The sequence below is a fragment of the Physella acuta genome, unplaced genomic scaffold (genome assembly GCF_028476545.2).
Source record: "Physella acuta isolate Inbredline_101_S28 unplaced genomic scaffold, ASM2847654v3 ptg002071l, whole genome shotgun sequence".
Taxonomy (NCBI): Eukaryota; Metazoa; Mollusca; class Gastropoda; family Physidae; genus Physella; species Physella acuta.
Window position 1 is genome coordinate 1 of NW_026733573.1, and position 144179 is coordinate 144179.

A 144179-nucleotide genomic window follows, 5' to 3' on the forward strand; every position below is an offset into this window, starting at 1 on the left:
AGAAGGAAGAAGAGAAGAGAAGAGAAGAGAAGAGAAGAGAAGAGAAGAGAAGAGAAGAGAAGAGAAGAGAAGAGAAGAGAAGAGAAGAGAAGAGAAGAGAAGAGAGTTGGGGAGAGGGAAGGAGCGAAAGAAAACCTAGCAGACTGTGAAGTGTAAAGGCTATAGAAGTGAACGAAGACACCGGAGGGGTTTCCGTAAACGTCTTCTCGCGATTTTCGCAAACTTCCCCCATCCTTATTACCTCACAACGTCATAGACAGTTTTCACATGTTCAACTTCCGAATCGCGTGACGTCAAAACATTCGGACCTGGCCTTCCCATTCTCCCCCCCCCCCCCCCCCCCCCACTCCGCACACACACACATACACACACACCTACACTATACTACGAAAGACGTTCATCGCTGAGCGAAGAAGAAGACGATTGTCCAGTCTATGAGTTTTATACACATCGATTGAGAAAACCATTGGTCTCCCCACATATTAAAAAACCGGTTCATTAGCTTTCAGCTAAAGTAACGGGTGTAAATTTCAGTCTTATTAACTCTGAAATTAAAGGGGAATTTTAAACCACCTTTGAGATATTAAGATATGGGTTAATACTAGATTAAAAATGCCTAGATGATTTTTTTAAATGTATTAGTTTTTTTTTAATCAAATCAAAATTTGGTGTTTAAAATGTATTTTATTATTATTTTAATCAAATTAATTTTTTTTTTTAAATAGATTAACTTTAATGAAAGTAAAATATAATGAAATGTGTATATTTGGTTGCGTTACTAGGTAATAAAGGTACATCGCCTTGCGTTGGGTAGCTAAATTAAACAGTTGATAAGTAAAGTAGGAGGAATTGCTCCAGGGGGGGGGGGAGGTGGGTTGTTTGATGGGACATCTGTACATCAGTAGACATCTATACAACAATAGACATCTATACATCAGTAGATATCTATACATCAGTATACATCTATACATCAGTAGACATCTATACAACAGTAGACATCTATACATCAGTACACATCTATACAACAGTAGACATCTATACAACAGTAGACATCTATACAACAGTAGACATCTATACATCAGTACACATCTATACAACAATAGACATCTATACAACAGTAGACATCTATACAACAGTAGACATCTATACATCAGTACACATCTATACAACAGTAGTCATCTATACATCAGTACACATCTATACAACAGTAGACATCTATACATCAGTACACATCTATACAACAGTAGATGTATAGATGTACATCTATACATCAGTAGACATCGATACATTAGTAGACGTACATCTATACATCAGCAGAAGTGGTAGACTAGGATCTATTTTTTAAGGGTAGTCATGTCGTCAGCAGGTTCTAATGATGTTCTGTTCTTGTCTGTTGATGTGCTTGAGGTGTTCTAGTGGTGTGCTTGTGGTGTTCTTGTGATCTGATAGTAATATTTCCATTGTGTGCTAGTGATGTTCTAGTGATGTTTTGATGGTGTGCTAGTGATGTTCTAGTGATGTTCTCATGTTGTGCTAGTGATGTTCTAGTGATGTCTCATGTTGTGCTAGTGATGTTCTAGTGATGTTCTCATGTTGTGCTAGTGATGTTCTAGTGATGTTCTCATGGTGTGCTTGTGATGTTCTAGTGATGTTCTCATGACGTTCTCGCAATGCTCTAAATATGTACTGTTGATGTTCTAGTGATGTTCTTGTGATGTTCGCATGGTGTCCTAATAATGTGCCCATGATGTTCTAGTGATGTTCTCATGGTGTGCAGTGATGTTCTAGTGATGTTCTCATGACGTTCTCGCAATGCTCTACATATGTACTGTTGATGATCTATTGATGCTCTTGTGATGTTCTTGCGATATGTTACTGTTGTTCTAGAACATCATTATTCTAGTGTTGTCTAGTGACCTGGCAGGGATGTTCTAATTATGTTCTAATAAAATCTAACTACAACTAAAAGAAGGTTCAAGAAGTCCCACGACCATAATAACCAAGGAAAACACCCCCCCCCCCCAGCCTTCACGCTAAATCCGCCCCTGAAGCCTGAGATTAAGTATTTCTGGTGTTAGCGCTGGCTATAATTATTTGGAGTCAGTTTGGGAGGATTAAAGAAAGGACTCGAATAAGTTATATATATATATATATATATATATATATATATATATATATATATATATATATATATATACAGAGAGAGAGAGAGATTGTGCTAATAATGATAATTTAACCCCTAACTTAAAGCCTAACTTTTATTAAGCCCAAAATATAAAATTCAGCTTAATAAAAGATGTAGTCGGTGAGAGTTTGAATATCTAGGTCGACAATGACTATAATCTACATAGGTCTGATCGAAAAGAACTTAGGATGTATGCAAGTAGAAATAGCAAAGTCAAATAAAAATATTGTATTGTAGTTTGAACAAGGGAGAACGATCGGGACGGCGTGGTCGGGCGGATGAACATATAATTGCTAACTCAAAAGTCCCTAGATCGAGCCCCGGATAGATAAAGCTTTTAACCATGGATAGAAATACAAGACAAATTAGCTAGGGACAGCAACCCATCTAGGAGAGACAACCCCAAAGTCTCATCAGGTAGGGACAGCAACCCATCTTGGAGAGACAACCCCAAAGTCTCATTAGGTAGGGACAGCAACCCATCTAGGAGAGACAACCCCAAAGTCTCATTAGGTAGGGATAGCAACCCATCTTGGAGAAAAAAAATCCAGAATCGAAGGCTGATTACCTAGGGACAGCAACCCATCTAGGAGAAACAACCCCACAAGTCTCATCAGGTAGGGACAGCAACCCATCTAGGAGAAAAAAAACCAAAGTCTCATCAGGTAGGGACAGCAACCATCTAGGAGAGACAACCCCAAAGTCTCATTAGGTAGGGATAGCAACCCATCTTGGAGAAAAACCTCAAGAATCGAAGGCTGATTACCTAGGGACAACAACCCATCTAGGAGAGACAACCCCAAAGTTTCATTAGGTGGGGATAGCAACCCATCTTGGATTTAAAAAAAACTCCAGAATCGAAGGTTGATTAGCTAGGGATAGAAATTGAAACCATCTAGGAGAGAAAACCCCAAAGTCTCATCAGGTAGGGACATCAACCCATCTAAGAGAGACAACCCCAAAGTTTCATTAGGTGGGGATAGCAACCCATCTTGGATTTAAAAAAAAACTCCAGAATCGAAGGCTGATTAGCTAGGGATAGAAATTGAAACCATCTAGGAGAGAAAACCCCAAAGTCTCATCAGGTAGGGACATCAACCCATCTAGGAGAGACAACCCCAAAGTCTCATCAGGTAGGGACATCAACCCATCTAGGAGAGACAACCCCAAAGTCTCATCAGGTAGGGACATCAACCCATCTAGGAGAGACAACCCCAAAGTCTCATCAGGTAGGGACATCAACCCATCTAGGAGAGACAACCCCAAAAAATTAAAGTCTTATTACGTAGGGAAAGCAACACATCTTGGAGAAAAACTCCAGAATCGAAGGCTGATTACCTAGGGACAGCAACCCAAAAATCAAACAACTGCTGACTTGCAGGTTGTTCTCACCTGAACAAAAAGATTATGGAAGCAAATCCAGAAACGAAGTCGGAGAAGGTCCCCTCCAACACAGCAGTAAGTAACGAAGAAGAGAAAACAGACGGAACCAGGTCTGCAGTCACCGGCAGGCTTTGCGTGGAGCTAAGGCTTTCATTAAAAGGGCTTTGGTCTCAAGGTCGCGTGCTAAAAAGCCCTAAATTTAAATTCGTTTCATTTGCAGTGTTTTTTAATGTTTATTTTTCTGAAAGCTTGCATCTAATGCATATTCAATAACCTTAACTTGAAAATAAGTACATATATATATATATATATATATATATATATATATATATATATATATATATATATATATATATATATATATATATATATATATATATATATATATATATATATCGCTTCCCTAGTACCAGGACTGTTCTGACTCCACTTAAAAATGTTCATAACAAGACTTTAGAGTTTAAATTTTCTATATTAAGTGCTTGGTGAATTTTAAGTGTTGTGCAATGATAGTTAGAGAATTGGCCACGAAATTTGTTCCCATGGTGTCGTGGTGGTTTTAGAAAACAACGGTGTATTAATCTCGAAATAAACAAACAAATAAAAGTAGTTAGAACAGTCTGGCTCTAGGGAAGCGATGTATAGCCTATATTCCGTGGAGTCTGTTTTCAACAAACACGTTTTTAAAATATTTGCCACAAAAGAAAAGTTTGAGGCTATGACTTTTGAAAGTTATAAGCTACAATAATGTTAAGACCTATAAAGTATTCAAAAGTTATCAAAAATGTATGCAATATGAAAATCAAAAAGTAGCCGATAAATATAAACATACTTGTTGAAATTCAGAAAAAATATGAAACGAAAATTGTAGTCCAGAGTGCGAACTTTATCACAATATCGACGGAACTCCAGAAAAAAAAACCGCAGTATACAATTTTAAACTCCAAACTGAAGACTCAGGTTACCAAGCGAAACCTTACAGTCATTCATTTTTCTCCATTGAGACCGCCCTCGTGAATTTTCGCTTTTTTCCGTTTCTTTTCCCATTTAAAAAAAAAATCCTTATTTTTAACCAGTTGCTAAATACAGTCCCTCCCACACCGGCACTTCGCCATTTTCTCAGGTGGCTTTAGGCGCGGTTTGTCGCGCGCTGGATATCCTCGCTTCCAAAATGTTAAGACCATACTGCTATCACGAAAGCGTATGAAAGAGAGGGGCGAGCAAGGCGAAGCAATTATTTCGCTATGCTAATCGCTATTGGAAGAAATGAGAAAAATACAAACTAAGGAATGCGTAATTTAAAAAAACACACCGGAGTCAAATTAATCTTTAAGCTCTTGTCGTCTCTTTGTTGTTTCCCTCCCCCCAAGATGATAATTCAATCAAGTCTGTTTATCATACGATTCTATGTTGCAAAAAAAAAAAAATTATAATAATAATAACTCATCTTCATTTTTACTTTCTCGTGTACGAAGTAGGACTATAGAACAAGTATTGTAATCGTGCAAACAAAAAATATAGAAATTTTGCAAATCTCGGCGTTTTACACCTCCCTGAGTCTGAAAAACATAGTTTTGCAATCTTGTCCGTATGTCTGTGTGTATGTGTATGTGTGTCTGTGAACACGACAACTTGAGTACCGTTACAGCTAGGTTGATGAAATTTCACATATAGTAGTATATCAAATTTGTAGTTCTGTATCAGTTTTTCAGCAATTTCCGGTAACCGGAAGTGGAACGTATTCTAATTTCAATTTTTCAAAAGCCTATAGCTTAAGTACTGTTTCAGATAGATTAATGAAATTTTACAAGTAAAAGATCTAATTCTCTGCCTTTTGTCAAATTTTGAGTTATTTCCGTTGACCGGAAGTAGTAATTTACGCTATTTCCGATTTCTCAAAAAAACGCATGTAATATTATAAAGTACTAATAATATTCCGCACTATTATACACATATTGTTTGGCGTTTACTTGGTGCGCGATTCTTTTTTTCTACGGGATTCTATTCTATTTTTAAAAGTTTAACTAATTTAAAATGGATTAAAAATCGTGTCTATATCCCGAGTCGCCATCCCCCGTTGTGTTATATAAGTATATTCGAGAAAGTTTAAGGGAGATCACTCCCGTGTGTTTTTCTTTTAAGCTAAGTAGAAATCGCAGTTCATAAAGTAAATAAAGCAACAAAGACGTATGCATATTAAAAAGTGGTTGTATTTAAAACTTTAGTACTTTCACTGGCTGTGTTACCAAGAGTGACTGATGACTCGGCGTCATGCCTGAAGTGACCCCCCCCCCCCCCCACCCCCACTGAAGTTCCGCCCTCTATTGAACATTGTTTTGCTTTATAATTTTGTATAAAGATGACACGTTCACCTGCCAACGCTTACCTCTCTAGTTAACCTGCTGGTGTTAATTGGCAAGGCACGTTTTGACAATAATTTTCGCGATTTATTACAACAAAAAGACAATTAAAAAACAACGAACTGTTTGTTTTTGCTGAAGTTTGGTGGCATAAAAAATGTTATGGCATTTAAGACACCTGACGTTTTCTTTTATACATTCACTTTTGTCTTATTCGACATTTCTTTTATACACATACACACTATCAATAGTGCTCTTAAAGTCTCCTCAAACTAAAGTCTGACGACTCCTAACAATATATATACGACTCCTAACAATATATATATATATATATATATATATATATATATATATATATATATATATATATATATATATATATATATATATATATATATATATATATATATTTATTTATTTATTTATTTATTTATTTATTTATTTATTTATTTATTTATTTATTTATTTATTTATTTATTTATTTATTTATTTATTTATTTATTTATTTATTTATTTATTTATTTATTTATTTATTTATTTATTTATTTATTTATTTATTTATTTATATGTATGTATGTATGTATATACAGTATTCTCTTCTCTCTCTTATCACTGGTGTTCCGTTTCAAACCCACCCAAGAAGTATTTTCACGATATAGGACGCTATACTAATGTTAGAAAATTGGTATTTTTTAAAGTCTTGAATATAGATAAAGTGTATATTTATCCACAAAATAAATACGTTTTAATAAATGGTATTTTTTTTATGAACTCTAATGTTCTTTTTTTTTTTTGTTAGAGTTTTTTTTTTTTTTTAATTATTTGTATAGGCCTACTTTGTATGGTTTTTTTTTTTAATTATTAGACAGCTCTAACATTTGGGAAATCCGCGAAACAACGAAATCGCGTGGGTACACTGGATAATTTTCTTATTGCTTGATCATTAACCATTAACTAAATGTAAACAAATAAATTGTGCAGTAAGAAAAAGAAGTCAAAAAGAGCTATAAAAGGAGGTGACGTTTTCGTTAGTCACGTGCTCAATTAAGTGGTTCGTGTCGGGCGAAAATTAACTTTATTTGATGTAAATTGGAAGAGCTCCGTTTTTAGCAGGGCCACACCGCGGTCAGAAATTGGAGAGCTTACAGGGAACGTGAGCCGTAATACAAAACTCTCGCCTGGTCAGTCCGACCGGGAGGGGGCGGGGGGGGGGGGGGCACGAGGGGTCAGTTTTATACGTCATCTTTAGAGGGGCGGGGGTATTTATATCCGGGCAGGGGTTAATGTAGGGAAGCTTGTGGGTTATTCAATAGATCTAGAAAAAGAGAAAAAAAATTAAGCACTGTTTGTTTTTTAACTAGTCTAACTATAGGGTCAGGATGAAAGTTAGGTTTGGGGTATGGGTTATGCATCTTTACCTACAATATATATATATATATATATATATATATATATATATATATATATATATATATATATATATATATATATATATATACATATATATATATATATATACATATATATATATACATATATATATATACATATATATATATATATGTATATATATATATATATATACATATACATATATATATATATATATATATATATATATATATATATATATATATATATATATATATATATATATATATATACATATATATATATATATATACATATATATATATACATATATATATATATACATATATACATATATATATATATATATATATATATATATATATATATATATATATATATATATATATATATATATATATACATAAACTTTTAAGGGAGGCAACTCTACGACTCACTATGTGGGGTTAGGTGAAGAAGAACGGGTAGGGGGGGGGGGGAAGCGGCGAAAATTTGTTAATCTCGTGAGGTCATTTAAAACCTAGCTACATCACTCCCCTTTCCATGATAGTGCGTATTATTTCTCACGAATTATAAATAATAAATTCCAATTATTATTCAAAATAAATTATTTAATTTGATTTTTGACATTTTTTTTATTTGGGAAAAACACAAATTAAAAGTTAGTCCAATGTGTATGGCATAAACTAATTCTCACTTACACAAACATTATTTGCTGTCAAAATAAAATTTTAAAACCGGCAGAGTAGATAACTCATACAAGTCCTTGATCATTGGGTGGGTTGTCTGTCCATGCGGACACATTTTATTGTTGCACACCCTCCTGTTTTGGTCTCAGTCTTTTAGCCAAAATGACGTCATGTTTCACCAACACTCATCTGTTGTGAACTATATCGATTGTGTGGATTAAAGTGTGGATTAAAGTAATATCGTTTTAAAATTGCCCATAGCCTACGTCATGTAAAAAAAAAAATGGCGATAATGATCAAAATGTTTGATTACATTAGTCTATTGTATTTGTAATGTTGTTGTTGTTATTTTTTTTCATAGGAGAGGAGTGAGATAGGTCGTAGATTTAAAATGACGCCAAAGACCTAGCAAGGAGTGTTTCTGTTGTGTGACAAGGGGAAGTAAATGATGGTTTGGAAACCTGAGTGTGGTATATATTTTGTATTTTTAAATAATAAAATATATGGGGGGAGGGGGGTTGATTGAAATTACCTCTGTCCACGTCCACTCTACTTTCGCAGTTTCAAGCCAGTTAACAAACCCATCAAAGCAAAAAAATGGGCGCTCTAGACGTTGAACTTACTAATATTTTCATTTTTCTGTATATGCTATGTAGTTTTAAAAAACCCACGTTTTCTGATTGAACTAAAAAGTAGAAAATAAATGCTATACATCACAATAATGCAAGCGATCACTCTACTATAAGCGATGAAAAACGCGGGGCGCCGAAGTAAAAGTTTTTTATCGGTCATTGTTAATATAAGATGTAAAAGTTATATTACTATTGATTAGATAATACTATTGACTTTTATTAGGGAGCTTGTAGAGAGTCAACAGTATTAGAAACTAAGAAAATCACGGCGCCCCACGTTTTTCATCGCTTATAGTAGAGTGATCGCTTGCATTATTGTGATGTATAGCATTTATTTTCTACTTTTTAGTTCAATCAGAAAACGTGGGTTTTTTTTAAACTTTTTTAATGATAATTATTTTCTACTTTTTAGTCTTTGTCTGTTTGTTTGCTTTAAAATCTTGCTATCGATTTTATCTTTTCGCATTCACTTTTTTTTTTGGGTAAACGAAGACAACTCGTAAAAAACACGTGCCTTGAACCCGTGTCGAGTGGGTTAGCAATCGCGTGCCCAACCACTCGACCATATCGTCTCCCCCATACTGGCCACCAGTTGTTACGTTCTGGTTGTTTGTACAAAAACACCGCGTGACAACTACTCAGTAAGCAAAAAGAGGGAGAGTACCGAACCTTGTTTTCATCAAATTACAATTACTGGGTTATGTCCCTTTTCCCCACGTTTTTTTTTATAATTATATAGCGGTCTAAAATGATCAATAAAATGTTTCCATGGATCAATTTAGTAATAATAACAATTGAATATTCTATTGTCATAGGAAACAAAGCTTCCCTGAAAATTTCAGCGCGCTAGCTAACTGGGAAGTGCCCGAAATTTCGATCGCAAGATTTGATTGGAAAGACGCGAAAGCAAGTTAAAGAAAACGTGGGAAAAAAATTAAAATCCAGCTAAAAAGACTAACTTGTTTTTAATTGTTTAAATACAGAATTTGATGTAAGGGAAACAACCAAAAAATGTAAAGTAAAATAGTAATAGTACGATTATGTCCCGTTTATCTCTTCCAAATAAATGGGAGAAAACAGTGGGGGGAAATGTAAGACTAAGAGTAAAGAATTTTTATATTGTTTTACTTTTTAAAAAAGACAATTTAGTTTCTAAAATGGGGAATGATTCTACTTTTTAAGTACTTACGTCAGATCTATATCGTACATGGTCGTTTATTAGACTTACCACGTTGTGCATAAATTTAATTAATGTTTTTAGAAATCATTCTAGACGGGAGCTATTGAAGTAAAGCAAACTATAATGATTCCCGTGTCAAAGCATTCTACACTCTACTATCTAAGGGAGGGAGTGGAGGGTGGAAGCGAAAACGTAGTTAAATTCTATTACTTTATTATTTTTAAAATTGAAGTAAAAATTCGATTCCCGCTTTAATTATCCTGCGCATGCGTGCAGAAGAGCGCTTTAGTTCCTGGAGACGAGTCAACAACCTGTTTTAGCCGTGAATTGTGTTTTTACTTATAATAAACTTGAGAACGTGAATACTGTACTATAACCAAGACCCAGATCAAAAAGATAAACTGAATCCTATTGTGTTTATATGCCCCTGGAAAGGGCACTGCAATCATTGCTACTCTTACTAAAGAAGAGGACAAGCAAGATCAGTAAGTTAATTTTTTTTTTAAGTTTGTGAATTTGAATTTGAATTTTTATTTTAATTTAAAATTTAAGTTTGAATTTTTTATTTAGGCATTTAATAAATTGCTAATAAATAATAACTCACTTAATATAGGGATTTTATAACAACTATAGTTATACTATAGTGATTGATTAGGCCTAAAGAATGATTATATTTATTTTTAACATTAGAGGCCCATTATTAAGTAAATTAGGCCTAATAATTACTATAGTAATTTACTAATTAAAATGCAAAATATAGGCCTAGATCTAGATCAGTGTTTCTAAACCTGGGTTCAATCAAACCTCATGGGTTTGGTGAGTCAGTAATAAAGAGTTTTAGACCTATCGGTATTGTAATATTTCTGTAGTGTATAACGAAACCTTTGTCATCACACTTACATCATGAATCATCTTGTCAATGCATATGTATTATTTACGTGCTATTATGAACATACTTTTAATTTCTATATCATGGATTGTGTGTTTAGCACTATGCCTAGCTGCTTTTATTCAAGTCAGGTACTCATCAGAGCTGGGTTCGTGGACTCACAAAAGTTCTTCTAACATGAACCCAGGATTTAAAATATTTACTTTTATGTAGGCCTATTCTGTTAGTTGTGATTTCTTTTTTATATTTTTGCCAGTATTATGATTTTACTTGACAATTTAGACCCCTAACTAAAACCAAATCAAGTGCCGGGTCTAACTAGTGATCAGTGGCTAAGGACCTTGGTCTAGTGAAAACATTAGCTTTTGTAAATTCTGACTTGTTATTTTATTACCTTTCTTATGTAGGGCTAATTTTTATCATTTAAGTTAGAAAAATGAAGAAAAAATCCAATCTCAAGAAATATTTTTTAAGTAGATCAAAAAATTAGCAGCATTATATTATCAAGATCTTTGGTTAGATTCTCACATAAGTATATAATATTTACTGTTAAAGCTTTGTCATTGTGTTTTTTTTCTTTCTTCTTCTTCTTCGTTCTTAATTATTAGTGTTGAAGGGGATCGAGATTTATCTGCCAGTGGGTTTGAACTCGAGACTGTTCGAATTTATAAACCATGAGCTTTTTGCCGACTCGACCACGCCTCCAACACAATTAAGCGTTACGTGTCAACTGGTTATGCGCCATTGAGGCCATTGACTCCGATTTCAGCCTGCTTTTCTTTTTGGATTTGCTTCCATAGCCTTTGTCCAACCAAGAAACAAATTACAAGGCAGCAGTTGTTTAATTTTGGAGTTATCTCTCCTAGAAGAGTGGCTGTCCCCAGCTAACGAGCCTCATCTGCCCGAGGGTTCGAACTCGAGACTTTTCGGTTTAGCAACCATGAGCTTTACCGACTCGACCACGCCGACCCCTGTGTTTTTTTTAATTAGGTCTACTTGATCATGGTTTATTATTAAGTGCTTGATATAAATAAAGGAATCTAAAAAACTTTTTCTACACTCTCCTGGCTGCCCTGCTTGACTTTCTATAGAATTCCAACATGAAGTATGAAATCTGATTTATTTAATACACTTTCAGCTTATTTCATGCATTTTATATCATTACCAGCAGTTTCCTCTTAGCAAAAAGTACTACTCTCTTGATTTGCTTGGTTATTCTGGCCTTAGCCCTTAAATTAACCCTAGCTGTAACACCACAACTGCAAGGGGAAATAACTTAATATATTATTATGTCCCTGCTACCTGGAATTATAGAAATAGCACATAACAATAGGAACAAATTAGAGTGTAACTAATGTAACCTTTTATGAGAAAAGTTAAACACAAACTTATAATACAGAGCCAGACATGACCTTGAACTAAACCATAAAATTAAATAGAATGAATAGAATATCCTCTTTACTTGTAACATCACCAGTTAATTTATAATGTTGATTAATAGAATTAGTGTTATAATTATGGGTAGAATATTTTTCAGTTTAAAATAGAGTGAAACTGAGGATACAATTTTCTTGATGGGGTTTGTCCGTCATCATCGTTTTACTTTTTTATCCAGGTCACATGGGACCGCCTTAGAAAGCTCTTTCCACTTTTGATGGTCCCTGGCCATTTTCTTTGCAGTTCCCCAAGATAATCATGCCTTTAAAAGTAAAGTTCCCTTTTCAAACCTGACGGTTTATAGGGCAAGTGAAGTAGAGTTCACTTGTTTCTGTGAAATCTGCATATGAAGAGATAGTGTGGTCAGCACTATGCCCAGCCGCCTTTACCTTCCCTAATGTGAGGTAGGTACCCATCAGAGTTGGGTGGACTCAGGGATGGTCTACTGACTTGAACCCGGATAGGAACTTGAGACTTACGGGTTAGCAGTCCAGCTCTCTACCGCTAGACCACTTCATCCCTTAATCATTGCCTTTGTCAGTTGCTTATTCTACTGTGCTCCTCAATGTCTTCCTTGGTCTCATTTCCTTGGTCTCATTTCCTTGGTCTCATTTCCTTGGTCTCATTTCCTTGGTCTTATTTCCTTGGTCTCATTTCCTTGGTCTCATTTCCTTGGTCACATTTACCTGCCATTCCTGTAATATCATCTGAATTCATCCAGCGCCATCTTTTTTTTTCATTATTTCACATACTGTTATATAGATCTACTCTTTACTAAATCAAAGCTTACTAGATTGGAAGTTAAAATTACATTTTCAAATTACCATTAATTTATGTTTTTAAACTTTTTTACTAAATGAGTTTATCACTAGAAAATAACTAGCAGCTGAATTGTTTTTATAATGTTCTGTGCAATACATACCTAGTTGTGATTAATCTAAACATTGCTACTGTTTGCAGTTCTATTAATTAAAAATAATTCATGAGCCGGTATTATTTCCCTAAGCTATCATCATCTCTTCTGGTTTGTGCCCAAGACACATGGGGCAGATGAAGTTAAGTTCATCTATTTCAAAGACCTCAGTTAACATGGGGATAGTGTTCCCTAAACTATGTCTGATATTAACTGCAACCTTGCAAACTTATCTTTATTTTCATGTATAAGTAAAAGATAGCTATGTAAATGCTAATTGAAAGCTTGGTATTCATTGTACATTTAGTATCATATAATTTAAGTTTTTTTTGTTGATAAGCATCAAAGTTGGATGGTTGTCACTTAATTAATCATATGCTATGAGATTTGACATTTCACATTTTAAATATGGCTTGCTAAGTGTAGACTGACAGTTTCATATCTCAAGATTTATTGACCCCTTCCCTGTCTATAGATAGCACTGTCTACAACATATATATACATACTAGTGAATCACATTTTTTTAAACAAGTTCAAACATGGGAGGTTGTTCACTGTCAATTAGATAAGAATAAACAACCAACAAACCTAATTTTAATTCTGTTAAAGATTAAATAACAAACGTAACTCTCTTTAATTCCTTCAGATATCTCAATAACGCGTAACAAATTAACTATCTAAACAGGCAGTAAGTTAAATCTGGCTTGTTGACCTATACTCCATGTTTTTAATCTCCATGGAAAAAGATCACAAAAGTCCAAATTTGTTTGCCTTGTACGGGTACGCCAACATAAATCTTTTATCTGCTGTTTATTGATCCACATGAAAGCTCCTAGCCTTTAAACTTGTAAGCACTAATGTATTCAGTGTTGTGATTAAAGAAAACCTGTTAAAAGGAACACACGTTTCTTTATCAGTGAAGTGATATAGATATATATAATCAATACATTGGACTGGGTTAAAGCAACTATAAAATCAATAACAGTGTCCTTATTACATAGATCTACAAAATGCAACAACTTTTAATGAAATTTAATTCTACCTGGAATTTTTTTGACTTGTAATCCATTGAAAGGAAAGGATTAGATGTTTGAATATATTTTTGTTCAATATGGACAAGTTAGTGTATAAAATGTTGAAGTTTTAAAATGCTTTATTTTCTTTTATTGTTAAACTACAAGCTTCTAATGTAGCTGTTGTTCTTATTTTATACTATTTATTCTGAAGTTATAGTTTTTACCTGGGTCTTTTTGTTTCTTTCATTTACTAATACATGTTGAATTTAATTGCATGTTAAGAAATGTTATCAATGAGTGCTTGTATTAAATAGACTTTTATCTTTATTGGTATATTAGGTTGGTTTCAAACTGTGAAGAAACTTTTCATTGTCAACATTTATAATGCTCATTGTGTTTTTATCATTAGGTTCAAACAGTGAAGACATTTTATTTTTCATTATCAGTTTCAACGTACAGGCCTTTAATGTGCATTGTGTTTTATTAGCCAGTTATCTTGACCTCTCTAGAATAACAAGAGTGTAAAAGCACTCAAAAAATTCAGAAGTTAAACTTTATTATTCTAGTTGTTGAAATATTAGTAAAGTAAGTAAAGTTCCCTTTCAAACCTCACGGTTTATGGGGCAAGTGAAGTAGAGTTCACTGCTGGGTGGACTCAGGGTCGGTCTATTGACTTGAACCCGGATTCGAACTCTAAACTTACTGGTTAGCAGTCCAGCTCTCTACCACTAGACCTCAAAAAAAAATGTTTGAATAAACTAGATGTGGATTTTTCAAAAGTATTTACAATAGAAGTTCAAGTATCCATTATACTAGATGGTCCTTGGGCATATGAAGTATGACTCATCTGTTAATTTTAACATCATTTATGAAAGGATTATTTCTTTAGCACCAGTTCAGTACCTCACACTTTTTTTGGAAAACTCATTCATACTTTAGTTATTCTTGTATTGTTATTCTTATATTGATTTGATATTCTAGTAGTTATTTTTATATTTTATCTTGTCTTCAGGCTTATTTTAGACTCATTCATAATTAAGTTATTCTTGTATTGTTGTTTTTGTGTTGTTATTATTGTATTGTTATTCTAGTATAGTTATTCTTGTGTTTTATCTTGTCTTCAGGCTCCCAGATGTAAATGCCAGTCAGGAAGAGCAAGACAATGATGACCAAGGACTAACATTAATTGTACCACAAATTCCATACCCCACCAGCTCATTTCAGGAACCAAATCAGAATGCTGATGGTGATATACCCATAGACACTTCCCTTGTTGAGCAAGAAAATCTTAACTCACTTTCATTGACCCAAGAACCAAATAATCAAAGAGAACAAATAGATTATGCCAGTTATTTCAACTTTTCCAGAAATATTTTCCTTTCTCAGCAAGCTGCTAAGTTAGAAAGATTAGCCTCTAAAAAGAATTCATCAAGTGGAATTAATCCAAATGCTGGGAAAGATAGAGGGCGCTCATTTACGTCAACAAGGAATAATTTTGCTGACTTAACTCGTAGGTCGGCCATTTTGCACAGAACTGGGCTGTACAATATCAGTACAGTAGCTCCATCTGGTATGCCACCAGCTGGAAAGGGAGGTGATTCATGTAACAGTACTAGAACTCTTCAAAAAGTTGAAGAAGGGAAAACAGATTTAAACAGAAAAGACTTTTACAAGCCTGACCCAGAACTGATTAGTACAGTAAATCCATATCTTCCCCCATCTTTTCAGCTCAACGGCAGTGCCGCTTATCAATTAAAATCTAGCTCTTCTGACACTGAGGTAAATTCACGGCTGAAAAAACCTGCCCCGTCTTTACAATTTCTCAGAGACAATTTCTTGAACCCAACTCCAGGTCCCAAGGCCAGACTCCTGTTTTTTGACACCAACCCTCACAACAACTCACAAAACATAAAGAAAGCCCAGAATTTTAAAGAAGAGCATAGTGGAAATAAAAAAGTTGTTTTCTCTCCAGCTCCTACACCTCCCTCTACACCAAACCAACAAAGAGCTACCAGACCTTCAGATCTTGTCAAAACATCGGGCCAAGCTCCGATACCCACTCTACACAACTCTCACAACTCTGCAAACATGAGTTACCTCGGAGGAACATCCAACATCTACAACAGCGTGACCTCACTGTCTCGAGTCCAGGAGAAGGAAGAGCTGCAGCGATTGAATGATCGCTTCTCTGCCTACGTAGGTCGAGTCAGACAGCTAGGGGAGCAGGTCAATAATGTCGACACGTCTGCCTTTCTTCGATCTACTAAAATATTGGAAGAGGAAATTGTCAACCTGAAAAATATGTATGAAAGTGAACTGGAGAGGTTGAGGTGAGTGATGATATAATTATATTTTTGTATAGCTATTGAATGTAATAACTATTTCTAGCAATTAAATTTACAACATATTATCAGTGCTTCTTCCAGACTTTTTTTTTCTCCGGGGGTGGGGGGGGGGGGGGGGGGGGGGCACTTGATATTTTCATATAAATTCAATTTTGTTCAGTGGAGGGTAGACTTTTTTTGGAGGGGGGCAGAGATGCCTAGAAGAAACTCTGCATATAATGCTGTATTTTTTAGTGTATTAACCCCCAATTTTAAAATAGAGTGTAAGATATACTTCTACTGGCATTTGAGGAAACTTACTAACATTTAAGCAAATTTTCTTGGGTCAAATTCATTTTATGTGCTAGAAAATCATCTAAATTAGCTAAACCTCCAAATTACTACATACATTGTTGCATTGTGTTAAATTAGCTAATGCTCCAAATTACTACATACATTTTTGCATTGTGATAAATTAGCTAAACCTCCAAATTACTACATACATTTTTACATTGTTTTAAAGGAATGAAATAGAGGCAGGAAGCCATGAAAGAAACACCCTCTATGTCCAACACAACAAACAACAGCAGTATGTTGGTGAACTACAAGACAGGTATGTGACAACATTTCAAGTTAAATCTATTCTAGTCCAATATATATTGGTACAAATTATTATATAATGTTACAGTAATCTGAGAGTACATTAGTTTAAAATAATTCTTAACAGGTTTTTTTTTCAGTTTTTAGTATAATGGCACTGTAAATCTTAAAGAAAATAGTTGAGTTAAGCTAATGTTATAATCTCTATTAAAAATATAGACAAATTTCATTTTATTTAAACTGGTAGTCAGTAAAGACCTAATTGTATCACTGTATGTGAATGTATTGTCTTTAAATTACTAACTAATTGATTTAATTAGCTTCTTACGACTTTTGCAAACAACCCATTGTGAAACTGCTATCATATTAATAAAAGATTTCTTCCTTGTTTTTGCTTTAAAAATGAAATTTGATAATCTGGATTCAGTTTTGCTTAAGTATGATAATAATCTACCTTTAGTCAAGGATCAGTTATTCAAGATTTGAAGTTATTATTGAGTCTTGTTGATGAATGGGATTTTGTTCACTAAAAAATCATGGTTATTGCCTTGACTATGACATATCATAACAAGATGATAGTTCACGGATAGGAGTTTGGTTATTTAAAAACTAAGACTATTCCCATCCTTAACAAAACAATGTTCTTCCACCACTAGGCTGTCTATTGAAACAGAGAAAACCAACAAGTTAATGGATGAGATAAACATGCTGGAGAGGCAAATTGGCAACCTGCAAGCAGAGGTACAGGATGCCAGGATTGCTTCCCAGAGGCCACAGGAGAATGTGGACAACTTGCACAGAAGTATAGAAAACTTAATGCGTGAGGTGGACCAGTGGAAACACAGGTTGGACCCATGTTTCTTTATTACTTACATTTTGAAATATAACAATTACATTAAAAAAAAATTAAAATAATAATGATGGAATTTAGGATGCTAAGTATATTATTCAAATAACTTATTGTAACATAAAGAAATAAAAGTTGTCATAAAACTTAAATTTACTTATTTTAAAATAATATATTCAAATAATGTGTTGCTGACTCTTATATTTAGAAATACATTTCTGAATAAACTCTGTTAACATTCATAAATTGCATAATTCACTTAAAATTGATGTCAGTTTTACAAAAAAAATTGTTAAAAAGCATATTGGAAGAATAGTACATTTATATTCCATAACAGTGGATATGAAAATATATTTTTTTTAATATTATGTTAAAAAATATGTAAAAAATATTTTATGTTGTACTTGAACAGATATGAACATGAACAAGTTACTCGGCAAGAAGCTGAGGACAGGGTCCAACAGATTTTCAAGAAAATGGAGTTTGCTGAGCAGATACACAAGCAGCAAATCACAGACTATCAGGTAGATTATGTCTGCTTTAGACAGGTTGCCTAGAAGTGTTTGCTTTAGGCAGGTTGCCTAGAAGTGTCTGCTTTAGACAGGTTGCCTAGAAGTGTCTGCTTTAGACAGGTTGCCTAGAAGTGTCTGCTTTAGACAGGTTGCCTAGAAGTGTCTGCTTTAGACACCATCTAGACACATCTGGCTGGTAGCTTGTCCATAAGCATCATTGACACTATGTCGACTCTTCAAATGCTACAACAAGAACACTTGTCTGCCTAACTACACATAAAGATAGCATTCTCTGTTTTTTCAACAAGTCTAGCTCAATCATAAAATGAAACAAACCATGACCTAACATCATCATATCACACCTGTGCTGCTAATCCATTATATTAAAAAAATTCACTTATGTAATATTAGGAGTAGTAGCTACTACACTGTTACATATTATTTTGAAGTAATTTAAAACAATATAATTAAAATAAATTTTATATGTTCCACACTGATTAATTTTCCCCCCCTTTTTTAAAATATATTTTAAATTTCTAAAACTACAAGATATATTGCAATACATTTTTATCAAGGTTTATTATATTTTAATAGTTTATATTTTTTAAATATTTCTAGAGTTTAATTTAACCATGTTAACTAGTTAGTCAGAATTCATAGCATGATATATTGTACACTGTGAAATTAGCATTTTAATAAAGTGTTAATTAAGTTTAAAATGTTAAAATTGTCATCAGACTCGCCTAGACACAGCATCAGCCACGATACTGAGCCTTGAAGCCAGGGTACGAGACCTGAGCAAGGCCGATGTCTCTGTGGCAGAGATGCTGAAACAGGTCAGGGACACTGCAGAGGTGGAGCTTAAGAAGTTCCAGATTGAATCGGAGGAGCAGTACAGCAGAAATGTAAGTAGAATCACATCTAAATTAATTCGTCAATTTTGTTTTGATCAAACTTTTTTTTTTTTTAAAATAGCAACATTTATTTAAATATTGGAAAATTATCATTTTTCAATGTCCAATTTTAATTTTATATTTGTTTTTGATGCTACTATTAATTAGGATGTCTTCTGCTAATTATAGTTGTCAGCATTAAAGGCCCAGATTGATCATGATGCAGATACCCTACAGAGGTATTCACAGGAGAAGAGTGAGATGATGGGACAAGTTGGGGAACTTCATGCCAAAATTAGAAATCTTGAAGGGCAGGTAACTAACTATTTTGTATTATAATTTTTTTTTCTTAAGTGAAAAATGTCATAAAAACACATTTTTTTCACATATGAGAGATGTAATAAAAAACACATTTAAATGATGAGGTTGTGAAACTTTGTAATTCAGCTTCATTAAGTGAAAACAAAGATAAAAAGATTAGATTTTTAGCTTAGATATAGCATGTACTTAACCGAATCATATAACTATAAAAAATTTGGCCACTGTTATTTCTTTTGTTAATTTTTAAAATTGTGATCAAACTATTTTTTAAAATAAATCATCAGGTTGCCAATTTGCACCATCAAAAAGAGACTTTAGAAGACGCTGTGTCTGTGGAAAGAAACAGAGCTGCTGACAACATCAGGCAGCTGGAGAGGAAGCTCAGGGAGGTCCAGGACATGCTGGTCACCAAGATGAGGGAAGTGACCAATGCCAGGGAGGCCAACATCCCCCTCAAAGCTGAAATTGAGGCTCTCAAGGCAATATTAGAGGAAGAAGAACGCAGGTTAGAAAATAAGCGCCTTAACCCTCAACACTGATTTTGTAAGTCTTAAAATATGCACTTTAACACTCAACATTGATTTTGTAAGGCATTAATACAGCTTAGCCCTTTTATTAACACCTATGTAGTTTTCAAGGTTTTAGAGAATAGCTAGTAGATTTTAACATTCTAACAAAAGAGCTGCAAAAACATTCAAAAGAAGATGTTATTTTTTAGATTCTTTTTTTTTTTAATTGGATATTTATAAATAGAATTTTGTGTTGTACAAGTCTAGAGTTCCTTTTGAATTTTATGTCAATAAATAAACTGTTGTATTTTACAGGTTTAGACTTACTTTTTAATTAGTTATTAATTTTAAAAGTGTAATTTACAGGCTAAAATTTCTTTAGAATTAGGTAGCAATAAACAAAATGTTGTATTTTACAGGCTCAGAGTCCCTTTAGGCATTGTCCCAGCATCTGTTGTCCAAACACAGGTGCCCCATCCTCCAACCACCAATCAGATTCTCTCTACCAACTCCCTGAATGCATTGAAAGCGGCAGTAGCCAATCAGCTTCAGCCTTCTGAAGGACAAGTCAACCAGCAGAGCCTTGCAGACAGCAAAAAGGCGAATGCCTTGCAAGATGTTATGTCACTGGGGTCTGTGGCCAATGCCTTGAGCCCACTGCTTGAGTCAACTCACCTGTACACATCAGGTGCAGCAACGTCTGCTGAGCAGACAAATACAACAGCAGCTGTTAACTACAGCTCTAATTCACCTCTCGCCTCAGGTCAGCTACTTAAATGGCTTAGATGGCGAATTAATTTTTCCATTGAGTTTTTTTATTAAATTCTTTATATAGTAAAACAACAAAAGTACTACTTTTAAGAACTATTGACCTACAGGACAGTTAAAGTAGAGTTCACTTGTTTTTGTTTCCAGGGAATAATAGAATATTGTGTGGCCATTGAAATGATCCATAATTAATTCCACATAATTTGTAATTTAGTATGATTCATGGTGAAAATAATTAAATTGCAAGTATAAATAATAGGACCAAATATTAAAATGCATAAATGCTGTAGGATATAATTGATAACATTGTTATTACTGTAGTTGTAACTTTTTGTTTCCTATGTGCTTAGTATTCATGTTTTGGGTAATTACTATTAATAAAATAAAAATAGACCTTGTTGAAAGTAAGCATGCAAACTGCTTAATTTTGTGGGGTTTTTTTAAATAAAAACACTGGTAAGGTTATACTGTGAAAAAAAAATTGTAATGCCATTATTCCTTTAAGTGAGAATTAGGTAAAGATTGTGATAGAAGCCAGGCCTAGCTTTTATCTGAATTTGTCAGAAATTTACTAATTTCATTTTGTATTATTTTTCAAATTTGGTAAAGCAGACTAAAGACTTTCACTATATATTTTTTCAATTGCTTGTATTTGATATTGAACCGTCTGATTTAAATCTATCACAATAATTTATTACCATCAAAATATATTTAATTCTGTAAAAAAAAATGTCAACATTGTTTATAGTTATTGTTTCTTCTCTAATAGGATTAACCTCTACGTACCAATACGAGCCACCAATGCCACTAAACACTCTGTACATCCCTGAAGCACTACGATCAGCAGAAGAAGGTCAAGTAGAATATGACACAGACTATGGATTTTCTTACCCAGAATACAGCAGCTACATGCAAGGGTATGCCCTACCAATGACTGGACCAGGGTACACCTACGAGGCCACACCTAGTGTCAGCCGAGTGATGATGGACACCACATCAATGCAGACGCCCCGGGCTGTTGGCCCCATTCCAGCCAGGTCAAAATCAGCGCCAAGTGAGTTAACTAACCAAATGTTGGTATATGTTAAGTTATGTTGATTTTATTTAAAAAATACACTCAATTTTCTACACTAAATTTTATCAAATGTTTAATAATCAAAATACTTTTTCTCCACAAGATCAAGTAATCTCTTAGTAAAATAAAAATATAGGTCCTTCTTGAATTGACCTCCAACATTATAAACAAACTTTTCTTAACAAACGAAATTCATTAATATTTACATGAGAAAAAAAAATGCAAAATTGGTTTAATTTGTGATGTATAATTTGTTATATTTTAATCAAATTACTTTTAACCAAAGAAATTTCTCTCCTCCATACAGACCATACTGATAATGACGAGAAAGCTGAGACAGAATTAAATGAAAAAAGTGCCAGTTTGGCCACCACAGCCTTGGGTGTTGGACGGGACTACTTTGATGAGATGTTCCATGACTTGAAGCGAGACACACTCTTCCCCAAATCTCGTCCAAAGAGCAGCCCCCTTGAGAGATCTGTGCCATCCAGTTTCCAAGATTACAGCGTAACAACCTCAAGGTTAGTTTTTTTCAACCCAAGAAATTGGCTTAAAATGTCTATTTCCCCCCACCCTCCCCACTCCCCTCCTGAAATTCTGATAAATGCCACTGAATTCATTAACCTGTTTTTATTTATTTTCTAAAATAGATGCATGATGTTTTATCTCAAAATATATATTTACATCATCTTAATTTTTTCTAGATATTTTGATAACTATTTTTTCATTCACTTCCTAAAACCAAATTGTGTTGTGTTGTTATTGCAACAATACATCACTTGGAGCATATGATACGGTAAATACATTTAAAATTTAGTGCCCTAAACTGTTGTTAATTTCAATGCTATTGGCCATTCCAATCTTCAAATCACTAATTTATCCTTTGAACAGTGCTATTGGTGATCTGAAAGTCCTTGAAGTGAACCAAGATGGGAAATATGTGCGGCTTGTAAATGATGGACCAACTGTATGTTATTCCAAAAAATATTACATCAGTTAGACTTAGCAAACCTAAAAATTCTAAAAATATTACATTAATCAGCCTGTAAAAAAAATCTCATACCATTTACTTTATCCAAAAATTAAGAAAGTATTTAATTTAAAAACTGAAAGACAACACATAATGTTCACTCTATCATCATATAATGTGATATTTTCTATATTCTAGTAAAACTATCTATTAATAATGTTGTTTATTAATTTTAAAATGTTACATGTTAAAAAAAAGGTTAAAATATTTACAAAGATTCGATTCATTTTTTTGAAAACTTAAAAAGTAGAATTTTCATTAACTCAAAACATCCTTGACCTTAGGAATTTGAATTCGGAGGCTACATGATCCAGCAAAATGTTGGGGGTCATCCAGTTGCTGTGTTCCGGTTCCCCCCTCGCACTAAATTCATGCCAGACTCCACTATCACAGTCTGGGCTGGGGTCAATGACCCCAGACTGAACAACCCACCAACAGACTTCTACTGGAAAGAACATCAGAAATGGGGCTCTGGGCCAGAATGCACAACCATATTATGCAGGCCAAATGGCCAGGTAAGCATTGAAAATGAAGAGCATAGACAATGAAGTGGACATTATGTTTAAACAATGGTACACACTTTATTATCATAAGTGTTTAAAAAAAGCTCCAATATTAATTAAAAGCTTTTGTGTAGTAAAATTTGTAATAGAAATGGATGAAGAGAAATCAATCTATTATAATCACGTCTAAATGAGTCAAATTTATTAATTTTTAGGTGTCATTTCCTTTAAATCTGACACTTTTACATCAACAACATAATTACCTGCTATTAACATTCTGTTTACGAACTTAAATTACTGTAATAGACCCATTTTTATTTTAATTGATATAAAAGTAAAAGTAAAGTTCCCTTTTCAAACCTGACGGTCTATAGGGCAAGTGAAGTAGAGTTCACTTGTTTCTGTGACCTCTGCACATGAAGAGATAGTGTGGTCAGCACTATGCCCAGCCAAGTTTACTTTCCCTGAGTTAGGTACCCATCAGAGTTGAGTGGACTCAGGGACAGTCTACTGACTTGAACCCGGATTTGATGGCAAGACTTACGTGTTAACAGTCCAGCTCTCTGCCGCTAGACCACTCCGTCCCCTAGTAATTAATATAGCTTTGACATATATTGACAGCCAGTACTTATTTTCAGGCTGTTGCTTGGTCTACGGCTGCACACAGGGTGAAGAAAGACGCGTTTGAGGAGAAGCCTGTGAGCAGGAATGATACTGAATGTAAGTTGGGAGCATTGCTGCGATGCGAGTTTAGGACTGGGTCAACCTTATATGACAATGTGGATTTATCAATAATGATGATCTGATATGAATGACTGAACAGGGCCAGATGGTTTTAATCCATAGTTTATTGCACTAGCTACATACACGTCACATCCTTACGTGCCTCATCACACAGCCACAATCTTTTATTAATATAAATCATTCCACAGCACACATACTCTCATACCCTTGCAATACCTAAGATACCATTGTTTAAATATAATAGCACCTAAAATTTGTTGATCTGAAATGTACATACCCTTGCAATACCTAAGATACCATTGTTTAAATATAATAGCACCTAAAATTTGTTGATCTGAAATGTACATACCTAGCAATACCTAAGATACCATTGTTTAAATATAATAGCACCTACAATTTTATAGATTTGAAAGTGCATTTTCTCACATAAATAATGATTTATATGTTTTCAATACATTTAGGAAGATGTATTGAAATATTTAACTTCATGAAAAGTTGGGCTTTATTTTTTTTTGTATGACGTGGTAGATTTTGTTGATCTAAAATTTCTGTTGTTCAAGAAATGTTATTTATTCTACGTTAAATTAAATAAATGTTTATCTTGTAATGGGATATGCTTTTAGCTTCATAAAAATCTGATTGATAAAGAAAAATATTTTAAAATCCATTTTAACCAGATCAAAGTTCAACTGTGTTGCAATTTTTTATTATTAAAACTTCCTTTGCTTTTAAATCCCACAAACTGACATACGACAAACATTTTTGGGATAGAAAAACTAAGCTTAATCATTGGTTTACTGTGAATTAATTAATGCAAAAGAGGTGAATCCTAAAGCGGATTCATGCTAACATCTTTGTTTACTTTTATTACCAAATCTTTTTGAAACAGAAATTCTAAACTGTTTGAATATTTTCCAGTCAAAACCAACAAGAAAGAAGAAACTGAACCCAGGGACGATGAAGACAGTTTGACTGAATACAATACGGACATCATTGGCATTAAGCATGAGCAGCCAGTGTACTTGAGGAGGTAAATACAAATAATAACAGACTCAGTGACGTAACCAGGGTAGAGTTGGGAGGAGGGGTCCTAACCTCACCCTTTCCCCTCCCATGACCCCCAACCTTACAGGACTCTTATGTTAACTTTTCAATGTCATATTGGGACTGCTTTAAAAAAAAATTTCAAAAAACTTATAGAATTGAAATGCAGGCCTATTTATACTTATAATTTCTATATGTGTATGAATATACATACATACATACATACATACAGACATATATATATATATAATATATATATATATATATATATATATATATATATATATATATATATATATATATATATATATATATATATATATATGGAAATATATCAAAATTCACCCAATAACTAATCTGGTATAGGACACTGGACAAGCACATTAATTTATTACTTTGATGGCCTGTGAAATTTTATATTTAATAGTAATTTTATCTTTAACACTAATGTATTTACTTATTTAATCTACTAATTTTAATTTTGTTTAAATACAAAAATATGTTACTGCTGAGAATAAAAGTAGAATAACTCTTTTATTTGTGAAAAAACTTACAGAAGTATTTTACTGTTAAATTATTTTTTTTATTTGATAGAGAAAAACAACAACCACCCACCCTGTCTGCTTCAAAGCATCCACATGGCCACCAGCCAAAAGCATACGTCCACCCTCATACAGGAGTGGAGCGTCCAGTCTACTTTGGCAACGACAACAGCACCATCAGCCGTCAGTCTAGGGCCCAGTCATGTCGACCTGACCCGATCCCAGGTTTGTGTAATAATGATTGGCATAGCCCCAGACAGGTTTTTACTATCTATTCTATGATCAAAACAAAATTAATTTGTCTTTTTTGTCATCTAAAAAGATTAACTAAACATTTTAATGTATAGCCCCAACAAACAAGAAAGCAATAATATGTGAAGTTTGTAACAAAGAAATGTTACTAAATAGTCTAGATATCCTCATTTAGACGTTGTATTTTACTAACAATTGCATACTGTTTCAGAAAGGTAAAGAGCATTAAAATCTTTTCCACAAAGTTTGTATGTTGTGGATCGTATGGATTGCAGCTACAGGTCTCAAAATAATCTCCCTTCAGCATTTTTAAGACACTTTGCTGTTTCACAAAATTAAGCAATTATGTCACTCACTGTAGTGGAGCACTTTCACTGGAAAACATTGACCTTAGAAAAATTAACTCTGTTAAAAAATATTAGAATGTGTTTTATTATATGTTTAAATTTGGCTTAGTCCAAACTGATTTTTTTTTTATAAATGAGAACATTATACATTTTATTAGGCCAGCCATTTTGTGGAGCACCTGCTCAAAGAATGGGTAGCGCCCCTTTAAGAATGATGGGAGGTAACCAAGGGCAGCATCCACCAACTATACGAGGAAATGGAACCTTAGCTAATAAATCAGTGAGCTGAAGTTGTTTTTTTTTTATTAACAATCCTTAATTGCACATTATCGTTTTTCCGTTTTCCTTCCTACATGATTTAGATTTTGTTAGATTTAGCTCACATCTTTTATAATTTATAAATGTGTACATTTTACAAATAGACATTTTAGGCAAATATACAATGCCCTATGATTTGTAGTTAGATTAATATAATATATCCATAGCTATTCATAATTAAATCATTTAAACTTTTCAATATATAAGTATTATTTTTTCAAACCTTTTTTGTGATTTTTTAAATATCCTATACTGAATTGTTTGTGAAATGTACACCATTAGCAAACATTTAGAGTCATCTTAATTAACATATATTTACAAAAAGAAATATTTTTTTTTAAATATGCTTAACATAAATGTTATACTTACTAAATAATATTTTTTCCAATAAATAAAATCTATAAACTTAAATCAAAAAGCTGTTTAGGTATTTTGTCAAACCTTTACTGTTGTGTAGAAATTTATCATAGTGATTTTAAAACTCAAATACTTTAATTAAATAATAAATTGGCTATTAGGCCCTAATTCTTGTCAATTTTTTTTCTTAGGTTTTGTTTCAACTCAAGCTTACATATAAATTAATAACTTAATATGTTTAACCCTTTAACCATATTTAAATTCTCAAACATCAGTTTTAAGTATATTAACAATCTTAAAATAATTGTTAGAATTTTAATAATCCATAATCATATGAAAGGGATTATCTGTTCATGGCAAAAAAAAAAATTCTTTTTTAAACCATATTTTATTTTGTTAATTATGATTTATATTTACTGCACTAGCTTTTAAATTATAACCTCATTAAATTCCTTAAAATTCCTAAGTAGGCCTATAAACAATAAAAATGTACTACCTTGCTTCTACACGTCTAGGGTGTTTGCTCTGTTAAACATATAAGCTCATTGTCTGCTGTTAAAAGACTTAAAACTTTTACATTTTGCAAAAATTAGATATTATTTTATACAGTCCAATAAAACAGTTACTGAAGAAAGTTTATATTTAATCATACTCTAAAGAACTCATAAAATTACACAAGAGTTACAAATATTTTAACTGGAACTATTTTCTTCTAGGCTGGCACAATACGTTTGGTACCTCCCTCATATTTATCTCCCCTACAAGAGCAGTTAATAGATGATTCAAGAGAACGCCCCAGATCCTTGATTCATTTCGCAGCATAGGTGTGTGCTAGATTAGTCTTGCAATATTAAATTCATAGCTTATAGTCTTTCTGAGTGATTTGATGTTACCTTATGTCAAATGTCCTATTTATATATTATTCTTACAACTTTATGTATACCTTATCATTATAATCTATTCTTATATTGTATAATTAACTCAAAAACTAAATGAATAAATTTATTAACTTGAAACTCAACATATTTATTTAACTGATATATTTTTTTTTAAAGATTAACAATGTCAGTATTTTTAAAATTGAGTTTAAAAATATCAGTTTCTTAAGTTTCTAATAGAAATAACTTGTACTATTGGCGTAGAACAGTAACTTTTTCTTTTTCAAAATCATTTTTTTGTAAATAGTAGGTTAATATTCTTTGCACATACAATTTTTAAAAAATTTCTGTGTTCTTAAAGTTTTATTTTTGTTCATATCCTCAGACTAGCTTATCTGATGCCCCAAGTCCCTTTATGAGACCACACAACAGATTTGCTACAGGATTAGAACAAATCCGCTCTCAGCACCAACTACAATTTATTCCCCCTATGCCACACACACCGCTTTTGTTGTAGTAAATTTTGAAATGTCTAGTATACATTGATTTTATTATAAATATTTATTTTATTCAGCAAATTCAATTTACATATGAATCTAACATTTTTTGTTATAAAAATAAAATAATTTATGTACCTGAAGGCATATTGCTTTATAATAAGTTACCTTTAAAATCAATAGATGGCTTTTTCTGACTCTCAAAAAATTTATTTTTAAGATTGAATATATTACACTGACAAATATACTAGTATTTTAATAAATTATTTGTTTTTATTTTAATTATGTTGTAGCTGTTTCCATATTTTACATATATGTATATTTTATAATCAAAGCTTTTCATGGGTGATCTCCTTGACATTCTAAGTATTGTTATACAAGATTGTATTATTTTGACTGTGATATCTAGTATTCAAATGCTTTAACTTTCAAGAATAATATCTAAATGTTTCTATACATTTTTAAAAACGTTATTTACTATCATATTTATAAATGCTATAAAACATTAATAAAGTATTAAGAACTGTATGTATAATCTTTATAAATGGCTAGGCAGTATGGAATATTATTGTGTAAGGGGCTGACCATAAATATCCAGCATCTGGTGGATTCTGATAGTGTTGAGTGTTAAGACATAAAATGTATCACACAATTTCTTTAATCTATTTCTTTAAAGTAAAGTTTTTTAATATAATGATTATAGGAGGGTTTTAGGATTTTTTTTTCTAAAATTTTTTTGGGGAGGGATGGGAGACAATCTGGGTTTCTGTGAGGATAGAAAGTTGTCATTTATGGATTACCCTTCATTATTTTGTACCTTAAAGATATAATTCTTTCCTTAATAAAAGTATTCAGCCATCTGCTTAATATTTCACATTATACACAAAGCTTTAATACTTCTTGTTGTAACATTAAATAATTTATATATAAAGACAGTATAATAAGTATCAAAACAATTTTAGTGCCTTTTGATGTTATAAATTATAACAAATAATTTTTTCAGAACTATTTTTATTTCGATCCATTTTTTAATTATAATTTCTTTATTTGATATTTATAAATTTAGTTATATTAATAATATTATTATATTCAAACTTCCTGGAATTGATTGTTTTTGGAAGTGGATGTATTAAATACATTAAATGTCTATGAAAATGTAATTTCTGTTGGGAAAATGGTACTCATATCATGTTTACATAGGCTTGATTGACAAGATTAGATGTATTTTTTTTATTTAATTTTTGTTAGAAAACAAATTTTTCTGTCAATTATTATTTGCTGTTACTGTGTTAGGTCTTGATAGCTTTTGCACCAAAATAAACATTAAAAATTTGTAATTGCTGCTTGTGTTGAAAATTTCAGTTTCAGCTGTTTGTCGTGCTTGTGAGATCAATTTTTATACAGTTACCCTTGGGGACGGAGTGGTCTAGCAGTAGAGAGCTGGACTGCTAACCCGTAAGTCTTGAGCTCAACTCCGGGTTCAAGTCAGTAGACCGTTCCTGAATCCACCCAACTCTGATGGGTACCTAACTCATATTAGGGAAAGTAAAGGTGGCTGGGCATAGTGCTGACCACACTATTTTGTCATATGCCGAGGTCACAGAAACAAGTGAACTCTACTTCACTTGCCTTTAGACCATCGAGTTTGAAAAGGAAACTTTACTTTTTTACTAGTCCCTTGTTACTTCATGGTTCATTTATTGCAGCCTCAATACATCGCTGATTGTTCAAAAATATTCATTAAAAAAATATTCCTTAAAAAAATATTCATTAAAAATTCAAAATTGAGGAACTATGGCGTGTAAGTTGCCAGCATGCCCCTTGTCTCTTCTCAAAGCACCTGACATGTAAATTATCTTCTCCAAAGTACTGCATAGGTATTTCATAGACATTAATAAAAATCGAGCGAAGAGAAGCTTATGTCAGATATGTGTTTCGTTTCTTGTTTATAAGATGTTATAAGAATAATAGAGTTCTAAAAACATATTTACAGTATATATACATTAGTTACATGTATGTATGTTACACAAAAACATATCATATTTATATTATTTATACTTATACATTATGTTATTGAACCTGTTAATATTTTATTTACATGTTTGAAACTATTCTTTAATGTTCAAATGAAAACATATGCACTTATATGGTTTCATAAACACTGATTGATATTATACATATACAAATGGAACATGTTAAAAATGAGAGGGTAACACGACTTAGAGGTTTTTCACTCATAGCAGCCATATCTGGTCTCTATAAACCTTTATAACTGAGGGATGACTGAACCAGTGCTGTAGCGAGGTCGGGTGTCACCCGGTGCGGCACTTAATGGTGTCACTCCCCAGAGGCGTAGCGACAAACTTTCGATTTTTTATTTACACCCCCCCCCCCCTCTCAAACTTTTGATTTGGCAATTTAACACTTGAATTAATCACTTAATTAAGTGGAATTACCATTTTTCTCTATATATTTTGCTATTTTTTGCCTTGGTGTCACCCCTCGCTACGCATCTGGACTGAACTGATATCATTAGAACAGATGTTTTCTTAATGATAAATCTATGTGTCCATATCATTCTAAAGCCCTTAAAGGACAAAATAGAATAAATAGAATAGACTTTAAGAGCCTAAAAAGGTCAAATATCATAACTTCAAATATAACTTAATATAAGTAAAGTAACTTGTCAAGCTTTGTTTTTTTTTTAAAGTAAAAAGCTTGTTTTCTTGACATCCAGGACTGACAGTGCAACTACCATCTTTCCTATCCTTCACTACAACTTTGATTACTTGAATACCAGTCCACTCTACTCTTGACTCTTTCTCTACACTTGGTAGCATTTTTTTAACTTATTTACTTTTCCCCTGTAGTCCATCACACTGCAGTGTCTTTACTATTTAGCTCTTTCAGTATGTGGCCAAACCAATTAGGCACATATTTTTTATTCCATTTCCTTTACTTAGCACAACATTTCTGAGACTAAATATATTGTGATTACATTTTCTATGGTAACAAAAAAACTAATTTAAAGACATACAATAAATATTTCCCTTCACTTTATTTTCTATATTAATATTTCAAATCAATTCATAAGTTGTTTGTTTTCTCTCCTATGTTGAAGCAGGATGTACTTGAATATTTTCAAAGGACATATTGAGAATAATGAACCAGATTGTAAGGAAGTACATTTATAAAAATCTGTTTTAAACTTGCCAACTTTCATTAATGATAAAATCATTACAGTTGGAAATTATTACCAGGCTTTATAACTTATAAACTAATAGAAATCTGAAATGATTTAAAAAATAATGGAAAAAGAGCAAGATATAAAACAAAGGTGTATTTATTTCAGAACAAAATTACTGTAATTAAATAATTTAAAAATGATTTAAATGTAAGTAAATATTAATTATTTCATCAATGTCATATAATCATACTTCTAAAATCCTTTCAGATTAATTTCAGAATAAGATTTTTAAATGCTATGTTCACTTTTAACAGATCTTTGATTAGAGTTAATCATCTTCTTCACTGCTATCATTGTCTCTCTCTCTGATTGTTTTTTTTGCACCAAAAATTGATTTCTTTGATGGATCTTCACCTTCAGGGAGCTGAATAACACCTGTGTGAAAATCATTTTCATAAAAATATGAATTCACAAAGATGTGTATTGCAACTTCCATTTTATTAATAGTCTCAACTTTGTTTAGATGAAAAAAACAATTAACAAAAGAATAAAAATCCTTGAAACACATAAATCTAATAGAACTAATTGCCAGATTTTTTAAAATTTGCAACAAGCCACTATGTAGAAACATGTTACCTTATCTGGCAAGTCTTACCTGATCTGGCAAGTCTCCGTTCCAATATCACAAGTGGGAAATCATCAGTGTTACCAAGTTCTTCAAACCCAATGATCCTGAAATATTTATAACAATTTATAAATTTTAAATTTCATAGTGGTATTCATACCTATTTTAAGAATATAAAACATGATAATAAAATTGTTGGTCTTTTTTTAATGAATTTTCTGCCAAAAACCAAATTAGCTTTCTATACAGGCTACTCTTAAGACTTGCATAATTTATTTTAAGAAAATGTATAAGCTGGAAAAGTAGAAATTTATATATCAATACCTGTCAACAACAAGGCTTTTCTTGAAACATAAAATTGCTGGAAGCATTTGTATCTTCAGTTTTGTGATCAAAAAATTTGATTTTTCAACATTCAGCTTAGCAAATTTTGTTTTGAAATATTTTTTGCAAAGTATCTGAGGAAATAATAATTTTGCTTCAATTTTTAAGAAAAAGCTTAGGATACTGTGATTTAATTTTTAAAATATTGATAAGTATAATTTGATAACTTTATAAATAATATTTGCATCATTCAAATAGTTAATTATTTAAATATGCAACAGCTATTCTTTATATTTTTTTTATTGAGCAGAGTGAAACTTTGAATCACCTCGAAATGTGAATCTACGATTGCACATCGCCGAAAATCAGGGTGAAAAAAATGCACAATGCAATTCTCTACAGATGTGGATGTTGTCAGATCAAGAAAACTTTTTTCATCTGGGATAAGCCTGTGGAGATAGTTGCTAACTTACTTTTTTAATCAAACAGAAAATTAAAATCAATGCATCAATATCAGTAATTTTTAAATGCATATATGTTTTTTCTTATGAATAAAAAATAAGTTTAAAATGCTCAAAACTGTACTTTAAAGCTTTAACATAACTTTTATGATGTATTGATTAAATTGTTTGAAAAAGATATTTGAAAATGTATTATAATGTTAAAATGTGTCTTTATACATACGTATATTCTCCAAAAGAGAGTTTTCGGAGTTCTTGAAACTCATGAGTTTGTTGTTTAAGGGACTGTAGCCTTGCCTCTCGAATGTAGGAAGGTATTTCTTCTTTTTCTAACTCAGCAATAAGATCCTGTTTAACATACAAAATATGTTGAAACAAATATAATTTCAAAATCAGTTAATGTGAGAGAAATTTTATTACTACAAACCAGCATTAAAAACGAGGAAGAGATGAAATGAAGAATGCCATGCAAAAGCTATCTTAAAAACTATAATGAAATTGAAGACCTAAATGTACATTTTAGTCTAAATCAATCAATGCTTGTTACTACTCCGGTTTGGTTTTACCAGCTGTTAAAAATATATATATGCTGAAATATGTATTTAGGTTTAAGTCTCCCTATGAATTCATCAAATCAGTAGCTAATTGCTAGTCAGCAGAGTAGAAAACCATCTGTTGTTTTAGGGTAGTAGCCAGCATTTCTTTCAAGCATCTCTTTAGGGTGGGAACCAGCACCATCATTCAACTCACAACTTCCAGGTTCATTAGTAATTTTTTTATCTAAAGTTTGTTAATGAAGAATTGTTGGATGTATTTTGATGTCGTTTTGTTGTTTCTCTAGCAAGCAGTACTTAAGTGAAAGTAGCTCTATGTATTCTTGTCTTTCAAAACGAATAACTCTTGAATACCTCTCTGATTTGAAACCAGCATATGTGAATCATATACTAGAAAGCCTTAATTTTAATATATACACACGGCAAACATCTGGTAATTATTTTCTGTCATTAAGTGACCTGATATCACCCATCAATAATGCCATTTTATTATAATCTTTATTGCTGAAAATGAGGCCCAGGAAAATGTATGCAAAACCATTTAGCTGCATTTATGGCTGTATTTTATGTCATACCTAAAAATAGAATCCATCACACATTCCCCATTGATGATTACTTTATTTTTTTTAAAGAAAGTATTATTAATATTACTTAGATTGCAGTTTTTGTAATTTGGTCACTTCTGTCACTTTAAAAAGCATGGCATTCTAATTGTGTACAAATTTTTGTCATAAACACAAAAATATCAAGTTCAAATTGCAATGTGCCACACCTCCTCAAGAAAGCATGTGTTAATGGACAAGAGCGAGTTGACGAGAATCCTTCCATAATGTTCTTGACATGGAATAAAAACGTGCTTTTTTAGATTTAGACCGTAAAAAAAAAAAGCCTAAAATTAATTTAGAAATTTTATAATTATAGAATAAATTCTATAAAAGTTGCAAATCCAGAGAACTTGAAAATAATTTGTTGAGTTTAAGGCTACATTTCTATTTATTTTCATCTAGCCTAAGTTATAACCTATGGGACGGAGTGGTCTAGCGGTAGACAGCTGGACTGCTAACCCGTAAGTCTCGAGTTCGAATCCGGGTTCAAGCCAGTAGACCGTCCCTGAGTCCACCCAACTCTGATGGGTACCTAACTCACGTTGGGGAAAGTAAAGGCGGCTGGGCATAGTGCTGACCACACTATCTCTTCATATGCCGAGGTCACAGAAACAAGTGAACTCTACTTCACTTGCCCCATAGACTGTCAGGTTTGAAAGGGAAACTTTACTTTTTACTATGTTATAACCGGATGTTTCACTTTCGTAAGACACATATTGATTGGCTGTACAGGAACTCTGTGATCAATAATTATTTGTTTACAAAACTTTGCAGATCAAGTTTTTAAATAATAATGCAAATTTAAACCCCATGACCTAGTTTTTCTGTTTTTAGCTTACAATGTGTACAATAAAATTTATGGCAGCCTACCGAATAGCAGGATGCCATTGTTTATGTCGCCATTACATGTGAAAACCAAATTGTTTTTGCTTTTTTTTTTTATTTAGTTACCGAAAATATTAAAAACATCAAATACATCCAATCTTCAGTAAAGTCCGGAAAAAACTAGACAGACAGGATTTTATAACCACATTAATTGTAACTATGCCGTGCATGATTTTTTAAATTAATTAATGGGCCTCTCAAATACCTTTGAGACTTTTCTCGCTTGCGTCCATTGTGTTTAATTAACTAAGTGTTTAATTAACTGTTTATCACAGTGAATCACACTGTTAATATTCAAATTTTTATTATTATTAGTAATATTAGGCCTACAGCACATTATTACTTAAATTTAAAAGCAAACAAGAGTAAACCCATAATTTTGTTATTTCCATCAACATACCTATCCGTGTATTGAGTGTATTGGCAGTTGTTTTTTTTCCCCCGTACTTTTATACTTATGTATTATATTAATATATTAGCTTTTACTAGGCTACAACTTTTGGTAATCTATCGTTTTAGGTACATAAAATCGCCCACAACTTGTAATGTGAAAAACAGGTGACTCCTTAAATTTCAATAATTATTTCACATTTTGAGGAAGATTTATGTTTTTTAAAATACAAACATGTTTCCTTGTTTCATTTATGTACCTGTTTTTAAACAATTGAATTAAAGCTTTTCCGTAATAAATGAAGACTAGCGATTTCCAACAGATGCAACCATGCTTATTTACTATAGCAGCCATCTTGTTTAAATTTTATTTTTTTAAGCTTATAGCACGAGATTCAGGCGGAAGCCACTCTATTTTACAAATGGCTGCTGTTTATATAGCAAATCTTGCTCTCAGACACTGCTGTTTAAAGTTAATTTCTGGCCTATATCGATATATTTAGCAATTGATTTAGGTTTATTATTAATTTATCTATAATATTTGACACAAACATATGACAATATACTTCTTTTAAAGCCTTAACAATGAGGTAATGTTTTCGTACATTAATAGCCGCGGGCGATTTTACGTACCCAAAACGATAGATTACCCAACTTTTTTTTTACGAAGTGTCTACTCGGAATAAGATTTTTCGGCAAAAGATAGTTCTGCGCATGCGCAGTGACCTAGGGTTAGGGCTAGAATGAGGGGTAGGATTAGGGTTAGGGTTAGGGATAGGATTAGGGATAGGATTAGGCTAGGGTTAGGGTTAGGGATGGGATTAGGGATAGGGTTAAGGATAGGATTAGGGTTGGTATTAGGGTTCTGCGGTTGTAAACACACGCATGCGCAGTACCATCGAAAACATCGCCGCTAAGTCGTAGTTTCTCTCCATTGCGCATGCGTATTTATTAGGGAGGCTCACTAACTTAAACGCGTCCTTGGTTGCTAACCAGAACATGGCGTAAGGATCGGACCATGACTTCCGGCGAGTTTTTCGACTTAGTTCCAGAGACCTTCTTAGAATTACTTTTAAAAATGTTTATCACGAGTAAAATGGCGGGTTTTCACGTTATAAAAACATGCTATAGGTGGCAAGGCTAAATATGCCAGAAAAGCATTTTCAGAAATTGCTTTGGGGAATGTAGGCTAAATTTAAAAATGGGGTCATTCAAAATAATATAACTTTTTAAATATAGATCTCCCTATCACAAAATTGATTTCCCTAGTAAAGCATTATTAGTTTTATCATTATATGAAAAAATAAATCAAATATCTTCAACCCTTTTTTTAATAAGAGTGGCCAAAAAATGACAACCAAATTTTTTTTATTTTTTTGACCACGTGACCTCTATTTGATGATCACTAGTGGGGAACTCTGGGTACATGGCCACTTAAAAAGTCTAACCGCATTTGTGGTTCTCTTTAGCTTCAAGTGCCTTCAGGGGTAAGAAGAGTTGTCATGGAGAGATGTGTTGTCCATGGCAGTGAGTGTCAATAAATATTAAATTAAGTAATTTAGTTTAAAACGAACTAAAAACTTCAAAATTAGTCCCTAATGGATTAAATATGGATGTCTATCATTCAGTAGTCATGTTTAATTTGAAATTTGGGTAAATTCTAGATTTAGTAAGAAAAGCTAGTATTTATCCAGACTGACCAGACTCATTCCTTCTGAAGGTAATTAAACACCAAATTACAAGCCCAAACTGATTAGATCGGACACATATTTCAACAATCTATTCAGAACACTTTTCTTCAACATTTCATTTTATTTTTAACTTACATCTTCCGCTAGAGTTTGGTCATCAATAATCTGGTTCGCCTTTTCAGCAGTTACCGAAGCGGCCATTTCTAAACATGCCAACAAGAACGATAATTTCTTTTTAATTTCCGGTAGGTCTATTTAGTATTTAGAAGTAGCCGCCCTTGATAAAAATGTATCGTCTGCTAATTTTTGCAAAGCTCTAGCGCTTTCAAGTTGATCTATCTACTAAATTGATAACAGTTATAAGTTTAGCGACATAGATCTATATTATTCATTAAACTGAATAACAATATTCAATTATGCCTAGAGCAAAGAAGACGGAAGAAAATCAGGCAGTTTTAAGTAGAATACAAAAATTTAAAGGAGATGATGATGAAGATTACCATCTCCCAAGCGATGAGGAAAGTCCTCAAAGACCGCCTTGCACCGTACCAAAAGGAAAAGGTAATAATTTGAGATGAGTATAGATCTAAATCTAGATTTTCTAGATGCTAGAGCTAGATCTAACAAAATTTAATCAGATCTTAATCCTGTAAGCCCCCTTAAGCTTCAGCTAGATCTAGTCTAGATTTAGATCTAAATCTACCTGCTCTGTTTCACGCAGCTCTGGTTAGTAAAAAAATTAAAAAGTGTTAGTCTTTCTACTCTTTCTTATTTCTTTAATCTTTATATTATTAATATTATTATTATTTTCTAGATTTAGATCTAGAAAATCTAGACCTAGAATCTATAATCTTTTATCTACTAAATGAGCCCATGTATGTTACTATAATAATAATACTATGTAGTATGTAAGCTCCCACAGCCCTTGTTGCTTTCCTAACCATAGTCATTCTCAAAGATTTTGTATGGGTTTAATTTTAATTATCCCACTTTTCCCCTGGTGATTCCTGACATCGATTGCCTTGCAATTTTGACGTTCTCTCTTCTCAGGGTGTAATAATCTAGTATCTAGTTTAGTCTAAACTAGTAATTAGAGACATTAATTTCGCCATAAGCTTTAGTTTATAATATTTATAACGACTCATGATTTTAATTTAATAATGCCATTCAGCTAAAAACCACACAAAAATACCTATACAACGTCTCTAACCCCCTGACATTCTCATCCTTTTTCTATTTACAGTGGTACCTCAAAATACGAGTTTAACATGTTCTGAAACTTTGCTCATATGTTGAATTCCTCATATGTCAAAGCAATTTTCTCCATTGAAATTAATTGAAATGTCATGAATCCATTCCAGCCCCTAAAATGCCACCTCAGTTGTTTTTGTTATGTGTTTTTTTAAGTAAGAAAATTGTATTTATACAATATTATACATGCAATGTACCACACCTCAAGAAAGCATGTGTTAATGGACAAAAGCGAGTTGACGAGAATCCTTCCATAATGTTGTTGACATGGAATAAAAACGTGCTGTTTTAGATTTAGATCGTAAAAAAAAGCCTAAAATTAATTTAGAAATCTTATATTTGTAGAATAAATGCTATAAAATGTCATGAATCTATTCCAGCCCCTAAAATGCCACCTCAGTTGCTATTGTTTTGTGTTTTTTTAAGTAAGAAAATTGTATTTATACATGACAAATATTGTTTAATAACATAATATAAGAAAATGCAAATGTTTTTATAAAGTGAAATCACCTTGAAACCAGCCATCTTAAGCTTATGTAAGATGTTCATGCTGTTAATGCTAAACACTTTTAGCCACTTCAATTCACTTACTTGTTACACTCTTAATGCTACACTCTAACCTTAAATGTAACAGAACTAAACTTTTCAAAACATAATTGAACCTAAATTTTACTATAAAATATTTTATTACTTTCGCTTAATTTCATCACTGCTTTTCTATTCGCAGGTCTTTTCTTTTTTGTCACGCTTTCCTCACTTTCCACTCAGATCTTAAAATAAACTACTCCAAGGAGGTTTGTTTTTTACTCCCGTTCAGAATTTTCAGTAATTAATTACGCAAGTGTCATTAAATAGCTCAGATTCACAATCAGTTGCAACTTTTTCAAGGTGTTTCTTTTCCACAAACTGTTAAGGGGTCGACCATAAATGACGTCACACTCGTAGGGGGGGTCCGTAATTTTGTGACTGTGTGTGATGAGGGGGAGGGGGGTTCAGATGGTGTGACGTCACTTTTTTGCATTATAAATAAAATGTTAGAAAACGAGTTTTAGGCATTATTTCGTGTTTTAGAAAACAGTTTTAATAAATTGTAATAGGAATTGATCAAAATACTCAATGTTGACAGAGTTCTGACAAGATTTTATAAAAAGTATCGATGTTTTAAGAAAAATTCAACATCAATTTTGAGGGGGGTTGTCGGCTGAGGTGTGACGTCATTTTAGGGGGAGGGTCTGGCTTTTTGTGACAACGTGTGATGGAGGGGAGGGGGAGGTAAAAATCATCCAAAAAAGCGTGACATCATTTATGGATGACCCCTAAAGCTTCTAATCCAGTTACTTATATCTCAAATTTGGCTTGAATTTCAAACAAAATTTTGCTCACTAGGCTGCTCGTATTTAAAAAATACCATATGTTAGGGCACTATGTCAAGGTACCACTGTATCTCATTTCTCCTTCCCCATCCTCAAACCACCACCAATTTCCCCCCAGCTAAATCTATACACAACCTACTACATTTAACTCATCTTTTTAATGTTTGCTTAATTTTGGAGTTTGCTATTATTCCTGTTTTATTCATTCTTTTTAGATAATGAAACACTAATTGAAGTAAATAGTGCTCCTGCAAAAAAGAGAATAGCAGATATGGATTATGATCCAGCAGATTTCAGGTGTTTTTTTTTTACTTACAATACTTGCCGTATTATTAGTTTAGAATTTCTATGTAATACAGGCCTTATTTTCTCCTAATCAGCACACTTGATAATTTAATGTCTATTAAATAAAAATATTTGTTTTAAAATGTAAATATCATTGGTTACTCCAATTTGCTTTTAAATAATATAAACTTTAAATAACAGGTTTTAAAAAAATTACTCCTACTCCTACATTAACATCTTTTAAAAAGATAATAATTTTTCATAATGATTTTCCACTTCACTGCTAGATGTTAAACGTTTTAATTTCTAAATTTTTATTTTCAAAATTTAGCAATGAAATGCAGAAAATGCTTGAAGGATTTGGAGGTAACATGTGTTATTATTATATTTCTTTGTTCTATTTATAATGTTATTAACTAAGGTTATAACAAATATATACATAGAAAAAAATACATTCAACTTATTTTTTAATTCTTCTGTGAGTAATTCTTTTTTTTTCTCTTTACTTGTAATGAACATAGCTGACATTTCTAAGACACTAAGTCACAAGAAGAAGAGGATGGAACAGTTGACCCAAGCTTCACTAAAAAATACAAATAAAAAGGTAGAAGAAATTTGGAAGAATCAGCAAACAGCCAGGTAATTTATTTGTACAATAGTTTTCAATGTACACCCAACATGAACTTATTTATTTAGTATACTTATTTTCAAAAGTTTATTAAAAAGGTATTTGACTAATATATTGAACATGTATTAATTATAAAAGAAGTCACAATTTCGTTCATCATAAATTAAAGGGCTTTATTTTTTACATTTTTTTTTTTTAATTTTCAGAGCCAAATTGCAGGAAGAGTTTGGTAAACAGATTAACTCGGTATACCAACAGTGGGAATCTGACATAGAAAAAACAAAAGAACAAGAAGAAAAATTAAATGTAAGCATTTATTACCCAAATAGCCTTCAAATCATGAATAGCTGCTTTATAATTTATGTTATTTTTCTTTATACCTTATTTATTTACATTTACATTTTTCTAAATTATAACTTAAGTAAACATTTTATGCAGGTATGTTTACAAATACTTTTTTTTTTAAATTAGATCTATATCCCATTTAACAGTTGTAAAAAAATTTCAGACTCTGTTCAAACAACAGCAAAAGCTTTTCCAACAGTCCAGAATAGTTCAAAGTCAAAGACTTAAAACTATAAGAGAGCTAAGTGAACAATTTGTCAGGGTAATTAATAGAATTTTTTATTTATTCAATAACTTATCTAAGTTTTCTTTTATCATATTGTGTAATATTAATATATTTTCTAAACTTGACCTTTTTTTCTGGTGATAAAGTTAGAAACATGTGAATATTAAAAAAAAGCATTAGACTGCCATTTTAAAATAAAGTATATATTTCATTTAAAAAAGCCATAAAGATTATCAACTTTACAAAGTGTTCTTTTTGTGCTGTATATTGTAAGTATAATATTTGTATTAAGACATCTCAATGAAAGTTTACTTTAACATCCAGTAGAAAATGTAAACATTACTTTTTTAAGGGACTTGAGGAACTTGAGCGATCAAGGCTAAGCCAACAGACATCCCTTCAGTCTGAGCTCAAAAAAGAGATGCAACTGTTACAGAAACGTATATTAATGGACACAGTACGTTTGGCAATATAATTATTTTGTAACTTTATCAAATACTATATTATTTGACATGTGCACTACATAATCAATGCCAAAACTTGCATATATTAATTTTATGTTAGTGTTTATTGCCTATTACTATTATTTAAAAATAATAACATCAAAATTAGATTTATTAATTTTCTTAACTTTAGTTATAACTTATTATCAGTTGCATTTTAAAATGACAAAATCTATTTTTTTCATTTTCTTTTAGCAACAACAAGAAATGGCTAATGTAAGAAAGTCTCTTCACTCTATTTTATTTTGATAAAAAACATTTTTATTTTAAATGCACCAACAATGGTGACCACATTGATTATTTTAATAATAAATTACTTCATTTCTTTAAACTGGTGTACTGTTGTATTTATATGTGTGTGAGCAGCTGATTAGATCTGTATAAAATGTACTAAAATGGGAGAGAACTTAAATTAGCATAAACCACTTTGAACAACCAACGTTAAAGAAAAGAATTCAGGTGAAGTAGCGTTTGTAATAGGTCTAAATGAATGTAAAAGCAAAGTCTTCAGCAGAATTAAATTGAATTGATAAAGGTAAAAACTTTATTCATTCTTCACCAGGATTGGCTAATTTTTTTTTTTTATATTTCAAATAGTGATATTTTAATAAAATCCATCTAGTTAGCAAACACTGAAACTGCTAACACTAGGAGCTTATCTAGGATTTACTGACTTTATCCATTTATCAAACGGCAATAATGCAATTAGTAATGTATAAAGAAAAATTAATGTTTCAAAATGAAAAAGGAAATATCATGGAAGCTGAAGTGTGGTGTTGTTTTTGCTGAGAGGGTGATTAAAAACTGGCCAAAAAATGACACTATTTATAACCAATTGACAAGTAAAATGATCATTCATTTTATAAATCTGAAGATAAAAATGATAGTTGTTGCCAGGTGAGTTTGAGAATGGGTCGACACTTGAATACGTTTATTAATTAAACACAAAGTCTGTGTGGGATTCTAACTGCTTTAATTTGTTGTTGAATATACATCAATAACCTTTTGCTGAATCCTCCAAATAATAGCTGATATACCCCGAATGTTATTAGCTAAGATATAATAGAAACAACAACAAAACGAGACAAATCGCGTCTTTCTTCTTGAGCCAGTAGAGTTACCTGTTGTAGAAAATAAGAATAATTAAATATACCAAGCTAAACAATATTAACCATTAATGTCCCGTAACGCCCGCTGCCGCCCGACACCGTTAATGTCCCGTAACGCCCGCTGCCGCCCGCTTACAATAAGCATAGAAAAATTAAATTTGTTTCATTAAAATTTGGCCTACAAATCCTAATTTTTAACTAAACAGGAAGTCGGATGGTTTCAGCATCCTTTTCCGGTCTTGTAATTTCAATGGCGCTTTTGAAAGATAAAAAATAATAGTTTCTTTCTATCTCGAAATTTTCGACTCATCTGTCGTATTTTTAGTAGATTTAATATTAAAAATAAAAAAAATTAATGCCTCTAAACGTATCTAGGCATGTATTTTATGAATTATATATGTTAAACATAACCAAATTGATATTTAACTGTTAAATTCGATGCATAGTTGTTAAGACAAAAATAAATAAAGTTGACTACCGAAAATGACCTGTTTTGAATTTTCTCAGACATTTTTTATTTTTATACTGTACTTTTACCGAATATAATATATTCTATTTAATACTGTTGGAAAGCCAGGTTTATTCCCAACATTAAGCAGTACTTTTTATCTTAATTTTCAATTTCATTTAGACAAAAACAAATATTTTGTGAAACTATTCACTTGATCATACAGAGTTATGCTCCTTACATTGGGCCGTCATGGGTGGAGTTTTGGTAGAATGAATGGGACATTAATGGTTAAGTCCGAAAGGCACATCAAATGTGTATCACTTTTTCCTTCAAACACATATTGTTAAATAACATAATTATTCTAAATTAATAATGGAGCAATCATATGAAATAATGAATCAAACATAACCAACACAATAGCATATAGATCTAGGCCAATCATAAAACAAGTTATATTTAAGGCAATTTATTTTAAACAATAAGCATAAAATGCGATTATTTTTTTAGCCCCAGGAATATGTAGGGGCCTACAATTTCAAATGTGTAATATTGTAGAATTAGTGCCCATTATCATTAAGTGAATTTAGTATTGAGAATTTTTTAAATTTAATTTCTAATGCAACTAAAGATATGAAAACGTATTGTCGCATTTATTAGCTAGCCCATTCAATTTAATCCACCCTTATTTTGAGTTAACTCTGTACTTGGATGTACCAGTGCATCGAAGTTTAGAATAAACTTCTTATTATATTTACAGAGAAGAGTTTCTTCCAGGCACCCCGACACCCCCCTCACCCCCGAACGAAACAGAATCTATATAGAAAATATATACTTTTACCAATTCCCCCCCCCCCCCAAAATAAAAACCGCCTCGATAATCTATTAAAAGTAGTCGGGGCATTAATAAGACCACAGTTTATAAAAATCCAATGTTACAGACAAACGGGTGTCACAACAGCAGTAGATTTCTTGGAAGATTCTGTACTTGGAACCTTTAAATAAATCGAACTTAGGGGGAAAAATGTGCTTGTGCTATATGTATGAACTTTGGCATATCTGATGGTTCAATTTTACCGGATTCCAATAGATTTTTTTTATTCCAGTTAGTAGCTCCCCCCCCCCCCCCCCGAGTTTTTCTTTCCAGACGTGTATTGCATACACAGTTTCTTCCAGGCATCTCTTCCCCCGGGGGGGGGGGGGACAATTATTAATTCTGGTTCTGTATAGTTTTTTTAATTGTTATCCACAACGTTTCACACGTCGTTGTTAAATTTGCTCACTTAGGTCAATAATCCTCTCATAATAGATTTTTTTTTGTATCTATCCAATTCAATAGCATGGATTTCATTAGAACATTGGAAAATAGTTTTGGGTTGGCTGGTAATTCTTAATGTAGTATTAATTGCCGACTATATACAAACATCGTTACTATTAACTGTGAACACTTTAAATATATCACCCAGGTGTGTGTATGTGGGGAAGGTGTGACGCAAACTTCAAAATTTATAGAGGAAAACAAATTTTATTGAATATGGAAGGGGGTTATACCAATCGCAACTTTCATAGACAAGTAATGTACTGGTCTGAACGAAACAAAAGGTAAAGATTGTCGAGCTCCTAACGGATTTAAACGTTGGACAAATCTTAGAAACATTAGAAACATAGTTTGTAGTTCAGACCAAAAGTGCGTAGCTTTACTAAATTTACAACAAGAAAATAAAAGATATAAAATACATTTTCAAATGCTTATACACATAGATCTACGTTTATATGGCATGTATTTAAGTTATAGGCCTATGTAGGCTTACACACACACACACACACACATATATATATATATATATATATATATATATATATATATATATATATATATATATATATATATATATATATATATATATTATCTTGGGGGGGGGGGGTTGATACCATGAGGTGCCGCAGCGGGTAACACCCTACCTTGCGCCACTGACTGGATGTCAACATGCCCACCAGTAGCGTACGTAGCGAGGGGGGGGGGGGTGGGGGGACATATGTCCCCGGGCGCCGACCTTAGGGGGCGCCAAAATGGGTTGGAAAATAAATTGAAAGGTTGAGGGGGTGCACATCGAAATCTTGAGGGGGGTGCAAATCGAAAAGTTTGTTCCCGGGCGCCGGGAAGGGTCGCTACGCCTCTGTGCCCCACAACACATTTTTGCTAGATCTAGGTTTTCTTTCATAATTTTTTAACTGAAAAGTGACCGAAAAATAAAACAAACGTTTAAAATTCATTATAATTATCTTTCAAATGAGAAAATAAAACATTTGCTTTCTTTAGTAAAAGTTAAAGCATTGGCCGTTCCTAAAAATCAGTCAAGGCCTGAGTTTTTAATTTAAATGCGAAACTAAATTTAGATCTAATTTCTACACGATTTTTAACTTGAACTTCAAAAAATATGGGGGACTAGATTTTGAAAACCTCCGTCTTGTTATAATTAGTTTCATTAACTTTTTAAAAATAGGCATGTAGTTTCAATTTATATTTTTTATATCAACACCATAAGGAATAAGAAGTCATCATGGGTTATGCGAACTCTGAATCTGATTCCTGCTCAACAATAACTTCTGCGCTTAACCTCGTCATTGGCCGTCGTCAAATACACCGCGAAGAAAGGCACCCAAGAGGTGGGATTTTTTAAAATAATAGAATCTTATCTAGATCTCTAGTCTAGATCTACCTTTCGAGATCTAGATTTAAATAAATAGAATCTCTTCTTAAGAGGAGGGGGGGCGGGGGGCTACCGTCTGTGAATTAGATTGGCTTCCCCTGAAATTATATTAGTAAATAAATATAAATTGTAATTTACCAAAATGTAGGCCTAAATAATAAATTAAAACTAAATTTAAAAAAAAGGTAGAATCTACTTGTAATGTGAAAACCAGGTTATTTCACATTTTGAGGAGGATTTATGTTTTTTAAAATACAAAAATGTTTCCTTGTTTCATTTATGTAGAGTAGATCTACCTCACCTGTTTTTAAACAATTGAATTAAAACTTTTCCGTAATAAATGAAGACTAGCGATGTTTCCAACAGATGCAACCATGCTCATTTACTATAGCAGCCATATTGTTTAAGTTTTATTTTTATAAGCTTTTAGCGCGAGATTCAAGGGGAAGTCACTCTATTTTACAAATGGCTGCTGTTAAATCTTGCTCTCAGACACTGCTGTTTAAAGTTAATTTCTGGCCTATATCGATATATTTAGCCATTGATTTAGGTTTATTATTCTTTTATCTATAATATTTGACATAAACATATACCTCTCTAGGGGATATGCTATGTTTTTTTCTATTTTTTACAGTTTAAGATATAAAGACTTTTGAATACTTTAATCATATTTGGCATATAAAAGTAAGTATTAAACAGCAAAAAAAAAGGCTCGAAAACAATTTTGGTTGTCATGGAAACCAAAAAACCTCCGCCATTTTGAATTTTTCGGTACTTTTAAAAATGCTAAGGCTTTTTTATTTATGCATCCATAGCAATCAAATTTAAACTGCTTATATTTCAGTATATATTAAAACTTTTGTCACGACAACTTTTTGAAATAATTACTAGTAAGAATTTTACAAGGTCTAAAAAATCGTACCCTTTTTAGTATTCAAAAGTTTCAAAATGTGCATATTAATTACCAAATACTTTTTTTCTATGAAAGCAATCACAATTCCCTCGTGACAAAAGTTGTATTTTCGCATCAATAACACTTACTGAAAATATGGTTGGCATTGTTTAATAAATAAAAAAGTAGTAGGCTTTTTAGTGTTAAAAAGCTGCGAACTGAGAAAAACAGCCGAAAGTAACAAAAATTAGGTCAAGAAAGTACCATATCTGTGTAAACTGCAAAGCCGATTGTAAGCTTTGGGTGTTTCCGAGATGTAGGAAATTAAGTTAATTAAATACAGAAGAAATCCAGCTTTCCAATGATGTCAAATACAATATGATGACGCATATAAAACTTTTCATAGAGAGTTTGTAAGATTGGGAAAAATTATTTTTTAATTAATAGGGTCATAAAAATCGTTATTCAAACACATAAAATATTTTTTTCTCTTTAAAGTTATTACTTTCTATATACAAAAATGGACAAAGTATCCAAAAGTGTAAGAAACCCATCTTGAGGAAAAACAAGAAATTTTGTGATTTTTTTTTCCGCGCATATCCCCTTAAAGCCTTGACAATGAGGTAACGTTTTCGTACATTAATAGCCGCGGGCGATTTTACGTACCCAAAACGATAGATTACCAATAAAAAATATTACTAGGCTAAATATTTTACTAAATAAAAAAAAAAATAGAGAGAATATCAATTAAAACAGATAGGGGGGGGGGGGGGGGCTACTTGAAACATTGGAAGATATTTTAAGTCGTCCCTTTGAATCCTGGACAGAAAGCCCCCACCTGGCCTTACCTAGGCCTAATCCATTTTTAGTAATAATTATAATGGTCTGCAGTCGCCAGAAATGCTTCTCAAGTGTGCACACTGCCACAAACATCCTAATATATAAAAGCCCCTGTGCGCACTTCTCTCTCTCTCTCTCTCTGTCTGTCCACAAAACATCACATCAGAAACGGCAGCGATATATGAAGAACTTTATACGGACTTTTGTTGAAAATAATATGTTAGATGTTTTAAATGTATAACCACAATTTTATTTAAAGAAGAAAAATAAAAAATAAAGGCGTATTCGAATGTAGAAAAACAATTTTATTTATGCAAACGGAAAAGTGTTTAAACTTGGGACAAGAACGCATTTAACAATGATGTTGCTTATTGTTTACACTAAAAAAAGAGCACGAAACTGATGACGTCATCTTCCGAGTTTAGAATAAAAAGAAATGAACTATTTCATTCAAATATGATTTAGAGCTATGTACGCTATGAAATGTATACAATACGATTTTCTCGACCTAAACTTAAAAAAATTATTTTATCTATTTGGATTCTAGATCTAGAGATGTAGACCCTACCTAGATCTAGAATCTATTCAAATAATACATTTCTATACTAAAGTATTTCAGGCCTTAATTACTTTATTGAAATCTTTGTTTATCTATGCAATTTGCTAATCTCTTTAATATATAAAGCTAAGTTGTTGGGTGCCTGATAGGGCACTTCCCGGCGCCGCAGGCGCTTCAAATTTGACAGGTCTTGCCTTGGGGCGACAGAACACAGGGGCCGGTTGGCCGTGTTGTTAAATTAGTAAAAAATTACCAGATTCTAGTATTGGACACAGTACTTTGTTGAGGATTCATTCCTAAATTTTAAAATTAAATTATAGATTTTCAATATCAGTTTTAAATTATCCAGTATCTGTTCAGCGTTACTCTAAAATGCTTATTTAATCATAAGTGGCCTGTAAATGTAAACATTTAATTTACTTTACAGTTCGCTCTTGTGAAAATACTGATGGCACAGTAAGCATTACAGTTTTTACCCCTGGCTTGGAAAAAGGATCAACCAGACATAGTCCTAGAAATGGAGATGTTCATTTTTGGTGGATAAATAAGTTAGTAGGACTTAATAATTATTGTTTTAAATTTTATTATTATTTAATAAGACATAATTAAAAACATTTTTTGTCTTTTAATTTTTAGTTATGATACCAAGTTTAAGTATAAACCAAGAGTAATTAAGTCTAGAAAATTTTTTTTTTGAAAATGTTTTTTATGTGCTGCCTGCTGCTTCAAATCTCTTTGTTAGGTAGTATAATCAGTCATTTGAAGTTAAAAAGATTTCCCTTAAGTTTAGTTATTAGCATTTTATTTATAACTAACTTGTTTTTTAATTAAGGCATGTTACTTTGTTAGGTTTGTTAACTATTAGTAATTAATTACTCTAAAATGTCAAATTTGTTTGCAAGGAGGGAAAATAATGTGATATTACTTAGATGTTATCTGGTATATTCTCTTAATGTTATTATGATAAGAGATACAAAGGATTAAATGTAATTGTTTATTTAAAAATACTATAATTGTTTTTTTCAGCCATGGATTTTGGCTGCAGGTTATAGTTAGAGATGATATGAATAATAAAGAAACCAGCTTTTTTCGCAAAGTGAGACAGTTCCCTTCAGAAATAAATATACAGAAATCTTACTGGAAGGTATGTGTAAAATTAATTTATGTAAAAAACATAAATAAACAACAATCAACCAGTAAAAAAGTAAAATCTTTGTTCTGTGCAAAATGGGCAGATTTTCTTCTCTGGTTTAACAAATAAGATGTTAAACATAATGTACCAAGAAAAACCCAGTTAATTATATACTATAATTATATATATATATATAAAATATCACATGCTCAACACCTACATAAAAAGCAAAGAATATTTGTTACTGCCTATAATTTAAACCTATATACAAAACCATGTAGTTGCATTCTATTTTTTAAAGATGATGAACACCATTCCCAAGTTTAATTCTTATTCCTCAAAGCCTCAAGAAAGCTGATGAGCTTCTGATCTATTTACTATTTACTTATTTTTTAAATGTTCATAGTTCATACCAGTAATTTTATTGTTTGAAGATGTGCTTTATCTTTTACAATTGTGTGAATTGCAGGTCAAGAATGGAGAAATAGCCATCAAAGTTACAAAGGCTGATAACTCTTGTTGGAGGCCATTGCTATGGAGTAAAGGATTGGATCAGTATACAAGTGATGAGGATGTCTGAAGATCTTGAAATTTAATTTATTATCTGCTATATAAGACTATATGTGAGTGTGTGTGTGTGTGTGCATTAATGTGTGTATGTGTATATATATATCTATATATATATATATATATATATATATATATATATATATATATATATCTGTAGTTGAATACTTTATATTCATGTACTTTATCTCAGGGATTTTTTTATTCATTTTGAATAAAATTGTAATCATGAACTTCAAATGTTGGTAATACTATAGTAAAGTACTTTACCACATTTCTGTTGGAAGGTTGAATAAATGAGTATGCTGTATGCAGTAGTTACAAATTTTTTAATAAACATGCACATTTTTTAATTGTCACAAAATTGTCAAGTCTTCCAATTGTGAATTTCTTACAATGTATAGCAACAAGAATTTCTATTCATGTTTCTTTTATTAAATGTATGCCATTGTGCACTGTAGATAAAAGAAAAAAATGCTTTATTTGCTGAGAGTGAGTATTCTTTGTTTTGTTTAATTATCTTGGTGTAGAGATAAACGATAATTCATCCTTGCATTACTGTGTACTTTTTAATGCTATTAATATTTTTGCTATTCTTAAAGTTTCAGTCAAATTTTTCTTTACATATTTTTACACTTTCCTTTACTTACTGTATTGTTTATGGATCTTGATAAATATAAATATAGAATAAAATTTGTAATTGAGATTAGTATTTCACAGTTTGACGTATCCAAGGAATAATAAACCCCCAGAGGACAAACTCACATATAGATTCAACTTTGTGTGCATGTTGTTGTTTCTTACAGGAATATGATTGTGGCTGAAAGACAGTGTTATATCTCTGTGAAGTGGTCATACTGACACTTAAAATAGATGTTTATATTGTAACAGGACTTGTTTTAATCATTGCCTTCTAGTTGTTGATGTCATTTTTTTATGCTTGCAAAGCAAAATTTGAAACCTCTACTAGTGTCACACCTCATGATGGAACGTAAAACTAAATACAGTATCTCCTTTTAGGCTATTATATTACTACTCTCTAAAACTCGAAAGTCAATATACAACTTTAATGATTAAATTGCATGCAAAGTAAACAGTAGATTAATATTCCAGATCCTGTATTCAGTTATTGGTTAACGTTCTACTCTGTAAAAGTAATAAATAGTAAGCTGCATAATCATCTTTGCCAGTTCGTGTCCAAGAAATACAGGGGCAGATGAAGCAGAGTTCACCTGTTTTAATGGGTGCACTCTCAAAACGGGGCGGGACAAATTGGCCCCCGACATAACGACCCAGTCAAAATAGCCCTGTCAAAAGGCTTGCGACATAAGGGCTCATGACAAAATGAATTGTATGATCACTATTGGCATAAAAATAACCATTTTGGCCTACCTCCACTACCACTATAACCTCTTATAAACGCCGAATGAAATTGTTTTTCATGAATCAACTCACAAACAAATCGAGCCCTTAAAGCTAAATTCCACCAATTCTAAAATGTTGATAATGTTTAATTTACAACAGTAAAGATATGTTGCTTAAAAGCGAGCACAGAAGTGTAATGTATGATGTACAAGATGTTTACAGTATAACGGCATTTTGTTTTGATACAAGCATACTGCAGGTAGAAATGTACAGCGTGGACCACTCTCCCCACACATTGAGTTAGAACAGCCTATAATAACCGATTCAATTATGGAAGCCATAGATAGATGACCCATAAATTAAAACATTCCATTTCTTATAATAGAAAAACTTAATAAAAATAAGGCCTGCCGAACAAGAGATGCATTTTGATGAAGGGGCCCCACTGGATTTGTCATATTCAATGAGACTACTTTGCCGGGAGCCTTAGTCTCTACAGAAACCGTATTTTCAGTGGTCCTTTAGTCGGGAGCCAAATCGACAGGAGCCTATTTGTCGTGAGCCAAAATGACGGGAGCCTATTTGTCGTAATGACGGGGGCCGTTTTGTGGAGAAACTTAATGACGGGAGCCTTATTGACTGGAGCCCTTTTATCGGGTGCCTAAATAACGGGAGCCTATTTGTCGATAGCCTATATGACGGGGTCCATATGTCGTTGGCCCTTTTGATGGGGTCAATTTTACGGGGCCGTTTTGACGCCGCACGGTTTTAATTACCTCTGCATACTGGGGGGAGGGGGGATTGTAGCGTGGATTAGACAGCACTATGTCCAGCCATAGCGAAAAGTTATGAAGTAAAAACAAAATCTATCGTAATAATTTATAAAATGATACTAGATCTTAATATTCCTTTTCTATAAGGGGTCATCCATAAATGACGTCACACTCGTAGGGGGAGGGGGGGATCCGTAATTTTGTGACGATGTGTGGGGAGGAGGGGGGGGGGGGGTTCAGATGTTGCGACGTCACACTTTTGCATTATAAAAAAGCAATGTTAGAAAACGAATTTTAGACGTTATTTCGCGTTTTAGATATAACTGTTTTAATAAATTGTAATAGTTTAGATAAGATTTTAGAAAAATATCGATGTTATAAAAAAATTCAACTGCAATTTTGAGGGGGGGGGGGGGTGTAGGTTGAGGTGTGACGTCATCTTAGGGGGGGTCTGGCTTTTTGTGACGACGTGTGACGGAGGGGAGGAGTGGAGGTAAAAATCGTCAAAAAAGCGTGACGTCATTTATGGATGACCCCTAAAGTATACATCATTCACGTTAAGTGATGGCAGTCATTGTAGTAGGCCTAGATCAGGGGTCGGCAACCTTTTGAAGCGGCAGAGCCAAAAGTTACAATTTTCAAAATTTCCCTGGTTTTAAAGAGCCACTAAGATTTTTTTTATTGCAAATATTTTAGTTTTTTATTAAGATTATTAGTATTTGTGCAAGGAGCTGGAGAGCCGCATCTTGATATCAAAAGAGCCGCATGCGGCTCGCGAGCCGCAGGTTGCCGACCCCTGGCCTAGATCAACCTTTTTTTCCCCTAACAAATGGCCGGTCACAAAACTGAAATAAGTTGGGGTCATATATTTATGACGTCCACATGGTGTATCAGAAATTAAGAATCAGAAATGTAGCTTTGTATACCGCCCGCCTACGAAAAAAAAAGCGATTTTATTTTATAAGCGGCAGGGGATGGGGGCAGTGACCGTGGCAATTTTCTAAAACAATTCATGGTATTTCAATTTTATTTTTTTAACATTTCAAACAATTGGAACTAAACCATATTAGACAAGTTCTATATCTTTATTTTGTGTCAAAGCCTAAGATGTTGTAGATCTTGTCATTTTTTTTTCAAGTAAAAAACTCAAAATAACCACGTTACAATTAGATATTTAAATAACAGAGTGTGTAAATGAGCTCGCTTGGTCAGGTGTGTATGGCTAACGGTCAAGCGCGACCACACAAAAAAAAAGGGGAGAGGCGGTTTGTTATGGAAACCCATGCAGCGTAATGTTGAGTAAAAGTAATATATTGACGTCACGTTGATTAGCCGAATTTACCCGAACCCATATAATCGTTGATAGCTAGACAGCCACAAATGACAGTAAAAAGTTCGGTCCACAGCATCTTCAAGTTTATAAAAAATGTATGACTGCCTGCAATCTCCGACTCAGTGGCGTATAGGTCGGGTGTCACCTGGTGCGGCACTTCGTGGTGTCACCCCCCCCCCCCCCCCCCCCCCCCAGAAATAAAGTATACGAGCCGACCCGCGGCATATCATACGCCGCTATTTAGTTGTTTTATTTTCTACTTTTCAGTAATTCATAATTTGTGAATTCGACAGTACCCCGTGAAAGCAGCCTCCTCTTAGTTACCTCCCCTAAGTTTAAAATCGTTTCCAACTAAATTATCTGCCCCTAATAGCCGTCACAAAACCCGGCCCTACGATTGTAAACATTTAGCGTGAACCACAGCTCACCAGACCATGTAGGGGTGGGGTGGTAGGGAGCGCGCTTACAGCTTGTTTTCTAGCGTCTCCCAGAAGAGAATTATATATATATATACATATATATATATATATATATATATATATATATATATATATATATATATATATATATATATATATATTGTAATAGTTGTAATTTGTACTTAAACGACTATTTAACTTTAATTGATCATTAATGGAACTGGCAAAAGGCATTTGTCTTCTGTACATTTTGATATATTTTGCCTTGGTGTCGCCCCCCTAAATGGTGTCACCCGGTGCGGCCCACCATCCTCTAAAATAGAGAGGCATCCCTGCGCGATATCATACTTTCAATAAAGAATTATTTTAGATAGTCTTATTTAGCACATTCACAAGGTAAGTTTACACGTCGTAGACTTACGGACATCTTTAAAAAGTTTAACTTAACTCCCAAATATTATTTAGTTAGGCCTAGTGATAGATGTTATAATTTCTTTAGAATTATTTAAATAGTTGTGTATAATTTATTTTCTTCTTTTTAGTGCATTATTACATAAAACCTTGTTATTAAAACATTTTTTATGTAAAAAAAATTCCAGTACTTTAAATTTTTAAAATTTACAATAGTTGTAGATCTATGACTAAATCCCCTTGCGCACCTAAGGAACGTGATGATGCGTCGTGTCTAATACTGTGGAATAGTTTGATGACAGCCTACTAATTTGGACAAAATTTAATTAATTCATAAAAAATTAATTAGGCATCCAATTAATTCAAATTTAATGTCATGTTGCATTGTCTTCATGCCTTGACCCACGTACCAAAATATGAACCGAATCTATTCAGAGGAATCTAGAATCTAGTTCAGGGGTTCCCAACCCCGTGCCCGCGGGCGCCATGGCGCCCGCCGAACGATTCGTATGTGCCCGCCTCTCACTATTCGACAGAGACAGAATTTTTTTCATAAACATTATTGAAAGGTTGAAGGGGATGAAAACCGAAAATTTGAGGGGGGGGGGTGCAAATCGAAAATTTGAGGGGGGTGCACATCGAAAGTTTGAGGGGGGGGGTGCAAATCGAAAGTTTTGTGCCGGGTGACGGGAAGGGTCGCTACGCCTCTGGAAGGAGTTAGATCTAGTCGATTTAAAATAGGTGGTGCCCGCCACCCTACCGATATTTTAGAATGTGCTCTAGAGTAAAAAAAAGGTTGGGAACCCCTGATCTAGTTAAATAAAAGCTTGGAAAAGTTTATACATTTCCATGCAAAAAGAAATTAAAGGGAAATTACTCTAGATCTCTAGATCTAAATGTTTTCTCAATATGGACGCTGTTTAATTATTTATAGGGTCGGACCCTAACAAGGTGAAGTGAATGTTTATAAAAACTGAAAGGTATAGAAAATCTAGATCTAGTAACTAGATCTAGTAACGGTAATCTGACTAGAAAACTCCATTTTAGTGTAGATCTAGAATCTAGATCTATATTATTCCTCGCTTCACGTTCACGGTGTTCACCTCCAGTTGAGTAGGTATATTATATTTTAGTATTTTTAACTAGACTCTATTTTATTATTAATTAATAATTAAATTAATATTAATTTTATAATATTTATTAAATTAAATTATTATCAACACAACCGAAACATACAAAAACGTTGGGAAAACATTGGGCTTATTAATTAATTCTTTATGAAGTTTATTTTTGATAATTTACTGTAAATTTACTTTTGTCAAAACTTGAGAAAAATCCAAATTTGGAATGTTGAATGTGCTATGTTATTGTTAACAATAAAATTGAATAAAATGTTCAATGTTCGAATGTCAGTTAAAATTTAAGATATTCAATGGCAATGGGCATGGGTGAAGTACAAAACTCACAATGCAAAGAGGTAGTTATATACTTATATTATATATTTAATAAAATATATAGGCCTAATATATAGCCTACGCATCATACTATAAATAAATAAATAAACTTGTATGAACTCACCATGACCCCAAAACTGAGGCCAACACCATTTCAAATAGCTGTTAGTGTTGCCCAAACTATGATGTATGCTGATAATTATACTGTCAGTGAACCCTCGACCTTGTAGGAGTGTAGGGATTTTTCTCCCGCTGACGATCACACGCTATTTAATTGTAACTGTCCTAATGCTTTTTTATGTTCTTTCTTTTTTTTACCTTTTCTAATTAAAACTCACATTTAAAAAAAAATAAGTAGATCTACCTCTAATCTTAATCCTAGTGTTTCCCTAACGTTTTTGTGTGTTTCAGTTGTGTTTATAATAAAATACGCTCAACTGGAGGTGAACGTGAAGCAGCGAATAAAATACGCTAAAATGGAGTTTTACCATGGGGTTGTTAGTAGTATTGTAATCTCAATTAATTTTATGGTTAGAAATTATTACTAATTAATTCAATTAGGGTTAGTACAGGTTTGCGTGGCGTATCATAGTACCAGGGTGTAATCTATCGTTTTAGGTGCGTAAAATCGTCCGAGGCTAGTAATGTGCAAAAAAGTTGCCTGATAGTTAAGGCTTTAATAGAAGTATATTGTGTAAAAATAAGGTGACTTTTAATTCTATTAATTTTAATTATTTCACATTTTTAGGAGGATTTATGTTTTGAAAGTTACAAAAATATTTCAAAGTTTCATTAATGTACATGTTTTTTAAACAATTGTATGAAACATTTTCAGTAAAAAATAATAACTAGCGATATTTCATCAGATGCAGCCAAGCTCATTTACTTTTAGCAGCCACCAAGTTTTTTTTTTGTAAAATTATAGTAAGAGATTCAAGGGAAACCACTTCTACTTAGATGACCGATATTCATAAAGCAAATCTTGCTCGCAAACACTGCTGTTTAAAGTTAATTTCTGGCCCACATTGATATATTTAGCCATTGATTTTGGTTTATTGATTTTCTATTAATCACATGTATTATTAGGCCTATATTTCTAGAATTATTTAAAGTAATAACCTCCAAAAGAGGACGTAAAATGCATTTACAGATCATAACTAAATAGTTTTATAACTTGATCTAGATCTACAGACCTGCTTGGCAAATAGACTAGCACAAACACAAGTCGAGATGTTGAATTTAATTAGGGATGTAAGATAATAACTAGTCTAGATATATATTCAATGTTTCATTGCCCCTGTTATGATTTTTTATCATGTGTGAGATGTGGTAGAATAATGTTTAACAATATTTTATTTTCAGAAGTAGAAATTACTGTCTTCTTGAAGTATAGGTGATGTAATTCAGAGGGTAGATGATTGTTGACATACGTTGTGTTTCTGTACTGAAGTAATTACCTTTCAGAATACTTAAGTTTTAGAATTTAAAAATGAAATTATTATTTTTAAAAATAATTAATGAAATTAATTTTTTTTATATAGGCTATTTAATTTTTTTTTAAAAATGTTGGTCTGTGTGTATTATACATTAATTTTTTATTCCACCTACTTTTTTTGTTTAACAGTTCAAAATTGCTCCAGGAATTTACTAGTAATTTTTTTTTTCAGATAAAAATATTTTAATGCATCCATTTCATTAAAATCCACTGCCTTCTCACTCATGGCACAGACAGAATTAATACAAAGGCATGCTAGATGTAAGCAACTTTAATAGTACATTTTTAATATGTTATATATTTATTGTCGTTTATGTATGCTTTTGACCTGTATAAAAGTTAAGTTAAACATCGAATTTTGAAAAATTCCATCTCAGCAAGACATGCCATTAGGGTGCTACCTCTGAAAATACCTTACTTGTTTTACAACAGATGCTTTCTGGACTCTAAACTCAAAACATTCCACTCAGAGAAAAATTGTTTGCGGTGCTTGCTAGGTTGAAGATAATTGTGCAGTTTGTTTACAATGTTAAAATAGATGTATGAACCTCAAAAGTAGACACTCAGAATAAGAATCCTAAATATCAAACTTTAGCCTTATCCTAAACCTAAAGAAGGTCACCATTTCAAATACATGCACAGCTCCTCTTCAATGCTAAATAGGACAAATGCTGTCTTAACTTATAATCTATGTAATGATGACATCAAAATAAAAGCAAACTAACATCAAGTGTTACAGGTCGATCAGTGGATCTTAATGATGGGACTGTACAAGTTGAAATTATGGCTCCAGGTCTAAAACCTGGCAAAGATGACCACCATCCAAAAAATGGGACAGTGTTTTTTGATTGGCTCAACAGGTTTGATCTTTATTAATAATCTGAATATTTACATAAGATCCCTTTCTTTCAAACGCAATATTGGTGGTAAAAAACAATGTGTGTAACTTATATCATTCTGTCAGATGTTCTAGTCACAGTGGCCGCATGGTTGAGTTGGTAAAGTTCACGGTTCAAACCCATGGGCAGATAAGGCTCAATAGCTAGGGACAGCAACTCTTCTAGGAGAGACAACTCCAAAATCAAACAACTGCTGCAATGTAGTTTGTTCTTGGTTGGACAAAAGCTAAAGAAGCAAATCCAGAAAGAAAAACAGGCTGAAATCGGAGCAACAGCCTTTATGGCGCATAACAAGTTATCACGTAATACTTAATTGTGTTGGGGGGAATCACTTCCAACATTAAAAATTAAGAACAAAGTAGAAGTTCTAGTCACACTAAAAAATAAGTGCAGCTTGTACAAGTTTGACAAAGTGTTAACATTTGCTACAGTAATTTATTTGAATTTTACAAACTGTTTTAAAATACCTTATTAATGAGCAAGGACTATTTTGTAATGAAAAAAAATTATTGCCTGAAGAACCTAAGATAATGATAAACATTTACTAGATCTATTATTCTTCTTCTCTGGTTCAGCTAATGGTTTTGTTAATGTATTTCGGTGTGAAGTTTGAATGTATACACTGAATCTAATTTAGTTTCTTTAATAGTTTACCCACAAAATGAAAAAATCAGTGCTTCTCACAGGAGCAGAAAATAGCAGGCCACTATTTTTAGTTCGGGGGGGGGGGGGGGGATTGACAGGGAGTCACATTGTTATCATTGTTTAATGTTGTTAAGCTGTTAAACTGCACAATATGTCAGGTTCTGTATTTGAGTTCAAAAACAGCATTTGAGAGTAAAGGCTGGAAAGACAGTGTTATTTTCCAGTAGGAGTTAGTTAATAACAATAACAGGAGAAAACTTACTTTTACCTTTTGCAATAGAACAGAATTTTCACTATGTTGTTGTGTATCACATATTTTATAATAATGGATTGTGTTGATCTCTTTTGTTGTATTATGTTTACGATTAAGATAAAACCATAACATATTTTGTTTTAGTTGTCGGGGATTTGACATAAGGATTACAGTAGAAGACAAAAAAGCAAAAAAAAACACTGAGTTTATAATGATAGTCAAGAAAATGCCTGGGAAAATTATCAAAACAAGCTCCGCATGGCATGTATGATGCTTTCAATTCCTAATTAATTTCTCTTTACACTCTGAATATTTCTTCATTTTTTACATCATTACTGTATTTGTAAAATCAATGTTAAATCTTACTTTATTTTAAATAGGTTTTAAAAAATTATGTTACATTTTGTTTTAAACTAAAAAGTATAGTGTATTGCAGGGGTTCCCAACCTTTTTTTACTTTAGAGCACATTCTAAAATATCGGTAGGGTGGCGGGCACCACCTATTTTAAATCGACAAACTCCTTCCAGAGGCGTAGCAACCCTTACCATCACCCGGGGACAAAACGTTCGATTTGCACCACCCCCCCCCCCCCGTCAAACTTTTGATGTGCACCCCCCTCCTTAAACTTTCGATTTGCACCCCCCCCCCCCTCAAACTTTTGATTTCCATTCCCTTCAACCTTTCAATAATGTTTATGAAAAAAAATTCTGTCTCTGTCGAATAGTGAGAGGCAGGCACACACGAATCTTTCGGAGGGCGCCATGGCGCCCGCGGGCACAGGGTTGGGTATTGAATAATGTTAAATTATGTAAAACCAGTTACATTTGTTATCCAAAGTGTCTACCTGTGTGTAAGTGTAAAAATATCTTGATTAATTTGTTAATGCTCATTGTTTTTCTTTTCAACATCTAATTTCTATATATTTGTATAAATTACAAAAATTATTCCAGGTTGAGAAAGATAAAGTAGTAATCAAGATGAAAAAAGCCGAGAATATATCATGGTTAGAAAAACTCCAAGCTAAAGGAATAGACATGGGTAGCAGCAGTAGTGAGGAAGATTAAATACTATGTAAGTGTAAGTAGGTATGTCAAAATGATTTTTTAAAACAGTCTCAGAGCTTTTTTGAAAGATGCCATGTTAAGAATTCAATATTCTAAGATAGTTGATACCAAATTTGTTCATATACCTCAAGATATAAAGATGTAAAAAAAATATAACGTTTTAAAATTTTGGTTATTTTTTTTTTTTTCTACATGTTTGAAGTGTTATACCTGTAAAAGTGTATGGTTAGGTTAGGTTAGCCTTTCGCCCCCTCCTGGGACATAGGCCACTGGCAAGAGCTTTCCAGGCGTCTCTGTCCTGGGCTAGTCTCTCCAACTGTCCCCAGGAGTATCCAATCTTCTTGGTGTCTCCCTCCAGGTCACATCTCCAGGTCTTTCGCCTCTCCTCCTCCTGCCCTGTGGATTCCAGGTGAGGGCCTGTCTTGTTATGCTTGATACAGGCTTCCTGAGTGTGTGGCCAATCGATTTCCATTTTCTAAGGAGGATCTCTTCTTCAGCTGGCAGTTGATTTGTCTGTTGCCATAATACTTCATTTCTGATGGTTTTAGGCCAGCAAACTCGCATGATCTTTCTGAGGCATGAGTTTATAAATTATTGTATTTTCTTCTTATTTATAGCAGTTATTCTCCATGTCTCAGCTCCATAGAGTAAAACAGGTTTTACTAGTGTGTTGAAGAGCCGGAGTTTTATTCCAAGGGTTAAATCTCCAGAACCCCAAACATTTTTAGTTGGTTGAAAACTGCTCTTGTCTTGCCTGTCCTTATTTTTATGTCTGTTTCTGTCCCACCCTGCTTATCAACAATACTTCCAGGTGAATCTATCCACTTCTTCTAGGGCTTCTTCTGCCAATGTTTTAGGGGTGCTTCTTGATGCATTGACTTTGAGAACTTTACTTTTCCCTCTGTGGATGTTCAGGCCCAGGCATGTAGAAAAATTAGCAACACTGTTGGTTTTATCTTGCATTTGCTGTTGTGTGAGAAAGAAGGGCCAGGTTGTTAGCAAAGTCCAGGTCATCCAGCTGGCTCCACAGTGTCCACTGTATACCGTTTCGCCTTTTCTCTTTTGACATCTTCATAATCCAGTCTATGGCCAGTAGGAACAGGAATGGTGAAAGTTGGCAACCCTGCCTTACTTCAGTCCGTACAGGGAAGGCCTCCAAAGTCTATTGGCCATGCACTACTCTACATTTCAGACCTTCATATGAAGACATAATAATGTTGACTATTTTCTGTGGCACCCCGTAGTGTCTCAACAATTTTCACATTGACTGTCTATCCAGGCTATCAAAGGCCTTCTCATAGTCTATGAAATTAATATAGAGAGATGTGTTCCACTCTTGGGTCTATTCAATGATGATGCGCAGGGTAGCAATTTGGTCTACTCATGACCTTTCCTTTCTAAAGCCTGCCTGTTGATCTCAAAGCTGTGGGTCTATCGCTTCCATTATTCTGTTTAATAATATTCTGTTGAAGACTTTGCCTGGGATGGACAAAAATGTTAAACTATAGTTAGATTATGCACTAAGATTGCCTTTCTTTGGAAGTTTTATGAGTAGTCCATCCTTCCATTCCTCTGGTATTTGTTCATCTTCCCACATTTTCTTGAAGAGTGTGTGTAGTAGTGTGGTGCTAGTTTCTATATCTGTGCTATCAGTGCTTCTGTCGGTATACCATCTATTCCTGAAGCCAGTTTTTCAGCTGCTTTATAAATCTTTATGTATCTCTTCTTTTGAAGGTGGGTTACATTCTAAAGGGAGATCACTTTCAGCTGTTGGTATATCTTGCTTGCACTCTGGTGTTGGTCTATTCAGTAGTTCTACAAAATTTTCTGCCCATCTCTTCCTCTGTCCTTCCGCATCAGGTATTGTCTTTCTATCTTTGGTCTTCACTGGCAGCAGCTCTAAATAACTCCTTTTGTATTTCCTTATGCATTTCTTGACACTTTTTGTTTGTTTCAGTATATTCTTCCAGGGCTTTTAATTTAGCAGCCCGTGTACGACTGTTGTTTAGTGTTGCCTTCTTCCTTTTGCTCTCCTCAATAATTTTCAGAGTATCTGCTGAAATCCATTCCTTATTCCTTATAGGGCCTAACACTTCTTCCCATGTTGACATAAATATGCGTTTGGTTTTTTCCCATTTTTCCTCAATTGTCTCTTCTTCTATTAGCTCTTGTAGGACCTGAAACTTGTTGGAAATATGTAGCTAAAATTCAGTTAGCTTAGAGGGGTCCTTAAGCAGGCCAGTGTTATACCTGTATTTCCTTTTGTTTTCCAACATGTTTTTCTTCAGCTTGAGTTTTACTTTAGCAACAAGTAGGTGATGGTCTGAAGCAACATCAGCTCCTCTCTTGACACTTATATCTTGAAGTGATCTCCTGAACTTTTTTATGATACATATATGGTCTATCTGGTTTTCTGTAGACAAGTCGGGTGCTACCCAAGTAGCTTTATGTATCCTTTTTTGATGAAAGAGACTCCCTCCAATTACTAAATTACTTGTGGCAGACAAGTCAGCAAATCTTTCTCCATTTTCTTTCATCTCAAAAAGTGTATGACACAAACTCAATCTTTTGAAAAAAATCATAAAAACTTTTCTGATGAAAGAGCGACTTGATAAGTATATTAAAATTTAGGGTAACAACGCTTCTTTGAATATAAGTAACCTGTATGCCTATAACATGCACATTTGAAACCTATGTTTGAAACCCACATTTAATCAGAAGAGTGCAGGGGTTCACAATTTGTCAAAAATGATCTGGCTGTATTGAAATACAGAATAACCATAGCTCCTAACAGGTAAACAGTCTTTGTGTCAATTATTTATATGTGATCCAATGCTGGCTGGAACAGTGCAACTGTCCCACAAAGAAAATATTTTTTGTCGAAATAATTAAGTCTCTAGAACCAATCGTGCATTTAAAAGTAAGAACATATATTTAGAATGCCTCAGTCTGTGTACCTATATGTTATAAATATGTATTTATACATAGCTGGTTCTACAATTATTGCGATATTGTAGGGCTACACCAAAATAAGCTTGCTTATTGTTATGCTATGTTATGCTTCCAATTCAGTGGAAATAGAGGATAATTTTTCTAGCAACCTTGATTGTTCACTCACACATGTTTCTAACTCCCCACCCTTATAGTCTAGAGATTGTCCCAATTCACGCAAGCTTTGTTCGCCCGGCACTCTTTTTTTTTTTCCTTTTGAACAAGTAGTTACAGCCAGGTTAACTACAATCCCGGTTCACTAATGCACGAAAAATCTATACACTGCAAGCTATTCCTAAATCAAATATTACAATAATATTAGAAACCTACCACAAATGTGCTTATGAAATTTAAAACAAAATGGTGGTACTTATCTTGGTTCACAAAATACAATCCACACACAAAACCGATGTGATGACACACTTCCCGGCGCACTGGATCCCCTTGTCCTGGTACAATACATTGTATTTGTGTTCCTCTTGTAGTCCAGTTGACAACAATCTCCCACATACCATTAAGGCAGCTCACAACAATTCCATACATATAATAAAGGTCCAAAAGTGTTTGTAGTAGCAATGACGAATCTGCAAGTTGTTCAGATTGACATTACCTTGCCAACATGCTACATGCTTTTTAGCGCAATTTCCATTCTGGAGAATTGCGTTTATTAACTCGTCATTTCTGGGAATGTATGGATGTGTGTCCGCAGCTTTAAGTCATATCTCCTCCTCAACGAAGCAATATCGAGGACTAGTTCCTAAAGCAATTATGTTAAGCAAGTTACGAGGATGAACATAGGCCATAAAAATTCCGGGTTTCTTTCATGGATTTCCCGGAAAAGCCAAAAAACCTCGAAAAAATGCAGTTTTTGGCCCATATCTCGGCAACCAGACCACTTAGCGACTTGAAACATGTACCAATCGATTCCTGCCATAATTTAGAACAATATTGCCGAAGAAAGTTTTCAAAAATATCCTTTCGTTCGGTCACAAATAATTTTTTGAATTAATTAAAATTTGGACCGAATTAGTAGGCATTTTATGCAACCACACCACGCGTCATCACGTTCAATAGCTGCGCCATCACGTTCAATGGCTGCGACGTCACGTTCGGTAGCTGGGCGCGCAATGGTTTTTAGTCATGTTACTCTATTGTAAATAAAACATGTAAAATACTGAAAAAAAATTAATAAAAAACGTTTTAACAACTAACCAATGGTTTTACTAACCCTGCTCTTGATTTACGCTACGACAGAGCTATTTTTAGATAACACAAGGAAATTGCGCTAAAATTGTCACTAGACTTTTTTTAATTACTTGTTGTTTTTTTTGCTGAACTATCAAACATCTAAAACTTGCTAACATCAATTTAGAAAATCTTGGTGGTGTTTTGTTAACAAAGAAAGCTGCTATTTTCTACAACCGTGCCTAGAGATATTTTAGTGATCCTTATAGTGTGTTTTGTCGATCTCTGTTTTTTTTAATGAAAGTTTGTTTTAAGCAAATTATAAAACTCAACTATATATGAAGACTTCTTTGGAACTAACAGCATAGTCACACTTTTATAAGTTAAAGTCAATACACATTAAAAGCCTCTAAGCACATTTTGATAGATGACTCAAGTTTCTAAGGATGTCAGTCTCAGTAAGTGTGTCTTTATACAAGCCTAGACAGAAAACTTCAAATTTTTTTTTAAATGTGGTACTTTCTACCATTGTACCATGGTCTTTAAATGGTTGGATTTTCTTGTTGTATCTTTCTTTCCTTTATTTAAAAAAGTTGAATGATTTTAAAATGTTATGGTCTTCATTATTGCATTAATTCTCCCTGTTACATTTTTTAAGAGAGTTACCCTTGACATATTTTCACTTTCATAGGCATAACTGACTGGGAACACCTTGCAAAAGATGGATCAGGCTGGAGATGTGGCATTCAAACTGGGCTTACCTTACATGCAAAAGGTCTGATCAGACTTCAGACTACCACAATTCTTTGCTCATCCCTGCACAGGATGATAACTTGAGAACAGACATGAGGTCTACATGAAGTGCTGCAAAATCACAAACTACTTATGGTTTTTAAGAATATTTTATACCAATCAAAGTTGACGTTTTAATTTTTTTTTTTTAATTTTTCTATAGAATGTAGTATGAATGTTTTATGTGCTATTTTTTTCAAAGCTACTAAATTATTATTTTTTACATTTACTTTTTGTAACAATACGTAGATGTCGATGCGACAATATGTTGTTGTTGAGAGTTCCTTCTTTCAAGAATAGACCATAGACTGCTGTTCATTTTATAACTTTATTTACAACAGCAAAGAATACACTTCATTCAGTAATCAAAACATTTCAAGTCCTAACCGTCAACACACATAGCTTCCCCTTGCATTCATGTATGTGGTCCCACGAACATCTCATATACCCGATTATATAGCCCTACATTCACTCCCTTCAGTCAGTGAGCGATTTCCACGAAGCATACAAAATACATAATACAGTGATTGATTGCTCACGCATTCACTTCCGTTGGCCAGGTATTCAACTCTCAAACACGTTTCACTCGAAATACAATTCACCAAATAGCTTGTTACACTTTTTAACAGATCCTCCTTGCCTAAAAAAAAATACTGTACTCTACTTTTTAACTGTACTTTACTTTTAACTCTACTTTACTTTTTACTAACATACTTCAAGGTTTCTCTAATAAAACGGATATATAATCTGTAATAGAAAATACAAATCCAGACTACAAAAATATACACTCTGCAAAACATAGATTTAAGATTGTTTTTTTGTGTTTTTCAAAAGTAGATGTTTAAGTTTAAGATAGCTCATTCCATTTTATGTGTATCTTTTTATAAAATGTAGTATAAATGTTATATGTGTCAAAAATTGTTGTCAAATTTATTAAGTACATTTTTTTTACATTTACTTTTTGACAGATCCTTCATGCCTCAAAAAGATACTGTATTTTACTTTTTCTTCTTCATTCTTCATTTTAATGCTGGATATAATTTCCTCCAACACCATCACTTATTACATGTCATCTTTTTATGCGCCATACAATTTCAGCCTGCCTTTATTTTGAATTTGTTTCCTTAGCCTTTGTCCATCTTAGAAAAAACTACAGGGTAGCAGTTATTGATTCTGGAGTTTTCTCTCCAAGATGGGTTGCTGTTCCCAGGTATCAGGCCTTATCTGCCTGGGAATTTTTAACTCAGGACTGTTCAGTTAAGCAACCATGAGCATTACCGACCTGACCTCGCTGACCCCTACTTTACTTTTTAATATAAATCTTTCATTTCTATACTTCTAAACAGATGCTGCTCTAAGTTTTTCAATATACATCTGTCATGTCATGGAAAAGCTATTGTTCATCACTTTTTACTATACGTCTAATGTTTATTTTATGTATATATTTAGTGTAAATATAATTTCATTTTTCTGAAATAAGTGCATAACAACTTCAATGCAATTAAGCCATGTAAAGCCATCATCCTCGTGTATTTTAGTTTTTAAAATACTTTTATAAAATATTTATAATATTTTTTAATTCTACAGCATTTTTGTACTTTCACTTTCATGCACAAAACAATTTGGCTGTAAATTATTTTCTCATAGTTTTCACTTTTGTATGTTCCACTTAATTTGTCTTTTTTGACTTGTTTTATACAATTGTGTTGAAGCAATTAAATAATGCTTAAAATGTGTTTCCGTCATTGTAAATTTTAATAAACTTTGAACATATTTTTCTTACTGAAAAGTTGGTTATAAAGATTCATTGACTATGTGTTATTAAATACTCCAATTAGATAAACAAAAATATCTTCTACTTTTAAAGATTGGCTACCACAGGAAGATCATAAATGATCATAAATGAGTATCAGGTAGTGAGAATGAAAGCAAGCATTTTAATACATCCTGTACTGTATATCTAAAGTAAGGGTAAGAAAGTGTGATGTCACATCACTGGAATTTTTTTTTTTTTGTACACCGACAAAATGACCTGTTCAAAAGAGCCCAGACATTTAGGCTCATGTCATATTTGTCAGGAGCCTATATGATGGAAGCTTATATGACAGGGTTAATTTGTCGCCTGCCGTTTTTATGAGGTCAGTTTCATGGGGCTCTTAATGAACATAAGAGTCTTATGTTTGGGCCGTTTTGAAGCAGCACTGTTATTAAATGTTTTTTTGTTTCCTTCTAAGTTTTTCTTTATTTCATTTTTTATTTCATTCTAGTATTGATCTGGATTTTCTGGAAATTTTTTGTAAAAAAAAATACTATAGGGCCTTAGAGTACTTTTACGAAAAGGGAAGCCACCCCTAATATTTTCAGCAAACATCCTAGCTTCAATGGTTATCCCCCCTATGAAATAAAAAAAATGGGGAGGTGGTCAGCTCAAGTGTAACGTTCTTTGAAGGAAATAGATAAGCAATGATATGCTTTAGTTTTCTGAATTGTTTAAATGTAGATCATGACGTTATTCCTAATAGATCTATAATAAATAGATCTAGATCTATATACTACACAAGACAACTCAGTACAGTAAATAAATAACAACAAAATCATTAAAACGCGAATTTTTCAAGGGAAACTACTCTAAAGTCTTAGGCCTAAACATTTTTGAAAGATTGCCGGTAGGCCTAGAGACACTCAGAGTAAGAAGTAAGATTCTACTTACTTACTAATCTACTTAGTTTAGAATTTGATTATTATTATAAACGAGCCGACCCGCAGCGTATCATACGCCGCTATTTAGTATTTAGTTGTTGTATTTTCTACTTTTCAGTAATTCATAATTTCTGAATTCGACAGTACCAATGCTGCCACTGAAAATATTTGCTTTAAAACACTAACCCCCCCCCTTTTCCCTACACCCCCCCCCCCCCCCCCCGTGAAAGCAGCTTCCTCTTAGTTATTTCTTAGTTACTTCCTGTAAGTTTAATATTGAACTAAATTATCTGCCCCTAATAGAAACCTGACTCTAAGGCTCTACGATTTGTAAACATTTATCTTTGTAAACATTTAGCGTGACCACAACTCACCAGACAATGTGGGGGTGGGGTGGGGGTGGTAGTGATAGTGATAGAGAGAAAGAGAGGGGACTGCAAGGAGGCGCTTGCAGCTTGTTTTCTAACGGCTCCCAGAAGAAAATCATATATATATTATATAGATTATTATTTGATTTAGAATCAAGAATCTAGTAGTAGATCTAGTACAGTACTAGATCTAGCTAGATTCTTGATCTAAAATCTAACAGGGCTCGGCAACCTGTTGTCAAGATGGCAGATGTGGCTCTCCAGTTCCATGCACAATCATCAGGCCTAATAAAAAAAATATATTTTATATTATTTTCATAACTCATTAAAATTATTATAAAGAAAAACAACTTTAAACAGGATAAAAACACTCATCAGAGAACAGAGTAGGTTAGGCAGAAACAATATGGACAGGCACTTGGGCATCAGACCCAGCGCCGTGGCGAAGGTTCCATTCTTGCCACTGTCGACTTTTTTGAATATCGTTAAATGAGGAATATATTATTCTTATTCAGAATTCATTTCTCTATCAGTCAGTATGCATTATTTTGACCTGAGTGACGTGTTATATTTTAAGTTATTAGTTAGCTTCCTACTGTTGAGCCTATCGCCAGTATCGCGTATGAGTTTACCCTGCGTTCAGTGGGTAGGAAAGAAATTTCAAATTAGGAAGATAAGCCCTGTTACGTAAAAAAAGATGTTTTTAAAAATGTAGTGTGCTAGATCTAATCTAGATCTAGAATCTAGCTTGTGTGAAATATTCAAACCACTTTCATGAATTATGGCAGAAAACAGACCTAGATCTATTTTAAACGTCTACTTTTAGGGTGAATTTTCAAAGTATTGAATATTGGTAGATCTAGATCTATATGGGGGAAAACAGATTTGTACAGCAAAATGCATATTTAATCTTCACTGATAATCTTCTTAACCAGACATTGTTCTGTGATTTTGTTGATATTGATAGAACAATATATTTATAGGTATATGACCACGTCTAAAGTGGTTTGTTAGGGTTATGGCTTCAGGGCTTGGTACCATCAACTGTTCAAAATAGTGCTTTGAGTAATTTTCTAGTGTTTTTTTTTCCAGATTTAATAGTATTCATCATCATGGCAATGGCAGAGGTGGAAATGATAAGCAGGCATGCTAGATGTAAGCAACTTCAATAGTCCTTTTTTTAAATGTGTTATATTTTAGTTGTCATTTTGACCTGTGTAAAATTTAATGAGTTGACTTTAAAATCTACTTTTTAAAATTTTTTAAATTCAATCATTGATCTCTTTTGCAAAACAAAAGATGGTACTAGTTGAACCATCCTTTGTGGTTTGGCCCTGCAGTTCATTTGCAATGTTGGACTAGTATGATCTTCCAATGTAGATACATTAAAAAAGAACAAAGAAGAATCCTAAATATAAAAACGTAGCCTTATCCTAAAGCAATATCTAAACCCTATGAAGACTACCATTTCTAATACCTGCAAACTTTCCTCTTTATTGTTTAATAGGACATATACTGCATTTATTTATAATCTGTGTAATAATGCCATCAAAATAAGAGGAAACTAAAATAAGCTATATATTACAGGTCGATCATTGGACCTTGATGATGGGACTGTACAAGTTGAAATAATGGCTGATGGTCTTGAACCTGGCAATAATATCCATGAACCAAAAAATGGAGTAGTATACTTTGATTGGCTCAACAGGTTTGGTCTTTATTAATAAAGATGCATATTTACATAAGAATTTTTTATTTAAAAAAAAAATATGTTGGTAACAAAATTGCATAGCTTATATGATATTATAAATCTGTCAGATGTTCAGTAAGAAATAAAGCGGGAGTAATCTCCCCGAAACTCTCTCAAATATTCTTAGATAACACTAATGGGGATGTCAACTCAAGCGCAGTCGGGATATGGACATTTTAAAAAAATCAATTTTCAAATGCTTAGATTTTTAAAATAGAATGGAATCTCGAAGAAATAATTGCACAACAAATTAACAGCAAATAATCTGTGTATAATAATGTGGAACATTAGTACTTCATAAAGATAGACAGAGGAATCAAGATTTAAATAAATTCTTAATAGTTTTTTGAGAAATCTGAAAAAGCATAAACTACTTTTTCCGGTCACCGGAAATTACTCAAAATTTCATAGAAAACCGAGAATTAGATCTTTTGCTTGTATGTGAAAAGTTGATACAGAACTACAAGTTTGATATATATAATATTTTATGAAATTTCATCAAACTAGCTGCAACTGTTCTCAAGTTATCGTGTTCACAGACACGCAAACACAGACCTATGGACAAAATTCCAAAATAAGTTTCTCCAACTCAGGGAGGTGTAAAACATTAAGATTTGTGAAAATCTTGATTTCGATTTTTTGCACAATTACAATACTTCCTCTATACTTCGTATACAAGAAAGTAATAAGTACAGCTTGTACAAGCTTGACAGTGTTAACATTTGCAATTGTAATTTTTTTGTCATTTACAAACTGTTTTAAAATACCTTATTAAAAAAAAAGGACTATTTTGTAATGTAAAGAACTTACTGCCTGAAAAAACCTTAGATGATAAACGTTTACTAGATGTATTATTTCTATTCTCTTGTTCAGTCAATGGTTTTGCAAATGTATTTCAGGGTTTGAAGCTGGATCTAATTCAGTTACTTTTTGTAGTGTAAGCACAAGATGAAAAATCAGTGCTTCTCACTGCCCAATTTTATCATTATTTCATGTTGGAAACTACACTTTGTGACATGTTCTGTATTCAAGTTCAAGAACAGTATTTGAAAGTAAAGGCTGGAAAGGCAGTGTTATTTCCCAATAGGAATTAATAACAATAACAGGAGAAAACTTGCTATCACCTTTTGCAAAATAGAACAGAATTTTTATGATGTTCTTTTTTGTCACATATTTTATATTAAAGGTGTTGGTTTCTTTTGTTGTAATATGTTTAAGATAAAACTATAACACTTTTCGTTTTAGTCTTCAGGGATTTGACATAAGGATTACAGTAGAGGACAAAAGAGAAAAGAAAGATACTGAGTTTATAAGGGTAGTCAAGAGAATGCCTGGGAATATTATCGAAGCAAACTCTACATGGCATGTATGATGTTTCAATTTCTTCTAAATTAATATCTTCATTTCTTATATCATTACTGTAGTTAAATTGATATTATTTTATAAAGGTTTTAAAGACTTTAGTAACATATTTTAAACTTAAAAGTAAAAATCCTTTTTCAAGGATAGTGTATTGCAAAATGTTAAATTATGTAGATCTAATTATATTTGTTATTCAAAGTTTCTACCAGTGTGTAAGTGTAAAAAATATCTTGATTACTTTGTTCATGCTCATTGTTTTTCTTTGCAACATCTAATGTCTCTATATTTATTCAAACAAGTAATACATACTACTTACAAAAATTATTTCAGGTTGAGAAAGATAAAGTAGTTATCAAGATGAAAAAAGCTGAAAATATATCATGGAAAGAAAAACTCCAAGCTAAGGGAATAGACATTGGAAGCAGCAGTAGTGAGGAAGATTAAAGACTGAGTAAGTGTAAGCTACATGTAATAAATTGGAAGAAAATTGTACTCAATATGATGTTGATTATTATAACATTCCATTATTTAAGACTTTAGGATCTTAAATAATTATCTCCTATTATCATATCAATTTTTGTAGCCGGGATTTATATTTTCTATTAAATATTACATTGCCATTTATTAGAGACCCCTTAAAGTATGAAAGGTTGTTTTTTAGCAAATTAAAAAAACTATAATATGATAACTACTTTGGGACAAACAGCAGTCACATTTTTGTGGTTTGGAAATTGATTTTTAAAGTTAAAATCAATACTTATTAAAAACGTCAGACCGAAAGTGTTTAAATTTTCTAACGATCTCATTCCCCATTAGAATTTTTTTGTATTTACATTCAATCATCAAAGTGAATTGAAAACTAAAATCCCAAGCCCAGTATTTTCAAAATGTATTGCACTAAAACTGAATTCCTTAATAGAAATTGAGTTATCCACTTTTTAAAGTTAAAATCAATACTTATTAAAAATGTCAGACCGAAAGTGTTTAAATTTTCGAATGATCTCATTCCCCATTAGAATTTTTTTTTTATGACAAATTGTATTTACATTCAATCATAAAAGTGAATTGAAAACTAAAATCCCAAGCCCAATATTTTCAAAATGTATTGCACTAAAACTAAATTCCTTAATAGAAATTGTGTTATCCACTTTGTCTAATTTGTTATAAAAAAAACAATCAAAACCTCAGTTTATTACTTCATATTTAAGGGCCTGGTTATTTGTTTGCTGTTAAAAAAATGTTTAAAATTATAAATAATATTATATAATTATTGATCTGTTGTTACTTTCCCAGGTGTAACTGACCAGGAACACCTTGCCATAGATGGATCAAGCTGGAGATATGTCATTCAAACTGGGCTTACTTTAAACAAACTCACAAATGCAAAAAAATACAAGCAGACTTCAGATTAACACTAATCTTTGCTCATCCCTGCACAAGATTATAATTCTAAAATTATGTGCTCCGAAAAACAATCTACTTTATGGTTTCTAAGAATATTATATGCAAAAATTGTTGATATTTTAATGGAAAAAAACAACTAAATTTCTTTCTAGAAAATGCAGTATTAATACAATCAATGTTGTATGCTTAATTGTTTTCAAAGCTATTTAATTGAATTATTTTTCATTACTTTTTTAATACAATGATAAATTAAATTACAATGAGTGTTTGTATGACAGAGCATGTGTTAGAGCAAAATTAAAATATATGAGAAGTTAGCTTAAAGTTAACATCCATGGGACTATCTGCATTTAGTTGACACATCCATGTGACTACCAACATCCAAGGGACACCTGATTTACTTTGACTCAGCAAGGATGGTTGAACATGGCCTTTGTGACACAATCCCATATATGCAAAGGCCACAGAGGTTTTCATCTGCTGTATTTGTTTGTCTAATATAGAATCTAGATCTTTTGTGCTTCAGAACATACTTTACTTTTTAATACAGATCTTTTGTACTTCAAAATATACTTTACTTTTTTATATACATCTTTTGTTTGTAGCGCATGTATTGTTCTTTACTTTTTAAATTGAATTTACATGCAAACATCTTCCATGCTTCAAAGCATATACTGTACTTAACTTTTTAATGTACATCTCTCAGGCATAAAAGCATATACTGTACTTTACTTTTTAATGTACATCTCTCAGGCATAAAAGCATATACTGTACTTTACTTTTTAATGTACATCTCTCAGGCATAAAAGCATATACTGTACTTAACTTTTTAATGTACAGCTCTCAGGCATAAAAGCATATACTGTACTTTACTTTTTAATGTACATCTCTCAGGCATAAAAGCATATACTGTACTTTACCTTATTGTGTCGAGATGTTTATTTTACAAATATGTTTAAATGAAATATAATGTTTTAGAAATTAGTGCATAGTGACTTAATTGTAATTAAGCAGTATGAAGCCTTGTGTGTATTAGTTTTTAAAATGATCATTAACTTTTATAATATTAAATAATATTGCAGTATTTTTATACACATAAAATGATACGGGTATAATGAATGATCTCATACATTTAACTTTTGTATGTTCATCTTCATCTGTCTTTTGGCTTGTTTTTTTACAATTGTGTTGAATCAATTAAATAATGCTAAAAATAAATGACTTTCATTTTGATTTTGAATGGGTTTGAACTGATAATTTATTATTGAAAAGTTATTTATTAAAGATATTGTTTATTGTATAGTAATACAAGTTTTAAAAACTACATAAATAATTTAAACTTTTGAATGCTTTTTGCATAGGAAGATTATGGATGAGTTCTGTGGTAGTGAGATAAGACAAGTGAACAATTTAATACCCTCTCTTTCTCCCACATGAAACTGTAATGATTTTTAATCACATTATGAAGTTATCATTTAAGAAAATGGTTACTTTTGTTACTTAACAATAACACAGCTGAAGTCTATATTCATGGGAAATCCCAACAGTGTCTAATTTCACTTATGACTTATTGGTTCTAGACATGGAAGAAATCAATTGGACGAGAATGCCATTAAGGGACAGTTGTTGTTTTTTTTGTTAGTTGAATGGAGGATGGGAGTTAGAGCTCTTCACTATCAATAGTATTGTATTTAGTCCACAAATTCTTGAAAATTGTTTTAAATTGACGATAAAATCGAAACCTTTTTGTAATTAATATGGTCTTGCCTTCTGGTGGGTGGAGATTTAAGGAGAGAGGTGAAATAAGGATTCATTGCCAAATACTAAATTAAAGACAATTACAGGTACAATTGACTTTTCTACCCAAGATCTTCATCAGAGCACAACTGTGTGGTCGAAGACTAAAACATTAAATTTTGGACAGTGAAAACACGTCTTGTTTAAATGCCTTGATATCCCTAAGAAAAGATGCGTGATATTTGGAGTAGAGGTGTTATGTACCAAATATGGGGGGGGGGAGGGGGGGTGAAAAAATATCTGTTCGTTTAAACCATCCGGTGCTAACATGAACTGAGTTTCCATGAAAACCGCCTTGTTATAGATAATGTTTTGGTTGCCCCTGTCAGACAATAGTTTTTCCGTTTGTTCATCGTACAAGATTTATCGCCTGTGTTGCGGGGTGTTCTTCTTGTTAACATTATTCCACCAACATGTGATTGTGATTCTTCACGTATGTTCAAACACTAATGCTCCCTGAGGACGGGATCAAACTTATTTCCGTGCAGTAACTAAAACGCATTGAAGACCATGTTTTTACTTTTAATACACAATTTTTATTGGTACGATAGCCTGGGGCTCAAGAGGAGAGTCGTCCCCGTCTCCACCCCCCCCCCACCAAAATGGAATTTATATAGAAAATATATACTTGCAACAGTGTCCACACCAGCGGAAATTTAGGTTTGCCCCCTCCCCTTAGGAGAAAAAAGTCTGAAAGAAACACTGATCAGAATTCGCTAATCTGTTTTATGTCACATGTGGACTATGCAGAACAACAAATGAGCATTACTCAAATGCCCATTGTATCTTAGCATTGTCTGTATGTAGCCTGACCGTTTTGAGTTTGAATCCCTGTTTCAAATCTGTAGAATATCCCTGAGTGTACCCAGCTCTAATTAGGACTCACATTAGGGAAAGTAAAGGAGGCTGGGCATAGTGCAGACTACACTATGCTTTCATATGCCGAAGTCACTGAAAAAGATAAACTCTACTTTAAGACTGTCAGGTTTGTAAGGGTACTTTATTTATTGTCTGTATTCTTCAAATATAAATAATGACTTTTAGTAGTTAAATTATACATAGACATGGATTAAGTAAACAGACAGAGACAATACAGACATTTATTGTGAAATATGCTTTTTAGATAAATAATAATTAATTTCTTAAATTCACTGAAAAACTTAACTGTGGGGAATTTCTCAAAAGCAGTTGTCGTAAATGATATCCCACTTCTACTAGTTGATTTTAGGTTTTTGTGATAAGAAGTAGGGGTTAAGAAGGTGTGATCTCACAGTTTAAAAATTGTGCACCACTGTACTCTACTGCCGGGTGCAAGAAAACACTGCTGGTTCAATTTAGACATCAATTTTAGTTGCCCACCCTATCCCTAGTGTATGACATTCTTTAAAACAAATGTAGGCGCAGTAGCGATCATGGGGGAGTCAGGGCGCTGGAGAAAGCGCCTAGGTAGTTTGACTGTTCAATCAAGTACCGTGATGTTGTCCAGATAAGCCCTGCTACAAATAAAAAAGTACCACTCCACTTTTTACCAGCATGCACGCAACCATGACCTATAAATGATGTCTAGACATTTGAATATTTAAACGCATGCCCCGCCACAAAAACAACTCCACCTCTAGGGTTTGGGTTAAGGTCAGTTTAGGGTTAAAAAATAAAAGTACAAATTCCATATCCCTTTTTTTAAAATCTGTTTTAGGCAGTGTATGGGGTTAACTATTTGCCAGGGCTTATCTGGACAGGGTCAGACCAGAGGCGTAGCGACCCTTCCTGGCGCCTGGGGACAAACTTTAAATTTGCACCCCCCATCAAACTTTTGATTAGCACCCCCCCTTCAAACTTTCAATTTGCTCCCCCCCTCAAACTTTCAATTTGTTTTTCCAACCCATTTTGGCGCCCCCTAAGGTCGGCGCCCGGGGACATATGTCCCCCCCCCTCGCTACGCCTCTGGGTCAGACACCCAATCAGCAGACTCATACATGGGCCTACTTTTATTTAAATTTTAAATTACAACATTTTGAAAAACTTTTTTATAAATTGAAATGAAAATGGATGCATGACACTAACCTTGACACAGAGTTATTATTTATACTTATGTTATAGTCAGAGGCGTAGCGAGGGGGGGGGGTGGAGCGCACCGGGTGACACCATTTAGGGGGGTGACACCAAGGCAAAAAATAGAGAAAAACTTGAGGGGGGTGCAAATCGAAAGTTTGAGGGGGGGGGGTGCAAATTGAAAATTTGAAAGTTTGTCCCCGGGAAGGGTCGCTACGCCTCTGGGGGGTGGCATCATTAAGTGCCGCACCGGGTGACACCCGACCTCGCTACGCCACTGGTTATAGTTAATATAATAAGTAGTGAATGGCAATGTTTTCTGCTAAATTAACCTAGCCAATTTATTTTCAAAATGATTTTTACATTTTTTAAAGAAAACAAAGAACACTTCATATTTTAGTAAGAGGGTGCACTTTTCCAAAAAAGAATAACTGCAAGATGGGGGGGGGGGGAAGGATTGTGCTGATGTGTTTTAATTTAATAGGGATGCAATTTTTTGCCAAAACTGTGACATAAGTTATGGACTTCCCCTATGGCAGTCTTGTCTTGCAACTTTTTAAAATTGTGATCTGGCAAACTAAAGGTCAAGACAAAACTAAACTTTAGGATAAGAAACTTTAGAGGTTGAGTACAATTTATGAATGAAACATCTATTCTCTAGCCCGCACATGTCAAAAATTAGCGCAAATCATTTTAAAAGAAAAGTAGGGCCTATTGCTTTTAAAACATATAGGGGGCCTATTATTTTATGGTTTAAAATCGTCAAGGCAAAGGGGTTAAATCAAGATCTAGTTTTTAAGACTGCGTTTTTTTATTTTGTTTGACAACTCTGACCACAAATTTTAAAAAATGTTTGATTAGGGCTTAGGCCTAAGTCACAAAAAAAGTCAAAATAAAACTACGTGTCGTAAAATATCGACCGAGACTAATCTAGATCTAAGTCTAGATCTAGTACTAGATCTAGTAATGTGAAAAAGAAGTTGACTCATTAATTTTTTGGTAAAACCTTAGTTTAGCGTCCGAAATTATCGGGTAATGTTTGTTGATTTTCGGTAACTAATTAATTACGGTAAACCATAATAGTTTATTTGACCATAAAAATGAAATATAAATAAAGTGAAAGTCGATTGTAGTAAATTATGTTTTAATTTTTTAAGTATAATCGACAAAAGGAAACAGGAATAAATACAACAATAGATTTAAATTAGTAGGCCTAGATCTAAAAATAAAAAAAATATATAAATATAAATAATAAAGTCAAATGTAATAATTTGTTTCATTAATTTGGCTTGCAGCATAATTTGCATTGATTAATTAGATCTAGCTAGCTGCTAGGCCAAGTAAAAAAAATCTAGATTACAAAAATAGTAAAAGTGACTAGAAACAGGGTTCGTACCCTATTTTGAAAATGAAACCATGCAGACTTTTGTAACCACACCATTATTTGTGCTTATAGCTGAGTAACTTTTTGTCTGCTGTTAAAAACTACCGGTATCCCTCCCCCCCTCCCCCCCCCCCCCCCACACAACAAGAGACGGTGGAGGGGTCACTGTGAGGTCATAGTAGCCCAGTCTAATACGTCATAGCATGAACTGTACTATAACTTTTATTCCCCCTCCCCCCACCCTCCCCAGCCAAACAGCACCAACTACGTACTTGGGGTCAGGGTGAATTCATACAAGTTTAGCAATCAGTAACCTTAGTTACTAGGAGGGGCGGGTTAGTCTAGCCCTAATCGTCAGCCTTTGCAAAGATTTCAAAAACAGTTTGGAGAGTAAATTGAAAATACAGGTAGTTAAGTTATACGTAGACTACCACTTACAGCTTCCCTCATAATTTTTTTAATAAGACTACCTGCCTGCATCCTCAGACAAACTTAAGAAATAATAGCGGGTAAAAAAAAATGAGGTCAAGATTTGTATGGCCACTCTCCCCCCCCCCCCTCCCTTACTGACGTATTAACTGAGAAATCGGGTTTCTTCTGCTATCCAGCAAAAAAAAAAAACGTCATACCACAGTGTAGACCCGTCCAGACTTTTTAAAGTCTGAAATTCACTTTTCTCAAGACTTTTTCCAGACTGCGTACGAACCCTGTTAAACAATGTTTAGTAGCAGAAATATTTAGCTGAAACACTTAAAAATAACTAATTATACAAAATGATTAACAAAAGCAGTATCTAACACGCAATTAAAATAAATATATCCAAATTTTAAACATTCTTTATAAAAATAAAAGATGACGCCAAATAAAGTATGATTTACAGTACTTCCGGTGGATTCAGGAACTGTGTGACAGACTTTGTCATTGTTTTCCTGTTTTTTACTGCTATACGATTCCGGAATAATAACCGATGCTAAACTAAGGTTTTTATCAAATTTTTATAATTATTTCACATTTTCAGGAGGATTTGTTTTGAAAGTTACAAAAGTGTTTCAAAAGTTTGTTTTTAACCAATTGTTGTAATTGTATTAAAACTTTTCAGTAAAAAATAAAGACTATCGATGTTTTCATCAAGCTCATTTACTATAGCAGCCATCTTCACATCTTGTTTAAGTTTTTTTGGTTAACTCATAATTAGAGATTCATAGGGAACCACTCTAATTAATTTACAGATGGCCGCTGTTTGTATAGTGTATATAATGTATGGCAAGTCTTGCTAGCAAATACTGCATTTTAAAGTTAAATAATTTCTGGCCTATATTCAACTATATTGATATATTTAGCTGTTGATTTTGGTTTATTATTCAGTTATCTAGGCCTATAATATTTGACACAAATATACCACAATATACTTCAATTTCAACCTTAACGCAGCAACTTTTTTCACATTACAAGCCTCTGCCGATTTTACGCACCTAAAACGATAGGCCCTAGATTACCCCAATTTCTTTTTCCATTACTTACTAACTTGACGTAGCTGTCACTTGACTAATCTAGTCTAGACTCTACTATTAGATATCTAGATAGACCAGTGTTTCTTTCAGACTTTTTCCTCCCCGGGGGGGGGGGGGGTACTTGAAATATTCAGGGGTGGGGTTGGTCTAAAATTTTTGGGAGGGGTTGGACCCTGGTAAAAGTATGTATTTTCTATATACTTTGTATTTGAAGGGGACTTGCTTCGGGGTGGGTGGTGGGAGGGTGTAATGATATAGGTGCTATTTCAGCAGCACAAATGCAAATTCATAATGAACAAGGTGATGGATTTTGCCCAGTGTAAATAATTGTACGCAAGCGCAAACCTAATGTATATAAAAAATACTTCATGGCATAGAATGACATTGTTTGTGTTTTTCTAATAAGTGGCATACACTTCTGCATTGATCTGTGAATACCTCAATTCTAAGGAATAGGAAAATTTTCCAAATATGCCTAAAGCAACAATAAGGTTTAGATCTTTATCCAATAGCAATTCTCATAACTATCAGCAGTATAATTAACTTAATAGGTGCATGCATTACACTGGGTTTACACTTGCGATGTGTAAACTATACATGTCCAGGAAAAAACTCGGAGAAAGTTGTTATATGAAAATATTTTCCACCTGACCATGTATGCTTACTTGAAGAGAATTGTTTTTTTCTAAAAATGTATAGTATACATATCATAAGTGTAAACGCGGTTTTTAGATGATTTTTCTGCTTATTTCATGTGACTATCAAAATGTTATAATTCAAAATGTTAACCTAGTAAAAACGGGTACCTTTTTTATGTAAATTTTAAGCTATCTGTAGATGATCATAATATGCTAAGAACTGTTTGAGCTGTGTAAAACTTTTAAATGTTGGACTGGGTTAAAATGAAACCAAATATGTGAGAGTGAGCCAATATTTGATTGATCTTTAATTCTAAGTCAGATTATCAATTTTTTTTTAAGAAATTAGCATTGCAATAAAAGGTTTCATAGCACAAAAAAACTTAATAGTTAATGTAAAAAGTTATTAGACCTAATAATTGTTAGGCTGTAGGGCCTAATACTAGCAATTACTCCTATTAACAGATAAAGTTTGAGGGAGTAAGGAAGGCTGTACTAAGTCTAACTTACTATCTAGTAATTAAGTACTACTACTAATATTGTACAGGACAGAGTACAGTTGTAGACTCAATACTTTACTTTTGTATTAAATTATATTAAACTGTATTTATTTTGTTACGTACCCCCTTCTCTAATCCTTTCGAACTAGTCAGGGGATCGTAACCAAGAAGAAGAAAAATAAAAATAAATAAAAGCCAACTTCAGTAATCTCTATTTATTCGCCACAAATCACAACACTTAAAGTTAACCCGCCACCGAAGTACAACAATCAGAAATATACACAAGTAACTACAACAACTAAAGTTCTTAGTACGACTACCCTACTTGTCCCTAACTGTCTATCTAGCCTAGGTCTAGTACATGTCGTGGCTTTCCACTAGCTCACAGAGACGACCCATGTCTGTCTCCTCTAGACCTAGCTAACCGAGTCCGTCTCCGTGTGTGAGTCCCCAGTGTGTCTGTTGAGAGTGTCCCCAGTGTCCCCGGTCTACCCTCCTAAAGTACTCGTCCCCCGTTCTACACCGTGGGAACGATTTTAATTAAGGCCTGACCCTAGGTCATATCCGTCCATGACGGCCCCCTCGGTGCCGTGCGATCTGGAAGGTTTTCCCAGCCGTAAATCACGAGCTGTTGGCCACGTTAATAGCCGAGTCCCGAAGACTCCAAGTCTGCGCCGCCCACAGCGTGGAACCCAATCCGGTATGGCCGTCACGGCCCAAAGGTTCACACGGCCAGCACTGGTCAGCCTCTGACCACCGCCAGGTTGATGGATGAGCATGAGATCGCTACCCCAACATACGGGTCAGCCCAGGTCAAACACCAGGTGGTCGTAACAATTTCAAGTGACAATGTCATACTCATGTCATAATGATAATCATGTAAAGTTCAGATATCAATCCCACTAGATCTACATGAGTAATAGTACTAGTCTACTAATCTTACTAGATTTAAATAATAGTTTAAACTATTTACATTTTTTTGTTTATACAGGTAACCATGGAGTCCACCTCATGTACTTCAGTTTTAATCTATGATGGAGAAGGCAGTGATATAGAAAGCAGAAAACTGTTGCACAGATCTTTGACTGCAGCTGTTGACAAACAAGTTCATGCAATCAACTACATATCAGCCATTGAAATTAAAAAAGGTAGGATATAGTATTTATTTTTATTTATTACTTGACAAACAATTTTGTGCGATCAACTATATATCAGCCCTTGAAATTAAAAAAGATTGGATATAGTATTTATTTTTATTTATTACTTGACAAACAATTTCCTGCAATCAACTATCTATCAGCCCCTGAAATTAAAAAAGGTTGGATATAGTATTTACTTTTATTTATAACTTGATTACCATTTTAACTATTATTTTTACCCCTTGAACTAATAAGCCTGTTTAAAACCTGCAGTCCTCAAAATGATTTTTCAAAGCTTTTCAAAAAATTTCACCCTAAAAATTGCTGTCATTGAAAGGTTATATTTTTATAAGCACATCATCATTTAAATGACATTTTACTGAATTTGGATTATCTCACTTTTTTATGCTGTTATCTTGGTAAGAAAAAAGTAAATGTTATTAAATTGCTATCAATTTACTGATACAAATCCATACATGATAACAATATCATGAAAATAGGGAACCAACAGCTCAGTGTATTTATATTTAAGTAACATGTATCCCTATAACAATATCCTATACCTTTATTACACCTGTATAATCAGAAGAGTGCAGGTTTTTGCAATGAGACAAAAATGTATAATTAAAACAGTTACAAAAAATGTGGTACACTTCCACAGCTGAATAAATCAGAAAACAGGCAAAAAAAAAAGAAGAAACTTCTTTTATTATATTTTAAAATATTTTTAATTATTAAGTTTTGTTGTATTACTGTAATTTAAACTGCAATTTTAAGATAAAGATATGTTTGACTTTGTGACACACGTATGTATACATGTTTATTTGCTTTCCAGCAAACTGACAATAAATTATTTTCACTATTTCTGAACAGGTTCTTGGGTGAAAGATTGTCAGTTGATGGTGTTTGGTGGAGGTTATGATCTAGGTTTTGAGGCTGCTGTTGGTAAAAATGGAGCCAAAATAATTCAGGAGTTTGTAAAAAATGGCGGCTCGTATTTAGGATTGTGTGCTGGGGCCTACTGGGCTTGTGATTACATTGAATTTGATAAGGGTGGACCTTTGGAAGTTGTGGGAGAAAGATATCTGAAGTTTTTTCCTGGTATGTGAATTACATTCATTGGTGTTTTTTTTACATGCCCATGACCATAGTACTTAGCAAAGATGGTTTTAGGCCTATAATATATAGTGCACTGTGCAGACTTAATTTTCCCCAGCCCTTTAAACCATAATAGTCTCAAATGCTGCATTCTTTTTACTATATAGATACTGCTTGTTAGTCTTTTTATCATAAGAAGCACTCTTATCAGATTTATCCTTATGGTAAAACCTGTTTATTCAATTTTTGGGATAAAATTTAAAAAATAAACAGGTAGATTCTACCCACAAACAGTGAAAGGAACTAGTTGAAAAACAAAGGGCCTTGAACTGGGCCAACATATTTTCCCTTGTCTGTCTTTCTGTACCAGTAATAAACACCAATGAATTGAACTACTTATATTTAGTCGGTCTACCTATCTGTATTAACATGAAGGAAGCTTGGCTTTAATTTTTAGCAGTGAAAGTTTATCCTCTAACTTATTGTGTGTTTGTTATTACCGTTAGACATGTTGTTATAGATGTGTTAATATTTCAAGACTAGAAGTAATTTTTTTTTTTCCGATTCTAGGTGTTTGTGTCGGCCCTGCTTTTCCAGGGTTTCGGTACAACTCCAAAAGAGGTGCTCAGGCAGTTCCAGTTTTGTATAATCAGACCTGCACAGTTGATGCTTATATGCATGGAGGTGGCTACTTTATTCCTTACACAGACTCTAACAGTACTGTTACACCTACTCTATATAGGAAGTCTCACACTTCAACTGATAAAGTAAACTTGACAGCTCAATCGACAGCTCACGTCGGCAACGAAAATGTTTCTATTTCAAACTCTGCAGATGGTGGAATGCCACTGGGACTGAATACGTGGCAAATTATAAATCCAAGTTATGAGAAAATTGGTGTCTATAGTTCTTTAGACAGCAAGCCAGCTGCAATTGTGAAATGTTCTGTAGGCAAAGGCAAAGCTGTTTTATCTGGTGTACACATAGAATTTCCAGTGGAACTGTTAAATGATGAGGACCCTTTCCTTCAGAAATGGATTCCAACTTTTGCAAACAGTGAGAAAAGGAGACAGTTAGTGTTTATGGATATACTTCAACATTTAGGGGTTAGAGTGCGCCCAACAAAGGCAGTATTGTAGAACATTAGGTTATTATTTCATTCCAGATGTTGAGATTGTAGGGGAGAGTGCAACAAGATAATTTAAAAATACCAAGGTCTTTCTATAAATTTAAAGTTTTTTTTTTGTGCTCTCACAATGGGTGTACGTTGATATTATTAGTTTATTATATTTAATTACTAACTTCTGTGATAAGAAAGAAGTGAAAGTAATCAACAGAATTGATGAATCTCAGGTTATAGATACGTCATACTCTTTGCCAAGCCAGAGAAACTGTTAGAATATTGTGCTCAACCTTCTTATTGGATTTATTTGTTTAAAATAATGTTTAAAACTATTTAAATTTTAAAGTCTGTCCACAAATGATTTCACATGGGGGTTGGAATTTTGTAATAGAGGAATGGGCTATAGAAATTGTGCATTTAAAACCTATATTTTACAGTAATACACTTAGAAATCTTTTTTTTTTAAATATTTAATAAAAATGAATCAAAAGATGTACCTATCTTAATAAAACAGCAAAGTTATTTTTAAAAGAAATTCAATTTTACTACAACAAAAATTACAGGGTGAGGGTTTGTTAATTAAAGTGTAATGTCATTTTATAACCCATGACAGTTAATTATAAATAGGTATAGTGTTGTATTAACCAATTTAAATTTCACCTTTTGGGTGCAGTATTGGCTTATTTTTTTATTAATGTGATTTATATCTATGACTTGATTCTTAAAATTACTAATAAAACTCATTTCCTAGCATAATAATGTACTTGTAAGTTGCAATGTATGGTGTAAAACTAATTTGAAAAAACCACCAACACATCAAAACTATGTTTAGATAGGCTCATACACTAACAAAGCTCTTTAACTTGTTTTTGCTCAACTTTGAAGTTGTTTGGCTAGTTATGTGAATTATTGGTTCATTACACTAAACTACAGGCAGCATTGCGATGAATACAACAGGGAATCACAGGTTGATAATATTTAGAACTTCTAATATTCTAAAAAATTTTATGTTGACCCCTTTACCGTGGAAAAAAAAAAATTTTTTTTTGGAAACTGTATTTTTTTTTTCATTATTTGATTTGTTATGTTGTCCTGACAAAATAAAACATCATTTTGAGTGAAAATGAGTTGACATTTAGAATCTGTGAGGTAAATATAAAGAAGGTAATTCAAAAGCACAGAACCAACATCACGTGATGACCTATTTTTATCATACGCTGTTGAATTGGCTGTTAGATTAGCCTCCCTCTACATTGTTATTGATTTCCAATGCTATTTTCGTATCAAAACGAGTTAACTCGCGACGCACGGCACACAGACGACTTTTTTATATGAAGACGAGTTAACTCGTGATGTACGGTTAAGCCCAAGATTTTATATAACGAGTTAACTCGTGACACAAGGTACAGGGGTTAAATGTTCTCAGTTATATAATAATGTTAACTTTTCATATATAAACTAATACTGGAATTTCCAAACATTTGTCTGATACCTAACAATTCAAATTAACAACTTTGAAGAATGTTAAAGTAACTAAGTTAAATATATTTTTCTGTAAACCTTTAAAATATTTTAGGTATAGAAATAAATTTTGTTGAATTGTCACATGTGTTCACTTAGTTTTTTTTTATAACAATTGAAGTTAAAACATTTTCCCAGAAAACTGTGCAAACAAAAAACTGCACTAATACAAATCAATTAAAGACACTTCAATTTTGTCATATTTTGTGTAATAATGTTGTATTATGCTACAATATACTACACTTTTTTGCGTGCAACTTTCCGCTCTGTTGCGCTTCTTAAAGAAGTTCTTTCCTGTCACCTAAAACATAGTATCATTATGATTCTTAAAATAAATGAAAAATGGAGAATAACAATATTGAAATAAGAAGTGAAAACAGCTTTTATTAATTTCAGTGCTACACACATTTCTTAATGTTTACTAGCTTAAGTTTGGTTTCTAGTATACACAATTGTTGTAAAAAGTTGCTGTTGGGACAGATTTCTCTTTTCTGTCGCACAAATTGGAGAGCGTCTTTCAGACACATTCCTTTTTTTATCATAAAATATCCTACAACAAGAGTAGCAGACCTACTTATTCCATGCACACAGTGTACAAATACTTTGCCTGAAAAAGATATCAAATTTATAAAACTAGTTAATAGCTTTTCACGACATTTGATCACATAATTTACGTTTCTAATGCATAAAGCTAAAAGACATTATTTTCTGTTCATTAATTTATTTACCTTAAGCATAGTGTTGTTAACTACTGGTGTAAAAACAAAAGGGTAGCTTAAATGAACAACAAATCTAGTTGAGTGCATAAAGTAGCTAAACAATGAGGGGTACTAAAAGTTCATCAGATAATATGTAGATTATTACATACCTTTATTTTTCACAGCATCATCAATGAACTCAGCAGCAATTGAGAAATATGGAGATATATCAAAGGTTAATGTGTCTAGTGCATCTATTCCAAGAAATTTAACTTCTATTTTATCATATACATCAGAGTTTGATACACTCCCTTTGTTGTAAGCGGCATCTAAGACATGAGTAATTTGATGGTGTTTAATATTTTCTTTGCTACCTGTATTTATAAAGGCACTGAAAAAAAAAAAAACAATTTCAAACAGCCATAATAATGTTAGCTTTTAGAACCAGTTTAAATTTGTGAATTTGGATTTGTTTTCTAAAAATATTTATTAAGTGACTTGTGTACTTTTTGCAGTCTTCAATATATATAACAAGTTTCTAAAATATGTATTATGCCAACAGACATTTATATTTTATTTTTAAAAAAAACATCCCATGTCAATTCATAGTAAAAGAAATTGGCTATGAATTTGTGTAATTACCTTTCTCCTATTAATATGTAATCATTGATTTGGTTGTATTCAGTTTTTGGCAACATCATCAATCCTCCTGTTGAATCAGTCAGGATAGCTTCCAACTCACTTACTGTACACCCATTTTCCACATAGCCATCATCCGAGATGGTTTTGACAATTCTATCTTTATCTTCTCCTGGGTTGTCCCCCACTAGCCTCTCCTTAAAGTGTCCAGATTTTTTAAGCTGTTCATTGAGATCACACAACTGCTGAAGAAACCCAGGATTGGGACAAATTTCCCGCTTTGATCTTACAAGTCTTAAAGCATCCTGGACTGTCATGTGATGTTTGATCATCAGATAGGCAATGACTAAAGTAGCAGATCTGCTTACACCTTGCACACAATGCACAAAGACTTTTCCTATTTTTAAAATAAGTGGATAGAATAGTAAACAAAAAAAAAAAAAACCTCACTTTAAATAATAATACGATTATAGCCAACACAAAGTTATGGGACAGTGTGGTCAGGTGGTAGAGTGCATTATTGCTAACTCAAATTTCTCCGGTTTGGATCCTGTGCTCAAGTCTGTAGAATCCTTAAGTGCACCCCAGCTCTGAATGTTACTTGACACGTTCGGGAAAGCAAAAGTGGCTAGGCCTAGAACTGACCACTATACCTCTTCAGTAGACAAGGTCACAAAAACAGGCAAACTCTACTTCATCTACCCTATTGACCTCCAGGTCTGAAAAGGTGTTTTACTTTTATTACTACTTGTACTACAAATTTAATAAATAGAAATGGGCTCATTGGTTGGTATAGGACAAGGATTATAGTAACAACACCAATGGTTATATAAAAACATAAATAGTTACCTAAACACATAGACCAAGCATCACGTTGAGAAGATGAAGAAGTTAAGTGAGTATATAAACAAAGGGATAGAAAAGACAGAAAATGTGCCTGTTTTTTGAGCTCGTGTTCTCAGTTATATATATATATATATAGTTATAATATAGGCCTATATAATATATATATGTATTTTATATCCTATACATTTTTTCTTTAGTGGTGGTAGGGGGCGGGGTTCACACCATGCGGTGTCGCACTGGATTACACCCGACCTAGTGATGCCACTGATTTTAACACCCCCCCCCCTTACTCTCTCACCTAAGTTAAGGATGACCCATTCAGAATTTTTTTTTTAAATTAATGAAATCACATGCAATTTTTGTATGTATGAACTTTTTAAAAATACCATTGGTTCATGGAGTTTTAAATTAAATAAGGTGTTATTAGGGAATCATGCTTATAAGTAGATTCAACTCACCCCCACCACTGACACCCTCCTGAATGAAGTTTGATGCAGTGTTAAAATACTTTGATAAGTTACAGTTGATAAAATCAGTTGCCTCAATTCCTAGGAACTCAATGTCCTTTTTTTTGTACATCACATGATTTGTATTGACATGATAAGCATCTTTACCAAGAGCTGAGTTTAGCACGTGTGTAACTCCTAGTCGTTTCATACAATTTACACTTTTAGCTGAGTCCCTAGTAAATATTTTAAGTTTAGTGACCGTAAAAAGTTTACTAAATTGATATTTTACACATTTAAATTTAGTTTTATATGATTTCTTTGTTCCTATTTTTAAAAATAAGTTACTGCAATAATTATAATGGTTGGATGTATCTTTTTGCTTGTCATCCATAAAAGATTAAAAGATGTTACACTTGTTAGGCACACATCTGCACAAAAAGCTAGACCCCCCCTGTCTAAAATGACATCACACCTCACCACCCCTCAAAACTAAATTTGTTTATTCAACAGCAATGTCTATGTTGAATATTTGTGCTCATTCAACATTCATTCATTTTATTTTTAATGATTTTAATTTTCACTTAAAAAAACTTAAGGCATTAAATATTAATAAATATTAAATACTTTTAAATAGGCCTAAAGTTAATGACTTGCCCTTCTCCTAAATATATTCCAGTATAGACTTCATCGTATGCTGAACTTGGTAATAAAACATTACCACCAGTTGGAGCAGTTATAATGTTCATTAACTCCTCCACTGTACACGGTCTATTCTCATTAAATAATGTGTTCATTTTTACAATCTAGGAAATGTTCTCATTCGGGAAGTAGATCTAGATCTAATAGTAATACTAGATTTCTAGATCCGTAGATCTAGATCTAGATCGATCTAGATCTAGATCTAGAACCTACAACAGAATTTTACTTTTTAACGTTGCTTAAATTAAGCCTTAATCATAATGTTAAATTATTTTTAAAAATTATAGATCTACTTTGGATACTCTCTATTTTTTTCCGACAATATAAATTAATAATCTGATGTTAGATTTAGATCTAGAATAAACTTGTAAAAGCTAAAGAGTAAAGACACATTTAATATTTTTTGAACGCCTAGTGAGTAGTGATGGTAGGCCCCTAGCCTTGGCTATGAAGATAGACATTTCAGCTTTAAAAATCTGGCTGCTAGCGGTATCGCCATATTGGTTTGCATGTTAAGATTACTTCCGACACGGTTGCACAGGTAGAGCAATGCAAACTGTTTTCACTAAATTAAGTTAGCGCAATGCAGCTCGTATAGGTTTAAGAGATAAGGCGTACAGAAGAAACCGAATATTTCAATACATCATAAATCTTTAATCTTAACCACCATAAGATCTAGAGTTCTAGACTTACCTCGAATCAAGTCAAATTAAACTTGCTACACTCACTGCTTCAACTGCTTGCATCTTGGCGACGGTGTGTCGTTTGACAAAACGACAAAACGCCACCGATCATTCAGTCATTAATCGTTAATTTAGGCCTACCAAAATTATTAGGCCTAATGAATTGTGTTGTTGATAGATCTAGATTCTAGGGATCTAGTTAGATCTATGGAGAAAGAAAAACTTTGTAAATTTTGCATTCACAAGCACCATATAAAAAAAAACTAAAGCTAACGCTTGCAAAAAATCAGAAATGAAATATTTTAAAAACATGCTTTTCTTATTGGATTTGCTTCGATAGCCAGGGTCAAGCCGCCCTTTGTCCATCCATGAGCAAACAAGGCAGCAGTTGTGTGATTTTGTAGTTTTCTCTCTTAGATTGATTACTGTTGCCCGGTACACAGCGGTAGTGAGCAAATAAGAACATTTTGGTTTAGCAGCTAACCATGAGATTTGCTGACCCAACCATGCCAACCCACCTTGACCATATTGAATCATTGATATTGTGACTTGTCTGTTACTGCTATCACATTATTATTATTGTTAGATCTATTACTTCTCTGCGCATATGTTATATTTCCATATAATTTATTCTAGCCTATTGAGCAGTATGATGTGTGTCCACCATTATCACATGATGATGACAAAAATAAAATGTTTTTTTTTTGTTACCCAAAATACTAAAAAAGTCAAATAGTTTGGGGCCTAGGCCTAAATCTCTAATTAGTAATAATGTTAAGAACCAAACAACCACATTTATTTTAATGGAACGTGCAAGATTTTTTTTTGTTAAAAGTGGCTTTATGTAAGGGGCCTACTGAAAATTCATTTTAAAAATTATTTAGGCCTAGGCCTAATCTAGACGAATAATTTAGATAGGTCTATGCCTTAGGCCTATTTTTGATAATTTGTAAACTACACATTACAAACCAAAGCATGTGAATTTGTGTGTTAAGCCAAACAATGTTGTAATAATCTAAAAGTGAAATTGAATGGCAAATAGGCCCTAAATAAACTGTTTTTTTAGTTAGGGTTACTGATAGATAAATTTTGCTTAGTCATTTATAAAAGGGTTATTTAAATTGAATAAAATGTGTCCACTGTTGATTAGGCCTAAACATGAAGATCACCTAATGCACTGCTATAGTCAGTTGACTTAATCCACACTCGCCCTTGACAAAATGTCTTATTATTCCTTACTCTATTTATGTTTTTCCAGATCAATTGCTCAAGAAATAATTTATCATTATGTCAAGAAATGCACCCATGAGAGACTGGAGTTTAGATTGCAAGGTCTATGTTGGTGACTTAGGATATGGCTGTGCAAAACAAGAGCTGGAAGAGAAATTTTCAAAATATGGCCAGTTGAGAAATGTATGGGTAGCTCGCAAACCCCCTGGATTCGCTTTTGTTGAGTTTGAAGATAGTCGAGATGCAGAAGATGCTGTTCGAGCTTTAGATGGATCGTAAGCTTTATTATACAGCTAGAAACATTTAGACATTAATCTTATTGACGCCTTTGCTATAAGTTTTGGTATTATTTTGTCTCCCTCTTGCATTTATTTGTTTCATGAGGTTGATATTTTTGTAATAAGTTCTGTATGTTAGACCACTCGAGTAATTGATAATTTTTATGCTCTGTAGAAAAATAAATGGTAGGCGCGTACGAGTAGAGATGTCATCAGGTCGATCCAGGTGGGGTAATAGAGGAGGGCCTCCCCGTAGTGGAAGTAGACAGCAAAATGACAACTACCGTGCAAGTGGTGGGAGCACTGGAGGCAAGAGATCCAGGTATAAAGTTTTATGTGTTATAGCATGATAAAGAGTGGTTTATAATTTATTATAAGTATTAATTTTGTATTTGTTTAATACTTCTAAAGTATACACATGATATTCATAATTAATGTTTGTAGATACAAAAAATGTGCATGCTTTAGTTTGCTCTAAATGCAAGACATTTATTTGACTGCCTTATTGCTTTTTACTTATTTTTAAAAATTAAATCTTTTTTTAAAAGCGCTCCCACCCCATCTGGCAATTTCATATTTTATAATATTTGGTAATATTTGAAGCAATCATTAAGTTTGCTTTTGAGTTATTTTTCTTTTAAGTCTAGTTACTCATTTTGTAAAATTTAACTTTTAAATTTTTGTATTAGTTTTGATAATTCCCAATTTTCTTTATAAAATTATTTATTTTAGATGTTTGCATTACAAATGTTAAAATAGAAATTTTGTTTGTAATTTCATGTTTTGTTGTTTAGCTGGATGTTTTAATTATAATTGTAATGATTTTATTTCTTCTCTGGCAAAAATCTTTCAGGAACCCCATCATCATCATCAGCTGGGCTTATCATCGCCAGCCAACCTAGCTTCAACATCACCACAACCACTACTAGCACAACCTTCTTCACTACTACTACTACCACCCAACTACATCATCAACTCAACCAACTCTTCTGGCAGTGGCTAGTCCTTCTCCAACTCCGGCTAACTTCGTAGCTGCTGTCAGCGTCCCCAACTAAGCATTTTTGTCTTCGCCTTTGCTTCGTTGGTTTGGCAAAGTTAAACACCGAGTTTGATATTGGGCCTGGAACCACCAACAATTGCCATATTCTGCATTGCCCTTCCATGATTCCTACCCAATATATAAGATTTAAAATGCAAGTAGAACAAAATTAGTCATTTTTCTTCTTGTCCCTTTTACTTTAGTATATAATTAGCTTATCTGATCTAGTTTTTTAAATAAAGTATTTAAAAATCTAGTCAGCTTTTTATGAATAACTGTTGTATAACAGTTAATAGTCCACATTAAACTATTAATGGGTATGATAGTATCTGGTATGAAATGGGTCTTCAAAAGTGCAACTTTGTATGAACTTGCTACCGCAGCTACCACCATCTTCATCTTCATTTTAAAATTCAGCCAACCAACAATCAAGCCACCTATGGTTTCTTCGTTGTACAATGGTATGATCACAATGTTTAGTGTTTACTTTTGTTACTTAAAAAACTTTCTGGCTTTATGATTAATACTGTTTTTAATTTTCTCACTAGTTAGATGAAAGAGTTATTTTGACCAAAATATCTAATCATGAAGTTATATCTCTGACCATTACTATTGTCTACAGTGGTTAAAATGTATGTTGTGCAAGTCTTGCATTGCTTTTTTTGTTTCTATATTTTCATGTGACTTGAATTCTACTTCCTTAGTTGAGACTGCAGTTTTCTCTTCTACCCACTTTTTTTAAAGGCTATTCAACTCAAGTGTGCAATTTTTTTCTTATTTAATCATCCGGTTCCTGAAGCAAGAAGATAAAATGTTAATATGCCATTTTTTTCGTCTTGTTAAGTGTTTTCACTTCCAATGTTATATTTGTTCTTCTTTTGTTGTAATTTTAATTATATGCAGTAAATCTTTTTTTATCAGGTAAGTAAGATTGTAACTCAATGGTAACAGCAATTACTTCTTCACTGTTTCAAGTTCAAGGTCATAGCTTTCTGCTTCTCTCCAGCCGAAACTATTACACACTATTTAAAACAGCATCATTGTACTGTTCACAGATGAATTATTTTGTAAAATTCTTTATTTTTTGTTTGTAGGTCTTTCTCACCTCGCAGACGATCTAGGAGCCGAAGTGCTTCAGGGTCACCTCGCAGGAGAAGTCGCAGCAGGTAATATAAGTATTACATTTTGAGTAGTATTGTTTTATCATTTTCAGAAAATTGCAATTTTTAAAAATTATGATATTGATAATATAATTTATACCACTCTTTTTCCCCATCATAAATTATCTTATACTTAACATTCTAAACGTAACCAAATCCAGTACAGTAGAGTTTAAATTAATTTTATCAGCTTTTTTTAAGTAAGCATTTTTTTGTCTACAGGAGTTAAAGATCTATCTAGTAGGAGGCAAACCAGGGCTTTATTTTAAAACAAGGTGATTACATTGAGATTTTAGAATAGGAGTGTGTACATTGTGATGGTACCAAGATTAGTTTCTTCTGTTAAATAGCATATTTTTACAAAACAAAACACATTCTATGCTTTTCAATTGATGAATAATATGATCAATAGTATACAATTTAGATGTCTCAAAGGGCATTAAATTGTTTGCCATTTGCTTGGCACAATTTTTAAGCTGTTATTTTATAATGTGTCCTGCACTATTCTGCAGACAATATTTGTCTGTTTATTGTATGCTGATTTTGTTCACAATCTCCTATAGTATCATTGTCATTCTTTTTTTTTTTTTTATTTGTTTTGTTTTTAAAATTAAACTCATTTAGACCTATTAGGCAACAAGCCTGTTTAAGATTTTGTCGGAATTTCAGTCAGCAGTACTTACATTTTTTTATTTAAAAAAAATTTATTTGGTTTTCTTTTTGTGGTTTATAGACCTAAACCCAAAGCTAGAATACTTTTAAAAAAGATCTATCTAGTGTATCATGACCTAGCCATGCAACCACTATTAATAAATACATATTTAGGATAAACTGTATGAAGGCCTTCATTAGCCAGTCAAAAACATTAAGTAAAAGCAACAACAAAAAATTGAAAGTAGTTAATTTTTTTTTTAAGTCAGCAATACACCTGAATAAGAGCTTTAAAAAAAAATGTTTAATTTAATAAAAAAAAATGTTTAAGCACTAATTTGAGGCTTAGTTCACGATCTCCACACCTTAATGAAATAACTGCAGCCTAAATAGTAATGGACTAATTGTATTAATTTGCTAAAAGTATTCAATTCATGTACATGATGTGTGTGAAGGTGAAGTAGCTTACCTGCATTGAAATTTGTTTTCTCGCTAGTCTCCATTCTTTATAAGTTAGTCAGTAAGTAAATGTATATTCAAAATAATCATTTTAATTGACTCACAACATTTTCATTTTATATAGTGTGTCCAATGAAGTGAAATTAATATGTAAATATTTCAACATTGAACTGAATTTGTATGTAAAATTTAAAAATGTTTTCGAACATTTTTTTTTTCAATACCTACAATCAAATTATATTTTATGACTCTTAAAATCTGCATTATTTCTTCTCATCTTACAAAGGCTTTTTATAATTTGTTGATGTTATGTATAGTATTAAAGCATAAGATTTATACTTTTTTTTTACAGTGAGGGGTTGGTATCAGTTTTAACAAGATAATTTTTATTTATGTATGATAACATCCTAATATTCTAATAGTCATTGTTACAATTAAAATAAAATTTAACAACTTTGTTTTTAGAGGGTTAAGAACAAGGGGGAAAATGGTACAGTACCTGGTAACTAACTATAGTAAGTTTGACTTTTAACTTGAAAATATTTCCACTGGTATTTATTGTGCTTTCAGGTTAAAATGTTTCATTTTGTGTTGCTTACAGTCAAATAACATTAATGTAATATTTATGTTGTGAAATCAAAATAAAATGGCTAAAATTATCTCGAATTTTTTTTGTCTTGTGCATTATTTTCTTAGTAGAATCACATCTTGTGAAGATAGGGAGTAGTGATAACATGTTTCAGCTGGCTGGATACATTTATGATTTAGAAAAATGGGAGCCAAATTATTTCTTTTTAAAGTAAACTACCATTTTCATTTATACAATGACCATTACGATCAGGCAAGATTGACTTTGTCCCTTGTAAATAGTGTAAAATTTCATTATTTATAAAAATGAGATGCAATAACATCAATACTAGCTGTGAAAAATCTAATAATCCCTAAGTTAACAGGTAGCATCAATTTAATGATAAAAAGAAACTGAATACAAAGTAATTGATGCAAGAAAAATCATTGTAGCAATTGAAACATTTTTATTTTGGTTTTATCCACAAAACAACAGGAAAACAAATCATGTCCATACTTTGTACCTGTGATACATATCACAAATGACTCCTTGAATATTAAACATGCAATCGTTTTTAAAAACAAATTATAATGTTTGAAAAATAGCTTCTTTAATAATATATATTTTAGGTGGAGAATATTGTATATATATTTAAAAAAACTGATTTTGCAACAAGCACATTCATATTATAAAGGAATATAAATGTACAGAATATAAAATTTAAAAGATTATCACAGCAAAAATTCTCGTAATTTTAAAAGTTGATTTTATTATAAATATTAAAAATGTAGGCAATAAACAAGTTTTGGTGAAAATAATTATATTTTTATTCTTAATTGGTTTCACTTAGTAGATTTACTTTAGTTATTTAGTCAACTCTTAACCCAGTAATTAACACAGCTAAAGCCCCAAGAACTGAAATAATATTTTTAAAAATACAGCATCACCAATTTCAAATTATTTTTTTCGAGTTTGCTGTCTGCTGAATACAGATGATCTTTGTCCCTGCCTGGAATGAGAAAGAAACTGGGCAGAGCTTTCCTGGTGATCTTGGCATATCATCAAAGAGATTTTGGTTGGCACAGTTTCTGGAACAAATATGAAAATTTTTTTTTTAATGTGCGAACCTCTGACATAGTAACACTATTTTATGACAATTCCCTCAACTGATCTAATTTAAAACCAATATTGATAGTTTTCTGTATCTTAGTTCACAAGACAAAAACGTATTAAAAAGACCGATTTATGTTCTCTTAAAAAATTAAAACTATCTTGCAGGAATATATATCAAACAATAGTATTGGTTGTATAGTATTTAAGGATATATATATATTATATATATATATATTATATATAGTTAATTTAATAAGGTATGCACAGATAAAGTAAACATTTGTGTTAATAATTAAAATATAAGCAAAATAAAAATTAGGGTTGTGCCAATAGATAAAAATTGGTTAAAATTACAAAAAATAAACAGTAAATAAAATCGTTTTTGAAAGAATATTTATACTGCATTGTCAGAACAAGAAAACTAAGTTGGTAAACCAACTGCCTATCCAAAACAATAATACAGGTCACTGTGCCAAAAGGGAAAGGCAAAAATTCAGTGAATGGATGAAATCAAAGATTGGACTGAGCTGTCCGTTGTAGAACTACTCAGGGGACTGAGACAGATAGCAGAAAAATTATGAAAAAAATCAACTGTGGTGCCCCAATGACCCCCAGGGTTAAGGGATGATTTAGATTAATTGATTGATTGATGAACAAACATTATGATTTTATATTTAACTATTTCCAGGAATATGTTAGAAAATTTAAACTGCATCAGGAATTTTCAATTAACTTCAAAGTCAAAAACATTAACATTGACACAGGTTATTTCAATGTGAAATAGATTTTATATTATTAGGGACACATGTTAAACAATGGAATTAGCTAGACAGAACTGGAAAACAACATGTGATAATACTGTTTCACTGCCAATGATAAATATGCAAAGACATGAAAATGTTTAATATAAAATTAACAAAATTGTTAGTCGCAAAACAAAATGTTTTTATTATATAATACATGCATTAAGCCAAAGAAAAAAAGAAGAGATTAAAACAGTATAAAGCGATTACTTAGTTGCAGTTATATTAATATTATTCAATGTTTTAGATTACTTTAATGTTTTTTAAAATAAAAGTTTAAAATTTAAGTTTTAATTAGACATTTTAATAAGTTTTTTTTACACCATTTCTATTAAATTATAAATGACATACATATAGAATGTGTTTTATATAATCAGTGGAAATAACTATATAGGGATTTCATGCATAAATACAAACAATAAATATTTAAACACATATTCAAAATACAGTAAATAATAATGTGATTTGGTGGGAGACAACAAATATTTATATACAGGCACACTTAAAAACTTGAAGTATAATGACGTGAAACAATTAAAAATAATTCCACATGCATAAAAAAATTAGTTTCCAATGCTTTGAAATAAATAATACCAAAATTTGCAAGACACACAGAGAAAAATAACAGGTACTCTCAGCTGTCCATGTCTTACCAATTACTTGACGACTGCTAGATCTAGCAGATCTGGCACGAGTTTGCTAAAGCACAGAAAGAAATTTTATTTGAAAGACTCATCTAAATTAGCGATTAATGTGGCTACATAAAAAAATATGATAGGAAGGGTAAAAAATTAATAATAAATTGCTTTGTATTAGAAAAATGAAAAATTGGTTATACAAATTTAAAAATATAAATTACAGTGTGTAAAGTAACTAAATTATATTTTAGAATGTATGGGTTTTTTTTTACAGAATTAGGGTCATAGTTTAAAAAAAACTTGAGTTGAGTGTATCTTTATTTTCATTAATGAGTCAGTTATGTTAGCATTGCTTTAACTACAGCATGCTTTCTTTCTAGGTTAGTCACCCTGAATGAAAGTTCGTAACTTTTGTAAAAATGAAGTTATGAACTCCTTACAACTGATCATGGTGTTTTTTGTTTGGTAGAAGTATAAATCATCTGTTTTAAATGCTCAGTCCCTTGTTATCACTACATTAAGAACTACAGCTGTATAAAATAAAGGCCTGTACATGGCTTGATTTTTAACAATTACCTCTCCAGTTTCCCCTAGATCTGCAGTGCTTCTTGCTTCCTTTATATCACTCACATGAAGATCTGCTAATTCAGCATTTTCACTATTTTTAAACACCAAATTTTGCCTGTTGAGCTTCACCCCTTTAGGATTATGACCGTAACTGCTGTATTGGTTGGCATTGATAGAACTTAACTGCCTGTACCATACAGCAGGGCTGGCATCATCAGAGCTCGGCGAGACAGATTTGTGTGTTGCAGACATGTGTAGAGAACTGCTGCTGGCTGTGTAGTTGGAGAGGTTGGAGTTGTTTCTACCAGGGTTGATTTTATTCACACCTGTTGCAGCTGAATTGAAGCTTGCATGGCGTTGTAAATTTCTTGACTTAGAAGAGTTCTCTTTTGATTTGTTGTTTACAGTGTCTGATCTCAACTCTGTTATGTATTTTATTGGGTCTAGTGTCGACAGGGATGATGAAGAGTAAGTCATAGATTCAACTGGCTTGATCTGGTTGGAGAAATTGAAAACTGATGGTTGAGACAACATAGTTGGGAGCTCAGTTTTATCATCTGCAAGTTCTCTGCTGTTTTTTCTCTGTTCTGGTACTGTTGAATTAGGACTTGTACTTTTTATTTTGGAGATGGGCGTGGCATGAAATGGTACAGCAACAGTCCCTGTGCTATCTTTGAATGGCTTTGCCCTAGACAATTCAGTTTCTTTTGGCTGTTTTTGATTGGCAAAGGATCTAGATTTTTGATGATTCTTTTTCTGAAAAAGTGTTTGTTTCAATATGCCTAAATGTAATTAACAATAAATCAAAAGAGACTTCACAAGTCTTTGAATTTTCAGAAAGTTTATAAACAAAAACAATACATTTAACATAAAATGTTGTTACTTTATAGTAAAATAGCCTAAACTTTAAAAAAATTAAAAACAAAGTATTTTCAATTTTTTGTGTGTGCACATTTAACCTTATGTAATACATTTTATCAGGTATGAATACAGTAAAAGTTTAAGGTATATGTAAAAGTATTCCTCTAATTGTATGTCATTGTTTTCTAGATAGTGAAGTGGAAAGTTTGTTATTCAATTTCCCCAAATATTAGTTAACATTACAAAATTAATATCTTTAAATTATGAAATAATTTGAAACCAAAAGTTAAATTATAAATAAAATTTAATTAAGAAAAAAAGGTTAATATTTATACTTATTAATTTAATATATGAATTCTGTAAATAAAAAATTTAGTTTTAAACCAAAGTGTCATACCAGAATGAAACAATCCTATTTCAAATCAGAAGAAATTAACTTATTGTGGCTTTGAACAAATCATATTAAAATATATCAAAGCAACCATGTTAGATAACATCTATGTTTGTTTATAAGGTATCAGATATTTTTTATATTCTTAAAAATATTTATATTATAACCAAAAGGAACCAATAGGAAGGATGTAGGTAGGCTTACAAATGCTATAACATCACACATATTTTTGTATTTACACCCCTGATATAATTTGTGTTAAACTAATAAATACTCTAGTAAAATAAAGATAAAAACAATAAAATGTATAGCATTCTAAAAAGCAATCTAACTGATAATTTCACAAATTAGCATTATGTATTTTAAAACCTTACCTCAATATCTTCCTGAATTTCATTAGTCAGGTCATGAATCTCCTCATTAGTTTCTTTTATGAGTTTTTTAATAATATCACTGATTTGAAAATATATTTAAATTACAGTTATGTTTATAATATTAAACTAACACTAATAACACTATATAATGCAGAATATGCAAAAATGTTGAATATTACTTTAAGTTCTTATTCAGCAACAAAACTTACTACTACTTCCTACTAATGAAACTATTTTTATAGCAGATTCTCACCCAGCTGTATTTACTGCACTTGGCTCATTTCTTGGTGACTGCAATGATTTCTGAATCTCCTCAATGGTGCTGAGCTGGGTGGACTTATAATGGTTAGTGTTGGCAGATCTTGAGCGTATGGGTTGCCCTTGGGAAACTAAATTCATCAGGCAAAAAACAACATGAAATTACAAACACGAAAAAACTTAAATCTGTTTAATTTCCCATTGTTAATGGTATCAGCAGTAAGACACTTGAATTGTATTACTACTGCATTCTTTTTAAAGCTGTTATTTCATGAAAGGCCAACACATTATGTTTTAAACATTTTAAATTGTTATATAAAATACCTTTAGGATTTGACAGATCACTGGTACTCTGGGCTCTACGATCATTTTCTTCATCTTCTTCTCTCATTTCTAGTATTTTTATTTTGAAAACAAAAATTATTTTTTTACTTCTAGGAACATGGAATTTTGTGAATATTTAAAATACAAAATGCTTATGAGAAAACTACATAAACAAACACACCTTTTCTACTTTTTCTGCCACTTTTCTCTCTACGTCTGTGTGCAAATTTCTTTGCTACTGAAATAAATGAAATATATTATAACAACAAGCAAACTTATTTTCCTTTATAAATGTTGTGTGAACATATCCATTAATAATAACTATCTGTCATCCTTGTTAACTTGCTCAAGCATCTTTATCAAATGCATATTTTGGTATATCCCCACTTAAAAGCTGAAAGTTAGTAAAAGTAAAACAAACTTCGTTTATGTTTTAAATATTAATCTCATATTCACTTTGCAGCTCATATATTTTAATATGTATTTTTAATATGTATAAAGAAATGTTCAACACATCGTAAATATATGTGTTAATAAGTATTGCAGCATTTGAAAATATTTGTTCCCTTGATAAACAAAAGTAGGAACCTACTTGGTTCTTCAAGTTTTTCTGAACTGGTAGGAGTTGATGTCTGTGTCACCCTCACTGTACTCACAGTGTAGCTTGACACAGGAGGTTTGGTTACAATTTCTGAGGAGTCTGTCAAGCCTAAATAATAGACAAACATGAGTTACTTTCAGAAAACTATTCACAGACTTTTAAATACACATTTGTAACATGATCCTTATAGTGCCCATGCCTGCTGGACAAATATGCAAAACTAATTTTAAAATTAAAGATTTAAAATAGAGAAAAGTTTTTCAACTCATTTTGATGGACTCTTACTCCATAGCTCATATTTAAAAAATGAAGGTTTAAAATAGTGAATAATTTCCTACTCAACTAACTAACTAATTTTAAAATTAAAAATAATGAACAATTTCCTACTCGATTTGTTGGATTCTTCTACTTCATCATTTATATTTGAACCGGTTTTCATTGGACTGTTTTTATCACGTGACAGGGCATCAGTCTGTCTCTGTTGAGCAGCAGATACTTCTAAGAGATGCGGCTTGTGCTTTCTATTGATTGGGTTTACAGAAGCTTGCTGGATCAGTTGTGATCTTAACATTTCCTCCATGCTGGTAGCATCAGCTGTAAAGGTTGTTAAGAACATATTCAAACAACGACAGCATCAATAAAGTATTACTCATGTCTTTTAGTAAAGATATCTCATTTCTATAACATTAGAACAAAGTTTAGGAAGTTCAAATTATTTTCTTAAATAAAACAATAATAGAATATAAATAAATTGCAGATCTTATAAATTAAAGATGTATTTTATAATTTAAAAGTTTAAAAATTAGAATAAGCAAATGAAAATTCACAAGGCACCTGAAGTCTGAAGTCTTAACAACTTAGAAAATAACAGTTTTACATCTTATAAAGTATGCTCATATATAATTTTAAGTTTATTTTCTAGCTTAAAAAATAGCTCAACTAAATAGAAAAATTATAATAAAGAAAAGGAAATGTTTGATAGTAATAATGCTTCTAAACTTTAAAGCCAAGACTAGATCTCAATACAGTTCCATAGCTTCTAAATTATGCAGATTTATTTTTTAAAATGTATTACATGTTAGATAAACTTCTAGAATCTAGTTATCAAAAAAATAAATAAGCATTACTAATTTAAGCCAGACAAGGAATGTTTTCATTACACTTAATTGATTATTCCCTTGTCCTAAAAGTAAAAATTCCCCAGGTTTGTAGACAAGTTTTATTATCATTATACTAATCTAAAAACAAGAAAAACTGTCTATCCTCTTCACCATAAAATTCATCAACTCAAGCCATCTAGGTCTATATACAGAATTGTTTCTCTTAAGCATACTTTAAGATATTTTGACAGATATATACAATTTTCTTTGGTTAAATAATAACTAAAACAAGTTCAAATGAATCATATAAACGAGAATTTTTAATTTCGGTTATGCATGGATTTGTGTACAATTATTTACTACATTTTCCCATGTCCCACTCAATGAAATCTATGTGTTAATTAACAATAATTGGAGTTATAAGCCCAATTCTAATCTACAGCAAGGTCAAAATGAAAATAACTCAAACTGCTTTTTGCGAATTTGAAGATGGTTTAAAATATCTGTAATGTCCAAAAAAAAACAAAATTTAAAAAAAGCATCAGAAAGATTAAGTTTAAATAGTACTAAATTTCAACTAGTTAGTTAAAATAATCCGTTATGGTAAAGAAAGTAAAAGCCTTTGAACCCCTGGCCAGTAGAAAAACAGATGTATGTATATCTGTTCATCCAAGAACCTTACGTGTTTTCAACTCCCTTCTCCCAAAGAGACGGGATATCTTAATTGGTGAATCACCTAAATCATAAAAAAATAATTTGTGCAATTGAAAAGAAGTGCAGAAAAAGTAAAGGTTTCCAAACATATTATTGCGTTTAGTAGCCTATACTAAAAATTATTAGTTGGGCCTATGTAAAATGTATGTAGTGTAGGTTTATCAATATGTTAATTTGTTTGTTCTTTAACACTAGTAGAATAATGGGTAGGTATAATATCAGTTTAAAAAGAACCCATTGAAAAAAATCTTAACTATAAAACAAATGCCAGCCTGTGGATGTAATTTCATACAATGGATATGCATATAAACATTTTAATTTAAAACATTTTTGCTTATTTCATATAAAATTTATACGGTTTTAAATGTTTGTAGAGCATTTTTTAAACAAGGGTGACTGAAAGAAATCATTAAAAATACAGGAAAAAAATTAACTAGTATTCAATAAAAGTATATCACTTCTAGAATATGAGGCCAGCCAATTCAGATAAGTAAAAATATTATAAACTTCACATGCCTATTATGATTTTTTATTAAACTATTTTTCTATCTATATAATAAGATATATTAAAACTGGAACAAACACTGAAAAGAAAAACTAACAAGTTTAGAAAATAAGTAATGTTATGGAATATATTAGTATTTGCTAATGTACACACAATAATATTTTAATAAAAAAGCAAGCATATTCCAGGATTATTAAACTGTTTTGGATATATTTTAGAATGGAAGGGAACTATAGTAAGTAATCAAAGGCAATGAAGGCATGATGAAGAGAAAAAATGCATGCACAGCCTAGGATTTGACTACCTCTTTTTGAACTACCACCACGGTACAATTTGGTAGCTGCATCATGCAGCCATTTTGGTGTCAATCTTCTCAGTTCAAGATCATGAAACACTGACTTAATGTGTGTGGAATCTGCATATGCTAAATTAAAAAATGCGTAGAAAATTTACCTTGAGATTATTTTAATTAATTGAAATCAGATAACATTAATAAAACTATTAGTGTGTTTATACATGATTTAGTAACAGACATCTAAAACCTATCATCATTATAACATTTCTTCTAGAATCATTTATATTTTAAAAATGAAATAAAATTTCAGCAATGTGGAAAAATGATGTGAAAACATATCAATATTGCTAATTTAGATCTAAATGTTATTATTTTCAAAGGCATGTAGCTTAAAGATACTGCACACTGATAAAGAATATATTTTAAAGAAGCATTTTTTTTAAAATACTAGCAGAAATTTATATGTCAAAACTACAACAATTGTTATTCTAGTTATTTTTATTTGACAAATTAAAAAGTATGGGAGGGGGGGAAGAGGGGGGGGAGAGAAAGTGAGGTTAATGTGCAGTAAGAATCTTAAGAAAGGCAGGGACGTGACAGTAATGTGTACATTAAAATTAGTAACATAATTAAAAAAAGAACTAACTAAAATGAGTATAAACACTGTTAATTTGTGGTGCAGCTTTCAGGGACTAGCAGTTTTTGTGTGTATTAGCTCCTTGAACAAATAGTTAATTGTGCTTAAAATAATAAAAATTAAACTTTTTAAAAGATGAGCTCCACATCTCAAATTGCAAGCATGTTTAGTAGTTACACCACTGTTTAGAAGAAACAGCAATCCTGGTTACGAACCTGTCACCATTATGTCAAGTGAAAATCAGATCATTTATACAACAAACTTCTCGACAAAGCTAAAATCATTAGCATTGTTTTGAGTAAATAGTTTACTTTACATTGTACTTGTTATGAGAACACCTCTACGTTAAATCACAAGCATTCAAAAGAGCCAACACAATTTACCTTCCCCATCAGGGTGGGTAACTGATGGGAGGGGCTGCTCACGGAGAGCAGGCAACCCATTGAGAGGTTGCTGATTGGGACGGTCTGAAGTGGTGCCAGAGTAGCGAAAATGTACAACTAAAATAACGTGACAATGAAAGAAAAATATAAGAAAAAAAAATATTTTTGCTAAAAATATGAAAATGTCTAAACTAAAGAAGTTCTAACTTAGTGTTTAAATAGAAAATAAATAAAAATAATTGTAAAAAGTTTAACTTATGAGATGATTTACATAAAGTATATTTTTGAATTATATAAAAAAAATCAATACCATTAAATTAATACTATATTGTTGTTACAAAATTATTTTAGTTTTTTAGTATGTTTTAAGCTATCATTTTTTTAAATTAGAAAATTAGAAATTTATTACCTCAAAATAAAATGTATCATTATTGAATTCAAAATATAAACAACTTGCAATCATTAGTATAGAAAAAGCTACATTAGAAAGCAAAGAAAAAGAAATAAGAATTATGAACTGTAAAAAGTAAACTTAAAAGTTGAAAATTCTATTGCTTGTTTAGATTGTAATTATTTTCTTTCAAGGAAATATCACTTGCATTCTTTTGGTCATAAAAGTAGGAATATTAGGCAATTTTATCTATAAAATTTAAATCTTGAAGCTGGTAATATGAACTAAAATTTGAATTTTTCATCCAGATCTAGTCTAAACAGGCATTTTAATTTTTCTAAAGTCATAAGTATCAGCACCTATTTAGTTACATATATTATGTAATGTGTGTAATTCTAATAAAAAGATTATTTAGTAATTTCATTTACAAAGATGAAGTAAAATTGTTAGTTTATTGTTTACACAAAAAAGCAAATATTTAATGAATCATTTTTAAAAAATGATGTAAACCATTTATTTACAACAAATACAGATCACTAGTAAAAATCGTTGATTCAATTGCATTAACAAACAGAAAAAGGTGATGCAATTAATTTACAGAGTATTAACAAGAATTTAAAAACAAAAATTAATGATACTATCCATTGCAATAAATAAATTAAGTGAATATATGTTTTTAAACTTAAAGTATTTTTTAAAAACTTTGTATAAAAATGTATTACTTTTAATGTTAACTTTTCAATGAAACTTGCTTCAAAATCAAAAAGGTTATTATCTTTGTGCTGTCAAACTGTTTAATTATTGTAAAAATTATATTGAATACATTTCTCCAAACAATGTAACATTTTAGAGATAGATGAATATGTTTGCAATGTTAAAGATTTATTTAATAATATAAAAGCAAAGCATTTTACAAGAGTCATTCTTTTCCAAAGTTTGGCTATCTCCACTAGAGATAATACTAATCTCGGTTTCACCTAATGCATAAGAAAAAACTATTTAATTAATAAAAAAAATTAGCTACTTATAGCTAACATCCATTTAAACATTTTTTTAAACTGTACAGATTATACAGTAGAAAATTCTCCTATTTTCTACAACTGTTTGCAGTACAACACAATTTAATCAATAATGTTAGTGACTAATATTTATTACAGAAATGTTGCTAGTTCTGTTATCTACTGAACCATCTATTTTACAAATTCTAGTAGATCTAATTATGAAGAAAAAAAACACTACCAAATAAAAAATATCTAACTTTTACGAAAAAGTATCTTTGTAATTAACACATAATAAAAGAAGGAATCCTATAGCAAGTTATACGGAGAACTACAGATTTTTTATTAGAGAATAATGTATCTATAAAATTTATTTTTAAATATCATAAAAAAGATTTAAAGAATTGAAACACTATAGTTAAAAAAAAGTGAAACTTTTAAAATAGTTGAAAACTATCCAAAAAGTTTAGTTTTGTTGAAACAATTTACAATTTTTTTTCAAAAGGAAATTAAAAAAAAAATACTATGACATATTTTTTATAAAGAAAGCAAAAACTAAAAATTGTTGGGTTTTTAAGTTTCATGAATAATTCCAATTGTAACAATAACCTGCATTACTTATTGATTATTCAATTTTTAAATAGTTTTTTCTAAGCTCACTAAGTCCATATTCTGTAGAGTAAATGAACTTAAATTTTTAATCAGAAAATGAAATGAACATGTAACGGTGCTGTTAAAGCAACACCAACAAAATATGAAACAATTACATCCCATACCTTTGGTTTGATTGCAATCCAATTTTACAAAAGCTGTTGTTTTTGACAAAAACAGTACAAATTTTTAAAAACTTTGTACATTTTTATATTCAAGTCCAAGTTTATATTCCTTTAGTTTGCAAAAAATATTATAAAAAGTTTCCTTAAGTTTGAAGAGCCACAATTCTATAATTGTATTTAATATGCAAAATTTTGAATTTAACAGAATTTTAAAATGTATGGTCTTTTAAGATTCAGTACATTTGAATGTTTAAAAAAATAATTTCATGAATAAATAGTATTCAGTTCTTAGTATAATGGATCAGATGGTTTTTTGGTGATGAATTTCTCTAATTGAGTCTTTAGTGAATTTCTAAAACTATCAACTACACATTTATTATGTAAAAACTCTGAAATATGTAAAAAAAAAAAGATCTTTTATAATCTTACCTGGGTCAGTAGAAATAGGTATGTTATTGCTGATGTATGCAGCAGTCAATGCTTCAAGATACTCATTCTAATTTTAGAATTTAAGAATGGGTATTACTTTTTAATGGTTAGAGAATCTATTATTTCTTTAAAAAATAGATAACATTATTACAAATTTTAAAATGTTTAAATTTTAAAAATAAATAGAATTATATGTATAAACTCATACCCTCTTCTGTTTCTTTTCCTCAAATCTTTCTTGAACAAAAACTGGAATGCCAGAATTGGTTCGTTCATCTAATGATCTTGTACGTTTTGGACCATTTGCTTTTATAGGCTAAAAGTTGTGAAAAATTATAATAGTATAATTTTTTAAAAGATGTATCAAATTTCTAAACATTAAAAAAAAATTCATGTAGAAAATCACACACAAAATATGTTCTAGAAATCCAGTTTTATAATGTTAAGTCTTAAAGTTATTAAAAACAGGGGTCAGTTAATTTTTTTAAATAGAAATATTACTAATAATATCAGTAACAATTTTTGAAGTTAATTCATAAGCTGAAAAATGTTAAATCATAAATTATTGCAAGTATAAAATGACAAAAAACTGTGTGCTTGTTAAGTCGTTTTTAAAACAGCTACAAACATTACCTTGGAAGAATCTTGTTGCAATGGTTTAACTTGATTGTTTCTCATTCTTTTATCCTCCTGTAACATACATTTTATGATTTTAAACTTTTAACAAAAGATGTTTTTTTCATGGTATTTAATCCAATAGGTAACTTATAAGAGGACCTTTTCACTCACGACTGGAGATGTCTTCTTAGTTTCATCTTTGTGAACTTTATCCCTGTCTTTCTTAGATTTCAGTTTTTTCTTTTTAGGCTGAGAAAAAATTCAGTTTTTCAATAACTTTTCATTAATAAAAATAACATTCCAGCAAATCTATTAATATTAAAATACTTTAATTCTAATTATTTTACGAAAGAATAAAACTTAAAATCTTATTATAATTCCTTAAATTAAAAAAAAAAACTTCACTTTATAGCCAGCAATAAATAAAATAGGGCCTACTTGTTAATTTTATAAAATGGTAATATTTAGAAATTGCATATATTAAAATATTTTATATTCTAAATCATAATCAGGACAATAAAACTGGTCAACATGAGTAAAGCACACTTATGTTAGGTAGTTAGTATGGCTTATGTAACAACTGAACAGTAGATTTTAGCTATAAAAAAAACTAGATTTTTACAGAAAAAAAGTATTTTCACATTATAAAAGTATGCACCTGGCAATATTTCATACATTTCAGCTACCTCATTATTATTTTTTATTCTCACAAAAAATGTATTGATTGCATTCGCTAAAAAAATTGAATACCAGAAAGTTAAAAGCAAATAGTTTTTAAAAAAAAGCAAGGTACACTTAAGTTAAATTTAATTAAAAAAAGGTTAAATAAAAGTAAAAAGAAAAGGATGTACTTTTATATTTGATCACTCATCAAATAGTTAATCAATATTTAAAATAATAAAAAAGTTTTGTAAAAAAAAATTCTAATTCATTTTGCACCTATATATTAATAACGCACTACAGATGAAATATTAAAAATTTAAAAGCTTTACTTTAAGTCTTTATTCAACATTCAATATGAGCATTTTTAATATATTAAGTTTTAGTTACTTTGTGAGAAATGGTATTTTTAATGAAGATTTTAAATGCTGAGCAAAAACAAAAGAAAGAGTTGAAAAAATAAAAAAATAACAAGAAATGTTTAAAAGAAACTATTTGTTAGTAATATGAAATCAATGGAGTAATACACAGATGACTGACAAAAAATAAATAATTTAATTTAAAAAATACACCTATTAGCAATTTATGCATTAGTAAATTTTATAAAAAGATAACATACTGTGCTTAAAATCTGTAAAAAAAAACAATGTATAACAGGAGAAGTATACTAAAAATTTAGAGAATATTCAATAAAGTTTATTGGCAATAGATTGAGATGTTAAGATTAATGGTATTGTTTGTTGGTGTTGAAGAGTAATTGAATACTTGTGTTTTATTAAAAAGATATTTTTGATTTGTTTCACAATAAAAACTTCTTAGTACAGTGTGTAATTTTAGAGTTAAGATAACAAATTAAAAAGGAAATATGTTAGGTATGTTACATACCCTGCTGGAACTGAATGGCAGGTGTAGTGGTGGGCCATCAGAAATTGAACTGTCAGATCCACCATCACTAAATTAAGGGATAATATTTTTGAAAAAAAATTTGATGAATATTTTATTACTTATGTAATGTACTTTTGTAATTGTTTTATGTGGGTTTGGTGTGTGTTGTATGACATGTGGGGTGTATGTGGTGAGTAGGTGTGTATATATAATGCTAAACATCAAGGCAAAAATAAATAATAATCTTTACCTTGATTCTGTGTCCGTGGAAATGTCACTTAAGTTTTCAACATCCTCAGGATTAAGCCCCTTTTCAGCAATTTTAGCCATGACTGTCAACTTATGTATTTCAGTCACATCAAGCCAAGTTTTGTAAAACTGTTATAAGATATAAGGAATAACATATAAGGAATAAAGCACTTGTGAATTAGAATAATTCAAAAATATCTAGACAAATTAAATTTTAACCTAATTATCCAAATGTTTTAAAAATCCAAGTTAATGAGCTGCTTACTTATTGTGTGGCATGGTTTTTAAATACTATGCTAAATTGTAAAGTAGTTTTAAAAATTTAAAGAGATTTTTTAGATTGCGAAATATTTTATAAAATTACATTGTGATTAGATTTGTTGTAAGTGATGAAATGTATTTGCCTTAAGAAATACTATTATTAGGCACAACATATTTAAACAAAATATATTTAAAGATTCGATGCCAATAAAGATTCAATTCATAAAACTAAAACATTTTTACACAGTAAAATTTTTAGATAAACCATTACGTGTAATTTTTGAGTATTGCTAAATTTAAAAGCTGTATTTAATTTCTTTGTCAGAATTATTATTACTAAATCAATAATACAAAGGAAACAAACATCTTATACTTTACTACTTTGAGTTTTGCATTAAAACAAAATGAAATGTTTTAATGGTTTTCACATAGAAATATTCTCTTTGATCATCAATGTTTAGATTGTTTAATAGAAATAATTTTTAAGACAATATGCATTTAAATAAATTTATACTGCTCCCAAATAGTTTCAACATTGTTTTTCTATATATTACTCAGAAAATGGAAATAATTCAGGATTGCTATTATTTAAAGTGTTGAAATTATTAACCTAAAAGATACAAATACAGTATGGAAAATAAAAACAAATAAACAAAGAATTTTTTAAAATGACAACACGAAAGCTTACAGTAAAAATGACACAAAAAACTTGTACTATTTTTTTTCCTGTAAAGAAAAATCACTAGCAACAAACAGTTGTTTAGTTTGTCAAATTACTTTAGTTATTAGCTACTCAACTTTAGAATTTTGGTAAAATGACATGCATTGGTAAATTGATAAATAAAAGTAATTTTATAATGCATGCAAACACTGACACCAAAATCAACTCAAAAAAAAATCTTGAGGTTACATCAACAACATAAAATCCAAAGGAAAACACAATATCAAGGTTATGTTTCATAATGTTCCAAAGTGTTAGTTACCATTTGTAAGTCAGCATCCAGGTCAAGGTGTTAAAAAGTAAGCAGGGAATAGCCAGGGAATAATAGGAGCAGAATAGCAACATTTTGTTTGATAATATTAAGTAAAACTAGAAAAACTATTCTCTTTAAATAAATTTTAAAATAATAAAAAATTGTACACCCCAATTCTATCAACAACATAAGCTCTAATCTTTTAAATCACACAACAATGCATAATGTTAGCTACAATATTATATAACTAAATTTAATGTTAGTAACATAATTACAAACATGATTAATATGCAAAAACATTCTACTTTCAATCTAACATTCCTTAAATTTAATTTCTAAACAAATCTTTGTTATAGTAATTCTCGTTAATACAACAGAATATATATTTAACACAACTATGACGTAAAAAAATCTTTTAATTTTTATTTGATTTGAGTTTCTTGATGGTACTTTTATGCTGTTACCTAAAACCTCTTCAATAACATATATTTTAAAAAATTACCCTTATTTACTTTACAAAATAGAATAAAACATTAATTTACCTTTGTGCTGTCTGGGTCACAGTAATCCAACAATGTATCACAGAAATGGAAGCCCATCATCTCAAAGTCATGCTGGTTGAAGTGGAACCCTTTCTTTTTCCCAAGACTGGAGCCACAGAAGGTTGCCTGGTGTCAAGAAAATAAACAAACTTGTCAGAGAGAAAACAATACAAATGATGCCATTTACTTATTGTGAAAATCTATTTTTAATAATCCAGTTTAGAAATAAAAAGGAAAAAAAAATATATTAGAAATCAGATCCAAATATATTAAAAATACTTGTAATTCAACTGTTAAACTCTTCTGGAAATAAACACAAAGGTAAACGGATAACTCGGTTTGTGTGAAAATTATATTAAAATTCTACTTTTTAAAAACTAAACTTCATCAGACACATGTTCAAACAATAACATTTTCTTTATGATAATTTCTGAAATTATAAAATTTTGACCAAAAGGTAAAAAACAAACTGAATTAATGATCTTGGGAAGAGAGTTATAGTAGAAATTAAAATGAGCTTAAGATAGAAACATCATCCATGACAAATTTACCTCCATAGTGTAGCTATTCATAATGCCCATATTCCACATGACAACTCTTCCTGTACCTTCTTTGCTTTTCTGAACTTTAAATTTGCAAGACTTGTAGCAAAACTGAAATAACATTTTATTATGATATGAATTATATAGCAGAGGATAATTTTACCAACTAATTTACATCTACAATACTTTTTTTGCATTTTATGAAAAAGTGAACATAAAAAATATTAACTTTTATAGCTAAAAAACAAATACCAATCCACCTTTTCAGGAGTGTTCCTGCTTAACATTGATGGAAAAATCCTCTCATGAAACTTTTTGTTAGGGTTCTGATTTTGTTCGCATCCATAAATGAAAACATTTTGCCGTCTACTATGTCCATGCAGGTCACAATACACAATAACTTCTCTTTCAAGCAGAAGTCTGCACAGAAATGGCATATCATTCTTTTTTTTAGTAATTAATGATATATAAATATTATAACATCCAAAATTATGCATTATAGTAACTAAAACATGAAACTTACACTAACCTATTATGATTATCTTTTAATTATATTTTTACTATTATAATTATTTGCAAACCTAAAGCAATTGACAATGTTGTCCAATATAGTGATATACTGATCACTATAGCCATAGTTCACTTTAGTAACTATGATACTAGACAGCTGAAATGATAACCCTAACCTAATACGTATAAATATTAATTTACATACTTGCGTATCATCATTTTTGTATGCCACACTGATGGATAAGCATCTTTGAGAGCTGTTTTATAATTTCTGTTTAAATCCCTCCCTGTCAATGAACATCTGTAGTTGCCAACCACAACTCCATCTGGGTTCAGCATGGGCACTACTTTAAAGATGAAAGTGTCTCTCAAAAGCTGAAAGACATGTTGAAAATATTAAAAGTGTATGCTCTGAATGTAACTGTTTTTGGAGTGACAAAGTAGTAAACAATGTTAAAATATTTGTTGATTTATTTAAATGAAGGTTTGGTTTAACCTGTATATATGAATATACTTTGAACCTTAGTAACTGCTAATTTTTCATTTGGTCAATATTTTAATTGTAATTTAAACAAAAAAATATGACATTAATTATTGTTGCTAAACAATTAGAGTGGAATTAAAAGGAGATTAATACTGTTCAGTGTGTTACCTTAGCATCTGGAGAGTTGCTAGTGACAAAGTCTAGAAATCCTTTCATCATCCAGCTAGAGTTACTTTCTCCTGGATGCACTCTAGATGTCACTACCACTGCTTTCTTGTGCTATTAATTAAAGTAGATTACGTAGCAATTCAATTATCTAAGTACCAAATTATCTAAGTGCATATTATATTCAAAATAAAACAAAATTTAAATGTAACAAGAAAATTAAATATTAAAAATGTTAACATATAAAAAAAGCTTTTCTAGGCATACTAGAACATAAAAATAAGTTTATAGACATAAAATTGATTTATGTAAATGAGATCCTACCTTCAAGTCCTCAGGATTTTGGGAAGCTGAAGTGATGGACAGGACATACACAAGGTTTCCAGCTAATGTTCTACACAAAACTCTTTGTTTACAAATGCGAGATTTGATTGGGTCATTCGTAAGTTCCAGAAGGTAGTTCTAAAAATAGATAAATAATTTGAATTCCTTAGTTTGGCAAGCCAATTCAAGATTTAATAATGATGAAACTTCTCACATTTGAAAGAAATTCTTGATAACAGTAAAAAAATTAAATAGAGCTAGATATATAATTTTGGCATAAAAAAATGATGATCGAAATGACCAAAAAAATATATTATTATTTCACAAGTAGACTTTTTAAGAATGAAAAGAACTAAGTGTTCAGGTAGGTGATAACTAAAACAACCACTTTTTATTTCTAAGTGATAAATAAAAACATTTTCATTATAGATAATTTAATGGCAAGTGATCATTACCTGTAAGTCTGTGTAAGTATAAGGATAACAATGAGAAAAGTAGACTGTGTCATGATTATGCTTAAATTTGATTGTCCATGTCATTGAGTAGAAGTAGCGGTCACCTTTACTGGTTTCATATCTACAAAAATAAAAATAAAATTGATTAATGTTTTAAATTATTCTGTTTGAGTAATGTTTTTAAGCTGTTTTTTTTAAAACTAATTAAAGAGGAGAAGAATCTAGTTGGAATGATATTTTGCTATTTCTAACTTAAAATCTGAAAATAACATTAACCAAACAACAAGTAAAGAGGACTAAGACATATCAAATTTGCCTTTGTGTTGCACATCTTAACTGTTTTAATATACAGAATATATTTCATATTTTGACTAAGCAAATTACCTTAGGTTATTTTTATAGTACTTGATGTCATTTCCTGCTCTGATCCATCCCACTTTGTTGAGAGCTGCCTCTTTCTCACTATACATCACTGGCTTCATTCCATCATTGTACAGACTATCAGGCTGTTGAGTAGAGAAATATGTTTTGTTATTTAGATGAAAAAAATCTAAAAAGCCCAAAAAGCTAATTGGTCAGGAACACAAAACAAAACAAAAATTAAAATAACATTATTAGTTGGTATATATTTCCATTATTAAGATACAATAAATAATTATGTCGAGGTAAATGGCTAAAATTGGTATCAAATTCTAGATTAAAAGGTTGGACAACAGACTGCTAACCAGGAAGTCTCAAATTTGGATCTCAGACTCGAGTCAGTAGGATGTCTCTGAGTCCACCCAGCTCTGATAGGTACCTGACTCACATTAGGGAAACTAAAGGTGACAGGGCATAGAACTTACAACACCATCCCTTCATATACAGAGATCATATAAATCAATGAGCCATGTCTGAATGGGTAACCACATTTTTTTTTACACCAAACATAAGTACAAAGGAAGTAACTTACTTTCATAAAGTTGACAATAGTGAACCTGTATTCCACATCTGCTTGAGTATTTGAGACCCGGAAGTAAAACCACTGTGTGTGTTTGTTGGTATACAAATCATAACGCAGATGGAGCTCATACTCTCTTTCACCCCTACAAAGAAATGTAAATTGTTAAACATACAGGTTCCTTTAAAACTATTTCTTTGCAAAAGAATAGAATCAAAACATGTTCTCCAAAATGAAAAAAAATAATTTTTGTTTTTATTTTTCAATAGATGAGTGGATAATGGGAAATTTGTGAGAAATCTAAAATCATTAAGGTACATGAGAAATATACATTATAATTTAGTATCTCGCTAAAAAATTAAAAACTAATAAGGAAGATTAAATTGTTCAAAGCTAATAGTTTAATAGCACAACATATTCATTGTCAGTGTTTTTGTTGGCCTTGAGCATAGCTGAAATAATTTTAGCTCTGGTGCCTAATGTAGCAGCATTCTTAAGTTATTTCATACATATAAAAAGTGTCTTAATGTCACAAGACTATATAAATGTTTCAACTCACACTTGAATAGCTTTCCCCAAATTTCCACTTTCAAACCTTGATTCAAATATTAGAGTTGTATCATTCTCAAACTGCAAAGGCACAGCACACGGATCACATCCATTTTTTGAGCCCCCAGCTCGAGATTTCATAAACTGCAGGAATAAAAAATAAAAATCAACAATACTCCTAAAGAATCCTATTAAGTTTTAGTAAAGTTTTCTAAAGTTGAAACTCTAAACCTTTTATATTTTTATTCTTGGTCTAAATTTATGTTTTTTAAAAATAAAAAATGCATTGACATTAGTAAAATAGATCATTTTTTTCATTTAAATTACTATTATAATCCTTGAATGATATACAAAAACAAACATTAAAAGCTCTTACAAAGCTGGAGTTTGTTTCATAGCTGAAGACAACTCTCCCACCATTTGTTTCACCTCTAGCCATTGGACATTTTTCAAGGCCAGCTGTAAAAAATTAATTAATTATAGCGATGAATTTTTTTACCCAGCATTTTTAAAGTTATTAGATCTAGTAGCTATAGAGAAAATGATTAAACAAACTGAATAAAACCAATTAGATTGTTTTCAGTTTTATTTTTAAGAAATAACATGCCATGTTTACTGCATCATCAAAGTAAAACTGATTGAAACCATATAAGGTCAATAATTTAAATATTGTTCTAAATTGTGTGCATAATTTAACCTACTTTGTTTATAAAATGGTTCAGGCTCTGTTGGAACTGTCTGTATGTGATGCACTCTTTCATTTATTACTTGCAAATCCGAGGGCCTGAAAGTCAGAACATTATCTTAAGAAGAATGTCATTACATTATTCTTTGGAAAAGATTTTACGCAAAAACCTTCTTACAAGGAATAGCTTCAAGCAAACAGAAAAAGCAGCCAAAGAAGAAATGGGAGAACAACATCAGGGAATGGATGTGTTTGAAACTGAAAGAGGCATTTAGGATGGTGAAACACATAGTCGAATAGAGGAACACAATTAGAAGGACACCAGTGGTACAGCAATGCTACAAGGCAAGGAAGAAGAAGCATTTTTGCTCTGCTACTGTTTGTTTACGATTAAAATACTTAATTTTCTTATTATATATTAATGAATTAAATAAAACATTTGATAGTGGAATTTTATATTACAGAAAATTAACATATATATGAGTAAACTGCCGAGGTGGTTGGAGCAAAAGTTTTTAGTACTTTTATCAATAAAATCTATTTTCTTTGGTATTTTTTATGAATAGCTGTGAGAACACAACATGTTTATCAAAACAAAATGTTTCGTAAGGGGAGATACATGCTCATTTAGAAGTGTGAGGAAGATGTTACAACATGATAGAATTAAAACATTATGCTTGGATAAAATGAAAAAAAAAAATCAGCGTGATTTTACCATCTTGCAGCTTGTTGTGGACCCAGTTCTTTGTTAAGTGCATACAGGCTTCTTGGTTCCCTAAGCCGTGGAACCTAACAATCATTGGCAAAAAAAACATCATCTAATTTAAACTGGATTTTAAAAACATTTAATTTTTAAACATGCAGTAATGTACTGGAATAAACTTTAACTTTGGTAATTTGATACCTAAATTTTTTTTTCTAAATGGTTTCTTACCATTTTTCCAGACTCGCCACAGCTGTATATAAGCTGGGTAGTTCTATGTGAGTCTTCTTGTAGCTTGTTGTCTGAAATTAAGTTTTTTAGTTTAATGAACTTTGTGACACTAAAAAATAATCAACTGGTTTCTTTTTCTGTAGATAATAAATCACTTAAGAAATTAAACGAATATAAAATGAAATAAATGAATTAACTGCTTAACCAATTTGTTTATAAAGTATTTTTAACATCAAGTTATATGTCAGTACTTGATTGCTACACTTTATACATTTCTTTTATTTATTTGAAGTAGATGTTTTTTTTCATTTATTACGTTTAAAAATATGTGAATGAAGCAAATTTATAAAAGTAATAAATTTAGTTGGATTTTAAGGCAATCATCTTAATTAAGTAAAAAAAAACCTTTTTGTAAATATTGTTTGCAAACCATTTCTTTAAAAATTAATAAGATTTAAAAAAAAGGTTAATGCTTTAAAGTTCATTGATGCATTTGAAAATTTAAAAGAAAAAAATTGTTATATCAAAATTAACAAATCAGTTTTAAAACAGCAATAAAACAAATAAAAATTAATATAATAATTAATAATCACTTTAATAAAAAAACTATTGATTATAGATTGAAAAATATATTTTTTTGTGTAATATAACATAAATAAATGAATATATTGTGCTCACTAGAGCAAGCTCATAAATACAAATGGTACTTACATTACATTTTGTAATAAGAATATTAAAAGTAATAAATGTGTATGATTCACAGTAAAAAACATTCACTTTGAAATTATTTTGACTTATGGAAACTTTCCTCATATTATAAAACTGTTAGTATATGTATAATTGCAGCCAACTGTTCCATTAAATATTTTTATTCCAAGTTTGCTACAAGAAAAAAACAGCTAAAAATGGGAAAACCTGATACTTTTTATTAGTTGAAAAGAAAAACAGGCAAATCCATTAGGGGGAAATCATAAATGTGTGTAGCACTTAAGGGGAATCAATAAAAAAAAAAAGGCCAATAAAGTCTGGACAATTAATCAATAAAACTATTTTCATTAAAGACCATTTTCTGAACAGCATTTTTTCATGGGTACCATTCAGATGTGGCTGAATATTTCACCATGGTAAGTTCCTAGTGTTTACTGGTAAACAACTTACTCGACTTTTTTGTAATATTTTGAACAAAAAATTTGCAAAGAAATATAAGTAAAAATTAATCTTTATACGTTTGGTACTGTTTGTCAATGAGAAAACTTTAAATCTTAATTAATACAATGTGATTATTTTTGTTTAAATATTTCATTATGAAAACTATCAGCTATTTTTTGCATATGCAGAATAAAACTGAAAAACATTAAATTACAACTAAAACACAAAAACATGGATGAGATTTGTAAAAGAAAATAATAATGAGCACTATAATAATAAAGCATTGCACCTGTAGATTTAAATTGCTCAGTATCATCTGAGTTATGAGCATCACTTGCATTGTTTGTCGTTGAAAACTTTTCAAGCAAGGACTTAACCCATGTAGGGTGTTTCTCATAGCGGGGTTTGAGAATATATGCTGCGTAATCGTAATCCAACCAGCTGGAGTCTGAGGATGTGGATGATGTGATGTACGTGGTGGTGCTTTCACTTTCCGTGTCACTTTCTTCAACACATGTGCTGGTCAGCTCTGAGTCCTGCATGTTAGAAGCACTGGTCAGAGTGGTGTCATCAGCAGAGTATATGCTGCCAGTCTCACTGGAAGCAGCAGAAGTGGTGCTAGCAGACGCAGTAGAATCAGAAGTAGACCTGCCAGAGGAGCTAGAGATTTTACTGGATGATGCTGTCAAACTTGCTTTTGAATTAAGGCTACTTTTAGTTTGAATGGAGTTGGTTGTGGCACGGGAAGAAGAGCTAGCAGTTCGCTCTTCAGTATGTGTGCTTGTACTTATATTTGAACTAAAATGGCTGCTACATTCACTTCCTGTAGACAAACAACTAGAATTACGTGGGGAAGTTTTTTCTTCTGTTACAGAGGATGAGCTTCTTGGTGAGCTATATTTACTGTTGGTACTGTTGTAGCTTCGAACAGATGATGAACTAAGTGTTAATGTATCTACAGAGAGCCTTTCACTTGTTCCACCGCTGGAACTACTTTTTGAACTGTAGGCAGTGCTGTTCCTACTTTGTTCACTTCTAGACAAACTGCTAAAGCTTCGCCCTTCGATGAGAGCAATAGAACTGCTACTTATACTACTCTTATTTCTTTGTGATAAAATATCACTAATTGGAGTGACAGTAATACTTCTGCTGTGTGTGGAGAGACTGCTACTTCCTTTAGAAACATTCCTCAATTTGCCTCTTAATTTTGAACTTCCTGAATGACTACTTGAAGAATATCTTTGATTTTCATCTAAATTTGAACTAGCTTTTGAAGAGGTTCTGTCGCCTGTTTTTGTACTTTCAGTGCTTGAAGAGCATGTTAAACTTTTATGACTAGTGCTTGTATTAGTTGTTCTTGAACTAGAGTTGCCGGTAGTTTCATCAGACTGATGACTGACTGAGCCATTTTCAGAACAAACTTCAGAAGAATTTCTTTTAGGTTTTGTTATCATTGTTTTATTATCTGAGTTATGTCCAGATAACTCTGTAGAATTTTCTTCAGACTTTCTGCTTTTAATAAACCTTTGTACAGATGTATTGTTCCCCTTGTATTCCTTGGCACCATTTATAACAATATTTATTGGTGTGCTGCTATTTATTAAATAGCCATTGTCTGAGGGGTTTTTATTTATACTAGCTTGTGTAGAGGCATTGCTTTCTTGAAAGTTATCAGCAATATTCCAGTCACTAAGATTAATTGACTCTGAACTCCATTCATCATTATCTTCATCTGTAATGAAGCTGATTTCACTCGCCAAACTACTGCCTCTGCTAAGTGATCGGGAAATAGTTTTTATTCCCATCTGGCTTGTATTTAAACTTGTACTTTCCTCAACTATAACAGCATTTTGATTGTTCACTGAAGCATGCCCCGTTTCCAAATAATTTTCTTGAGCTAATTTTAAATTAGTATCCTCCAAAAAATTATTTTCTTTTGAATCAAAAATAAAATTTGAGACAGCCTGTGAACTGTTTTTTGGTGAAATCACACTATTACAGCCACTAGTAACTGTATCATTTGTGTAGGTGTTTTGAATAGAATTGACACCTTCCAGTGTGATACTATTTATGTTTACACTTCCACAAGAGCTGACAGTGTTACACCCATCTGGACTGCTATCACTGCTGCTTTTAGTATCATCCATTTTCAAACAATAATCTCCTCAGATGGAATGACTAACTGATATCACTCTTCAATATTGAAATAAGAAAGATTTTAAATTCCATATTTTACACTTTTTATGAAATTTGAACGATTCAGAAGTAATCCTAACAAAAATAAACACCTTTTCTAGAAATAAATTATCTTAACTAATAAAATTAAATACTAAAAACTGAAATATCCTAATCCGTGATCTTATACTGGCCCTAGTGGAATGCTCATTTCAAGATCCTGGATCCACTTAAAATTTTCATCACGAGACATTTAGCCATAAACACGTGAGAATAAAGGCAACATTTAGCAGCAAGGAGGAAACATGCCAATCCAAGTGTTCAATAAATCAATATATACTTCCAAATCGCCCCTGCATCGTTGTTTCAGAGTAACTAACAGAATCAATTAATCAATGTCTGATACTTTATCTAAAACATAATTAGAGCTTAACAAAGCACCACTTTAGCACTTAAGTGATAATCTGTTTAAAAGTTATCTAAAATTTTAATTTAATATTATTATACAATATAAATTTTGAAGAAAAAAAAAATTATCTGTGAAATAATAATAACATTTAAATAATTTCCTAGGAATAACCACTTGAAAAATTAAAATATAATGTCTGATAAATAAAACTTTGCTAAGTTATTTTTTTTTAAATACTCTGCTAACTATACAATAAATACTATCTTATCAACACATAAATAAAATGAATGTTCTCATTGACTAAAAAATAGATACGAGCTGGCTGTGACAAACAAAAATCCATAAACACAAGTTTCCACTCTAACTAGAATCCTGACAGAAAAATGAAACCAAGTACAGTCCTATTCAGTCACAGATAAAGTAAAATGCTCAGCAGAGAGTAAAGAATCCAATTTAAAAAGAAAGTAGAAAAAAAAACCTAAATCAACATCCACAATGATGGTTAGATATTTATAGAACTGGTAATCAATACAAATAAAACCCTGCACAAATGTCGTGATGAACGAGCTTTTTTTTTGTGCAAATTTTTCCCCTCTGAAGTAGGTATTAAAAGTGGTGAGCTAGAATCAATTAGTCATGAATCGTCTGGAAAACATTTAATTGAAACTTGGCCACCTTCTCCTCCAGACTGACCTATTTAACATGTAGGATGTCACTTTTTAAGGATCTATAGTCATTAATTGTGCACTGGACTTGAAAGTGAGAAAATGATCTAATGTCTGAAATTGTTACAATTCAATTAAAATAAAGCAACCATCTAACAAAAATATATATGTTGGTATAGGTGTGGTGACTAAGACTATCATTCTGATAGTTATCCATCTATTTTGTATTTTTAAAAAAGCTGTGATTTAAAGATGTTTAATTAAATGGTTATAACTTTTGTATATTTATTTCTAATCCACTTTTACATTGACTTTTTCTAAAATAGAGAAACTACAAATAAAGCATTATGGATGTTTAAGCTTACATCCAGACTATACTAAGCTAATTTAATTTTTAAATTGTCTGTGGAATGAGACATTTCTAAGTAATTCTGAAAACACACTGTTAGGTTCCATGACCTTAATTATTCATCTAGAACCAGAACACTTCTGCTAGCCAATCCCTTCTTCACACCACTCTCCAATAAATATTTCATGGCTCTCTCTTACTGCCTCCATCAGTAATTACACCAGAATGAGATTCTGAATTGCAGCCAACTAGTGATTGCTAAATTACCATTTGCTTGGCAATAGCAGACTGTAATTACAGGCTATTAGGACAGTAACCTTCACCCTGTTTTATTATCATTTCTTGCATTTTAAGTTTCTCCTTATGGGATAGACATTTAGACAAAATAAAATATTAGAGAAAATGCACACAGGTTTAGTCTACCCTAATAAGCCTCTAAAATTTAAGAAGCTAAAGTAAAACTATCAGCTATTTTCTAACAATACTTTTCATGGTGAAAAACTAAGTAGATTTTAAAAAAAATTCAGTTCAAATTAATTTATTTTATTATAAATATACAGCAAAAAAGTTTGTTATAACTTTATTGGAAGCTTGATTTTTAGTTACTAAGAGAGATAATAATGCAATGAGAGACCCTTTTGTTTTTGTTCAATAGTAGAGCAAAGTTTGCCTTGTGGCAGAATATTTTCTTGGGTTGTGACAGATTCTGAAGAAAAATCTGACAATTCTGTAAGAATAACATCAACACCATAAATACCAACAATTAACAGCAACTAAGAAAAAATCATAAAGAGTTTCACAAATAGTAAAGGAAAATGCATGAAAAATTTTTAAAATTGGAAAAAAGAAATGAATATAGCTCAAAATATAATGATCAGATATTTTTTTAGTTTCATTGTAATACAACTTCAGAAAAAAAACCATGTTCCTCCCCCCCCCCCCCAACATTTATTAATATTCAAAAGTAAATACTTATCTTGTTTTTAAAAAAATGACATTGAATTCAAGTTGAAATTGAGGTTCACATATTACTATATATATATATATATATATATATATATATATATATATATATATATATATATATATATATATATATATATATATATATATATATATATATATATATATATATATATATATATATATATATAGTTAAATATACATCAGATGGAGTGAAACAAAATATATAACAGAACAACAGTAGTACTACTACTACTACTGGTGTTTACCTGCAGCAGTTTAAATTACAAATCCTGTTTTACATCAATAAACAGTCCCAGAAATATTACACACTTTGCACTATTGACATTTAGTCGGCAGGTACTAAATTATTTTCAGTTTATAAATTAAAAAGAAATACCAATGGGGAAAATGTAGACATGTTACCTACCAGCATTTTTTTCTTCATCACTTTCTGAGTCAGAACAATCGCAACTGCTGGTGCTTAAGTTGTAGCCAAAAGTTTTATCCCACTCAGAATATTGTTGGAATTGGTTCTTATAATTTTGATTTCTGCCTATTAATTGTACACAAAAAAACTTACTCAGTTACAACAAAGTAATAAATACACATTTAACACTTATATGAATCTTCAAACAGATAAGTATGTAAAGAGTAACTGAGCAATAAAAATAATCTCATATTAAACATAGAGTTGATAAATTTAGGCTAATTGATAGTAATTTAAATAGCCGTTTACACTTATGACATGTATACTTTGCCTGTCTAGAAAAAAAACCTCACATCAAGAAGGTGTACATGTTCAGTGGGCAAAATGTTTTCATATAAAATTACCTTAATGCACATTTTTTTTTTCTAGAAATGTATAGTGTACATATCATAAGTGTAAACATGGTTTTAGAAAACATTTATTTTCATATACTTCTTATCTTATATACATAAAACTGTTAATACCTGTATAATACCCATAATGCTGCAAGTGTTTCTTCATAAAGCTGTCATATGGGTTCTGAAAAAAATTGTTACACCCAGTACTTTATAGATTTTAAAGTTCATCTAATTAATCCCGAGTCTTAATTAGGTTACATCTAAAACAGGGAGGAAATGGTGGTGATCAAGTTTAAATTTAGAGCTTAGGTTAAGACAAGGGTTTGATTTAGGAGTTGTTATTAGAAAGATTGAGTAAATGTATGATTTTGTTTTTTAATAACTTCAATTTAGACTAAAGAGAAAGTAATATTGTAAAGAAAAAGTTCATTTCATAAGGTTAGGGTCATGTCCGCTCTTGAAATTCTATGGCTAAAATTAACTGTATAGCAAAAAGTATTCCAAGAGCAGCAGCTTCTAGTAATATCTATAAATTAGTTGTAACAGCTTACTAGGCAGTAATAGTCGTCTTCACAGTAATCTTCTCCTGGCATCATGATAGTATGACTGTTTTGTATAGACCTTTATTGATTGTTCATTATTTCTAAAGAAAAAAATATATCACAATGGTGACGTAAATACTCTCTATTTAAAAATAATCTTTGGAATGATTTATTATACATCAATAATTGTATTACATGGTATTATAAATAAACTGAATAGTTTTATACTTTGTGTGTGATTCTGTCTGATAATTTTGGCTATATAACTATCTGTAAACTCAGTCTTTTTATTAGGTTCATTTAAGAACACTGTATAGTACAGTAAACATAATTTTTATACACTTTGAAAAAATGTTATTAGAGACATGTTTTTTATTCACAGCATCATTACCCAAAGCCTAATTCTGACTAGTTAAAATGGCTACAGGACATTACCCCCCTCCAGGGCAATTACCCCCTGTCAATGACCCATCTGTGGAATTACAACCTTCCCCCCCCGGTAGAATCCTAAATCTAACTCCAACTCTATACCTTTCTATTACCCTAATCCTAACCTTAAGACATACATGAAAAACTTAAGAATTACCTCACCCTAAAATTAACCGAAAACCAACTCTAGACATTAATTTAAGCCTAACCCTGATCCTAACACTAACCCTAATCCTTACCCTAGCTGAACCTAAAGCTATGATCGGGGGAAATAGACGGGAGGGGGGGGGGGTAATGCCCTGTTCCCAGTCAAAATACAGGCAGAACAACTACATTGAATCAATCCTGTATGGCCCAAATAGTATTTAGAATCTCTACATAATAACTATTGTAATTGTATTCATTTTTTAATTAATGTTTAATGTAGAACTAGATCTAGTAGAAGGATTGAATATAAACCTTAGTAGTAACTTAGTAGTAGGGCTAAGTTTTAGTTTTAAGCTTTATGCGAGGTTTGGGAGGTTTGGTAGTTAGGACAAGGGGAGATTAAGGATTATAGTCTGAAGTGATAACTTTGAGCAGAGAGGCTATGGTTTGATCAGTGAATATGAATTATATACTACAATAATAATAATTACATAGAAATTACATGATATCAGTTTGCTAATGTTAAAAGGTATTCAATAAAACCTATGTATATAATTCTCTTCTGGGAGACGCTAGAAAACAAGCTGTAAACGCACTCCCTAACATCCCCACCCCTACATGGTCTTAGTGAGCTGTGGTTCACGCTATGTTTACCTTCGTGGAGTCGGGTTTAGTGACGGCTATTAGTGGCAGATAATTTAGTTTGAAACGATTTTAAACGTTGGGGGGGGGGGGGGGGGGGGGGGGGAGGAAGGGGGGGGGGGTTATGGTCCTTAACGAGCTACTTATAGTGTTTTAAAGAAATATTTTCAGTGTCTGCGTTGGTACTGTCGAATTCACAAATTATGAATTACTGAAAAGTAGAAAAAACAACAACTAAATAGCGGTGTATGTTATGCTGCGGGCCGGCTTGTAGTAAATATTAAACAAAGGACTTTATATATAGTATAGGCCTATAGATATAGGCCTTAACGGTAAAATCAAATGACTGTGCTGTACACTGAGTGTTTTTAATAGAACATGCTTAAATTACATAATTAGCCTAATCTAACCAAACTGTGGTGATTTGGCAGCTGCACCTTAGATCTATTTAAAATCTATTATAAATATATATAATCTAGGCATGGTTATTAACTATAAGTTTAGCAACTTTAGAGTAGAAAGTGCGTAGTACTAGTACTAGTAGTACTAGTACTTGTAGTACTAGTACTGTAAAGTGGCCTAGTGTATAATTTATAAAATAACAAAAGCCAAGGTATTTAGTATTTTGAAAGATAACTAATATAGGTATACAATATGGTTTAATTATTCTTATGCCTACGATTTTTAGAATGTATGAGCACACTAAGTTAATTTTATTTAACATGAAAAATTAATTAAACTGAGAGGGGATATCGTTTTGCATTGCATGTCAGAATGCGAGTCTTATTGATATGGCCTAGTTACACCAAAAGACGCTTTAACACATTCCGCGAAGAAAAAAAGCTTTCTCACTATATTAGTTTTTAGTTAGTTCCCAGTAAATTTGTAGCCATGCCAATTTTAAAAGCAACGTTTAAAAACTATTATTACATTCAAAAGTTCAAACCATAGCTTTGTTTAAATTTTGAAAGCAAAGATCAATGTGTGTATGAATATAAATGTTATTTTTGTTTCTATGTCAAATAATCCGCACTAAGAGAAATATTCAATGAGTCTAGAAAAATGAATTCGTCGATACGTGAACGTTTTATTTCTAAAATTATTGTTGAATCAATAGACGAACTATTAGATTAAAAAAAATATAGATCTATAGATCTAGATTTATTAAATTTATAATTTAATTGCTCTTTCTTCGATACTTCAACCGGAAACGTTTCCGGTCCCTTTCCAGGCTTGAACTTCTTAGGGTAAACAGACTAATATGGTAAGCGAAAGAAATCTAATGATATATTTTTGTTTAAAATGCCATCGAATATTAAAATTGATTATTTGTTAACGAGGATATCTTTTACATACATAAATTTTGTTATTTTAATGTGCTAATTAGTGTTTGTTAATATATTACATTTTATAAGGATGCCGTGAAAATGAAAGTAGATTTTGCAAGTTGCATCCATTGCTTGTTGTGTCAAACATTTCTCAAAATCAAAATAACTGATAAATCATCTTGACTTTAGGGAAGTGCCTAAAGGCCAAGATAGATGGGATGTTATTGTATTAAAATATAGCATTATTCGTTTGACACAGAGTATTTACTATTTAGTTCTACCTCGATCTCTGTGACTCGATAGCCCATGGTTTGTCAGTTCTACCTCGATCGATTACGATCTCTGTGACTCGATAGCCCATGGTTTGCCTCTCCACTCCACTATCTTACTTTCCAAAGTCTAGACTTAGATTATTGATGGTAAAACATTTTGGCGTATTTTATTCCCCCGCTTCACGTTCACCTCCAGTTGAGTGTGTTTTATTATAAACACAACCGAAACACACAAAAACGTTATGTATTATGTAGGCCTAAACACTAGATCTACTTATTTGTTATGAATGTGTTTTTTAATTAGAAAATGGAAAATAAAAAAACAAAAAAGCATTAGAGCTGTTCCAATTAAATATCGTGTGATTGTCAGCGGGAGAAAAATCCTTACACTGTCGAGGGTTCACCGTGAGTTCACATTGACTTTATCAGCATACGTCATAGCTCGGGCAATAGTAGGTTGGGATGATTATAGATACCATTGTCTTATAATGGAATCTTCTTTAAGAAAGGGGTGTCAGGTTGTTAGTAGTATTGTATTCTCGACTAATTTTATGGTTAGAAATTAGGGTTAGGCGTATGGTTGGACCAGGGTTGAGGTTAGGGTTAGGGACAGGGTTAGCAATGACATTAACCAGCCATGTGTGTATTTAGTAAACTACCAGTAACCTAACACCCCCTTTTTAAAGAAGATTCCATTATCAGACACTGGTGTAAACATTCTCCCGTAGGTTGAATTATGGATTTTTTAAAATAAAATATTCTGTTATTTCAAATACACCATTAACTTCCTTACCCCTTAAGTGCCTTAAGAGAACATTTGATACCACATTTAAATATCTAGCTTACTCGGTTGACGAGAAAAAAGAGAATTTGAAAATTAATCAAAAGTGGAAAATGAATGACAAAACAGCGTTCTTGGCCCTCGACCGGCATAACATGACGTCGTGGACTTGTGTACACGAGCTTTTAATTCCCGCCATGGTAATTTACTCACCGGAAAATAACAAAAAGCAACTCGTTGATAATCAAACTAGATCTAGTTATTTTATTATTTATTAAATTCTACTCCACATGATATTCATACCAATTTAAGAAGTAATGAACACCTGCATAAATCAAATGACCATAATAAATATTTTATTTCAAATTCTAATTTTAAATAATAAATATGCTTAAAATAATATGATAGTAATAGTTATGATAGTTTATAAATACAAATACATTTTATTTTACACTCAATTCACATTATATTGAGTCAACAGCGTGGCAGCTGAGGTTCATACATGGTATTAGTGTCTTTTTTTTTTTTTACATTACATTTTTTTTTCATCTTGAAAACATGACGTATGTGATTATTTTTAAAAATAAAATCTCCAAACATCGTCACTCGCGTGATTGCTTGCTTACATTTACTATACTGTGGATGAAAAATCCCACCATGGTCGCGGGTCACCGTGACTTCAGCAGGCCTACAGTAGACGTCATAGAATGAACACGCGTACACGAGATGGTCGGTGTCTTCACTTCTCTCTTCTCTCCCCCCCCCCCTTTTTTTTTTCCAAGCAAATTGGAAAACAGACCTCCTTCCCTACTTCTTGTCATTTTTTTTTTAAAGTTCGGTCATTTTTTTAAAAGTTCACATATCAGGTATGCTAGACGGCCAGCTGTATTTAAAAAAAAAATTTTTAACTAGATCTACGTCTAGCTTAACAGATTAAATAAATTAACGCTTAAAATGCCCGTAAACAGATTATTTAGCGCCAAAAAAAAAAGGCCGCTGAACGAGCATTTTTTTAAATGAAAAAGGCTAACGGCCAATCAATTAAGTCTAAAAATCGCCCGTTATTAGGCCTAGCTCTGAAAAAGGCCACTGAACGAGCATCACTGATTATATAAACGAATAGGCCACACAGCGTTGACGAGGTTAACCACCGGTCACAAATGCAGCAACTGTCTGCCCACAGTGAAGAAAAAATCAATATACTAATAAAATTACTAATACAATTATAATGTCCATAATTTTACTTTTTCCGCACATGCTACAATTGAATTATAATTAAAATACTAGATTTAACAGTTCATTCCGCAAAAAAACAAAAACTAGTTGTTTCTGTGAGGTAACTAGCGTAACAATGACGTCATACTAAAAATAGCGGATAGAAATGTCAGCGTGGGTACCTCATCCTCGAGTGAGATTTTGGAAAAAGTAATCAAAAATACTGTAAATATACATGATAAATATATCAATTATATATTAACCATTAATGTCCCATTCATTCTACCAAAACTCCACCCATGACGGCCCAATGTAAGGAGCATAACTCTGTATGATCAAGTGAATAGTTTCACAAAATATTTGTTTTTGTCTAAATGAAATTGAAAATTAAGATAAAAAGTACTGCTTAATGTTGGGAATAAACCTGGCTTTCCAACAGTATTAAATAGAATATATTATATTCGGTAAAAGTACAGTATAAAAATAAAAAATGTCTGAGAAAATTCAAAACAGGTCATTTTCGGTAGTCAACTTTATTTATTTTTGTCTTAACAACTATGCATCGAATTTAACAGTTAAATATCAATTTGGTTATGTTTAACATATATAATTCATAAAATACATGCCTAGATACGTCCGTTTAGAGGCATTAATTTTTTTTATTTTTAATATTAAATCTACTAAAAATACGACAGATGAGTCGAAAATTTCGAGATAGAAAGAAACTATTATTTTTTATCTTTCAAAAGCGCCATTGAAATTACAAGACCGGAAAAGGATGCTGAAACCATCCGACTTCCTGTTTAGTTAAAAATTAGGATTTGTAGGCCAAATTTTAATGAAACAAATTTAATTTTTCTATGCTTATTGGCAGCGGGCGTTACGGGACATTAACGGTGTCGGGCGGCAGCGGGCGTTACGGGACATTAATGGTTAATGTACAGTTAGTCGAGCCGTTAGTCGGTCGTTTTTTGTGGGCGGTTCAGTTTTTACGGAGAGTGCTCCACTAGAAATCCTCATTGTTTACAACCACGAATCTTGCGATTTTTTTCTGGCCTTCTAAGGCATATTATCCATTTTATTACCAATTTGCATTAGAATAATGATGAGAATTTGCGATATAAACAGTTTTTTCATTTGTCGTGGACCCCTAAAATAAACGTAAAAACCGTCAGAAAACGACGCGTGGCGTTTCAGGGTCAGAGGTCAATCCTACCATCTAAGCAACGCGCCAGACTAGGCAATAGCTGTTTAAAATTGTGTTGACCTTAGTTTTGGGGCCATTGCAAGTTCATAAATGTTTATTTATAGTATCATGCTTGGGAAATACTTGTAACAATACAAACTTAACCGCCTTGCAATTATTACAACTGACACACGAACATAGATCTAGCACATTCAATATTCTAAAATTGGATTTTTCTCAAGTTTTGACATAAGTTAATTATCAAAATCTAAAACAAAGTCAGTCTCTTTAGTTTTTTTTTATTCATTTGTTAAAACAAAAATACAATACAAATACATCCTTTTCTCCTAATGTTTTGATGTGTTTCGGTTGTTATAATAAAATACGCTCAGCTGGAGGTAAACAAGCAACAGAAATAAAATACGCTAAAATGGAGTTTTACCTTATTGATCTGCTTATTTCTCTTTTTGAAGTTGGTGTTGAATCAATTAATCTAACCTAAGTAGGCCTAATTATCAGTCTAATCTTCATTATTTATTTCACTAGCCATGTGTACCAGTTCACATGAATTATAGCCTGTTTTAAATGTTCGGCCCTATAGGCTTACATTATTAGTCAACACATTACTATATTAAATGCACACAAATAAAGTTCTCCATATATTGTTGAAGATACTGATCTCATAGCCTTGGGAAGTGCGCCCATGGGCATTTATATCTTAGGATGTTGGTGGGCCATTCCAGATAATTTTCTCCCCCAGGTATTCCAACAAACTTGTATTGATTTTAGCATCCACAATTCCCTGGCTTTATAATTACTTTGCTTTATGCTATTGTTTACTTTGTGATATGAAAGTTATTTAGCATATTGTGGCTGCTGATGTATTATGATTATGACTTTCAATTAGTAGGCCCTAGTAGTTTTCATGCATTAAAGAACATAGTCCGATCCCTCATATTTAAGATTGTTTGCTTTTTTGGAAATTGTGATTTTATGTTAGTGGTTTAAGTAAGTAATGTACTGAATTGTTTAATTATATTTTTTTTGCAGGGTGCCCATAAAACATTTCGTACAAAGACCAAGTTGGCCCGTAAGATGAAACAAAATCGTCCCATTCCTCAGTGGGTTAGAATGAAGACCGGTAACACAATTAGGTAGGCCTAATTTGGAATTAAGTTATGGAACTAGTACTAAATAGCAAATGATGTATCAATGTGTAGTAGTGCACTTTTTCTTAGATTTTAATTTGTTCCTTTACTTACAGGTATAATGCCAAGAGGCGTCACTGGAGACGTACCAAGCTCAAGATGTAAAAATACCTCCTGGTTGAATATGTGCAGGTGTGACTTTGTAGCTGCCACAATGTGTTACCGAATGAGAAAATAAAGGACATTGTACATTTAAGTCTTCTTAGTTTATTGTTTATATAGTTCTGTTTGTGGATTGTAGCTATATACTACTTGTGTGGTACTGATAGATGGCTTGGTTTTTATTGTACAGTAATTGAGCAAGATTTTGATTACTTTTTATATAAATTGGAATGACTGGTCATGTTTTTGTGATCTTTATATAGCACATCTACCAATGGTATATTTATTAATTTTCAGTCCCTGATGTGTCAGGGTATAGAATTGTTAGCTAGACTTGAAAGCAACATTTCTAAACACCATACTAGTTGTTGCTTTTAACACCAGTTAAAGTTAAACCTGTGATGGGGGACTTTGGCAGGCTTCAAACCAACCTAGATTCGGTTGCAATCATCTTTGATCAATTTGAGCCATAGATGTGATAATAAATCAGTTTTGGTTGGTGAAGAGCTATTTTTTTAAAATATCTAGTGCTATTGTTTATATTTATAGCTTAGTATGTAAACACTTGAGCATGGGCTAAAACCCAGGTAAAACATTTTCAATCTAATCAAACCACTTGATTAGACGTGCCTTAGGTGAACTGGTTTTCTGGGTCATTCTGTTGATATCAATGCAAGGTGACCACATGCCTTAAAGTTTGCTGTGGTAAAAAAAATGTTAGGCATGACATAAGAATGTTTGAATGTAAAAGTTGGTTGTGATGTACTTTCTACACCCAATGTCAGAATTCATTCAAATTTTGTGTTATTTTAAACACTTCCTATCCATTGAATGTCAAAGGGAATTTCCATGTCTTGGTTAAACGAATTTTAATGAATTTTCTTTTGAATACTAATTATGTGTGTCATTCAAACTGAACTGCCTTTATACAAATATTTGTAAAAAAACAACTTGCTTGGCAAACTCAATTATCGTTTGAGATCCAATAGATGTAAGCATGCATAATAGTCATTCAAATTTTCAATATCTGACATTGACTAAGATATGTTTTACAAAGTAACGTACTTTCCACAAACACAAACCGAGAAAAATGATTGCCAAGTCAATTTTAACAAATTCAATTTTAATATCAAACAATGGTTACATTTTAATCAACTATAAAAGCAATGAATACAAAGGAAGTGCTTTAAAAAGGACAACTGGGATAATTACAAACATCAACCGCTAAGAAAATATACGGGTGAACAAAGATAATTTGAAAAGCACATAGCAATAAAAATTAATCACCATTGCTTATACATAATTCGTACATAATATATCAATATCATTGATGAGGTGGATTGTAATGACTGACGAGAAGCCGCGTTGGTTGTTAACAATCTTTATTATGTACAGACGCCATGTTGGTAAGAGAGAGCAAGTGAGAAGTGGCGAGAGACTTATATACATAACAACATGTAAGGGACATCACTCAAGATAACAATATAAATATAATACTAATACAGAAGAGTGAGTTCCCTTGACCTCACAATTATTTCAATCTATTACATCCCTTTACCCTTAGAACACAATAACACATCTCTCAATAGAACAATTGATAGTATCCTAAAATCACCAATTATATTGTAACATGAACACTATGGTAGATTACATCCTTACAAACAATGCACAATATGCTACAACATAATCAAGATACAAAACAATAATGTCAAAGTCCTTTTGACCTTTAAAATCATAGGTCTAACTTATTTGGGACTTTGATTGTCCTGTTTGACCTTCTCAGTGGCTTTTGATTTGGTGACTCAATATTCTGACCATCTGGATTCTCTATCTCAGGAGGTCTAGGATTTAAATCATTAACTCCAGAATTTACATTTTCTGACTCCAGACAACTTGGTTCACTCATATCAACAGAACTTGGTTGTGGAACAAACTGAGTTGGTGTGAACTGATCAGACTTGGTGGGATTGACAGATTCACACTTATTATCTGCACAAGTTATTTTTAACTTTATAAGACACAGGTCCTGTACCTTGAACAATTTGACCTGGTATCCATTTTTCCTTTCTCCCATAATTTCTTAGATACACATTCTTATTAACACCAAATTCTCTTTCAACGCATGAGTTGTCATGATTTAATGGAACTATTTTTGAATTGGCATCTGAAAGTATTAAATGGCAAAAAATCTTTTTTTTTTCTTTTGATGTTACCCTTTTAGTTTCTGTAAGTGCTAATGATGTTAGCAAAGTTGTTTGATGATCACATTCCTTCTTACTAATGTATTCTCTTTAAAACATTTGAAATTGCCATATCACCATAATCATTTATTAAGTTACAAATACTTTGTTTAGACAACTCTGACTGATAATGGACTGCATCTTCTCCATCTTTTATATTATCTTCACAAAGGGTTTTAATTTCTTATTTTATATGGCCTTAAGTCATCATTCACAGACTCTTCAGGCCAACCATTCATACAGTGCTCATATATTTTTATTAAGCACTCATCTTTTTGTGTTTCTCTTTTAATATCATTCACATTTATATTGGAGTTATCCATGATAGTGAAGAGAACACATACATCTTCTGGTACATAGCTCAGGCTTTGGTTTTTTAAAGGTAATCTACTGAGACTATCTGCACTATTCTCAGATCCAGGTTTGTATCTCAATTCATAATTGTATGCAGTTAGTGTGATAGCCCATCTTTGAATTCTTGGTGAGGCATGCTCAGGTAGGGTTTTGTTTTCTCCAAATAAACCTAGCAATGGTTTATGATCTGTAAAGATGGTGAACTTCCTACCAAACAGAAACTTATGAAATTTCTTAACACCAAAAATGATGCCTAAGCCTTCCCTATCTAACTGAGAATAATTTTTCTCAGCCTGGTTCAAAGATCTACTGGCAAAAGCAATGGGTCTGTCACCCTTCTCATCCATGTGGGACAAGACTGCTCCTACACCATCTGGTGAAGCATCACATGTCAATACAAGTCTTTTCCCTGGGTCATAGTGAGTTAGTAAGGTGTCAGCAGACAAAGCCTCTTTTGCTGTATTAAAAGCAGCTTCTTGTTGTTTACCCCAGTGCCAAGTTGCATTTTTCTGTAGCAGCTTGTACAGTGGTGATAGTTTACCAGACAGATTTCCTATGAACTTTGCATAGTAATTTATTAAGCCCAAAAAAGCTCTTAGTTGTTGGGTATTTTCAGGTTTGGGTGCTTCTTTAATGGCTTTTGTTTTCTCAGGTTGAGGTCTGATGCCTTGCTTGCTTAATATATAACCAAGAAAACTAAATTCTGTCAACATGAATTGACATTTATCTTTGTTTATCTTTAAACCTTTTTCACCAACAATTTTTAATACTTTATCAAGTGTTTTAAGATGTTCAGTGTCATTCTTACCAGTTATGTACACATTGTCAAAGTACACACAAACATTTGGAATATCCTTAAAAATACTGTCCATGACAGCTTGGAAAATTCCAGGGCTAGATGATATGCCAAAACATAGTCTTTCATATTGGTAGAGTCCTTTATGTGTGTTTATTGTCGTATAGACTTTTGAATCTGGATGCAGTTCTAGTTGAGTGTAAGCATGACTAAAGTCTAATTCAGTGAATTTGTCTCCTCCTGCCAAATTCAAAGAAATTTCCTCAATGTTAGGTATAGGGTACCTATTTAGCTCTATTTGCTTATTCAGTGTAGTTTTATAATCTCCACAAATTCTTATAGAACCATCCTTCTTTAACACTGGCACAATAGGTGTCGCCCAATCGGAATAGTCTACCTTCTTTATAATGCCATTAGATTCCAATCTACTTAGCTCATTTTCAATTTTATTCCTCATTGCATAAGGTGGAACTCTAGCTTTGCAGTATCTTGGATTTGTGTCTTTAATGCTTAACTTCACTGTTCTATCATTTAGTAATCCTGGATTACCAAAAACACATTTATTTTCAGATATAACTTTATCTAGTGAAGTAAGACTAGATTCTTTTACATTCTTCAATGAACAAATACTCTCCCAATTTAACTTAAGATCACTTAACCAGTTCCTACCTAGTAATGGCGGTCCATTTCCTTCAACCACAAGAAGAGGAAGTTTAACACTTTGACCATTATAACTTACATGAACCATACACTCTCCTATTACCGGAACATTGTCACCAGTGTATGTTGTTAGACACTTGTGACATGGCTGTAGAGACACTGATCCTCCTATGACAGCGTCAAAATCTTTCTTTGTTATGACTGTTAGAGATGCTCCAGTGTCCAGTTGGAAGCTGATGCTCTTACCGTTGATATTAACTTGTACATTGATGGGAGCATGACTTATTGATTTCACAGAGAACAGGCTGAAATCCGGCTGCAAATCAATTTGAGCATTTTCACAGGTAGAGTGGTTCATTGGTTGGGTTAGGTAGTCTTGGTGAGAGTTAACATAGTGCTGCTTTTGGTTGCGGTACTGTCTTGACTGGCTAGATTTAGCAACAGACGAAGACTTTGCAAAGCAGGCCTTGGCAATGTGACCTTGCTTACTGCACTTATAACAAGTTGCAGACTTGAACTTGCACCGATGAGATGCATGGGGACCTTTGCATCGATGACATTTTTGATAATTATTGCTAGATTTAGATCTAGGATTTGAACGAGCAGGCTGTTTAGCATAAGTTGGAATGCTCTGATGGGGTTGATGTTTATTGACTAACCTGCTGTTTATTGCATGGATCCCTGAAGGCGTTAGAGATTTCGCCGCATCTGATGACTGCTGGATTGAAGTTGCAAGTTGTATTGCTTTTTCCAATTTTAGATCTGACTCGAGCAGCAACTTTCTTTGAATATCAGGGCTGTTTACACCTGTCACAAACTTTTCACATAATCTGTCAGACAGCGTGTCTCCAAATTCACAAAATTCACTTAAATGACGTAAAGCAGCAACATATTCTGATATTGACTCGTTTGGTTGACGAGTCCTACTGTCAAATCTAGCTCGACATAGAAACTTTGATGGGGTAGGCGCATGGTGGTCTGTTAGCAATTTGCTCAGCTCGTTAAAGCTCTTGGTATTTAGACTGGCTGGTGCGCATAAGTCTTTTAGTAGCCTAAATTGTTGAGGCCCTATGACTGTTAACAAAACAGCTCTCTTTTTGGCTTCTATCGTCACGTCGTTAGCTTCTAGGTAAAAGCTTAACCTCTCTAGGTAATCTTGAATGATTTCATCATTCGCATCAAATTGTTTTATTTGGCCATACAGCGCCATAATTCTAGAAATAATTAGCTAATAAGCTCTAGCAAACCTCTTTTTTGCGTAAATAGGTGCTCTTTCTAGTAGATGTTTATCCTTCGTCGCCAAATGAGGTGGATTGTAATGACTGACGAGAAGCCGCGTTGGTTGTTAACAATCTTTATTATGTACAGACGCCATGTTGGTAAGAGAGAGCAAGTGAGAAGTGGCGAGAGACTTATATACATAACAACATGTAAGGGACATCACTCAAGATAACAATATAAATATAATACTAATACAGAAGAGTGAGTTCCCTTGACCTCACAATTATTTCAATCTATTACAATTGATGATTTACAAATCTAATTCAACTAATTGTTAAATATGCTTGAGAGCAATATATTTTGATTCATTACCAAACTCATCAATGATAAACAAAAAAACCCACCCTAATCCACACCCCCAGCTAAATAAAGATGTCCCTCCACTCTACAACTGCTAAACCTTTCTCCATGCTAATGTGCAATCTTTAAGTTCTTTTGCCCTCCCAATGCTTCACCTCAGCTAATTCATACTACCCTCACAACCCTAAGTTTATCTCTCCTAACCCCACTAATCTGCATGTTATTTGAATAGCTACTGCCTTCACAAAATCTATCATTCCTTTGGACCCTCTAAGTCTATTAAAATTTGCAAGTGCTGTGGCTATGGCCACTCTCTTTGCACCTACCAAAATATATTTAGGAGAGTAGGTCCACACAACTGAATGAAAATATTCATTGGCTTTCTGGGTCATTCCCATCAGGCATCGTGACAAATGTTTTTCATTATTCAGCCTTTCATAGATTAGCTTGACAAATTTAGCCACAGTTTGATTCAGGTATTTCAAGCTCGATCTGTGGCTAGTCACAGTTTCACCCAAAGCTATTGGTTTGTTTAAAAAAACACCACGACTGGATTCCTTTTGGGCAGAGGTGGTGTCTGGGTTCAGCATCTGTCGACGAGTGATAAAAAGTTGCCCAGATTTTTATCCTTGAGCACTGATGTTGAAGAATTTTCACTCAGGATTGCATTCTTATAGTATATCTGTAGGGTTACAATCTATGCCTGTAGAAATACAATTTTTATTAGGACTTAGGCATCTAAGAAAATTGCTGAACTCAAAATACAAGGTAAAAATGTGTAGTTAGTGAAACAATATCGTGTCAAGCTTCCATAATGCCACCCCTCTTTTCTTCTCATTGGATAGTAAGCTTCACAGAGCAGTCCCAAGTCTTTTGGAGAAAGTAAGGTGACATATTTTGGAGTTTCCTTGGTCCCCAGTCTTTTGGAGACATGATTTACACATTCTTCCTTTTCTATTGAAGTATCCCCATAAGGTGACATATTTTGGAGCTTCCTTGGTCCCTGCTGACCCAGTGGGGTTTGCACAGTTGTGCCGAGTTGTGAAGTTCTCTGGGTGTTTCTTCCGTAGTTCCCTCTCTATAGTTGCCCAAGTCTAAATGAAAAAAAAATTCATTACAAAATGATCATGTAAAATTACATTGTTCCTTAAACTTAAAAGGGCAAGCAGAATTCCCTCAGTAGGTCACCATATAGGCCTATATACTGATCTGGTAATAGATAATATTTGCTACATGTGATAATTTACTTACAAAACAAATCACATGTTTAAAAAAATGGAATAGATCTAGAATCTAGTTCATTTAAATTGTTGTATAACAACATCCTATTTGTGAAAATTCCTTAAATATGCTTCCAAAGGACTTTTAAACTATTTAAAGTAAAACAATCGCTTCTGAAAAAAAAAATTTATTTAGTAAAGATATACCCATACCCCTTCAAAGTTTGAAGTGCTCTCTTTCCCCCCACTGGAGATACAGTTAGGAAGGAAAAACAACCAAACATTCCATCGGATTAAATCTCAACATACTTGACTGACGCTAGCAAACAACATGGCCTCATACTAATAATACTATCATGCAAAATGAAACTCTACCATGGGAAATTCTGCCTTAGGTCACAAAAGGGTCTGGAGAGTGTTGCATTTTAAAAATGTGTTAATTTTAGCTAATTGATTTTTTATTAACTTGGGGGTCGTGCATAAATGACGTAGGGAGAGAGGGGGGTCCGTAATTTTGTGACGGTGTGTGATGATGGGGGGGGGGGGTTCAGATGGCGCGACTTCACACTTTTGCATTATAAATAAACCGGGAGTGATCTACCCTAAACTTTCTCGAATATTCTTATATAACACTACAGGGGATGGCAACTCGGGCTATAGACATAATTTTTAATCCATTTTAAATACTTAAAGTTTTAAAAATAGAATAAAATCTCGTAGACAAATTAATTGCACACCAAGTGAACGTAAAATAAAAAAGCGCATAATAGTGCGCAATATTATTAGTACTTTTAAAATTTACATTAGTTTTTTGAGAAATCGGAAGTAGCGTAAAGTACTACTTCCAGTCAACGGAAATTACTCAAAATATAACAGAAGGTAGAGAATTAGATCTTTTACTTACATGTGAAATTTCATTTATCTATCTGAAATAGTACTCAAGTTATAGGCTTTTGAAAAATTCAAAGTAGGAAAAGTACCACTTCCGGTTATCGGAAATCGCTCAAAAGTTGATACGGATCTACGATTTTGATAAAATACTTATATATGAAAAATTTCATCAACCTAGCTGTAACGGTACTCAAGTTATCGTGTTTACACACGGACAGACAGACACACAGACAGACGGACAAGATTGCAAAATTATGTTTTTCCGTATCAGTGAGGTGTAAAACGTCGAGATTTGTAAAAATCTTGATTTTTTTTTTGCACGATTACAAGACTTTCTCTATAGGCTACTTCGTATATACGAGAAAGTAAAAAGCAATGTTAGAAAACAAATTTAGACGTTATTTTGCGTTTTAGAAAACTGTTTTGATAATTTGAAATAGGAATCGATTAAAATACTCTAATTTGACAGAGTTCAGACAAGATTTTGGAAAAATATCGATTTTTTAAGAAAAATTCAACTGCAATTTTGAGGTGGGGGTTATAGGCTGAGGTGTGAAGTAATTTAGGGGGGGAGGGTCTGGCTTTTTGTGACGATGTGTGACGGAGGGGAGGGGGGAGGTAAAAATCGTCAAAAAAAAGCGTGACGTCATTTATGGATGACCCCTTGTCAAATTTAATAGAGACGGGCTAATCCAGGTTCCTTATAAAGGGACTGTACTCAATTATTTCGCCAGTCATCCTGGCTTGGCTATTCCCCCCTTGGACGGAAAAACAATATTTGCTTTGATTAGTACGTAAACTTTTCGTCGAAAGTCATCTTGATAAAATCATCATCATCATTCCTTTGTGGCCCCTGTGGAGCAAAGGGCTGCAACTACACATTTCCAGCGGACTCGGTTTTGGGTTGCTCCCTTAACCTGTGCCCATGTGAGCCCAGCTGTTTTTGCCTCTTCCTCAACCGTTCTTTTCCATGTTTTCTGTGGCCGGCCCACTTTCCTTTTTCCCTGGGGATTCCAGTCCATAGCATGTTTTGCAATATTTTCTTTTTCCCTTCTTAACGTGTGTCCGATCTATCCCCATTTACGGGCAGAGGCGTAGCTATGGGGGGGGGGGGGGGGGCGGCAGGGGGGTACATATGTCCCCGGGCGCCGACCTCAGGGGGCGCCAAAATGGGTTGTAAAAACAAATTAAAATGTCATTTTAGCTGCATTTTTGCATTATAAATAGTTTGACGGGGGTGCAAATAAAAAAAAATTTCTCCCGAGGGGCGCCAAATTGAAATTACGGGCCTTGATATATTTTTCTATTGGCTGTTGCTTTAAAATTTGCCACAGGTCTTTGTTTGATATTTTGTCTGGCCATCTTATTTTAAGTATATGTCGTAAGCATTTGTTTATGAACGACTCTAGCCTATCAGTATTTGTCTTTGTAACCCTCCGAGCCATAGAGCAATACTGCCTTGACATTTGTGTTGAAAATCTCAATTTTGCTCCGGGGGGGGGGGGGTTGGGGGAAATGTAGACTTCTCTTCGGGGGGGGGGGGGCGGACACTGTTAAAAGTATATATTTTCTATATAAATTAAATTTCGTTTGGGGGGGGGGGCAGAGCCCCCCGAAGAGATGCCTGGAAGAAACTCTGTTCTGCGGTAGTTCAACCGAATGCTCGTTCTTGATTGCAGTAAAAAAAATGTCTAGCAAGATACACATTTCCCGCATTTAACTCGCTAAGCTGGCCTATCGCTGTCTATATTTTTTGTATTCATAGTAACGCCCCCTTTTTAAACATGCTTTTTATAGACATTTTATTTTGATCATGTGACTTGAGTCGAGATGATAAGCAAAAGAAAAGAATAGATCTAGACTAGTGAATTCAGTGTGTCCCTATTCTAGAACTAAGCTAAATTCTAAATGGTAGGCCTATTATTTTGAATATTTCTCATTTTTTCATTTGACATTTACTCATTTAGTTGTGATTTAAGTTTGCTAGAGTGACACTAGCTAGCAGCTAGAGCTAGAGTATAATAAAAGTAGGAAACAATAACAAACAAGTAGAACAACCAGCCGATCCTACACTATTCTCAACGACACTGTCGTTGAGTTGTTTATCAACAGTGTCGGTATATAATAACGCTATAGATTTTTTCTCATTTGATTCTGTCGTTGAGACTCTAATTATAGTTATAAACTGTAAAAACTAGCTAACGGAATAAAACCATTTCGATTAATTAATCGCTTACAATATTTAATATAAGAAAAATTAAACAACAATTCATTTTACAGAGCTAATAATAATTAATATTATAAAAAATGTATCTTCTGTCTTTAAAATTGAAAATTAAATTATTTTTAGCAATATAAATTAATACAGTGGATTGCTGAATTTAATTGTGATCATAGTTATGATTAATTTTAGAGATTGTATGATTAATTTATACACAATTTAGAATTACAGAATATTGATTATTCGGTACAGAAAACATTAGGGTAGAGATTACTAAACGATATAATATAGGATTATGTAATATAGAATATATTAGTATATTATTATAGAATCTAGGCTATACAACAAGTAATACATGATATGATTGCATAATAGAAAAAATACATAATATAAAAGCCCATTTTTTAATCGAATTTAAGACTCATTTCGTTTACAATATGTTATTACAAATATAAAATTGCAGAATACGTAATAGCTATTTTTATCGAATTTATACATAGAATGTGCTATATAATCTTAAGAACATGATTATGTAGTGGCGTAGGTACAAGGTGTGCCAAGGGGCTATACCCTCCCCCGATATATATATATATATATATATATATATATATATATATATATATATATATATATATATATATATATATATATATATATATATATATATATATATATATATATATATATATATATATATATATATACATATACATATTTACTGTACTCAAGTAGTACCCCTAACCAGAGGCGTCACAAGGTTGGGGGGCGGGGCTGAGGACTGCGCAAGGTGGCAAAATTTCGGGGGTGACACCATGGCGAAAAATAGCAAAATATATAGAAGAAGTAAGCATTTTGCCAGTTCAATAAATGACTAATGAGAGTTAACTGTACTAATAACTGACTGCAGATTTAAAAAAAAATATACAATTAACTGTGCACGTTTAAAAACTATCACCCAGGGGGGGGGGTGAGGGGAGATGACACAAACTGCAAAATGTACAGGTAAATACATGCTTGTTGAATTTTTGGATAACAGATTTGCTAAGCGACGACCGGAGAGAGGCTGATACCAAAATCTAATATTTTACGATGAAAACAATGCTTTTTTTCACATGAATTAATAGGTGGATTATGTGCAAAATTTGACGCCATTGGGGAAAATGGGAAGTCACCAAATGTAGCAATAAATATATCGATTCTATATATAGATCCCTATATAGGGTATATATACGTAAAAGTAGATAGCGGTTTAATCCCGTTCATCCGCTCGCCATAAAACTTCAGGGGAGGTTTTTTTTTTATTTTAACAGGGCGGCGCTCCTGGAGGGTGCAATTTTTCTCTACACAGTTTGTAAAAAACAAAACGGATGCTGTTTGACATCGTTTATCTGAGTGCCGTTAAACTTTCGAGAGTTAATGAAAACACTCACGAGAAGGTTTCTGCGAAAACAAAAATTAAAATTTATTATGGGCGTTTCCCTGGAGGGTGCGATTTTTGTTAATAAACGGCTTGGCGCCTGAAAATCCAGGGCGGCGATAATAAAACTGCATGGGGGCTAAGGTAAAAAAGCAACAACAGGCGCAGCCGCCGGCGCCCCGGATATTACGTAACCCGAAGCGCCCCGTGCTACCATGTGAACACTATGACGCCTACGTTCGTTTTTTTTTTTTTAAATTTATACACTAAAGACACGATGGGCAACAATAATTTTTGACTATATGGAATCAGGCGCGTCTGCCGGCGCCCCGGCAGGATGCGATTTGGCGCCCTGGGATATCCTAAGGTTGTGTTAAAGAGCACTCTACAATATTGACCCTGTGGCACACGACATTCGATGACAATTCGTTTGACCCGGTGCGCCACTGGCTTCGGGAGGAACACTATGAGTTTTAAAAGAGCGCCCTACAGTAGGGAAATTTTTTGTCTACTGCACCACTGGCGTGTGGTCTAGCGCCCCTGTGTGGGTCCCTCATAAACACTATTGCGCCTACGTTCGTTTTAAAGAGTGCGATACATTATGGATACAATGGGCTACTGTGTGCGGTAGAATTTGCGCCTCAACAACTATGATGAAAGCAATATAACACCGGCTTTGATTACATTTAAATTGTTTAGATTTACAAATCAATGTCAAGCGTAAAAAAATACGTGATTGCTAATGTAATTATGGAATCCTCTTAAAATATTGCGTCAGTCTGTCTTCTGAGACCGCAGCAACGCGCGGGACGGGTACGCTGGTTTAATATATATTTCTTCTATATAAATAATTCTCTTCATGGATACCATAGAAAACACCAAGCTGTAAGCGCCCCTAGCAGCCCCCTCTCTTTCTCTCTATCCCTACCACCCCCATCCCTACATGGTCTGGTGAGCTGTGGTTCAAGCTAAATGTTTACAATCGTAGAGTCGGGTTTAGTGACAGCTATTAGGGGCAGATAATTTAGTTTGAAACGATTTTAAACTTAGTGGAGGTAACTCAGAGGGGGCTGCTTTCACGAGGAGGGGGGGTAGGATTTTTGGGAAAGGAGGGTGGGGAGGGGGGGGGGGTTATCGTCCTTAACGAGCTACTGATAGTGTTTTAAAGCAAATATTTTCAGTGGCAGCATTGTTACTGTCGAATTCACAAATTATGAATTACTGAAAAGTAGAAAATGAAACAACTAAATAGCGGCGTATGATAGCGGCTCGTAAAATATAAAACACAGTGTAAATACCTTTGTTATACCTACGGAAAATAATAATATGTAACATGGATTCCTGAAATTTTGCGCTGCTTTAATTTTTAACGTTGGGATCCTCCATCAACATCCATACTCTCCTTTAGTATGTTCAGGCTTTTTTTTCATTTATGGGAAAGGACGATCGGAAAGTGTGACGACACATTTTTGCTTTCATCCGTTATTTCGGGCTTTAAAAGATTGCTTTTGGTATTAATTCATTTATTAACTCAATGTTTATCGAGGTCAGTACATATTATAATAAACCGGGAGTGATCTGCCCTAAACTTTCTCGAATATTCTAATATAACACTACGGG

At 32.2% G+C, this 144179-nt stretch overlaps 11 protein-coding genes across 42 annotated transcripts in view; 8 read left to right on the top strand and 3 right to left on the bottom strand.

The window, feature by feature from the left end:
• Positions 1-3244: 3244 nt before the first annotated feature.
• LOC131932008 (uncharacterized) lies at positions 3245-29788 on the top strand (the record flags this gene model as incomplete). The annotated part of the gene is made up of 19 exons (XM_059288885.1): positions 3245-3414; positions 3567-3678; positions 15201-16406; positions 16924-17013; positions 17657-17845; positions 18260-18371; positions 19097-19264; positions 19442-19567; positions 19858-20078; positions 20502-20845; positions 21620-21904; positions 22233-22446; positions 22817-22892; positions 23240-23470; positions 24097-24178; positions 25121-25232; positions 25841-26013; positions 26546-26667; positions 28326-29788. Coding segments are annotated over 19 exons (4165 nt in total), but the record flags the coding sequence as incomplete, so codon positions are not given.
• A 1690-nt stretch (positions 29789-31478) lies between these two features.
• Positions 31479-37380, bottom strand: LOC131932009 (uncharacterized). The gene is made up of 6 exons (XM_059288886.1): positions 37295-37380; positions 33258-33382; positions 32902-33022; positions 32574-32707; positions 32280-32356; positions 31479-32059 (listed from the first exon to the last, which is right to left on the bottom strand). Exons 1-6 carry the CDS (start codon positions 37358-37360, stop codon positions 31953-31955), a joined length of 630 nt encoding a protein of 209 aa, XP_059144869.1. The 5' UTR covers positions 37361-37380; the 3' UTR covers positions 31479-31952.
• A 61-nt stretch (positions 37381-37441) lies between these two features.
• On the top strand, positions 37442-42101 carry LOC131932005 (synaptonemal complex protein 3). Its single transcript, XM_059288881.1, has 8 exons — positions 37442-37720; positions 39999-40080; positions 40400-40434; positions 40590-40707; positions 40903-41002; positions 41205-41303; positions 41620-41724; positions 41966-42101. Exons 1-8 carry the CDS (start codon positions 37576-37578, stop codon positions 42017-42019), a joined length of 738 nt encoding a protein of 245 aa, XP_059144864.1. The 5' UTR covers positions 37442-37575; the 3' UTR covers positions 42020-42101.
• Positions 42102-45830: 3729 nt separating this feature from the next.
• LOC131931996 (uncharacterized) lies at positions 45831-50943 on the top strand. The gene is made up of 4 exons (XM_059288843.1): positions 45831-45994; positions 48757-48877; positions 49356-49473; positions 49931-50943. Exons 1-4 carry the CDS (start codon positions 45889-45891, stop codon positions 50039-50041), a joined length of 456 nt encoding a protein of 151 aa, XP_059144826.1. The 5' UTR covers positions 45831-45888; the 3' UTR covers positions 50042-50943.
• Positions 50944-55214: 4271 nt separating this feature from the next.
• Positions 55215-67303, top strand: LOC131932006 (uncharacterized). 5 transcript variants are annotated; one of them, XR_009384427.1, is made up of 7 exons: positions 55215-55309; positions 57146-57232; positions 57451-57539; positions 58018-58138; positions 59220-59340; positions 60027-60161; positions 65008-67303. XR_009384427.1 is itself a non-coding variant. In XM_059288882.1 (6 exons), the coding sequence occupies exons 2-5, from the start codon at positions 57503-57505 to the stop codon at positions 60138-60140; spliced, it is 393 nt and encodes a 130-aa protein (XP_059144865.1). In that variant the 5' UTR covers positions 55221-55309; positions 57451-57502; the 3' UTR covers positions 60141-60161; positions 65008-67303. The 5 variants fall into 5 exon arrangements, 1 of the variants encoding a protein (XP_059144865.1); XR_009384429.1 differs by having other exon boundaries at positions 60027-60147; XR_009384428.1 differs by having other exon boundaries at positions 55221-55280.
• Positions 67304-67761: 458 nt separating this feature from the next.
• On the top strand, positions 67762-73885 carry LOC131932007 (uncharacterized). The gene is made up of 6 exons (XM_059288884.1): positions 67762-67802; positions 69269-69331; positions 69764-69884; positions 71172-71292; positions 71619-71739; positions 72582-73885. The coding sequence occupies exons 2-5, from the start codon at positions 69289-69291 to the stop codon at positions 71730-71732; spliced, it is 399 nt and encodes a 132-aa protein (XP_059144867.1). The 5' UTR covers positions 67762-67802; positions 69269-69288; the 3' UTR covers positions 71733-71739; positions 72582-73885.
• A 3233-nt stretch (positions 73886-77118) lies between these two features.
• On the top strand, positions 77119-85521 carry LOC131932001 (uncharacterized). 3 transcript variants are annotated; one of them, XM_059288850.1, is made up of 4 exons: positions 77119-77164; positions 81566-81722; positions 82587-82814; positions 83382-85521. In XM_059288850.1, exons 2-4 carry the CDS (start codon positions 81572-81574, stop codon positions 83948-83950), a joined length of 948 nt encoding a protein of 315 aa, XP_059144833.1. In that variant the 5' UTR covers positions 77119-77164; positions 81566-81571; the 3' UTR covers positions 83951-85521. The 3 variants fall into 3 exon arrangements, with proteins under 3 accessions (XP_059144833.1, XP_059144832.1, XP_059144834.1); XM_059288849.1 differs by having other exon boundaries at positions 77159-77245; XM_059288851.1 differs by lacking the exon at positions 77119-77164 and adding an exon at positions 78885-78905.
• Positions 85522-85819: 298 nt separating this feature from the next.
• LOC131932000 (dual specificity protein phosphatase 3) lies at positions 85820-89203 on the bottom strand. Of its 2 annotated transcripts, none has more exons than XM_059288847.1 (5): positions 88742-89203; positions 88097-88320; positions 86796-87189; positions 86324-86544; positions 85820-86062 (listed from the first exon to the last, which is right to left on the bottom strand). In XM_059288847.1, exons 1-5 carry the CDS (start codon positions 88879-88881, stop codon positions 85854-85856), a joined length of 1188 nt encoding a protein of 395 aa, XP_059144830.1. In that variant the 5' UTR covers positions 88882-89203; the 3' UTR covers positions 85820-85853. The 2 variants fall into 2 exon arrangements, with proteins under 2 accessions (XP_059144830.1, XP_059144831.1); XM_059288848.1 differs by having other exon boundaries at positions 88712-88877.
• Positions 89204-89270: 67 nt separating this feature from the next.
• On the top strand, positions 89271-94945 carry LOC131932002 (RNA-binding protein 1). 2 transcript variants are annotated; one of them, XM_059288852.1, is made up of 5 exons: positions 89271-89327; positions 90728-90974; positions 91153-91299; positions 93111-93182; positions 93399-94945. In XM_059288852.1, exons 2-5 carry the CDS (start codon positions 90757-90759, stop codon positions 93403-93405), a joined length of 444 nt encoding a protein of 147 aa, XP_059144835.1. In that variant the 5' UTR covers positions 89271-89327; positions 90728-90756; the 3' UTR covers positions 93406-94945. The 2 variants fall into 2 exon arrangements, with proteins under 2 accessions (XP_059144835.1, XP_059144836.1); XM_059288853.1 differs by lacking the exons at positions 93111-93182; positions 93399-94945 and adding an exon at positions 91831-92169.
• A 355-nt stretch (positions 94946-95300) lies between these two features.
• LOC131932003 (cytosolic carboxypeptidase 2) lies at positions 95301-126097 on the bottom strand. Of its 24 annotated transcripts, none has more exons than XM_059288857.1 (40): positions 126018-126097; positions 123879-123970; positions 123454-123508; positions 122930-123055; positions 122171-122263; positions 116790-116860; positions 116571-116644; positions 115872-115954; positions 115547-115629; positions 115181-115314; positions 114634-114766; positions 114066-114187; positions 113682-113802; positions 113227-113364; positions 112906-113016; positions 112459-112628; positions 112004-112163; positions 111753-111854; positions 111202-111327; positions 109426-109553; positions 109176-109242; positions 107790-107879; positions 107646-107702; positions 107221-107328; positions 107013-107079; positions 106584-106616; positions 105724-105786; positions 104419-104535; positions 103408-103527; positions 102567-102620; positions 101172-101378; positions 100776-100892; positions 100365-100421; positions 100184-100252; positions 99855-99990; positions 99602-99680; positions 99234-99248; positions 97985-98731; positions 97424-97469; positions 95301-95942 (listed from the first exon to the last, which is right to left on the bottom strand). In XM_059288857.1, the coding sequence occupies exons 2-40, from the start codon at positions 123921-123923 to the stop codon at positions 95812-95814; spliced, it is 4455 nt and encodes a 1484-aa protein (XP_059144840.1). In that variant the 5' UTR covers positions 123924-123970; positions 126018-126097; the 3' UTR covers positions 95301-95811. The 24 variants fall into 24 exon arrangements, with proteins under 24 accessions (XP_059144840.1, XP_059144841.1, XP_059144845.1 ...); XM_059288858.1 differs by lacking the exon at positions 126018-126097 and adding an exon at positions 125940-125958; XM_059288862.1 differs by lacking the exon at positions 126018-126097 and adding an exon at positions 125767-125892 and having other exon boundaries at positions 122171-122242.
• A 14643-nt stretch (positions 126098-140740) lies between these two features.
• Positions 140741-144179, top strand: part of LOC131931998 (uncharacterized) — a 31254-nt gene continuing 27815 nt past the window's right edge. The window contains exon 1 of the mRNA XM_059288846.1: positions 140741-140832. The gene's annotated coding sequence lies outside the window, so the exon portion shown is untranslated. The remainder of the gene's footprint in view (positions 140833-144179) is intronic.

Coding starts and splice junctions, on each gene's coding strand:
- LOC131932001 (XM_059288849.1), top strand. CDS start 77,183: ATGAAACATCTATTCTCTAGCCCGCACATGTCAAAAATTAGCGCAAAT. Junction 77,246..81,565: donor CAAATCATTTTAAAAGAAAA/GTAGGGCCTATT, acceptor TTGTTTATACAG/GTAACCATGGAGTCCACCTC. Junction 82,815..83,381: donor ATATCTGAAGTTTTTTCCTG/GTATGTGAATTA, acceptor TTCCGATTCTAG/GTGTTTGTGTCGGCCCTGCT.
- LOC131932005 (XM_059288881.1), top strand. CDS start 37,576: ATGCCTAGAGCAAAGAAGACGGAAGAAAATCAGGCAGTTTTAAGTAGA. Junction 40,708..40,902: donor AAGAATCAGCAAACAGCCAG/GTAATTTATTTG, acceptor TTTAATTTTCAG/AGCCAAATTGCAGGAAGAGT. Junction 41,725..41,965: donor AACGTATATTAATGGACACA/GTACGTTTGGCA, acceptor ATTTTCTTTTAG/CAACAACAAGAAATGGCTAA.
- LOC131932000 (XM_059288847.1), bottom strand. CDS start 88,881: ATGAACACATTATTTAATGAGAATAGACCGTGTACAGTGGAGGAGTTA. Junction 88,321..88,741: donor GGAATATATTTAGGAGAAGG/GCAAGTCATTAA, acceptor AATATTTACTAG/GGACTCAGCTAAAAGTGTAA. Junction 86,545..86,795: donor TACATATTAATAGGAGAAAG/GTAATTACACAA, acceptor TTTTTTTTTCAG/TGCCTTTATAAATACAGGTA.
- LOC131932007 (XM_059288884.1), top strand. CDS start 69,289: ATGGCAATGGCAGAGGTGGAAATGATAAGCAGGCATGCTAGAT. Junction 69,332..69,763: donor GATAAGCAGGCATGCTAGAT/GTAAGCAACTTC, acceptor TATATATTACAG/GTCGATCATTGGACCTTGAT. Junction 69,885..71,171: donor TACTTTGATTGGCTCAACAG/GTTTGGTCTTTA, acceptor TTTTCGTTTTAG/TCTTCAGGGATTTGACATAA.
- LOC131932003 (XM_059288857.1), bottom strand. CDS start 123,923: ATGATGCCAGGAGAAGATTACTGTGAAGACGACTATTACTGCCTA. Junction 115,955..116,570: donor CCACAACAAGCTGCAAGATG/GTAAAATCACGC, acceptor TCTGACTTTCAG/GCCCTCGGATTTGCAAGTAA. Junction 115,630..115,871: donor TGAACCATTTTATAAACAAA/GTAGGTTAAATT, acceptor AATTTTTTACAG/CTGGCCTTGAAAAATGTCCA.
- LOC131932002 (XM_059288852.1), top strand. CDS start 90,757: ATGTCAAGAAATGCACCCATGAGAGACTGGAGTTTAGATTGCAAGGTC. Junction 90,975..91,152: donor GTTCGAGCTTTAGATGGATC/GTAAGCTTTATT, acceptor TATGCTCTGTAG/AAAAATAAATGGTAGGCGCG. Junction 91,300..93,110: donor ACTGGAGGCAAGAGATCCAG/GTATAAAGTTTT, acceptor TTTTGTTTGTAG/GTCTTTCTCACCTCGCAGAC.
- LOC131932009 (XM_059288886.1), bottom strand. CDS start 37,360: ATGGCCGCTTCGGTAACTGCTGAAAAGGCGAACCAGATTATTGATGAC. Junction 32,708..32,901: donor TCGTAGATTCACATTTCGAG/GTGATTCAAAGT, acceptor TTATTTCCTCAG/ATACTTTGCAAAAAATATTT. Junction 32,357..32,573: donor AAAAGCCTTGTTGTTGACAG/GTATTGATATAT, acceptor TAAATATTTCAG/GATCATTGGGTTTGAAGAAC.
- LOC131932006 (XM_059288882.1), top strand. CDS start 57,503: ATGGCACAGACAGAATTAATACAAAGGCATGCTAGAT. Junction 57,540..58,017: donor AATACAAAGGCATGCTAGAT/GTAAGCAACTTT, acceptor CAAGTGTTACAG/GTCGATCAGTGGATCTTAAT. Junction 59,341..60,026: donor AAACAAGCTCCGCATGGCAT/GTATGATGCTTT, acceptor AAATTATTCCAG/GTTGAGAAAGATAAAGTAGT.
- LOC131931996 (XM_059288843.1), top strand. CDS start 45,889: ATGGGTTATGCGAACTCTGAATCTGATTCCTGCTCAACAATAACTTCT. Junction 45,995..48,756: donor CGAAGAAAGGCACCCAAGAG/GTGGGATTTTTT, acceptor TTTACTTTACAG/TTCGCTCTTGTGAAAATACT. Junction 49,474..49,930: donor TACAGAAATCTTACTGGAAG/GTATGTGTAAAA, acceptor TGTGAATTGCAG/GTCAAGAATGGAGAAATAGC.